The 116,449-nt window shown below is 44.0% G+C and overlaps 2 protein-coding genes across 2 annotated transcripts; one reads left to right on the plus strand and one right to left on the minus strand.

Moving 5' to 3' along the window:
• The first annotated feature begins 2,180 nt into the window (after positions 1-2,180).
• Positions 2,181-43,403, plus strand: TF (transferrin). The gene is made up of 24 exons (XM_077350939.1): positions 2,181-2,434; positions 4,440-4,591; positions 6,617-6,719; positions 7,678-7,872; positions 8,782-8,911; positions 9,757-9,812; positions 14,970-15,142; positions 15,868-16,039; positions 18,640-18,791; positions 20,037-20,133; positions 20,881-20,922; positions 21,213-21,371; positions 23,084-23,231; positions 24,962-25,026; positions 26,176-26,360; positions 27,297-27,492; positions 30,930-30,981; positions 35,642-35,823; positions 36,881-36,975; positions 37,430-37,507; positions 38,356-38,438; positions 38,827-38,963; positions 40,276-40,330; positions 41,650-43,403. The coding sequence occupies exons 1-24, from the start codon at positions 2,398-2,400 to the stop codon at positions 41,864-41,866; spliced, it is 2,961 nt and encodes a 986-aa protein (XP_077207054.1). The 5' UTR covers positions 2,181-2,397; the 3' UTR covers positions 41,867-43,403.
• Positions 43,404-47,999: 4,596 nt separating this feature from the next.
• Positions 48,000-105,457, minus strand: RAB6B (RAB6B, member RAS oncogene family). The gene is made up of 8 exons (XM_077349096.1): positions 105,108-105,457; positions 71,873-71,931; positions 64,887-64,940; positions 61,787-61,892; positions 56,846-56,957; positions 56,407-56,500; positions 55,445-55,511; positions 48,000-49,614 (listed from the first exon to the last, which is right to left on the minus strand). Exons 1-8 carry the CDS (start codon positions 105,175-105,177, stop codon positions 49,550-49,552), a joined length of 627 nt encoding a protein of 208 aa, XP_077205211.1. The 5' UTR covers positions 105,178-105,457; the 3' UTR covers positions 48,000-49,549.
• Between the last annotated feature and the right edge of the window lie 10,992 nt (positions 105,458-116,449).

The raw sequence follows: 116,449 nt of genomic DNA on the forward strand, positions 1-116,449 counted from the left end.
AGTGCCTTCCCCAGTCATTACCGTTTACCCCCCAGCAAGCTGGGTACTCATTTTACCGACCTCGGAAGGATGGAAGGCTGAGTCAACCTTGAGCCGGCTGCTGGGATTGAACTCCCAGCCTCATGGGCAGAGCTTTCAGACTGCATGTCTGCTGCCTTACCACTCTGCGCCACAAGAGGCTCCGGAGTAGCCGCGTGCATAATCGGATACTCTGGGTTTTGCCGCCGTTGTGTTCAATCCCGTGCATAAGCGTTTTGCTTTGCTTCTTCCTCCTCTGCGTTCTGCATGCCGCTGTTTCAGTGGCTGTGCATAATAGGCCAATATGATTTACTTTTTAACAGGTCCACCACATATGATAAAATGTTCCATCTGTATCTTGATACTTTCAACATTTTCCTTTATAATCTGACATACGGTATATGGGGGAAGAATTCCTCCCCATGTTAGTGCAGTAATAGGTGCTTAATGTGCATATGATTGGTTCATTCAACTCTTCCTCTTAAAAAAAAAAAAAAGCAGTGAATTACCAGGGCTCCTATGTGCATAGTTGGCCGTCCATAATATGTACATCTCATTAGGTTATAATCATAAGGAGGAAATCTCCATTAGCTGCTCACCATTTGGCTGTGTGTAGGAATTTCATTCTATGCTGAAACAGAAGGTCAATTCCGCAAATTATTCCCCTGATTCTAGAGACAGATTTCTGGAGTTTAAAACTTATTTTAACAGTTTATCAATATCTGAAGAAATAATACCCACAGCATGGAGGAACAATGTATTACAACTTAAAAGTAACTTAAAGATGTAATTCATTCTGTTTATATTTGTAGTTTGGTTGTTTGAAAAATGGGGGACTTTTCTTTCTGAATGTTTTTGGTTTTTTTAGATCTTGCTGAACTTTCCCTGAGATCTTAGTCCATCCAGGTGTGCTGGGCAGATTGCTACATAAACATCATCTTCAGCTGTTCCTCACTGGCTCCTTTTGTTGCTGCCTGAATAATTTCCCAGTTTCTGAGGCCTTAGTATAATCAGATACTAGTGAGAATGTCCTGGTTTAGGCTGCAAAAATCCATAGCATACAATGGGCCAGACTTTAATATAGTACATTTTGTTTTCGCCACTAAAACTGCGTTCTGCATGACATCGTGAGCAATCTGCAACACTCCTGCAACACTAGCGCCAAAATCGCTTCATTGTAGCGATTTCCGGGGAATCGGGAAAAGTGGATTCACCCTCAGAAAATCGCTACACTCTTGCCAACAACCTGCAACACTTGTGAAAAAGACATGTGTGTTCTCAATGTAGCGGTTGCAGCAAAGTCCCTCCCCCTGGCTCTCTCCTCCGAACTTCCGGCGAAGCGATTGCCATTTTCCCTCCTTCGAGCGGGGAAAGCAACGAACCAGCGAGGCTTCTCTGGCTACAGTCCCTCCACAGAAGTGCTTTAAAGCTCCCCTAAGTCCCCAAGGACAACACAGCCCCCTGTTCGCCAGTTCCCTTTAATTTTGCCCAAAAATCGCGCCCGTGCGGGGGGGGATTTTTTTCCCACTTGGGGGAGCGTGGTAAAGATGAATCACCAGCTCACACGCCAGCTAGATGGGTCTCTCCATTGCAACGAATCAACACATATTTGTTGTAAAGTGTGTGTGTTTTTAAAAAAACCCTGTGCTTAAAGGGAAAGGGGCTTTTCGGGAGCATGATAACAACCGCCCATTGGCTGTTCCGTTTGATTGACAGCCAGGGGCGGGAACAAGCACAGAAAAAAATCGCTTCCTTTCAAGCAATTCCTTCGAGACCGGAAACCTGTGGGGAACGAATGAAATGCTACTGGATTCCACTACAAATGAAGGTATGCGGAACGCAGAGATTCCACTATTTAAAATAGCGTTTCCGCTTTGTGAAAGCAATTGGCAACATTGGTCCTTGTGCGGAATGGCCCAAAATGTTGATTATTTGTGTTGTTATTCAAACAGCTGAACTTCCAAGCCAGTTGTAAGATAATTTTCTGTATCTGTCCTTATGAGGATGGGGGTGAAAGAATAAATTAAGAAAATGCCTGTTTGACTACATTTCAGGTAAAGAAGGAATTTAAATGATGGGGGATTTCCCATTTAAGCCTCTCAAACACTTTTTGGCTCTTTTCACTCATGCCAGCTAGCTTTGTGAATTTGGAGCCAAAATGAAATTCTTCTGGTAAATGGGCTGGCTAGAAGGGAGGGATTGAGCCAGGAGCTATTGGGAAACAAGGAAGGACAAACACAGTTGGGTCACTGCTTCTGCTAACGCTGCAGAGTCCACTGTCTATATAAGGGCACAGTTGTTGAGTCAAATGCTGTCACAGGCACCGAGCAGTCTGTGACGGACACCTCTGCAACACCTGTGTGAGAGCCTGTGGAGACCATGAAACTTCTCTTCCAAGCCACCGTTGGGCTGCTGGGTAAGTGACTTCAGGATTTTGCAAAACAGAATCAGAGAGTCAACTTTACAATAGTCATAGAAAGGCAAATCTGTAAAGTAGTCCAATAAATACTTCCAGCATTCTGCTTTAAAGAACAAAAGGAAAAGAAAGAGCCACTGAAAGCAAGTCTTTAAAAGATGCGAACCTGCAGCTCTTTCCAGTGATTTTACTGGGATGAGATGTCATTTTCAGTAGCATCACAGCAATGGCCACCTCTGTTGACTTGCTCCCAAAAGTCTGGTGCCCTTTGAGTATGTGCTTATTGGACTCCTGATAAGGAAGATTCTATTTAAACAAATGCTGACCCAGATCTCTTTCTCAGAGCTTAAAATGGTACTTAGCTGTCCCCTCAAAAGAGGCAGCAAGATAGGGGCCGAATGAGCATTTGCTACAGGCAACTTTGGAATCCACAAGGGACAACGATGCTGTCATGCTCTTTAACTAGGGGGAATTGGTGTGGTACATGCATGTTCCCGAATCATTGTCTGCCAAGGCCAATCATACGAAGGAGGAAAGGCATTTTCTAGGAGAAATCTGGCAGTGAGAGGTGGGTTGACTAACCCTTGCTGCATCAGTTAATTTTGTCCGGAAAACACACCCTGGCAGCTTCCACCACTGGGGTCGACAAAGTCTGCAAACCATCTCCTGCAGCCAGTGCCCCAGCTTCTGCTTGAGGACTTTGAGGGAAACGTGCTGCCCTAAGTGGAACTGTGCTGCTCTAGCTCTAAGCCTGTTAGAGGGCTAGGAGGCCTGTCTTGGGAACAGCCAGCCCCATGAGCTAGCAACAGGATTCAGACTGATTTATTATTATGCTCAGAGAAGTCATAGACTGAAGCAACTGGCACAGTCATCAGACAGAAACAGAAAATCAACTAGATCGAAGACATTTCTCGGAGGATAGTTATACTGGAGGAAACAGCTTTAGTTTAAAATACAGTAAAATATACTAAAAGAATAGCGAAGGGTAGACTAAGTAAAATTTTAGGACTTAATCCCCGTCCGCCATCCCAAGACTTCCCTCAGATATGGAAATATTGAGGGGTTCCCAAAGAAACCCTTCTATCTGCACAGCTTGCTTTAAGCTACTGCCTTCCTGTGATCGGAGGGCTATTCACATGGCTCCTTCAGCCCGCAGGAGCTGCAGTTCTTAGACGATCTTTCAGGCTGGGCTGGATGTGAGTGTGCTGATGTCTTGTGCGGTTGAGCCACATTAACCTCTGCCTGGGCAGAAAATATGCATGGACCTCTCCCTTTAAACATTGGCTTTTAACAAGCTTGCTGTCTGTGAACGGTGTGCTTCCAGGTGGTGCTAAATCAGCATATGACTGCTTATTCTGCTCTATTTATAACAAGAAGACCACAGCGAAACCGGTTGTTAATAACAGTGTAGCCCAGAGCTGTCCTGTTAAAGAATTGCTTTTCATTGTTCAATATATCTCTGTTTTAAAATTGTTTTGATGTTTTGATTGTTCAACACGAGGATCCCGAATAGGGTGGCAAAGTAGTGCAATATGTGTTACATTAAAAAAAAATTAAATAGTGAAAGACCTCACCCTTCCCCCTTCTTCTTCTTATGGGGGCACATATCGGTGGGCAGGGAGAGATGCCGATGGTCAGAATGGATGGTTCTATAATAGATTTTAGCTTTTCAATGTGTTTATTGCATTTTTAGTATTATGATGCTTTATTGCCATTTATGTAAACTCCCCGAAGCCCACTCTTGGGGAGGGGTGGTCTTAAAAGTTAACTTATAAAATAAATACATTATTCTGTGATTAACATCAAGTCCAAAGAATCACTTAGCACCAATGAACCAGTAAGGATGACCTGTGACATCTGCCACTTGCTACTTTTTGTTCCTCTAATAGCACAAACTGGCTGACCAGGTATGGGAAGCTAATCCTGTTCAGGGAGTGTCCAAGTAGGTGTTGTCATTGTTTAAGGTCCACAGTACAACCTCATCACGCCTTCCTTCTCTCCACAGCACTGTGTCTCGCAACATGCACTGTAAAGTGGTGCACAATATCCGATGCTGAGCAAGCAAAGTGTGCAGATCTGCAAGCATGTTTGCAGCCGGACACTCCACTGACTTGTGTCAGAAAGAGTGGTTACCGTGACTGCATAGAAGCCATCTCAGTAAGTGACCAGAAGAAAATGAATATTGGTGGGGGGACGGGACTTTTCTGAATTCAGTGCGTAGCACTAGTTAAGTTTTTACTGATGGCTGGTCTACCATCAGCTTTGAAAAGATGGCACCAGAGGTCGAGCCAGCATTCTCTACAGGAGGAAATCCAGACAGAGACAGAGCTTGAAAGAATATGGCTGCTAATGAGGGAACCAAAGGCAACTTGGGCAGCATCTGGTGGGTTATGGGCAAACATTGCTAAATCCGAGAGTGGAATTGATAGGCAAAAGTCTTCACTACCCCACCTTTGAAATGTGCCGCTTTTTGGAACTCAGCAGTGCTTTTCTATGACTCAGTATTCTTTCCCCAGGTATGTTCTCATGTCCAGTTGATGGATATACTCTTGCAGTTCTGTACTTTCCAGGCATCTGGGGCCCTGATTTAGCACACTAGGAGATGGTGCTTAAGCTGGCACTGTTTCCCCGAACCAAATCAATGCTGGGGAACCAGTGCTGCTTAACCAGTCCATCAGGAAAATTAATTAAGCAGACAGCATTTATTCACACTCTAATTGACGTATGACTAATGCAGCGTTTCATATGGGCTGTTTCCACACAGATGTTCTGCCCTGCGTGGACTTCCTTACTGCAGCACTGATTTGGGAAGCATCCAATGTCACCCAGTATTTCCCCTGGCTTTTCTACAATCTTTCCCAAACTTGTCTTGGTGCTACCTGTCAAAAAAGACTGCAGGCAAAGCACCTTTGGATGCTGCGTAGATGGGAAAATGTGTGTTATTGCACAGGTCCCACACACACAGTGTGTGCAGGTCCCACACACTGGCACAATTTCCCGCTCCTCCTGTGGCTACCATTTCTATTACTTCAAAAGGATTTTCCAAGCTCTTTTTAAAAATCAGGGAATTTCCACACATGAGTAAAAATAGCGTCACACTGGTAGAATAGCAAACCACTAAATTATATCATGCCTCCCAGGCCCTCCTCACCTTTCTGCTGTCTCGCCTTAGTCTGCCTTCTTTTTGTGAGTCTTACCCTCCTCATCTGCTGCTGGAAGAGGTTGAAGAGAGTAACATGCCTTATACACATTGCGCTTCTGCCTGTCAATCAATTCAGGCAACCAATCCCCTTTCTCCAACAGTTTAAAGGTCCTGTGATGCCCACTATTTTGTTTGATTCATACTTCTCTGTTGCAATGCCTATGCATAGAATCATAGATACATAGTGCTTTTTGGATGCTTTTTTGGTGGGGGGACTTTCAAGAGGCATACTTTATTAAATTACATTTTCTTTTATTTCTGGCATCACCTACACACGTATCCACCTATTAATTGCTCCAGACATGTCACCATTTTAAAAAAGAAATTCCCATCCCCAGGAACAAGGAAGAGACAGGTGGGTATAAGGGTGGGACAAAGCAGGCAACTTTAGCATGTTTGAGCATCCATACCTTCCTTCTGCTGGTTGCCTGCTGGTTCCTCTTTGGTAGATAATGCTTTTTGTGGTGGTGAATCCATTTTTTGTGATTTAAAATGGAGGCTGTAGCAAGCTGTCAGCAATAGATCACTGTTGCAATAGATCATTGTGAAATTGTAATATGATAGTGATTTTGTGATTTCTAGGTTTTTTAAAAAAAAGCTGACCTGTAGTGGTGATGTAGAACAGTGATCACAGAAAGCTGAGCCAAGGAAAGCTTAGGGGAACTACTCTATGGGTGCTCTCCTGCTGTTCCAAAGGCCGCTGCATTCCCATCAACAACAGGAACTATACAGATCATTGACTAACAACCTTAATTTTCATTCATTTGGAATGAACACCCCCACCATCACCAAATATAGCTTTGTTGCTCCATCTTAACACAGCTAGAAAGTGCTCTTGCGTTGATCACTGGTTCCACTGGAGACTGGGGTGGGTATCAGGGGGAGCTGTTTCTCCTAACTCTTCTTCATGCTGCTTTTATGGCTGAAAAGTGGGGAAAAGATTCCTGTGTTCTCAGTTTACTACTTCTGTGTATTTTCAGAAATCTGAAGCAGATGCCGTGACCCTAGATGGTGGCCTTGTTTATGAAGCAGGCTTGGCCCCTTATAATTTGAACCCTGTTGCAGCAGAGGTATATGGACCAGGTAATTTTGAAGAGGGACCTCTCTGAGAATTTGTAAAGAACTATCAATTGTCTAGTATTGCACACTAGTAGCTGCTCTTTTTGCCAGATGTGCTGAGGTTGTTTTAGCTGGGGATTGAACTTGGGATCTTGTGGAGCCTTATACATGTTCTAAGATCCAAATCTGAAGGGAAGAATGCAAGGAGGGCTGGCTCTACCATGAGGTCAATTGTAGCAATGGTCTCAGATGGCAGATTTTTGGGAGAACGGCTGTCCTGTTGTCAACTCTGGGATGAGAAATTCCTGGAGATTTGGGGATGGAGGGGTTGTGGAGGGGAGGTACCTCAGAGAAGGACAATGCCATGAAGGCTATTGCTTCAAAGCCACCATTTTCTCTCTGTAGTCTGAGGATCAGCTGTAATTCTGGGAGGCCAGGTCCTAGCCAAACCAACACAGCAGCTGCTTGTATCCTATCCCAAGCCCCTTTTAAAAACAGCGCAGCAAATCATACATACCCTATAGGCCACAGCCTCCCAAACTGCCCAAGATTCCCTTGTCTTACAGGACTTCAGCCATGATTTTATTTGCCCTGTAGGACATATCTGACTTGCTCTCCTGCTTTTAAAGAATGCTGGGGGAGAGAGGGTGAGAAGGATTAGCTGCTCTGGTTGCAAGGCAGAGGCAGAGGTCAGCAGCAGAGGTATTTGGGGTGGCATCAGGGGCAAGGCATATGGGTGCAAGGTTCACCTGGGGATATCATGCCTCTCCCAGGGTTCCCTGACTTAGTTGGGAAGATGTAGGGAAATGAGCAAGCCCTTTTTGTCCAAATATTCCATATACAGAACAGAAGTGGGGAATCTGTCAAAAGGCTAGAGCTGAGTTGGTTAACACTTGACTGGCTAACTTAAAACATATGATTTAATGCAGTTTAGGAGAGTCCTTTGCTGCCAATCATTTATAAGTTTTTCTCTCTCCTTCAGAGTGTGCTACCAGCTACTATGCTGTGGCTGTCGTGAAGAAAGGATCAGATATCAATTCACTTTGTGATCTCAGAGGGAAGAAATCTTGCCACACTGGCATGGGCAGATCAGCTGGATGGAACATACCAATTGGAAGACTGCTGGATAAAAATTGCACAACCTGGGCTGGAGCAGAAATAGAGCCTATAGAGAAAAGTAAGAAGCACAGTGAATATAGCAGTGGAGAGTCCAAGAGGTGTTGGGGTCACATTCATAAGGCCACCAGAAATATCCCAGAGGGGAACACTGCCACTTGCCATGGTATAGCATAGTAGCTAAGAGAATAATATGTATCGTGGGAGGTCTTTGACTCCAATCTGGCCTCTACCATCAGTAAAGCACCCCTCCTTTGTCTAATTTCCCCACCTGCAATTTGAAGATTTTGCATTAAAAAAAAAAGAGATTAGAACTATTGCAGAATGAACAGCCCAAGGCACCTACATAGTGGAATATTCCATTGCAATCATTATTGTACATATCACCTGGTTTTACTGCATTGTCTTCAATGTGATCTACTTTCTGCATTAATAGTATACGTGGTTTAGACCTGTTGTTCACCTAATTCCACAATCCTAATCCTTTTGCTCTGTTAACTGATTGTGCTATATTGTTTGATTGCACAGTTGATATTGTGTAATCCACTTCGAATCTCAGTGCAAACAGTAAACTATAAATGAAGGACTGCTGTAAGGATTGCGACAAAACAATTTGTGTGAACTGCTTCGAACACTGAAGACATTACATAAAGGCTCAATATGATTGCTGCACATGCTTCCAATAAAAACTGGAGATGACCCAAGTGGTTACAAAATATGATCTCAGAAGTATATATGGATCACTTGCAGCTTCCCAGAGGCTGATTAACTTGCATGCAGCTGCCTTCACTGGAACTGCATACGATACTTGTACCACGGCAGGCTCCTGGGAATACCCCCCCCCCACTTCTTTTTTTTTTAAATAGCATCTGCTTCCTACTGAAGTGCCAGCTCTACAAATGAGAGACTTTGGGGGCTGAGTGTAAAAGGGGCCAGGCCAGTAATTCACCTGTTTGTGTTTCCTTTGCAGTGCTAGCCAGCTTTGTCTCTGCCAGCTGCGTCCCTGAGGTTCAAAGGGAGCAGGCAACTCTCTGCCGCTTATGTCAGAGGCCAGAATGTCTCTCCTCTGATCCCTACGCTGGCTATGCTGGAGCTTTAAAGTGAGTAGCAGATGCTTTTGGACTTTTTAAAATGCGTATTTCATAGATATTTTGTAAGTAAAATGAAGTGGTATAAAAATGCCTGTGAAAACACTGATGCTGTGGCAGGGTTTCTGTGGTCTTGGATCCCAGACTGTTATTCCCATTGCTATCATTAAAATCATGTCATGCTTTAAAAGGCGTGGGGATGCGTCACAAACAAGAGGGTGCATTTGATTATTCACCCAACAGAAGTGCAACCTTAGCAGTTCTGCAAAACATAAACAAATATAAATTTAGTGCACAAAAGATGTGTGTGTGTGTGTTTTAAGGCCCTTGATTTTCCATGTGGGATTAGACTATGCCTGCAGTTTTCAGGGGTTTTTTTAAACAATTTTTCTAACATTCAATTGTAAATTAGAACACTGATTAATATGAGTGGCAAGAAGCTGCACAGCCATTTCTGTTTGGTGATGTAAAGTTCTACCAATGGGCTGTGGCAAAATGATCTTTCACATAAGTGTTAGTTTTGATGTCAGTGTTGAAACATGCAAATGTCTTGTATCTCTCATTCCCCTTTAGATAGCTCATTGATATGTCTTTCCTGAATATATCCTAGCCTGACACATTCCTCAGCAATTCCACTATTAATTTGCCAGCTCTTGAACACTTTTGAGTTCATCCATGTCTTTCATGTGTAATAGAACGCGTAAGTCCTCTGGGCAGAGCTGAACCTACCTAACTTCTTTGATTCATGCAGTACTGAGCAACGTTAAAGAGTAACAGGAGACAGGATGCATTGAGCATGGTTGGTAGAGACTGAGGGGGCATTATTATAATATTTCTTTCTCCTTTCTGTATTCTAGATGTCTGACAGATGAAGTCGGCGATGTGGCCTATGTGAAACACACAACTGCACTAAGTAAGGACTTAATATGGCTAGCTTAGCAGAAGGCAGACCCTAGGTTTGAGTCAATATGAGGTCTCAAAAAGATGCGAAAAATCACTTCACGCTGAGTATTGCTCAATGACCCTAGTGTGTGGCAAAGGAAAAAAGTGAGCTGCACCCAGCAATGCGTCGCAAAACAAAAAGGGGAAAAATGCCAGGTGATAAGAAATAGACTAATTCTACAAAGTCCTCGAACTGTCCATAGCAAATGAAATCTTTTAAAGGTGGAAAATACCAGTATCAGGTGCATGTTCTAATTCCCCCTGACAAAACCTGCACAGCAAAATGTGTAGGGATTTTGTAAAGTAAATCTATTGCTTATCACCTGACATTTTCTTCCATTTTTTGCTTAATGCATGGTAATCATAACAGGAACCTGGTAATTTAAAAGCACAACAGCCATGTGGAAAAGTTCATCAAGTCAGGCCTGCATTTAATGCCTAAGGCACAAACTAGCTACTTTGGAGTACAATATCAGTGCGATTAAACTGGTTTACATCCAAGTATTTAGTGCAGTTCAGCTGGTTGGTCACCTGTTTCTTTCAGCCTGCCAGCCGGTCATACTAGCAATACATTATGCAGAGTGCTGCATAATGAGGTTCTTTGGTTATATATACATAATTAGCAAGATTAACTTCTTGTTGAGCTGCTTTTGTTTCATCAGCCTTCTCATCTATTTACCCATCGCCCTTTATTATACTCCAGAGGTGCTACTAGGTAAGGCTTTTGCCCAGCATAGCTGCTGACTGGCCATTGGAGATCAGGGCTGAATCTGAACCCACATGTTTTTTCTGGCTCGGTCCTGCTGGTTTCTGTTCAAATCAGACTCGGATCTTGCCAGAGATCTACACTACATTTCTCCTGACTGGAAAGAGCATTATCCCCCCCCCCCCTACTCTGCACCCAAACAGATTCTTCTCCCTGGAAACTGGAAAAACCTGATTACCTAGACTTTGTTTGATTGGCTTGTTGATTGGCTGATTTCCATCAGGAGCAGCCCCTTTAACTTCTGGTGGTTTCATTGCAGTGCTTCCCCCTTAAGTAAACTGATAAGCATTAATATCAGAAGTAAAGATGAGCTGTTTATTCCTGCACGGGCTTCACGGGGGTTGGGGGGGGGGTACGCTTCTCATGGCTGTCCTTTTTCTGTTTTTCTGTGGGGTTTTTTTTTAGCAAAGGGGATGTTTTACATTGGGATTTCTTTGTTTAAAAAGCAATAGTGTGGATGTACTTTGTCCATTCTCCCAATCTGCTGCATGTGTTTGAAGGTTTGCAAAGTCAGTGAATGTTCTGAATAGGGCCACAGGCAGCCAGTCTAACATAGCCAGTATACCTCAGTTAGTAAGCTGTTTGCCTTGTAACCATAACTTTATGAGTTCAAGGCTGGTTGTGGGTCTTTTTTCCCCATTTAGGAGTTTTATTTAATTCTTTTACTTATGAAAATCACATGTTTTAAAAATGATATATTTTAAAAACATGAGCTGTTCAAAAGCAAAATAAATTAATAAAAACTCCTGCATGGGGAAAAAAGACCCACAGCTGACCTTGAACTCATAAGAAGAAGAAGAAGAGTTGGTTCTTATATGCCGCTTTTCCCTACCTGAAGGAGGCTCAAAGCGGCTTACAGTCGCCTTCCCATTCCTCTCCCCACAACAGACACCCTGTGGGGTGGGTGAGGCTGAGAAAGCCCTGATATCACTGCCCGGTCAGAAGAGCTTTATCAGTGCCGTGGCGAGCCCAAGGTCACCCAGCTGGCTGCAGGTGGGGGAGCGCAGAATCGAACCTGGCATGCCAGATTAGAAGTCTGCACTCCTAACCACTACACCAAACTGGCTCTCTAAAGTTATAGCTTCCAGATAAGTTCTTTACTCACTGAGCTATCTTGGAGCTAGTTGTCTGTGGCCATATTCAGAATATTCACTGACTTTTGGCAAGCATTTCCCCCTAAAACCCAAATAGGTGCAGCAGATTGGGAGAAGGGATGGCAGCTGAAGATAACCACACCATTTCACATCCCCACAAAATCCACTATAGCAGCCAAAATAGCTCAAGCTAGCCATTCTCTTCAGAGTTAAGAATCTAAGCAGGTCAGCCATGGTAAGTACATGGACAGAAGACTACCTAGAAAGACTGGGGATGCTACACAGAGGAAGGCAATGATAAAATACCTTTTGCCTTGAATATCCCAGAGTTGTTGTTGCTGTTAGGTGCGAAGTCGTGTCCGACCCATCGCGACCCCATGGACAATGATCCTCCAGACCTTCCTGTCCTCTACCATTCCCCGGAGTCCATTTAAGTTTGCACCTACTTCATTCTCTGACGTCCCCTTCTTCTTTTGCCCTCGATCGCTCCCAGCATTAGGCTCTTCTCCAGGGAGTCCTTCCTTCTCATAAGGTGGCCAAAGTATTTGAGTTTCATCTTCAGGATCTGGCCTTCTAAGGAGCAGTCAGGGCTGATCTCCTCTAGGACTGACCGGTTTGTTCACCTTGCAGTCCAAGGGACTCGCAAGAGTCTTCTCCAGCACCAGAGTTCAAAAGCCTCAATTCTTTGATGCTCGGCCTTCCTTATGGTCCAACTTTCGCAGCCATACATTGCAACTGGGAATACCATAGCCCTGACTAAACGCACTTTTGTTGGCAGGGTGATGTCTCTGCTTTTTAGGATGCTGTCTAGATTTGCCATAGCTTTCCTCCCCAGGAGCAAGCGTCTTTTAATTTCTTTGCTGCAGTCCCCATCTGCAGTGATCCTGGAGCCCAGGAAAATTAAATCTGCCACTACCTCCATTTCTTCCTCATCTATTTGCCAGTAATGGAGAGGGCCAGATGCCATCATCTTTATTTTCTTGATGTTGAGTTTCAAACCAACTTTTGTACTCTCCTCCTTCACCCGTATCAAAAGGCAATTTAGTTCCTCTTCGCTTTCTGCAATTAGAGTGGTATCATCTGCATATCTGAGATTGTTGATATTTCTCCCTGCAATCTTGATCCCAATTTGTGACTCCTCTAATCCGGCCTTTCTCATGATGTGCTCCGCATACAAGTTAAATAGGCAAGGCGACAGTATACAGCCTTGCCGAACTCCTTTCTCAATTTTGAACCAATCAGTGATTCCATGTTCAGTTCTCACTGTTGCTTCTTGACCTGCATATAAATTTCTCAAGAGACAAATAAGATGCTCTGGTATTCCCATCTCTTTAAGAACTTGCTACAATTTGTTGTGCTCCACACAATCAAAGGCTTTAGCATAGTAAATGAAGCAGAAGTAGATGTTCTTCTGAAACTCCCTAGCTTTCTCCATGATCCAGCGTATGTTGGCAATTTGATCTCTAGTTCCTCTGCCTCTTCGAAATCCTGCCTGTACTTCTGGAAGTTCTCGGTCCACATATTGCTGGAGCCTAGCTTGTAGGATTTTGAGCATAACTTTGCTAGCATGAGAAATGAGTGCAATGGTGCGGTAGTTTGAACATTCTTTGGCATTGCCCTTCTTTGGGATTGGAATGTAAACTGACCTTTTCCAATCCTGTGGCCATTGTTGAGTTTTCCAAATTTGCTGGCATATTGAGTGTAGCACTTTTACTGCATCGTCTTTTAAGATTTTGAATAGTTCAACTGGAATGCCGTCACCACCACTAGCTTTATTGTTGCTCAGGCTTCCTAAGGCCCATTTGACTTCACATTCCAGGATGTCTGGCTCCAGGTCAGGAACTACCCATTGTGGTCATCAGGGATGTTAAGCTCGCTCTTGTATAGTTCTTCTGTATAATTTTGCCACTTTTTAAAATCTCTTCTGCTTCTGTGAGGTCCCTACCATTTTGGTTCCTTATCATGCCCATCTTTGCATGAAACGTTCTCTTCATATCTCCAATTTTCTTGAAAAGATCTCTGGTCCTCCCTATTCTATTGTTTTCTTATATTTGTTTGCACTGTTCATTTAAGGAGGCATTCTTATCTATTCTAGCTTTTCTCTGGAATTCTGCATTCAATTGGGTGTATCTTTCTCTTTCTCCCTTGCCTTTCACTTCCCTTCTCTCCTTAGCTATTTGTAAAGCTTCTTCAGACAGCCATTTTGATTTCTTGCATTTCTTTTTCTTTGGGATGGCTTTAGTTGCTACCTCTTGTACAATGTCGCGAACCTCCGTCCATAGTTCTTCAGGCACTCTGTCTATCAGATCTAATTCCTTAAATCTATTTGTCACCTCTACTGTACATTCGTCGGGGATATGATTTAGTTCATACCTGAGTGGCCTAGTGCTTTTCCCTACTTTCTTCAATTTAAGCCTAAATTTTGCAACAAGAAGCTGATGATCTGAACCACAATCAGCTCCTGGTCTTGTTTTTATTGACTGTATAGAACTGTATCCCAGAGTAGGGTTGCCATAAATCAGTTTCGACTGATGGCATACTTTACCTTCATTCTCATGTATGCATAATGTGAAATCCAATATTCTAATCTCTATGTGACAAATAGCAGTCATGCAAGCCACACTATTTTAAATATGAAAGGTGAGGCATTTGCTGGGAAAACCTGAAGCCAGTAGACAGAAAAGGAAGAACCAACATGAGATAGCTGGGCTAAGTCAAAGAGACCATGATCTTCAGTTCCATGGACTCAGCAAGACTATTGAGGGTAGGATATTTCAGAGATTATTAATTCATAGGGTCATATTAATTCATAGGGTCATTGTAATTTAGGAGTGACTTCATAACATGCAATATATACAAGGTATTTTACATAATTATATGAGGCAATTATATTATTTTGTGACATTAATTTTTTAAAGACAAGTTCTTCAGGGTAGCAAAAGTATGGATTTATTTCCTGATCCAACTACATTCCTCCTGTATATTTTTAGTCTCTGTGTGCCACAATTTTTCAAAAAGCTGTCGTCCTTTAAAAAGGCCTTGGAACAAGTACGGTGGTACTTTAGTGCAGTACTGCGTGAATCTCATTGCTCAACTGAAGGAGAGCACAATATTTGTCATTGCAGCCTTAAAGACCAGTAATATGTGATGTAGTTTTTAGTTTGCTCTCAGTCATGGCTGTGAATGTTTTGACTCTGTTTTCAGAAGTTCACAGTGGGCCAGTCTTGGTTTCCGGATCTCCATCTCACTTAATCCTTCTTCCCTGTAGGCCTCCCTGAAGAAGAAAGGAAAAAATATGAGCTGCTTTGTGATGATGACAGAAGACAGCCTCTGGACCAGTATGCCTCATGTAACCTGGCTAGTGTCCCTGCTCATGCTGTGGTGGCACGGAGTGTTGATGGCCACACTGATGAGATCTGGAGCCTGATCTCTACCTTACAGGTATTTCAACAACCCTTTCCCCTGGAGAGATAAAGGACTCAACTCCAAAATGGATGGATTGAAAATGGGAAAATTCATTCAGCAAATGTGTGTGTGTGTGTGTGTGTGTGTGTGTGTGTGTGTATGTATGTAAAAAGGGATATACTGCACAAATCAGAAATTATTGGTTTTACTAGTGTTAGGGGAAAAAACAACTGTAAAAAGAAGCAATTGCCTTTTTTCATTTTCCCTAAAAACACATCCTAGTCCAGTGTGGCAAATTAGTTTCTCTGTAACCAGGCAGGGTCCAGTTGAAAGGACCTCTATTTATTTCCAATGTCATATGTAGATTTTCTGCACTTTGTACAGAAAGGGGGTCTGTGGGAGGAATAGGAGTGGGAAATGAAGATGGGGTGATAGTAGAGCCAGTAGGAGAGGAAAACTGAGCAAAAGGAATCCCTACATGGAAGTAGCATGAATGTGAAGGTTGTTGGAACCTCTCTGATCTCCGATTTACATACTCATGGAGTGAGAGTCAATTGACTGATGGAGTCAGTTGTTTTGACAGGAATGGAGTAGGAAGAGGTCTGTGTACAGGAAGTACGAGGAAGAAGCAGAGACAGGGTACAAGCTGCTTTGCCCTTCTGCACTGCTCTTTCTCCATTTTCTAATAACCAAACCCCAAGCTGTTATCTCCACATTCTCTCTTTATATTTCTTCAGTAAATCATATTTTTCCTATCCTAGACTCGGTTTCCAAAAGGCACGACAGGACAATGTCAGTATTTTGGCTCCTCTCACGGGAAAGACCTCATAATTAAGGACTCTGCTGAGAAACTTATCCGTGTTCCTGCAAAAATGGATAGCCACCTCTTTGTGACCCCCAAGTACTATGCTGCTATGCAAAATATCAGAAGAGGTAATCAGGGAATTTGCTATAAGGGATAATCAAGCAAGGCATGGAAACCTCCTTGGCTGTGTAAATGTACTTGTACAACAGATTCCATTTGCTGAAGTTCATTACTTTATTTTATTTATTTATTTATCTATTTATTTATTTATTTATAATTGGCTCTCAGAAACCGGCTCGCAGCGGGTCACACAAATAATCCAAACAGTAAAAATACAATACAACCCATTAAAACCCCCAATGCTACAAAACATAAACCCCAACAGATAGCAAAAAAACCCATAGCTCTCCTTAAATAGGAAGGCCCTTATAAGGGTGGCATGGGGGGGAGAACCAAAATGGTCAGACACCAAGATGGACAGGTATCATGATGGTTGGTGCCAATGCCCAGGGGGACCCACACTATATGCTCTAGCACTGCTCCTAACCATAAACCTGGCGGGAGAGCTCCTTTTTGCAGGCCCTGCAGAAGGCAGAAAACTCTCTGAGGCCCCACAGCTCCTCCGGAAGCTCATTCCACTAGGTAGGGGCCAGGATCGAAAAGGCCCTGGCCTTGATCAAGGCCAGGCAAGCATCCCTGGGGCCAGGAACGATCAACAAATTAGTACCTATAGAATGCAAGGATGAGATATGTGCTCTGATATTTGGCTGGTACTCAACTGATTTTAAATAATCTCAGAACATTGATTAGCCAATAGGAGCTTTTCATACTCAAACAACCACATTTTCAACAGAACATGGAATAACAGGGCTACCTAGGGTGACATGATATCTGTGGGAGATACTGAAGACGTATAACTGACTGAGCCAGCCCATTGGTCAGAGTCGCGCTGCCTGCTCTAACAGGCAGTGGCTCTCTAGTCTCCTGGAGAGGTCTTTCATGTATTCTACTGGATTCCTAACCTATGGTCAGTTTGGGAATCTTCAGAAATCAGAGTGACCAGTGGCAAAAATGGGAGGCAAGACCAGTCATGTAAAGGCTGCCATGGGATGCATTTTCAATATATTCAGAGGCTCCAAGCCTGTTATTATAGCAGCTATTTCTGAACGTGCAATCCTTGCAGACCCACAGGTGATGTCACCTTGGGTCTTCTGGAGTACCTCCTGCTCCTATTAGATGGAGGAAAACCAGGATTGGCTGCGTGCTTTGGGAAAGAAGGAAGGGGCAACAAAGAAATAATATGTGGGCACCACACTGGAGATTGCTTTTTAAAATTGCCATCAAGTCACAGGTGATTTATGGAGAAGCATGGCAAGATTTTCAAGGCAACAGACATTCAGGGGTGGTTTGCCACTGCCTGCCTCTACATGGCAACCCCGGCATCCCTTGATGGTCTCCCATCCAAATACTGACCAAGGCAGAGTCTGCACTAACTTTATTTATTCCATTGTCAATCCTGTTGAATTCAGATCTCTTTGAACTTGGGTCTTCCTCTCCCCCCCCCCCCACTGAAACAGGAAAGTCTTCTGCACGTGGTTAGGGTAGTTCAGAAGGGGAGGGGGAGCCAAGCCTCTTTCTTTCTTTTCTTGAAGGGGGGGAAGAGGAGCCAAGCAGGTAGCCTCTTTCTTTTCTTGGAGGGGAGGGGGAGAAGATTGAAAAAGGCAGAGAAGGGAGAAAAAATCCAGGACTTACATAAATTGAGAGAAATTAGGGGCTTCTCATTTAAGGCAAATTCGTCACATGACCACCTGTGGCCAATACCACGGAAGAGAACCCCGATTCAAAACAATGCAATTTTATAATATATTCAGGATTAAAAGCACTCTAAGATATCGCACAATAATGGTAGGGTCACTCCGTATCAATCCTTCTTGCTGCAGAAGGAAATTTGAAATCATCCCAAATCCAAATGGAAATCGCATTCTGTGTAGAGGGCAGGGACTGAATCGATCTGGGTTTGGAATAAAAGCTCCATGCAGTTTATACCCAAGACTGTCCCTGCTTAACTTCTGAGACCTGACAAGATCACACTAGCTTGGACTGGGACTACAGATTACTGACACCTGATTTTTAATTGAAGATGCCAGGACCTGAATTTTGGACTTTCTACATGCAAAGCAGATGCTCTGCCACTGAACCACAGTTTCTCCCTAGCAGTAAAGTAGTCTGCACTAGGCAAATAAATCTCCACAGAACCAAGGTGCTACCTTGAGGAAAAACATATGAAATAGCAAGCAGGAATTTATTGTGCTGTAAATGGATATTCTCAATACTCCCAATAACTAAAGCAAAATGGCGATGTTTCCATTCTGTGTGCTTGAGTGTACTATTCAGAATTAATACTTGTGTAAAAGTTTTGTAATCAGAGCATTCATTTAAGAATGCACATGGTATTACTGCTACATTCTGGCCAGCAAGATGATGTCTGTGACATTTCAAGTCTGTTCCCCCCCCAGTATTTCCAGGAAATAATGCAAATGGATCAAATTATAACTTGCTACAAGTTATTTTATCTCCTTCCTCCATTGATACCACCCACTCATGGCCTTATATGTGCTTGACAGGCAATTTTGATATATTAAGTCCATTCCTCCCTCTGCTTGCAGTTGGCTTGCAGTCCTGCAGGAAAGTTGAAGTATACTGACGTTTTTCGTTTCTGATCCCACAGTGACACCTGCTGCTGATACAGGAAACAAGGTCCGTTGGTGCACCGTGGGCAGGGATGAAAAGACAAAGTGTGACACCTGGAGTGTAGTGAGTGGAGGGGCCATTGAGTGTGCTGTGGCTGACAGTCCAGAAGATGCCATCGTCAAGATTGCAGTAAGTGCTAATAGTTGTGCTCTGTCTCCTGCTTGTCCATTTCTGTTGAAAGTTTCTATCCTGCTGGGTGTGGTTTGGATCACAGTGCTTTTTGCATGGCTTTATCGGATTGTCTTCCTCTATTTCTCTGGGTTTCAAACACTGAGGAATGCATGTTTGTGTGCCTGTTTATTTAAAATAGTCACACCTTGGCTTTTAGCGAAAAGTTCCAAAACATCTTACAAATAGACTAAACACCCAACTAGAAGGGTCAAACACCACAGACTTTTTAAAAAAGAGCAAAATAAAACAACCAAGAAAATTGAACCCAGGTTAACAGTAATATATTAAAAGCCATTCAAAGACCACCAAGAGCTTTTAATAAACTTAAAAGTTAAAACCTCTTTATCTGGCACAAAGAAGCAATCCTTGTTGGGACAAAGTATGGAAAAGGGAAGATGAGATGCCACCATTGCAAAGTCACTTGGCCTGCGTATCTACTGGCCTCACTTGTGAAGATGAAGTCACCCAGAAATCAGAATTTTAAGCTGCAATGTTTTAATTGTGCAGAATTATGACACTTGAACTGTGGTTATCATACATCACAGAGAAACGTTTCATGTACAGTTTTTCCCATTTATTGTTAACTGCTAATTATCTCTTAGGCTTGTATTGGCCTAATGGTTTGTCTGGCAAAACATGGCTTTTCTTCAACTCTGTGATTCACATGTCTTGCCCTAGAGCAGGGGTAGTCAACCTGTGGTCCTCCAGATGTCAATGGACTACAATTCCCATGAGCCCCTGCCAGCAAATGCTGACAGGGGCTCATGGGAATTGTAGTCCATGGACATCTGGAGGACTACAGGTTGACTACCCCTGCCCTATAGAACTTACTGAATCCATACACAACTCATGGACCTGCCCTTTCCAGGAGGCTGTGATCTTACTGCCCTAGCAAGTAGAGTATCAGGAAATGTTTATTTGGATGACATGATCATTCCTGAGATCAGAAAAATGAAGGAAATAAATATTTCCAGTCACACCTTCCCACCTGCAATGCCATTAAGATTTCCAATGGATAAACGTGATATGATAGGAGAGGAAACATCTGGAGTTCATGCAGAAATTCATTCATAGAAGCCCCACTGAAATAAACAGGTCAAATTCATTTAAATTGAAAACTTTCCTGTGCCAGTGCTGCGGCTTTAAACAATCTTTCTTCAGGAAAAAATCCTCAATATCTATATATATTGTTTTACATCGCAGAAAGGTGAAGCTGATGCTGTGAGTTTAGATGGAGGCCTCGTCTTTGTTGCAGGAAAATGTGGCTTGGTGCCAATAGCACGAGAAATCACCACAGATGGTAAGAGCAAACTCTGTTAGCTTCGCATGTATGTTTGGGGAATCAACATTATGCGAGTGGTGAACACTCAACCATTAGTTTTAACCATCAGAATTAAGCAAACGTAGAGCTCCGTGTCATAGGAAGTTTTACATACTTTGGATTTTCAATGGACTGGTGCCCAGAAAGTGCAACCCTGCAGAGTTACTTCTGTCAAAAACTATCGGTATAGCCTGGGGCAACTGTGTACAGGATTATTCTGAGATTTGAGTCCCGCAGCTAAAATGCTCCAAGCAACTTCTTCTTATCATGCCCTGCAGTAGATTGACCATCCTCAGTGCACAAGAAAATCAGAGTCCAGTAGCACCTTTAAGACTAACAAAGATTTATTCAAGGCATGAGCTTTCGAGTGCAAGCACTCTGAGGAAGAGTGTAAAAAATATTTTTTTCCCTCTGAACTTTCATATTTCCTCATTTTCCTTGTTTATACTAGCATTAATTAAAGAAAATAATACTTTGGATTTTCAGGAAATTAAAGAATTAAGAAATGATAATATAAGGTGGCTTGATTTCTTACAATTAAAAAGCTTGTTGAATAAAAATATATGTAGAGGTTTAGGACTAAGAAAATTAACCACATTTGAAGAAAATCTATTTCAAAAACAAGGGTGATTACTTTCTAAAATTTGTGAAATTCTACATAAATAGGTTAGCAATGCAACACAACCATTTCATTCTAATTGAGGTTTTTTCTTATTCTCATTGCAGCCGACATTGAAGCATGCCGTACTGAAGGAGCACAGGTCCATGGTAAGGAATTACGTAGCACAAAGAAACAGAAAATACCATGAGATGTTTGAACTTTTACCTGAGAATTGAAAATATGGTGCATCCTTTTTCCTATTGCTTCGGGGGAAAATAATGAGACTAATATTATATTTTAAAGATAAGAGTTCTGGGGCTTAATCCATTGACAAAGTGCTTGTTGAATGTGATTTACAAGTTTGTCTGTGGAGCGACAATTTTGATTCTCCCATCTGCAGTATTTAGTTTTGCTTTTCATTTGAGAGATTTTGTTGTTTCTCTGTCTCTTGCTGAAGGTGCCTACTATGCTGTAGCTGTTGTCAAGAAAAGCGATCGTGACATCACCTGGAAGAACCTACGAGGAAAGAAGTCCTGCCATACCGCCAGGGGGAGAACTGCTGGGTGGAATATACCTGTGGGCTTGCTTTCCCATGAATTTGGATTTTCTGATGTTGGTGGGTGACCTTACATTTAGTTACATCACGTTTATATCCTATCTTTCTTCCCAGGAGCTCCAGGCAGCATACATGCCTCTTGTTTTAACCTGGCAACATCACTATGAACTTACTTAGGGTAGGAAACAAAGAATGGTCTAAAGTCACCTAAAAAAAAATGAAGCCTGATTTTCCTGGTTTAAGTACAGCACCATTATACCAGACTGGTTCTCTTATGTGTAGCATTCTCCTCTATAAAGGTAAAGATAAAGGTATCCCCTGTGCAAGCACCGGGTCATGTCTGACCCTTGGGGTAACGCCCTCTAGTGTTTTCATAGCAGACTCAATACAGGGTGGTTTGCCAGTGCCTTCCCCAGTCATTACTGTTTACCCCCCAGCAAGCTGGGTACTCATTTTACCAACCTCGGAAGGATGGAAGGCTGAGTCAACCTTGAACCGGCTGCTGGGATTGAACTCACAGCCTCATGGGCAGAGCTTCAGACTGGATGTCTGCTGCCTTACCACTCTATGCCACTAGAGGCTCTATTCTCCTCTATATAAGCCATTAAAGACTCAAGGGGAACGTTAAGCACATCCCATTTGGTGGCAGCAAAGGGTAATCAGTGCTGATTACCCTTGAAGCACTGGAGTTTGGGGGTGTGATTTTTTATTGCTATATTTGACTTCTTTACAAAGATAGGTGCCGGTAAAGGCAATCTGGCAGATTGGCTACATCACGTGCTCAATCCTGCACCTTCAAGGGCTTCAGCTACCTCACAGCAGTCTCTGGGTGCTTCTCTATTATCACAAGCTGGCTCTTTCTTCACACAAACGCACATCCCTTTCATTGGGAGAGCCACCATCTTGAGGCTTTCATGGCTATGTAAAAGAGTTATCAGGGGACTCGTAGGAATTAGCACCCACTGGGGAAATTACCAGCCAGTTTTTCAAAATCAGGGAACAGGTCAGGGAATATCCAACTAAGTGTATGTGCAACAACGCAGAATACTTATCTAGTATTTCTGGTGGTACATAAAGACAAATCTGTTGACCATTCTGTAGCATATCAACTGGCTGTAATGTGAGATGTTATACTGCTATCTTAAATTCTCTTCACAGAGTAGATTTATTAGAAAGGAGTGAAGTCTAGGACAAACATTGTACATTATAATACTGGATGGGAGCCAGTCTACATGGCCACCTGACATGCTTGACTGCAATTATAGGCATCTTGCCCTGCTTCTTGGAGACTACTAGGGTAGTCAACATAGGTTTGGAAATTTCTGGAGGTTTTGGGGGCTGAGCCTGTGGAAGGAACTCAGGAAGGAGTTGATGACATAGAGTCTATCCTGCAAAGCTGCCATTTTCTCCACGAGAACTGAAATACATAGTCTAGAGATCAGTTGTAATGCTACAGGACCTCCAGATTGCACCTGGAGGTTGACAATGCTGGAGACCACTGATGTATTGCCAATGGCCTCACAGTTTGCATTAGGAAACCATTCCAAAGAAGCAATATTTCTGAGGCAATAATTCTCATTTAGCCCTCTTTGCTGCACTTGTCAACAGGAGTTGGTTCAAAAAGAGACTGGGTTCTAGATATTTCCAAAGTTCCAAATCTTTTTCCTTCTAAGTTTCTAATAATCTCATTTCATTGCAAATATGATTTTAAGTAAGCTTAGCAGAATAGCATAGGAGAAATTCAAGATTTCTGTTCTCTGTTCCCGTGTTAGATCACTTCTTCAGTGAAGGCTGTGCTCCAGGGTCACCTGCTGATTCTCCACTCTGCAACCTATGTGTGGGCAGTGGCACCACCCCGGCTGTACAGAAGTGTGCAGCTAATAGCCAGGAGCTGTACTATGGCTATACTGGTGCTTTTCGGTATGTAGCTTTGTTATTCAAACTAAACTTTGCTTTGGGAGTTAACAGAGGATGTCAGTTCTTCAAACCACACAAACAATTCATACCATTTTCCATTCTCCACATTACATCCCGAACCATAGTTCTGTATATTATGCTACAGATTTACCACATTGCACCAGAATGTACTTTGGTCTCTTGCCCTGCTTGATGCCCTATGATAAATCTATGCAATCCAGACCAAGTGCCACCAGTAGAGAGCAGGTAGAATGCTGAAAGATACCCTTGTAGCAAATAGTTCAAGATGATGAATGCAAGTCAGCTAATCAGCTCCTTCCCCCAAGTTGCCAAAAATTCTGATAGGAGAGAAAATGTAACAAAATGAATATAAACATAACAGTCTGACAATTAACCTGAACTAAACCATCAGCTGAATCTTCCTAAGGGAAACTTTATCTAAACTATTCAAGACCACATTTTTAAGTATCCCAAGAGGGACCCAAGCATCCCTTGGAAGTAAATTAAGGGAGCACTGGTCAATTCCGAACTGATTATACCTGGGCTGAATTCTGTCTGGCAGCCCATTCCCCCATATCCCAGGTGTGTGTGGGAATCCAGCTGCAAGTACTCCGGAGGGACTCGGCATAGTTCAAAGGCACCTGATAATGATAATACCATCAACACATTTTCCAAGGCAAAACATTGGCACTGAAAATAGGTTCCAGCCTCTGTGAGTCCTGTCTCAAATTGAGCAAAGATTTTCTTCTTATATCTACTAGTAGAAATAACATTTACTCTACTGCAGGTATCTGACAAAAGCAGCATGGACTGTCAAAAAAATGTGTATCTCGAAGGTCTTGCATGTCACTAAGGTGCTACTGGACTGAAATCAAGTGTGTTCCATATGTCTACCAAAATATACATCTAGCCATTTGGGGAAAATATAAGGACCAGAAAATTACAGCAATATCAACAATGCAGAGTTGGACAGAAAACGCTTCAGCTGACAGCTTTTCAGGTTCTGACTCCCAGGGCTGAGGGTTGCTGAGGGTTGCCAAGCTCTCCAGCACCCTTTTCTCAGCAGGCTGAAGAAAACACCAGTTGCTGGGAGAGGAGAAAATTCTCTCTTACCCTAGCTTGGCTCTGCTCCCTGCAAGAGAAAGGTGTAACCCATTTTCCTTGGCTACCCTGCTTCCTGCCTTCTGAAGGGTTTCCTGTGGGCTGGACAGCCTTGGGTTCCTTGGAAGCCCCATGAAAATGGGCATGTCCCTGCTGGATGTGAGTAACAGGGACTAGCTTAGGCCTGCTCTTCATGTACTAGGTCTGTCCTTTGACTTGTCCTGGCTAAAAAAGGTAGGGCGCTGCCAGCCTCGTCCGTGGGATTGTCTTCAGGTGTGGCTTGGTGGCAGAACATTGTCTTCTCTCTTGTGGTGTGTCCATTCCACCCTTCCTTGGATGTCCTTGAGTGGGGCTTCCACCAGAGGCTCACTGAAGCTGCTTCAGCTGCCACTGGGGCCTGTGTAGAAACCTCCACTGGCCGAAGTAATTTTAGGGCAGAGCTCGTGTCCCTGGATCCAGCTTTTCATCTCCCCTGCCCACAAAATAACATTTCCAAGATACTGTGGGGATATCAAATGCATAGTATCAAGGGTTCTAGTGTTTCTCTATGTAGATTTTTCACCAGTTTCAATGTAGTTGGAAATCCTTCCAAGGATAGCAAAGAATTTACAATCTTTTGTTGTGTTTTCTAGGTGTTTAGTAGAGAAAGGACAAGTAGCCTTTGTTAAACATACCACACCAATGGAGAACACAGATGGTATGTACTTGTTTCACAATGAGGGCTCTGAATAATAATTGAAGCAAACTGGAATCCACAAGGACTTGCAGGAGGCATCTCATTTCCTGCTCCCCCACTATTTCCTATTTCTTTTTCTGAAAGCCCCATAACCTCTCTTCAATTCCCACTCTTTCAATCCTTCTATGGTTGCTAACCTGAAAAACTCCTAGAATCACACTGGATCTCCCATCTAGAAGAGTTGTTTTTATACCCTGCTTTCCACTACATGTAGGAGTCTCAAAGTGGCTTACAATTGCCTTCCCTTCCTCTCATGTGAAAATAAACAATTGCCACAGTTTTAGGGTTCCCAGTCATAACAAAAGCAGCCTCCCATCTGCTTCTGTTGCCCAGCAGACCTGCAGAAAGCAATACCTTTCCCCCCAAAAAGTTAGCATTTTAAAATGCTGGCCCTGGGTATTCCAGAATATTTCTGGGAATATTTGTCACTGGGGCACATTCTGCATGTGTAGCATAATGCACTTTCAGTGTACTTTTGCAGCTGGACTTTTCTAAAGTGCATTGAAAGTGCATTAACTAATGTGTGTGGAATGGGCCTGGGATACCCGTATTGCTGAAATGTGCAAATGTTGACCTGGATCCCGAATATACCAGGAAAATAAAACATCCTGATAAAGGTTGATTCTGATATGTCAACAGCCAACTTCAACAGGAAGAACAATCTGCTATCATGGTCTGCTTCACTGAACAGTTTTGTATGTTAAGAGTGGGGATTGCCAAATAGTTGCTCATTATTAGATGTGACTCGGAAGAATTTAATCTATATCCCTGGTGGCCTTACTAAAAACATTCTCAGGCTGTTAACAGTAGGAGTTTCACATTTGAATTTTACCTCTTTTTCTGAATGTTGTGTATAATATCCAAATGTACATATATACAAGTAATAGTGTAGTCGAACCCATATTCTCTATAACTGTGAAGCCCTGTCAGCTAGATGGTACCCACTTTATAGCAGAGGCAACATCTTCCAACTTTAGGTCTTGCCCATCTAAATAATGCCTCTCATCTATGTAACACCCAAGGGGGAACATCTGCAAGTTCTCTCCATGTATGGACTGAACCCAGCTTTTGGTCATAAGCTTTCTCCTCTTGCAAATGTCTTCTTTCCAGGAAATAACCAAGCTGAATGGGCACGCAATCTGAAGAGTGAAGACTTTGAGCTGCTGTGCCGCAATGGTGAACGTCGACCACTTTCATCTTTCCGAACTTGCAATTTGGGTTCAGCTCCTCCTCATGGGGTAGTAACACGTCCTGATCTAGCAGACTATGTCCGCCGTGTGCTAGATAACCAAGAGGTGAGAATGCAGTGAGGGACTTTACAGTTCATTCTAAACTACAATTAGTCAGGCAGGTGGTCTCTGAGTTCATGCAAGGCAAACATGACTTCTTTTGCATGAGAAGTGCGAAGCAATTAAATTATTTATTTATTTTATATACCACCCTCCCTTCTGGCTCAGGGCGGTTTACATGGAAGCTTCATGAAACAGTACACTATAAATAAACGTATCGTTTTGAACATATATAACAGTTTGATAACAGGAACTTGTGTCAAATAGAAATGATTTGCAAAATCAACAATTAACAGTTGAACAATTCTCCATTTTTCCACACTGTGGTTTATGTTCTTTTCTATGAGTGCAGTTTGATGATGGGAGGGACCTCTGGGCTCTAGTTGGTGGATTTGCTTACTTGTCTTGACTGAAGGCCTGGTTGAAGAGCTCCAATTTACAAGCCCTGTGGAGTTGATTTAGTTCTGGCAGGGCCCTGATGTCATTTGGGAGCTTGTTACACCAGGTGGGGGCCAGGACTGAGAAAGCCCTGGGCTCTGGTCAAGGTCAGTCGAGCTTCCGTGGGGCCAGGGATCACCAATTTGTTGATGTTTCTGGAGTGTAATGCTCAGGAGGGGGGGGCACAGGTGGAGAGGCAATTTCTTGGGTACTTAGGGCCCAGACCACGTATGGCCTTGAAGGTGATTACCAGAACCTTAAGCCTGGTTTGGTAATTGACTGGTAGCCAGTGCAGAAGTTGGAGTGTGGGCCAGGTGTGGATCCTGGTGCATTCTGCACCAGTTGAAGTTTCTGGATCAGGGTTAAGCGTAAGTGTTTTTTTAAAAAAGGGGCCAATGAAAAGTGTTCTGCAGTAAACATTGGATGTGATTGCTTGCTGTTTATAAAGTACAAATATAACTTCATGGTAGCTAACTGAATCCTGATTTAATTCAATTACTGTAGGCTCTTTATGGAAGCAGTGGATCAGATCAAAATATGTTTAAGATGTTTGAGTCTGGTGATCCTGCAAAGAAAGATCTTATCTTCAAGGAGGGGACCATCTGTCTTGGAAAAGTCAAAAAGGGAACAACCTACAGCACGTTTCTTGGCAGTGACTATGTGGCTGCTATTGAATCAATCAACAAGATCTCACCTTCAGGTAACAATCTATCATTGATGAATCGTCAGGGAGCTTTATGTGCATAAACTGTACTTGAAACTTGAGTAGACACATTTCTGCCTGCTGTAATATCCAGAAGATATAAAAGAAACCATCTGGTTTCTTGTTTCTTAATCTTTATTTAGATATTGTACCTGATGGGTAGAAGATTCATATTATCAAGGGCTGAAAAAAGTGATCCTTGTGTGTGGTGGTTGCACAACTTCCATAAATAGGTTTCTGGAAACCAGTCTCTGCAAGTGTGTGCTCCAATACATCCTATATCAGTTTTGCAGTGTGGAATGACCAAGAGGGTGGTGAATTGCAATTATGGCCTGTTTTCTCAAACCTTTCCACGACCATTCATCCTATAGCTCTATTGAAAAATACTTAAGCGCATTAAATCTGCTGCTTTCCTTCTCTGTCACAATAATAGCCCTCTTTCAAATACTGGTGCACCAAAACGATGGCCCTGGTCTGGGCCTTTTAGGATCGATTGCCTAGTGTGCAATGCCCAAATAGAATGACCACTAGACTGGAAAATCTTTTATGATTTTATTTGACTTCAGAAGAACAAAATGACACAGGTGGGGTGGTCCTGAAAGAACCTGTGTGTAGAACAATAGAATTCCATAAAATTATATAACTTTTCATTGGAGGCGGGAAAAGGTGATGCCTTCACGGGTCAAACCAATAACCTAAGGTCTCCACCCCTTTACACAGCATTGGCAGCATTTCAAGAGATAGCCAAGTACATCCTTCTCAGAAGTAAGGTCTTTTGATTAAGAAATAATTCCAGAAGTCACGTTACAGAGACAAAAAAACAAGTTACAGAGCCAAGTTACAGAACTTTGCATTATCACATACAATGTCTTAAAATCTCATTCATGTTGAAGAGGCATTTTAGGTATTTTAGCATTTCACAGTATAGCAAATGTTAAAAGTTCACCTCTCACTCCATCAAAATGACTGTTTTCTCTTCAGTCTAATCTTGGGTGCCCTTTTGGGTTCTTCAAAGAGAAAGCAAACAAAATCCAATTGGAACAGTGATTCTTATTAACAGAATGTGCATAAGTTAGGGCCTTAAATATAAATATAGTGAATATAAATATAGTGAAAATATAGTGAACTGCTTACCTCCTAAAGACACTACAATTTTAGTGTTTCTCATAACATTGCCAACATCCAATGTCCAAGCAACAAACTGCTACCAACATCTTCCATTTTAAAGCGCTAGCTGGGGAATCGCATAAAGTGGATTCCCCAAGCTAAAAAGAGCCAGCTAGAGGAGAGCAACCTGCAGGCCACACACTGAAGAACTGTATGGAGGTGAAGAAGTGCTATCTCTGCCTCCAATGTCCCACCCTTGCACCTGCCTCCCACTCCCTTCTCCCAGGGACAGTTTTTTTTTTTAAGAAAACTGTCTGGAGCAACAAATAGGTGTACAAGTGAGCAGGCAAAGCAAAAAAATTTCCCCAAGTAGTCGCACAAAGCATGCCTCTCTGAGACCACCTCCCAGGAACAAGACTCGTATCAAGACTAATCTATGATTAGTACCATAGGCATTTCAATGGGGAAGTTTTGAATTTTTAAAAAATTAGCAGGCATCGCGGGCCCTTTAAAAGGATGAGAAATGGGATTGGTTGTTGGCTTGATGGACAGGTAGAAGAGAGTCGCATTTAAAGGGCATTGCTCTCTTCTGCCATTTCAAGCAGGTATACAGAGTGCAAAAAGGCAGCAGGTGGAAGTGAGACATGCAGAAGGTGAGGAATGGCTGGAGGTGCAATTATTTTTAATGCCACGCCATTACATTATTTTCTAAGATGTGCAGAAAAGCTCTAACTATACAAAAACACTACCGCAGAGCCACAGAATAGTGATAATAATTTTTACTGGCTCATTATAGATGAATATCTCTTAAATCAGTCCCACAGACCTTGAAATATAAGTATCTAGTTTCCCTTCTCATAATTTAAAGAAGTCTGGAATACTGCATAATGATATCATCCACTTACAGAATCAGTGTCCGCAACACCTTTACCTGGTTACTTTGCTTAGAGTCCTTTGGGAGATAATCCATCGTCATTCTCAATTCACACTTGGCCTCTGTTTCATGCTTCTGTAGGCCACTGAGGTCATCTTATTGGCTGATATAAAATAGGATATAAATAGGATCCCAGCATAGATATCTCATGGCTGTTGTGTTTCTTTACTCAAAGAAATTATTCTAGACTAGCTTCAAAGCCCGTACATAAGAACGGGCTTTGAAAGGGTCCTCCCTGTGAGGCTGCCAGCTGCTTTCCAGGCCACCGGGAAGCGCTGAGGGTGAGGGGGGGGTGGGGGAGAGGGAGTGCTTCCCGAGGGCCTGGCAAACACACCCTGAGCCTCTGCGAGGCTAAATGACTTCCCGGGGGCCTGGCAAGCAAGGCCTCAGGTGTGCTTTCCAGGCATTTGGGAACCGCTCCCTGCCCCCCCAGCGGGTGGATGGCTTCCTGGGGGCCTGGAAAACACATCGAGGCCCCGGGTGTACTTTCCAGGCCTTTGGGAAGTGCTTCCTCCCCCCCCCCCCGCGGCTGGGCCTCTTACCTGGGGCCCTGCAAGTGAAACGGCGGAGTCACAGACGTGCCTGGGTCTAACAGCCAGGCACGTCTGTGAGGCAAGGGGTGAGGGCTTGGTGAGGGAGGGCGGGAGCTGTAGAGGCAGGGCCAATCAGGGTGCAGCTGGCTGCACCCTGATTGGCCCTGGAGAGGCCAGACTGTTTGTCCCCCAAGGCTGTTTCACAATTATTAACAGGCACCAAATGGATAAGATAAGCTATGAGGTATCATTGGATAAATATCCTTCATGACCACAAGATAAAAAATTTTAGGGCATCGGCTTCTCTTGAAGAACAGGTAGACCATATCTTAACACAGCCCGCGGTGCTGCTGGCGCCGCGGACTAAATAAAGCCGTAAGGGCTTAAGGGAGGAGTTAGGGCGGGCTCTGTCCGGGATGAGGAAGGGTGCCGATTGGCCACTTCCTCCTGACAGACCATCGGCCGGGCCAATCGGTGCAAAGCGCCTCCGACACGTCAGGCCACTGGCCAAGGGAGCCCCCGCCAGCCGCGCTGCGTGCGACTGCCGGGGGCTCCCTTGCCTAGCGCCCGCTGTATTTTTATTACAGCGGGCTTGATTACCATTATATATATATATATATATATATATATATATATATATATATATATATATATATATATATATATATATATATATATATATATATATATATATATATATATACATACACATACACACATTTCTTTCTTTCTTTCTTTCTTTCTTTCTTTCTTTCTTTCTTTCTTTCTTTCTTTCTTTCTTTCTTTCTTTCTTTCTTTCTTTCTTTCTTTCTTTCTAACTCTAAACTTTTTTCATTGATGTTTTTTTTTCTCTATTTCAGCCCTTGTTGAGGCCTGCACCTTCCATCAGCATGGCTGCCAACCCTCACAATGAAAAAACAAAACATATCAACAATGAGAAGCTTCATTCCTTTGACTTTGAAAATGGGGATCTATCCAGCTCTTTCCCCCCCTTAACATTGCAAAAGAAAAGAAAGTGGTCAAGCTTCTGGATATATAACTCCCTGATATTGCAGTGAAAGAAAAATAAATAAATAACTATCACCACTGAATTATTTTTATTTGCCTTCATGCAGTAGCATTTTGCAGAACTTTCAATACTACTGAAGCAGAAAATAATCACCAGGATCCAAAGAACTACTTGAGGACTTGTGTATGCTTAGTGCAGCTTTTTACTTTTCTGTGTGCTCTATTACCAATTGGTTCAGAAACATTGCCTCTGTTTCAGAAAAGGTTTGCCATGTACTTTGGACTGGTGGATAGCATAATAAAAACTCTGAATCTCTGACGGAGAGGCTGATTCTGTGAAAGTTCATGGGGGTGGCAGGTTAGCGTGGATGAGCAATAGGGATGTGAGTGTCCTGCATAGTGCAGGGGGTTGGACTAGATGACCATGAGGTCCTTTCCAACTCTATTATTCTATGATTCTATGAATCTTCTTTGGGATTGTGAAGTAGTTTCACATTATTTGAATCTGTCAGTGTGATTAATCCTAAGCATCACATAATTTTCATGTTTAAAAAAAAATACTTCTGAACCTTGCCTTTTGTGCTAAGGTTTTAACATTGGTAAAGCGGGACACCTTTGACTGGGGGGGGGGGGTTCTGGATTAAAAATTTGGTCTATATGGAGCAATTTTTTAAAATAGAACACATAGAACAAAAAAAATAGTATTGTAATATACATTTTAAATTTCAGCATAAGTACAATTTGCCAGGTGCCCCCAGATGTCCCTCCAAAAGTGGGACAATCTGGTCACCTTACTTTGGTCCCAATGGAGATGTAAAACAGCTTAATTCATTCTCCTTTCCTCCATTTTATTCTTACACCAACCCTGTGAGGTAGGCTAGATTGAGTGTATGTGACTAGCATAAAGTCACCCAGCAAACTTTCATGGCAGAGTGGGGACTCAAATTTGCATCTCCCAGACCTAGTTGGACCCTTTAACTACTATTGTACGCTGGAAGGGAAGAGAGCATGTGAAGGGTGGGCGTTACTCAAACAAGAGCTATTGCATGCTCAATCCATGACTATCCCAGAAAGACAAAAACACTGCAGGAGCTCTAAGAAGCCTATTTGGATGAACAGAAAACTTCATGAGAAACTAAGAAAGAAAAGGGAAATGTTCAGGAAATGGAGGGAAGGACAGAGCTCTAAAGAAGAGTACCTACAGGTTACCAGGCACTGTAGATCAATCATCAGAAAGGCCAAAGCTGAGAGTGAGCTAAGATTGGCCAGGGAAGCCCATTGTATCAAGAAAAGATTTTTCAGTTATGTGAGGAGGAAACATAAAGTAAAGGAGGCAATAGGCTCACTGTTGGGTGCAGATGGACAAACTCTAACGGAAGATGCAGAGAAAGCAGAAAGGCTCAGCGCTTATTTTACATCTGTTTTTTCCCACAGGTCAAAGGGTTTAGGCACATCTAGAGATGGCAGTAGCCAAGGGATAGTGTCTGGGTGGCAGGTTGACATGGACAGAGAGGTTGTCGAGAGGCATTTAGCTGCACTGCATGAGTTCAAATCCCCTGGGCCAGATGAAATGCACCTGAGAGTGCTCAAAGAACTTTCCAGAGAACTTGCACAATCCTTGTCCATCATCTTCGGGACCTCTTTAAGGACTGGAGATGTCCCTGAGGACTGGAAGAGAGCAAACGTTATTCCAATCTTCAAAAAAGGGAGGAAGGATGACCCGGGAAATTACAGACCAGTGAGTCTGACCTCTGTTGTGGGAAAGATAATTGAGCAGATATTAAAGGGAGCGCTCTGCAAACATCTGGAGGATAATTTGGTGTTTCAATGAAGTCAGCATGGATTTGTCTCCAACAGGTCCTGTCAGACCAATCTGGTTTCTTTTTGACCAAGTAACAGGTTTGCTGGATCGTGGAAATTCGGTTGATGTCGTTTACTTGGATTTTAGTAAAGCTTTTGATAAGGTTCCCCATGATGTTCTGATGGATAAATTGAAGGACTGCAATCTGGATTTTCAGTTAGTTAGGTGGATAGGGAATTGGTTAGAGAACCGCACTCAAAGAGTTGTTGTCAATGGTGTTTCATCAGACTGGAGGGAGGCGAGTAGCGGGGTACCTCAGGGCTCGGTGCTCGGTCCGGTACTTTTTAACATATTTATTAATGATCTAGATGAAGGGGTGGAGGGACTACTCATCAAGTTTGCAGATGACACCAAATAGGGAGGACTGGCAAATACTCCGGAAGATAGAGATAGAGTTCAACAAGATCTGAACACAATGGAAAAATGGGCAAATGAGAACAAGATGCAATTTAATAAAGATAAGTATAAAGTTCTGCATCTGGGTCAGAAAAATGAAAAGCGTGCCTACTGGATGGGGGATACGCTTCTAGGCAACACTGTGTATGAACGAGACCTTGGGGTACTTGTGGATTGTAAGCTAAACATGAGCAGGCAGTGTGATGCAGCGGTAAAAAAGGCAAATGCCATCTTGGGCTGTATCAACAGGGGCATCAAATCAAAATCACAAGATGTCATAGTCCCATTATATACGGCACTGGTCAGACCACACCCGGAGTACTGTGTGCAGTTCTGGAGGCCTCACTTCAAGAAGGACATAGATAAAATTGAAAGGGTACAGAGGAGAGTGATGAGGATGATCTGGGGCCAAGGGACCAAGCCCTATGAAGATAGGTTGAGGGACTTGGGAATGTTCAGCCTGGAGAAAAGGAGGTTGAGAGGGGACATGATAGCCCTCTTTAAGTATTTGAAAGGTTGTCACTTGGAGGATGGCAAGATGCTGTTCCCGTTGGCTGCATAGGAAAGGACGCGCAGTAATGGGTTTAAACTACAAGTACAACGATATAGGCTAGATATCAGGGGAAAAAAATCAGTCAGAGTAGTTCAGCAGTGGAATAGGCTGCCTAAGGAGGTGGTGAGCTCCCCCTCACTGGCAGTCTTCAAGCAAAGGTTGGATGCACACTTTTCTTGGATGCTTTAGGATGCTTTGGGCTGATCCTGCCTTGAGCAGGGGGTTGAACTAGCACCACAGGCCCTTTAATGCATGGAGAAAGGGGATTGGCTGCCTGGCTTGATTGACAGGCAGAAGAGAGTTGCATGTAAAGCATGTTGCTCTCTTCTGCCATTTCAAGCAGGCATGTGCAGTGTAAGGAGCGTGAGAAGGTGAGGAATGGACGGAGGCATGATTCTTTTTAGTGCTACACCATTTAGCTGGTGTAACACTATTTGTTTAAAGTGTAGAATTGCCCCAGATGTCCCAGTAGTAAAGCATCTAGTCCAGGCTTTCTCAATCAGGGTTTTATGAAACCCTGGGGTTTCTTCATGGCCCTGGAAGAGTTTCCCAAATGGGTGACAGTTTTTTAAAAGATATTCCAGTGATATGATCATATATGGTCATGTTGACCCACCCACTCCCTCCCAAAATGGCCAATGATGGGTCTGTAGGGGGTGGGAAGGGGAGGGACCCCAGGTGGCTGTGTACACAGTTATGCTTTCCAATGATATTCTGCACAGTCACACCACTTCTGGGGTTTCTCAAAGCCTGAAGAATGTTTCAGGGGTTTCTCAACATGGAGAAACATTTGAATATTGGTACCAACTCCTCCAGTGGTCACCATGATGCTTACCAAGTATATTTAGAAAGTGAGTGGGACCACAGCTTTTGCCTGGGACTGTTTCTGATTGAATGTCTAATCAGGGAATGGATTCTTTGGACAGACTCCAGGGCTGCTTTGAAAATGAATGCCAGCTTTGAAAATGAACCCTATAGCATCACATCCCTGCTGAACTCCCTCTCCGGGCACTATCCTCAAGTCTGCAGAATCTCCCACGTTGGGAGTTAACAGCTCTAGACTACAGTGGAACCAACCTTAGCCTCAAAGATACAGAAAGGCTCTCTTTCAGGTTTGCATCATGGTCTAACCAGAGTGTTCCCATTGCACTCACACAAAATTGCAGTAGTCCTTTTAAAAACTTGTCAGTCAGGGCTAGGGTACCTACTCAGGTTCCTGCAACGGATATAGGTATGCTTAAAAAAACATATTTTGAAAAACAAGGAGATACACAGAGTGGGGCTTGTGTGATTTGCTAGATTTCTGCTAAGCTCAGGTAGCATTTGGATGGAAGCCTACCACGGAAGCCAAAGGCCTGCACACAGAGGGCAGGCAATGGCAAGACAGGCCACCCTCTCGGCTTGAAAGCCCTAAGGGGCGGCCATAAGTCGCCTGGGATTTCATGGTATTTTACACGCGGCTGGAGGAAACTGATTTCAGAGTAAGGGCATTCAAACAGAACTACTAGGAAGAGATCTCACTCCACGAGACTCAGCCAACTCAGGCAACTATGGAGTGGGTGGGCAGACCGCTCAGTTGAAGCTCCTGCAGATCCATGCAGTAAAGATGCCCTTCATGTGTCCCTCCCCGCCCACCCCCGCTTCTCCGCCCATGCCACACCCAGAGCGGGGCTGACGCCGAGAACTACAAGTCCCATGGTGCACGTGGGCGAAGCAGCGAATCCCAGCAGCCACGGCGGCTGATTTCCGCCAAGGACACGTCGCTCGCGCGGGGCTGTGGAGTCCGGCGTCGCCGCGGGAAGCGCGAGGCTTGCGATGGAAGGGACCGCCGCCGCGCGAGATGCCTCGCCTCGGCCCCTGGACGCGCCGCTGCCCGTGTCAGACTTGGTGCCGCTCTCGGTGCTGCTGGCGCTGGTGGTCGTGGCCGTCACCCTGTGTGAGTCTCCCGGCTCGGTCAGGTCGGGGAGGAGGCGAGAAGGGCCGGGGGAAGGACCCGCTTGCCGATGGGAGAGCCCTTGCCTTCGCTTCGCCCCTAAAGGAGCAGCCGCGGTGGGTCAGGACCACGGTCTACCAGGGGTCGCCGGACTGTGGTTCTCGAGATGGTCCTGGACCACAATTCCCAGGAACCCCCGCCTACTTTTTATGCCGGCAGGGGCTCGTGGGAGTCGTAGTCCACGAGGATCTGGACTACACAGGTTGGTCGCCCTTAGTTCAGCGCCTGCTGTCCAACACTGGCATGCCCCTGGGAAGCCCACAAGTAGATTCTGCAGTTAAAGCCCTCGCCTGCTGGCTGCTCTCCTGAATCTGGCAACCAGAGGCACACTCTCACCCAACTTCCTGATAGTCTTCCTTCCCATCCCTTCATCCTGGGTACCCAAACTTTTCTTTGTGGGGTTGCACAACCGTCCTGCTTTTAGCCATCTGGCAGTGAGAAAAGATGAACCGCCGGCCAAAGGAAGTCATAGCCGTGTGCAAACCAAGAATCATTTTTATTCTTAAACAGCAACAAGAGCACCAAAATGAAATGTGGTATTAAACTAGTTTTCAAGGAGAAAATCCTTCATTGGTGGCTTATGTTTGTCAAATTCCAGTGTTTTAACAGGGTATTCTGGATCCATCTCAGTGAGTATTCAGTGCTCCAAAGCTGGAGTAGTCAACCTGTGGTCCTCCAGATGTTCATGGACTACAATTCCCATGAGCCCCTGCAAGCGAAAATGAGTTTAATACTGGATTTCATTTTAGACTTCTGGCAGCCTGGAGCTTCTTCCTTTACATCTGTACTCTTCTTGTTTGCCCCCTCCCCCCAGCCTAGTCATGGGGAAGATGTGCCTAAGAAGTTAAATTTTTTGTACAAAGTTTGAAGTAGATTTAGCTGTGACTATGACTATAGATTGTATATATAAAATAGCTTTTCTCCACGTATGGCAAAAATTGAGTTATCTTGGGTATGAACAAACAATATGTTCTTAGCTTTTTAATCTCTTTCACTGTAGTGATTTTGAAATTTATCCAGACCAGGAAGAGCAGTCGGAGAGCAGTGCTTCTAGTGGGTCTCTGTGACTCAGGAAAAACACTTATGTTTGTAAGGGTATGTAAATTACTTTCTCAATATTGAATCTTTTAGGATGTTTTCCAGATCAGGATTTTGTTGTTTCCTTCCTTTTTTGTTAGAAGACTATTTATTTTCATTCCATTTGGTTGGTTAAGCACTGAGAGATAAAATGTTATCATACTTTATTACTGTCTTTGTGATGTATTTTAAAATATTATTGTGCAAGTAACTGTCTTATTTAAATTTTTAATTAGAAGTTTAGTTTTCTTACTTGTTAAAATAACTACCTTAATGATAGCTGTATGATGGCCAGCTTAGGTTAAATGTAGATACGGCAGGCTTGTATTTGCAAAAATGTTTATGAAAGAAGTATTTTAGATTTAGTGGCAAATATTTGAAATAAAAATGGCTTTAATTTGTTTGTTGTATTTAGATAGTTGTTAGCACTTCTGGCACCTTTCATTTATCTGTGTTCTTTTAATTTTAATAGCTGTTAACGGCCAATTTCCGAAATACACAGACTTCCATAACAGATAGTTCTGCCTTGTACAGAGTTAAAAATGACAAGGTAAGAAGACTTCATGTTTTTTTGTCTGTAATAATCTTCTGACTGCCTAGATTGTATTGAACAATTAACATTGGCAACTGGTTGGACAAGGGATGCTAGTCTCTTATGAATTAAAAAATGATTTTGTACTTTTTTATTAAAATGAAAAGCAGAATCCACCCTCCCAAGTGCAGAGGCACACATTGTAGTGGAGGCATTTTGAGCTGTTCTTATCTTAGGCCCTGGTGATGTGCTTGGCCCTTACATTGAGTGGCAGGTCTGTTCACCATTCCAGTTCCTGGCCTCAGTGTGCCAGCTCCTCATGCTCCATGATGCTCCTCCATGATGCTCCTCCAGCTCCTCATGCTCCTCTCTTGAACTACTAATATTCATTGCCTGTGTGTTCATATTTCTTTTGGGTTAAGTAAGCAGCTTTTTCAAAAAACATCTTTACTTTAAAAATATTAATCATGCATGAAAATGCTGTAGGGTCAATAAAAGTTACTTGGGAGGAGCAGCAAATGAAACTAAAAAAATCTTCAAATGTTAGGAGAAGACAATGATAGAGGTAAACAGAAAAAGCTCCCCGGGGAGAGAGTTCCAAATCTCCAGATGACCTCTCCTAGTCATATTATTTTCAAATTATATGTTTATTAGTCATTTGAGGGCTTGTGTATGAAACAAAATTAGATGAGTCAGCTTCTATACATTGGTGCAGTCTGTGTTTGAAGCAAACTGACCTTTTTGAAAGAGTTAAAATACTTTATCAGCTTAGGCTGGTTACACAAGTATACATTAAGGCCTTCAATGCAAAACAACCACAGCTGTCTCATTAAATGTTTATTGGAATGTTACTACTTCTTCTGCAGAACTCAAGTGTGACTTTAATTGACCTTCCAGGACATGAGAGCTTGCGGCTTCAGTTCTTGGACAGATTCAAGGCTGCAGCTAGGTAATTGTTAGATGAATGATTTTGTTTTGTTTTTGTTTTCCTTTTCAATGATTTTTGGATGGTGAAGCTGAAGAGGCATTTAAAATCTAGGCATTCTACAAATATAAAGCATGTTCCACACCTTTTGCTTTAAACTTATGTCTGCTTTGATGAGTGAAGAAATAGGGTGACAGTAATGAAATAATCAACCCCTATCCTCCTAATATACGGCAGCATGAAAGCTCTTGGTGAACTGTGTGTTCTTAACATGACACGAACACATTAGATCTTAATGAACTGGTGGTAAGAATTTTCTGTTTCACGGTGTAACACTACTGGACTCCTTTGATAAGTATGGTTCATGCAGAGTCAGTTTACCATTTAATGTCATGTTCCTTTGTTTTTGCAGGGCGATTGTGTTTGTTGTGGATAGTGTAGCATTCCAGCGAGAGATGAAAGATGTGGCAGAGTTCCTGTACCAGGTCCTGACTGACAGTACAGTGCTGAAAAATGCACCTCCCCTGCTAGTAGCCTGCAACAAGCAAGGTAATTGGATGATATACAGATTCATGACTCACAGTTTTACTTAGTTGTGGTCAGGACATATAATGTAATCTTGCCAGTTTTTATTCCTGCCATGCCATCATTGAACTGTTACATTTTGTGGGGAATGTGATTGTTTTGCAGGTGTTTTGCAGCAGACTCCCTGCATCCCAGGACTTACAGGTTTTGCCTTTCGTGGTGATCCCAGGAATGGATCTCCTGCAAACAGTGGGAGTCTATTTCAGCCACTTGGAAATAAAATAATGGCCATTTGCAGGATGGGTGTAGATACTTAGAAGTGTGCCATGTTCTCATAACTTTTGCTGAGGGATGTCACCACCGCTGCCTGAGCCCCTGCTCCGCTTGCTTTCCTGCCGGCGCCCCTGACTTCCAGCCGCCCACTGGAGAGCACTGCCAGCAGCAGCTGTGCAGTGCCACGCCGAGGGGGAGCCCCAGCCATGGCAGCCGCTGGAGAGCACCAAAAGTGAGCCGGCGGCAGAGTGACAGGGCAGCCCCCGAGGCAGCAGCCGGGGAGGAGGATGAGGAGGAGCTGCGGCCTGGTACTGACTGATCGACGGACCGGGACCAGTCCCGGGGTTGGGAACATCTGGATTACAGTGTCTGTAAAACACATAAAATTCTGAAATATACAAAATAGAATTTAAAATTAATTAAATACAGTTAAAACATTTTAAAATTGCACCACTGCTATTGCCTTTATTATTGGTCTTAAAGGGGGGGGGGGGGCTCACGTAATGTAACCTCACTGAGGGGTATAGCCTGTGTCTACAGGCAGGGTAATTGGTGGCTATTTTATTGATTTATTATTAGATTTTTATAACTAGGTGTTACTTTAGGCCTCAACCATAAGTTATACAGCTGGGTTGGAATTTTTATTGATTGTTGAACTGTAGACTGCCTGCTCCAGAAATTGAGTACTGAAATATGCCATCAGGCTGTAAAATAATGAATGTGGCCAACGAATTTCTATTTAGTCTAGGAATAAGAATATATTTGGAGGTTATAGGTGCTGTCATCTGTTCTCTTATCTGACACGTTGGGCTTGTTTGCAAGGATAAATAATAGTTTTCTTCTTCTTCCTTGGAACCTTCAGTTGTGTCTCTGCCAGATGCTTTTACAGATACCCATTGTGTGTTTGAACAAATTTCAGTATAAGTAGGAGTAGTCTGTAGCAGAAAAATACAAGGAATTGTAGATTGTCTATGAACATTTCATTGCCAAAATACACCAACAGATGTTGTGTTCTTTTTGTTAATCATACTATATTGTTAAATAATTTTTTTTTCTTCCTTAGATGTCACAATGGCAAAATCCTCCAAACTTATACAGCAGCAGCTGGAAAAAGAGCTGTAAGTTGAAGCGGTTGGTTTGTCATTCATGTACCTGTTCTGGTGTTAGGCCTGGAGAGGCCTTATAGACCAGGGGTAGTCAACCTGTGGTCCTCCAGATGTTCGTGGACTACAATTCCCATGAGCTCCTACCAGCAAATGTTGGCAGGGGCTCATGGGAATTGTAGTCCATGAACATCTGGAGGACCACAAGTTGACTACCCCTGTTATAGACCATGTAGTGCAAACCCCTGGCTAATCAGGAGAGACAAAGATAATGCTGTTCAAACAGGTGCCTAACCAAAGATACCCAATGAGGGAGAGCCCATCATACCCGAAGAAATTAATTCTGTCATCCAACTCCTGTTGCCCTCACAATGCTTCTACCAATGTACAATTGAACGGTGAGCTTTAGTCCTCGTCTGTTGTCCCTTCCTTGTTATTTCTATATTTCCATATACCTTGGATTTGGTTGACAGAAAGGGCAGAGACAATGAATTAGTTTATTCCCCTGAGAAATACTGTGGTCAGTAAGTAGTGCCTGGTGGCAATTTCCTGACCCGTTGCATGTGGTGATGAGAAGGATTGTATGAATGTTGTCACAGAAGTCAGTTTAATAAAATTAGCTCATGTTTTCATACCTTGAGAATATTACAGTGATTAAGGGTAACTTGGTTACTGTGAGATCAAGAATACGACAAGAATACGAATTTATATTAGGGAAACATTCATTTCTGCTGATGTCCTTTAGTGTCCAGCAGGTGGCAGTAATGTAACGGGTTCAGTGTGTCAAAATTTGTAGAAGGCCGTCACTAAAACCTTTCTGTAGTTGATATGGATCCAGTAATTTTCAAATAATGTTCTCAGAACTATATTTTGACCTTCAGAAGAGTAGATTTTGAATTCTGATTGATGAAAGTAGCTTAAATGAATACGCCCTCTGTTCCCCCTCCTGTAGCCATCTGGATGGTAGACTTCAACAGAATTCTACACAATCCCTGAGTACCATAATGGAAAAAATGTGGGGTATAAATGCAACACTTAAATCACTGGAGTAATGTAGTAGTTTGTAAAATTTGTTATCTGTGGGACAATTGATGGCTGGACAAGGGAGGTGACACATTAAGGTTGGGGCTACTTTTGATCATTGATCTCTAAATGTGAGGAATAATTCTGCAAGCTAGATTGGTAGCTCTTCTGAACTGGGAGCATCTGTATAATCAGTTTAGCAGGGATCTCTCCAAAATATGATGTGAATTGTATCCTGAAGTGCTGAAAGTAGGCTAAAATTGCAAGTCTCACCTAAGCGTGCGTATAATTTATTCTGTCCTTCCTAACAGCAACACCTTACGGGTGACTCGCTCAGCTGCTCCCAGCACACTGGATAGTACGAATTCTGGATCTGCCTCTCAGCTTGGAAAGAAGGGCAAGGAATTTGACTTCTCCCAGCTCCCTATGAAAGTGGACTTTATAGAATGCAGTGCCAGAGGAAGCAAGGGAGAGGAGGGTAGTGCTGACATTGAAGGCTTGGAAAGATGGATAGCCAAAATGGCTTGAGCCACAGGGAAGCATCCATTAGAAGAAATGTGCATTTGAATAGTATGTGAAATCTAATAAAGGAGGATGAGTCATGGGAACAGTCTAGGTAGGATGGTGGGAGCCTTTGAGAGGATAATTATGGCAAGGTCATTCTGCGGTACTTTGGAATGCTTTTCTGCTTGCTGGTGTTCTGGCTGTGATAGACAGAAGAATCCCTCCTAATGTACACCACAAGCAGTTCCTTTTCTCTTTCCCATTCTCATTCCCTCATCATTTCTTCTACTGTATCTCATCTGTATAGGCTTTACATAAGGATTATATACTGGATGAAAGCTATGAGAGGTTTTTATAAGCGCTATTTCAGAATTTGAATTTCTTCACCGTTGCTTACTTTCGAGTGGTAACCTAATCTGAGATGTTCCTGGTAAATGCCCACTTGTTTATGAGCGTCTGTGAAAGCCACAGGTTGCCAGATATTTAGACCCCTCAGTGGGGATTGACAGTCTGTGCTATGCCTAGCAGTGCATTTTTCTGCTGCTAGATCCCCCCGCAAATAGCACTTGAATAACTGCTCTTGAGAGCTAGGAAACCCAAACTGTTTAAGTATGTTTTCAGTTCTGCTTCCAAGCCCTTTTCCCAGTTGGAGAGGGTGAAAGGTATGACAGACTGTGTATTGCCGAGTTGATATTACAGTAATTGAAATGTAATTCTGGCAAATACTTCCATATAAATTGGCTGATATATCCATGGTTGGGGACCCTGCTTGTTTTTGGTAAGAACTAAGGTAACACTCTCTCCAAACAGTGGTGATGTTGTGGGGCTCTCCTCCATTCTGTCTGCTTCATTTCTTGGTGGACATGGGTCTTAATATTCTGAGGAGAGAATGATCTGTGCCCAAGTTCCTAAAGGTGTTTCTGCTGTAAGAATTTGTGTTGTACTGTTAGAAAAAACAAATGTTGGGACAATTACAACTATGTCACAAGAAGTACATGGGCCAGCTTCACATAATATGAAAGAAATGTTTGCTGCATGTCCCAGCAATGAACATGTAATGTTTGGAAGTTGAGCATATGCAAACATTTGGTAAACAGATCTCTGCAAGCCTCACACAGCTGTTGCTCCTGGATGCCTGTTTTCTCTGCATGTTCGGATGCTAATCTCCCTTTCAAGCATTAGTGACCACTGCCTATTCCGGCAGTGTGGCATATATAGTACTGTTTTTCATATTGTGTAAAACATACCCAAAGTTTTATCTGCGCTTAGAATAGTCAGCGAATGTTGTTGTTAGTAGCATGGCTTTTTTAAACAGTTGTGGATTCGTGGACAGCTGACTTTGTATCTATGAACAGCTCCTGCTTTGGATTGCAGTTTACCTTATTCGCTTCTTGTCATATCTGTACCATGGGAGACTCAGAGCAAGAAGAGTATGCATCTCATGTTGTCCATGATTCAAGATGCAGGAAACTTTTTATGTACTGAATTTGCAAACTCAGATATAAACATCAAACCTTTTAAATTATTTTTTGAAAACAACTGAATAAAATTGCTTGGCTAACTGGTTGTTTGGCTTTTCTCTAATGCTTCTCTGATGTCGCTATTCATATCATTTGCCTCTAAGGTGATGTGATGTTTTATGCAGTTTTGTGTCATTGAAATAAATATGCATTTTGTTTTTTTGTTTTTGGTGGGGTGTGTTGGGGGATCAAATGTGAATACTATAGTAACACACAGTCAACAAAGTTCATAGACCCTAAGCACTTTATTTGGTGCAAAGAAAGGAGGAAATGTTCAAATTCAAATCTTGCATCAACATGAAAAGTTAAGTGTGAGATTACTAGGGGTATGGCCAAATGTATCTAGTCATTGTCACATAACAAAATCCACTTGGACTGTGTACTTGGACCATGCCCTAAAAAAGGCACATTATGATTCTAGGACTGTTTCTGCACCAGGAATTTCCATGCCTTACCGCTCGTCTGGTGCTATGCCAAATTCCTGGTTCCGTTTGACGTTGATGCTGGGCCAGGGCTGTCCCAGGTGTGGCCCAACAGGCCCTATGTTGCCTCATGGCAAGGGAACAGGATATATCCATATTCCCTTTTTTGCCCCAGATGGCATTGGGGCCTATGTTGGGCCAGGTCCGTGCGGTAGGGGAAGAATCGGCACAGCATGGTGGTACTGCCTGGGGCATTTTTTTATTTTTAAGAATGCAGTATTATGTGGGAACGCATTACCTTTTTCTTAAAAATAATAACAAGCCTAGGTGGAAGCAAAAGTCTGGAGTGGGCAAAGTGCGCTGGGCCAAATGCTCCCTGGTACGAGAGCAGGAAGAGGCAAGGCTAAACTGATCTGGAATATAGGTCCCCAAAGTTTAGGTAGCTTCATACTATGACCTTTTTACTCTACTGTAGGATTCCTTTTCAGTGTACTGCTACAAGTGAAACTGAAATTGACTCAATAATCCACCCCACAGGTAAAATTCTGCTGTTTAATAATTTGGAAGTGAGTTATCTTCCTGTTCTTGACTAGCTGTATGGTGTTCTCATAAACTGTTTGCTCTTCTGGCTTTTTACTGTATAGCAAACCAAAGTTCTAATTTTTATTTCATTTTATTGTAATAGCATGTCACAAAATAGAGAGAATAAATTATTAAAATAATGATCAGTGATTTTGGCAGACTAAAAAGCTCTCTCCCCTGGTGGGCCAGAGGGACTGAAGATTTACAATTGATCCATGAATACTGGGCTGCCACTGTCAGACCTAGGAAGCAGTTAGGATGGAGGACAATGGGAAAGACGAAACTTTAAAGGAACAAGTGTCTAGAGAAGTTTTCTAGCTCTATTAAGGACAGTGGTACTGCAACTGCATTTCTCAAATTGCCACAAATCAGTTGAAAAAACAATTCAGAAAACATTGGATTGCACTGGCTGGACTAAGATGTCATTTTGCTTGCCCCCCCCCCCCAAAAAAAAATTAAAAATTGAGAAACAAGGCAATTCCAGACTAAATGGCTGTTGTAGAACCCACTGGTATTCTGACAATTTATCATAAACATATATGAGAATGTTATTATTTCATCCCCCTCCCCTTCCATGTGTCTGTCCCATGGTGTAGTAATCTGTTCTGGCACGCTGGGTTTGATTCTCCACTCTTCCACATGCAACAGCTGGTGTCTGTTGTGTGGAGAGGAAGGGACGGTGATTGTAAGCCACTTTGAGACTCCTTCAGGTAGTGAAAAGTGGGGTATAAAAACTGACTCTTCTAAACTTTATCATCTATAATAGCTACCTTATAACAGAAAAGTCAAGATGTCATTTGATACTTAAATCCAGGGGCAGGAGCTATGAACAGGCAAGACAGATCTTTTTACCTACCAGAAAATGGCCCTAGTTTTGCAGAAAAATGTAAAATCTAAAGAAAATGCATTGGACAGCTTGAAAAATCCAAAAAGGTTTAATAGGAACACCTGTTGGTTTAAGCAAGAGATTCCCTCAATGGCTGATGCTAGGCAACCTCCAAGCTTGACTCTGTTAAGAAGAGGAGATGGAAACCTTTCCAGCCTTTCTTTGGAGTTTAAGGGTGAGCTATTAGGTCCAGACCTGGCTAGAGCTGGGAGATTTTGTGATGAAATCTGAGAACTGCTGGGTTTGGGGAGGGGAGCTACAATCTCCGAACTCCAGTTGTTGACTGAGATCACCCAGATGATAGAGATCAGTTCCCCAGGAGAAAATGGTTGCTTTGGAGGGTGGACTCTATGACATTTACCCCATTCAGGTCCCTGTCCTCCCCAGGCCCCACTGCCAAATCTCCAGGGATTTCCCAACCTTTATCTGGCCAACCAAAGGGGAACTGATATTGATAGTTCAGAGAAAAGTGGAGATACTATGGGAACTTTCAGGAAAGGAAAAGAGGAAATAGAGCAGGGGAAATGAGATGGCCCCTACAAGTCCTTGTGGGCTCCCATTTGCTGATATACTATTAGCCACCCATGTCCCCATCTGCGGATAGCTAAATTCACATATCGGGGCCACATATAGACTAAGCAGATTTTCCAGGAAACAAGGAGACTTCCCAGGTTTGCAGAAAAAATGTAAAAAATAAAAAAACCCATAGGGTTTCTAAAACCCTAAGTAAAACACTTACCTCTGGCAGTCTTTGGAGCCTGGGAGCTGAAACGGATGTGACTCTGGATGTGACGTCCAGTAGTCCGCCCCTTTGAGCACACCAGAAGACGAAGGGACAAAGATGCTGGGGCAGCAGCTGTGTGGTCTCTATAGGCCAGGACACTGCCTACACAGCCTCTGTGGACTGGGGTGACACCCAAGAAGGTGTTGGGTCCCATAGCAGTGGCTGGCAGCCTCTGCAGGCTGGGACGCTGCCAACACAGCCTGTGGGCTGGGGCGCTGCCCACAAGGCTACCAGGGTGGGAGCGGTGCCCGCACAACCATAGGAGGCTGGGGTACTCCTTCCTCAAGAGGTAGGGAGGGGAGGGGGGAAGTCTCTCTCTGTGTGTCTGTCTGAAAAAGGGGGACGTGGAGGGACCAGAGGGAAGTAGGGGTGAAGGAGTCTGCATGTATTTGTGTGTGATTGTCTGAGAGGGAGAGGGATCAAGGAGCCCCGGAGCAAGTATGTGGAAGTCAGGCTGTCACTACATTTCCCCCCTTCCTTCTCTGGAGTATGCACCTGCTGCTTGTTCTCCTCTCAATCATCCACTAGCTCAGTGGAGAGCCCTCCCTCTCATTTGTGAGCTATGCAGATTGCTCAGAGTTCAGTGGTAACTGCTCACTGATAGCCCTTCATCCAAGCCATCCATTCTTTCTTCCTTCTGATTTAACCTCTTCAGTTTTTGCAACTGAGCCAGAGAAAGGAGTCACAGCAGTTTCAGTAGTTTCAAGTGATTATTTCAAACTGTAATGCATATTTTGTATATTTGATCACTGAAGGCCATTTGGTTGAAACATGTATGGTCAGGGTTACACGTGGTCCTTATCTGAGATTAATGAATAATTTTAGGCTATCATTTGGGCCTATACAGAGTATTTAATTATTTTGTAATAAATGCATGCATTTTTGTATAATTGATAATTTTAAACTTTGTATATGGAGAATCTGAATAATTACTTCTTTATAACCAACTGCTTTAATCTTTGGGAGATTAAAACTCCACAAAATAGTAGAAAAATTGCTTGTAGCTTTAATTTAGAGTTTTACGGTATCTGGTTTGGCATCCTTACTTCTACCCTCTCCTCAACCTCCTCCTAACTACATGTCATATTTCTGCTGCCTCTTGGTTACCAAATGCAAGTCCTTCAGATAATTTATCTCAGATGCCATATTTTCTTAGTGTTGCTTTTTCTGCAGTGCATTTTCTATTCATCTAGTTTTGCTCTTTACAGAATGCCTTGGAGAAGAAAAATCTGATGGACCCTTCTTAGTAATCCTTCACATGAACACATTAAGCAGCCTTATACTAAATCAGACTCTTGGTCCATCGAAATCTCTATTGTCCACTCAGACCACCAATGGCTCTCCAGGATCTCAGGCTTAGGTGTTTCCCAACACCGTCTACCTGATTCTTCTAAATGCAGATGCCAGGGACTAAACCTGGACCTTCTTCATGCCAAGCAGATTCTGTGCCAGTGAGCCACAGACCATGCTAAATAAAATCTATCCCTGGGAATGTATGTATCCCAATGGGCCTTTTCAGAGCCTTTGACCTTTATCATGGTTGCCTATGATTTAACTGTGAAAAATGCAAAGTCACTTTCATTTTAATCCAAAATCTTGAATTATAATGTCTGTAGAGGGAGGAAGGAAATGTGGGATAATTCTGTATGACTACTAATAAGCAAAAGAAACTTTCAAGATGAGTGTTCTAAGGAGGTGTGTATGTTGCTGTACAGCATGTAAACAGTTCTACCTTGTAATGAGGAAAAGTAACTTCAGCATTAATTGTGGCACTGTGGTAATCCATGTGACACTGCCTAAAACTTGGACCAAATTATGCTGAGCAACATGTGAAAATCTTTACGATGCTATTATTAATTATATCAGCTCATAATAGCTATTCCTTCAGCAGTGCTCCCAACATGTATCTATATGCCACTATCACACACTGAACAACAACATCTGGAGATACATCTACATGCAGTTTTTCTAGTTACACATGAATCTGAGTTTAATTTATTGAAGACATGACAAGTCACACTTTTCCCCAACAATAACAAAAACCTTCTAGACCCACACACTGCAGCAACTGTAATTTTCCACAACTGTTGTTGGTTGCAATTCAAGTCATAACAGTGGGAGAAACCAAGCATCTATATTGTGTGTGAGTGTGTAATACATACACCTCCACACAGCGATGTGTGTAAATGTATGTTTTATGTCAATATAAAACATGCACACACATGTATACAAAAATTAAATACATTATCTATCGCATCTTTGTTGCCAAAGCATTCTCCTCTTCTTAGGCAACAGGGCCTTCTTCCTCTCCTTGTCCACTCATGCAAAATTTATTTTCACTCATAATAATGATCAACCACCATGAATAGTACATTCGGCTAAAAGTGAGCTGGTCCCAATGGACTATGGTTGAAATGACTGACAGTTCTGATTAAACCTTGGCCACCATTTTGAGTTGCTTCCTTGAAGGAATCTGCTTCTAACTGTAAACTTAGAGATGAATCCACCCGGACACATTGGAATAATGTTTTCTTCCCCCTTAAAACAATTTTGAGTGCTTTCTTCAACACAACTTTAAAGTTAAACTGGCAGCCATATTTGGCTGTGATAAGCTGGCAGAGAACAAAGACGATCAGAACCCCATGGGACAACCATACATTTAAAGTGACAGCAATGCCACTGGTTTCACAGATACACCCTGGTGTACGTGTGTGGTGGCTTCTGCTAGCTAGCGTGGATTTTTTTCTTTCAAATGGACTTAAGACTTTGTGACAAGTGAACGTCTTAAAACATGTGCCTGCCCTAGCAGTGCTAAAAAGAAACTGCTCCCATAGTATAATAAAATACAGTATGAAACATGATAGCAAGATGTGCATGCACTATAGACCCTGTGAAGCCATTTGGGAGCTATGGAGGCGCACTGCCTCTCTCATGAACAAAGTGTCTCTAGTTGTACTCTCTCGTCCACCTCTTCATGGCTATATAGTCAGAGGCCTTGTTCTGCATACTGGCAACTGCAGCACACATTACTAGCCTGTCATTGGGCTGTGAACTGTATAGTTAGTGTCTTAGTGAACCAATCAGGGACTAGTTTCCTACAAGGTATGTCTACTGTTTATGCCATACACTGAAATTAGCCAGCCTGTATAATCTTGGGGTTGTCTCTGTAAGTTTACAAATATACAATTAAAAAAAGTGCCCAAAAAAGATACAAGTCCCCATGGCTGAGAGCTGTATACACAATTAAAGTGTCTTGTTTAAAATTCTGAATTGTTTTGGCATTTTTAATAAAGTACAATATATTACAGCCAAACCTAACAAAATAAAATAGAACCAGCCGTTGAATAATGTATTCTGATCCCTGCCACCCCCTCCCTTCCCTGGAGAGACACAGAGAGAAAAGAGATTCTCCCCACTGAATAACTCAAGTTGTAATAGTAGGAAGCTAACCAATAGGAAGCAACACAACAAGCGTGTGGTGTCAAATGGAGCTGACGAATCCTGCGCTTTGCATTAACAAGAGCACCCTCCTTCACTGGCTGGTGGTTCCTGTGGTTTGTCCAACTTTATGTCAATCACTGAAGAAAAAAAGTTAAGGTAGAAAACTATAGAGGTAAAGTAGCTTCCTACACCATGGTGGTAGCTAGTCATTTATAGATTGCATCCCATCCCATCCTATAAACAGTGTCTGCTTACATGCCAGTTGCTACACACTGGCAGCTATTTATGTGGAAACCAGGAGTCATGGTCAGCATTGCAAATGTTATTCACAAAATAATTACCAGATACTTTCGAAATACAAAAGTCAGGGATGAAAGTGATATTGTCAAGGTTCCAAGGACTCTACCAGCAAATGATAGAACAGCTGAAGGATTGGCTTTGGATTCACCCCTGAAGCTCACTGGGCCAAATTATTTCTTGCAATGACTCTGAAAGATAGGTGAGTTGACGCATTAGGAAGAAAATTGTGAAACCTTTTGCTAGTTGAAAAGTGCTGAAGAAATTAATATAATATAGTCTTTGAGATGCCTCAAGGAAGTTGTAACAGATTTATTGTAGTAGAAAGTTCTGTGAGGAACATTTTGTGGGCTTTGGCTTACAAGTCAGAAGGTACCCCAACACTCAGAAGAAGAAGAGTTGGTTCTTATATGCCGCTTTTCTGTACCTGAAGGAGGCTCAAAGCGGCTTATAGTCGCCTTCCCTTTCCTGTCCCCACAACAGATACCCTGTGAGATGGGTGAGGCTCAGAGAGCCCTGATATCACTGCTCGGTCAGAACAGCTTTATCAGTGCCGTGGCAAGACCGTCACCCAGCTGGCAACATGTGTGGGGGGGTGCAGAATAAAACCCAGCATGCCAAGTTAGAAGTCCGCATTCCTAACCACTACACCAAACTAGTTGCCACAGACTGACATGAGTGCCCTCCGGGATTTATCACACAGACAGAAAGAGGCTGGATGGCCCAGCATGACTAAGCCAAGGTGATGAAGTAGATCAGCAAAGGCCCCTGCTCTGCATATTTCTTCTCACATTGTACTACTGAAGAAGCATCAGCTTGGAGGTTCTGGATTTCCCCACTGTTCTCCTCCTCCTCCTGCAGCCCTCCCTTAACCAGCAACAGGTGGTTTGAGGCAACCTGGCCTTCCTCAGCCCAGAATCCTTATCAGTTGTCCGCAGCCTTTTTCAAGCCGGGGACCAGGGGGGGGGGGAGAGGGAGGTGCAGGTCCCGGCAGGAGGCGTGGGCACAAACGCAAAGGGGGAGAGGTGTGGGTGCAAATGTGCAGGCACGTCAACTCTGCACCTGCACGTTTGTGCCTGTTGGCGAGTGCTGCGCATTTGCGCCCATACGTCTCCCTTCAGTGCGGCATTCGCTGGTGGGCACAGGGTTTGCGGCTGTGCCCCCATCAGCATGGCGCTCGCCAGCGGGCACAAACGTGCAGGCGCGGAGCTGCTGCGCATGCAGGTTTGCACTCACCCCTCCCCACTGGCGCGCCAGCACTCACCCCTCCCCCCCCCTCCATGGCCCAGTACCGAGGGCCTCACGGCCCGGTACTGGGCCGCTGCCCAAGGGTTGGGGAACACGGCTCTCACCCACCAAGGCTTGCTGCAGCAATTCAGGCTTGCCTGGGCCCATTTGACATCTCCTCCATCCAAAAGCTGTTGAAGTATTTCTGTGTGTGAGAAGAGAAATCCTGGAAATTGGGAAGAAAGGTAAGGAATGGAGACCTGTCTGCTCAGCTGCCATCTTCCCTCATCCTGCAACAAGTTGGAAAGTAACTTCACTCCTAAATTCTCCTTGCTTAAGTACATGCAATTGCATTGGCTCGCTTTCACCTTTACAACTCCCTCCTGCTTCTTGCTCTGTTCTATTTATTTGTTTGCTTAGGGATTTATATGCTGCCCCTCTTGAACATGCCGTCTTGGGGTAGTTTACAGAAATTAAAATACAGTAAAAACCAAAATATTCAGTATATAAAACAATATAAAACAGATTAAAATTTAGAACCACAATCAGACATAGTAGCATCAGCCAAGTTACTGGAATTCGATGAGTTGTCTTTGCAACATGAAGTTACGTAAATCCAGGGATGGTGCAGGGAGCTGTCTTTCTTGTTTGCTTATAGAATTATGTATGCAATGTACAAGAGGACTAAGATTTAGGTGGCAGGAACAACACTTACTAGAATATTTAGGTGGCAGGAACAATATCACAGCCACCACTTACTAGAACTTGTTAGACAGCCAATTTGGTGTAGTGGTTAAGAGCTGTGGACTCTAATCTGGAGAACCAGGTTTGAGTCTCCCCTCCTCTACATCAGTGGTCCCCAACCTTTTTATCACCAGGGACCAGTCAATGCTTGACAATTTTACTGAGGCCCGGAGGGGGGGTAGTCTTTTGCTGAGGGATGCTGCTGCCGCTGCCTGAGCCCCTGCTCCACTTGCTTTCCTGCCGGTGCCCCTGACTTCCCGCTGCCCGCTGGGGGGCACTGCCAGCAGCCGAGGGGGAACCCCAGCCATGGTGGCTGCTGGAGAACACCCAAGGTGAGCCAGCAGCAGAGTGGCAGGGCAGCCCCCGAAGTAACAGCCTGGGAGGAGGACGAGGAGGAGCTGCGGCCTGGTAACGACTGATCCACAGACCGGTCCCAGTCCCCAGACCACTGCTCTACATGAAGCCAGCTGGGTGACCTAGGATCAGTCACAGTTCTCTCAGAGCTCTTTCAGCCCCACCTACAGGGTGTCCATTGTGGGAACAGGAAGACAAGGCAATTGTTTCAGGTAGTGAAAAGCAGGGTATAAAAAACAATTCTTCTAATTCACACCTAGTACCAGGAGCAAACCAGCTATTCCCACTCCAACCCAGAGCTGCTTTCACACCAATAGGCTTGTGCTTCAATCTTGGGGCGTGTGCTGGGACTTCATAGCCAAGCAATAGGACTTACTGGCTTAACTAGATCAGGAGGATAAACTGTGTATTCCCACCTACCTCTTCCCCTTTTGCAACTAATGAGACATTAGCCAAATGCCAATGAAGACTGACATGACTGAACTGCCAATTAAGAACCTCTCCCCGCCTTCATTCTGCAGGCTGCTAAAAGCAGAGACCAATTTCCTCAGTCTAATGCTTTACAGCTTTTTTTTTTCGGTCAAAAGAAAGGAGTAGGCAGAGAGATCCTTTGAAGTAGCCAGCTGACTCAGCTGACATCTGGCTATGGAGGAGCCTTAGGCAGAGTCAGACTAGTTGGGCGTCTGGGTCAGCACTATCTGCTTCTACTGGGCAGTGACTTTCCAGGGTCTCTTAACTGGAAGCTCCCCACGGACTGAATCTGGCGTCTTCTATCCATGTGTAAAGCATAAAATCCAACACTGAGCCACAGACCGTCACTTAAAACACACATCCAAGAATGCATGCAAAGGCATCTGGATGTCGTATTAGGTACAGACCTTCATGCCATCTTAGGTGTTTAGAAAAATGCCCAAAGGCAAAAGTAGGGGATTTATCCTGCAAGACACAACAACGCAGATAAATCTCCTCCTTCTTGCACAGCCCAGGCAGAGCTCTCGACAAGTGGTGCTGACATATGGAATATATGCTAAACAAAGTTGTGACCTCCCGTCCCCCCAGCTGACCTTCTCTAGCAATTAGGTTGGAAGAGTTTCTGTCACTCTCAGTGAGACTCCCTCTCTGTCTTCCGCCGCAGTGGGCTGGAGCTGAACGGCTGTTTATTTAGAGGATGCTCCGTAGTCCTACTGCTGCGTGTTACCTCTGGGGCAATCTGAGAGAAATTAAAGCCAGGCTCAGCAGCTGTGCATCCTTCTCTTGCTGCACATAACGCTGGAAGGCAGTTTTGACAGCAGAATCGACTGGTACAAGCTCCGGCCAGTCCTACAAACTGCAGGTTTGCATGTAGGCCCATGCAAAAAATACACCAACTAACCCCCTCAATATAGAAAAGCAGTGAGGTATGGGAAATAATGTTTCTGACATGCTGGTTTTCTAGATGCAGTAAAATGTAGAAAGAATTGGGGGAGGGGTATGTTGGAGAAGCTGTACCACTTTCTTCCCCCACCCCTCACTAATTAAATTGGCCAAGGAGAGGACATAGGAGCAGTTTCCTCTAGTCCAACATCCCATTTCACATAGCAGCCTACAGAGTCCAGGATCCAAGGGCTGATGTTGTCTCCTAGAGGAAAATGGGAACACTAATTTTTAGCTCTTTATGTTTTCTTTCAGGAAGGCCTCGTGACAACCAAAGAGGACTAAGAGGGTATGCTTTGAAAAAATTAGCAGAAAGAAAACACAGTCAGGAAAGGAATGTCCAAATGAAAATCAGAGTGCTTCACTTTATCACAAAAGTCCTCCTTGCATAGGCTTTGAAGGTTTCTTTCCAAAAAGTAATTAAAAAAAATCATGGTTCATTCTCCATCTCTCTCTCTCTCTTTTTAAACCCTAGAGCAAAAATTGGAGAAGCTCCAGATAAATTTGCAATCGACCCACATCAGAAGCTCAAATGGATAGAAAAGATCCAAGACAGTCTTTTCAACTTTTTTACTATTGAGAAACCCCTGAAACATTCTTCAGGCTTCAGGAAACCCCCAAAGTGGCCAGATTGTGTAGGATATGGTTGGGAAGCATAGCTGTGTACACTCCCACCCTTTCCCACCCCCTCAAGGCCCATCAATAGCCATTTTGGGGAGGATGTGTATGGGTCAATATGACCATATATGGTCATATCATCTAGGGTTTCACAAAATCCTGGTTGAGAAAGCCTGATCCAAGAATATGAATTTTATAATGTATCCCAAAGCATCTACAAACCATTGGGGATGCTGACAGGTACATTTGTCAATATCTATATCAAAGTGAGAATCTGAGCCAAGGTTAAGGGGGGAAGAATAATTTAGAGGCACTAAGAATGGAAATGGATTCTAGAAGCCAGGCAGAAACATGGGACAATGTACTAAATCCCAAGTAAAGATGTTAGAAGTCTTTAAAAATAAATTTGGTGTCATCATTTAGCATCAGTTTCCTGAACTCAGAGCCATACAAGTCAATAGGGATTTCTAAACCAAGATGGCTTCTAAATCATAGTGAAGAATAGCTATTAAAACCAGAAGAGGCAGTTACATGGATCATCTCCAGCCCTCCCTGCATAACCTCAACCAGGGAATGTCAAGCACTCCCTTCATAACAATTCCCCTTTACATTCTGCCAGCATCAGAGACAGAAAGTGGGTGTGTGTGTGGGGGGGGGGGGAGTCATTACTGCTATGTTTAATTTGGAAACCATGAACTTCTCTATAATAAATAACACTTAATTGGACCATATTCATTAGTAATGATGCTTTTCTTTTTGTGTTGATTCCATAACTGGAAAAGGGATTCTAGGTTCAGTCTAATGAGACCATTTATGTCTGCAAGGGAATAGCTGGTGGGTGCTTAGAAATCCCCAGGGACATTATTCCAGCAACCGGCTAAGCAGTAACTTGAGACATAATAAAATTAAGGACAGCACACGGTTTAAGGAATCTCAGCTTTTCTCAACAGGAGAAAACCTACTGTTCTGCATCATTGTTTCCAGGCCAACTTACCATATTCACTCATTTCTGGAGATACATTTATTGAGGGATCAAAATGCTCTCTGCTCTGACAATTTCTGATGATAGGGTGGCATGGAAGGATAAACCATGCCAGTTCCTATAGTTTTTGCCTGCTTTTGAACCCTTCTCTGAAGGCCGTGCAGAAGAGAAAGCATTTTTTTTTTGGGGGGGGGAGCTCACATTCACCCAACAAATCTATTGGAAACACCAAGCCTTGTTTGGTGTTTCCATCATTTCTAATCATCACATCTAAGCTTCTGAATGGAAAGGAACTTATGGAAGAAGAAGTCACTGTTATTACCAAAGGATACTCCCTTCTTTGCTCTTCTCTTGAACACTCTCCATTCCTGGCAAAGCTGAAGCAACACGTCGGAAGAGCTAAAACAATGTGCCGTATTGGATAAGAAAGGTAGACCAGAGGGAAGGGACAAGAAGCAAAACAATTATGAATAGGACTTCTGAGTTGCACTTTGGATGCAAAATGTAAGCAGCAAAATCAAAATGTGTGGGACACTGGTTAAACAAGCAGTAGGGAAAACTGGTTAAACAAGACTATTTGCCCACAGAAAACAAGAACAAGAACTGTTTATATATATCTCATGAGGAATAGTTCACTGGGACCATAAAAATGACAATAACAGTTTCTGGTACTAAAAATGTATGGGTGAAAAGACCCATCAGCCACAGAAACCAAAAAAGGATGTATCAAGTTGACGATGGCTGTCTTTTATTCAATTTTCAATTAGATGTCAATCTTTCAAATAAGTGTCAAAACAAGCTCCTAGGCATACACCCATTTTCACAAGCCTCTTCTGTAACACTGTCAATGTTTTACTTGTTCTTTCAGTTTCAAAATATTTTAGATGAAAGTATCCGATTAAAGTTAGGTTTGTTTTCAAATTACCTTTTACATTTTTTCTATTAGGGTGTACTGGCACGAAGTTCACCATAGTGTAATCAATTTCAATTTCAATGTCACATGACCCTGCTTCTTAAAAAATCTGTTCAGTACCATTTTGGTGAATTTTCAAAAGGAAGAATTGGCATGTCCTGTTACTCATACTTGACCTCTAGTCTCTCATCTTCCCTATTGTTTCCTGCCTGAAACTACTGAAGGATCAACTCATCATTATTTTTCTGTTCCCCCCGCCCCAAATGATTGGGTAGACATAATTTTCTTAATCTGCATGCAAAAAAGAACAAACTGGACCAAGCTCTCAGTGAAGTTCTTGCCTAGACATCTTTACCCCCCCAAAAAAGTTTTCTATCTTACCTGTTTTACATTGTATCCTGTTTTTGCACTTGTCTCAATAAACATGACATTCAGCTCTTTAGCTCTCTGTTCCCCTTCTTCAATTGTTATCTGCCTGGGATGGACAAACAGAACAAGGAAAATAGTAACTGTCTCACGGCAACTAGGAAATGGGGTTTATATGGGAACAGGAGAGAAGTCAGGAGTAGGTGTGTGGTGAGAAGCTGTCATAATTTCACCAGGCAAAGTCCTCTAATTTAACAATGCAACAGGGGATTCATGGATGGTCAACAATACAGGAGTTGTCACCCTAGAGAGCTGTTTCTATGACAACAAGAGGCAACCGAGCTCCTTTCTAATAAGTGGCTTATTGCTAGTCTTTGAGTTTCTTGTGATTCAAAGATTTTAATCTCCATTTTTCCCAAAAGAAGTTGCCTCCATTTAATTAGTTTCTATTTACCTCTTATCTGCAAGATCTGTTTTGTTGCCTACTAACATAATGATGACATCACTTCCTCTTTCTGTTCTAACATCATCAATCCATTTGGATGTCTGCTGGAAGGAGTTGAGATCTGTGTGAGAGAAGAGAAATAAGGAAGGCGGATATCAAACAAAGGCCAGTGTTCCAGTAGTGACAGCTTTGGTTTTTAAAGGCCTTACACTTCCACAGTGCACTTGGAAGTGGCAGCAAAAACACTCAAGATAAGAACCCAATGTGTCTGTTAAACCCCAATAGTTTGATTATCCTGAGTGTTATAATTCAACAATCTCCTGTTCCAGTCTGTTTCTCAAATTCTTTTGCAATAAAACAGCTACTTTGAGGTCCCCCAGTGTATGGCCTGAGCGGCTGAAATGTTTTCCTACAGGCTTCTCAACATGTGCTAAACCACTCAGTTCTCGCTTATACCCACAATTAAACTTTATTGGTCTTAAAGGTGCCACTGGACTCAAACTTAGGGCCTTTTCGCACAGGGATCTTTGTTGCAAATTGTTTGCGGAATGAAAAATCGCCATTTAAAATAGTGGAATTCGTCGTTATGCATACCTGCCTTTGTAGTGGAATCAGTTGCGTTTTTTAACGTTTCCCACAGGCTTCCGGTCTCGGCAGAAATCGCTAGAAAGGAAGCGCTATTGCCAAGCTCGTCCCGCCCCTGGCCGTCAAGCAGCCAATGGGCAGCCGTTAGCATGCTCCCAAACAGCCCCTTTCCCTTTAAGAAAGGTTTTTTTAAAAAAAAAAAACGACCCATAGCAATGAATCTAGGTAGATTCGTTGCTACAGAGAGACCCATCCAGCTGCCTAATGTGAGCTGTCGTTTGATTGTATGATCATTTGCACGCTGCCTCGAGTGATAAAAAAAAAATCCCCCCCCCCCTCTCATGGGCACGATTTTCGGCTGAATTTATTTGTAAAAAATAAAGGGACTTTATTTCAGCAAACGGGCTTTTCAGTTGTTTGTGCTTAGTGACTAAAGGTGAAGGACTGAAGCCAGGGAAGCCTCTAAACAGAAAGAGGCTCGCCGGTGCGTTTATCCCCGCTCGCTCGGAGAAAAAAAAATGGCGATCGCTTCGCCGGAAGTTTGGAGGAGAGAGCCAGGGGGAGGGACTTTGAAGAACCAGCAACAATGGTAACGCACAGATCTTTAGCGCTACTGTTGCAGATTGGTTGCAGGAGTGTATCGCTATCCGGAGGGTGAATCCACTTTTCTGGATTCCCCTGAAAGCGCCACAACGAAGCGCTTTTTGCTGATTGGTTTCAGGGTTGTTGCAGATTGTCTACGACGTCGTGGGTTATGTCAAATTAGTAGCGTTTCCAAATAGCAACCATTCTGCTACTTTGAAGCCGTGCGAAATGGCCCTTAGTTCTTATATCTGTTAACTCTTTTATTATCTTTAGGCTAATTTGCTACTATCCACAGGTCTTACTATGACCTAATCCAATCTTAGCTAGAATCGTTCTGTTCTGTTTCAGTGTATCTGACGAATTGTGGAAGCACACAATTAAACTTTGTTAGTCTTAAAGGTGTCACGGGACTCTCTCTTTGTTCTAATGCTTCAGACCAACACAGCTACACTCCTGAATCGCACTTGGAATTTAGTGTAAATGAAAGGACAGGAGGTGTCCACTCAGCCCGTCTCCTGCGGAATGCTCCTTCTACATGCACCTCCTTGTATTTTCCTAGAAAACTTGTCTATCAATTAGTGGAGAGAGGATTTAGTGCAACTATAGCAACCAAAGCATGGGCCTCAGAGTTGCCACAACAATCCATTCAAAGGAATGTTTTTAATGAGCCATTCCATCACCGGTCACCTGCCCGGCCCTGACCCCTTTTATGACTGCTTTGGCTGCCTCAGCTAACCAGGGACAGCAGAGGGTAGCGGATCTGATTTTTTATCACTTTTCTTTCCTCTTAAAATAATGGGAACATGGGACACAGTTCAGGCAGAACAAACAGGAAGAAATGGGTCCAGGAAAAAGTCTAGCTTCAGGGCTGGTAGCTGTAGAAAACTCCTATGTTTTGACACCTTTTACTGGGTAGTTCATTCAGACTACTTCTCATAAAAGGGAATGTCGTGTAAGAATCAGGAGGTCTGAGTTCCAATCCCTGTTCAGCCAGTAACCTCACTAGATAATTTAGGCAAGTCATTCTCAGCCCAATTTACCTGATGGAAGCACAGAATCATCAATACTGCCCTGAGCTCAATGGAGGAAGGATGGGATAAAAATGAGAGGCAGAGAACATTAGTGTGTGTGAGGAGGTTAGTGTGGTATAGAGGCTGGAATGCTGGGTTTGTGCCTGGAAGATTTGGGTTTGAATCCTGCCTCTGCCAAGTCACTGGTTGTGTTTTTGCCTGTTTCTCAGCAATTACTTGCCTTATAGGCTACTAAGGTGACAAATTCAAGCACTTTATAAGAACCAATTGTGTTATATACACATAAAAATGATATGATCCTAGGGAGCAGAGAATTTTGGAAGAGAGGTCAAGATTTATCCCTCAAATATGCGCTGAGCTTAAATAATGGTTTCAGATACTGTTGAAGATGTTCTATTACATCTTGCAAAGGATATTTCCCCCAGTGCTACTTTGGTGCCAATGCAAGGTCTTCTTCATGAACCCACATGTCTTGAGCTGATTTCAAACCAGCATCACACCTCTGAATGCACAAACCTATGTCACTTGTTGCCTCCTGAGTACAACTTAATTTGTTCCTGTATCTGTCCAGCAAGTCACCATTTGGACAGGATGTCCCAATGCAAATCTAAGTGCATCCAGGTATGACAGGTTACAGGTAGAATGCATAGTAAGATGTGGCCAGGTTCACTTATTGAGAGACACAATGGCATTTCTCATCCTGTGCTGAATTACAGCCAAGCCAATCTCTGTAACCTATTGCCAATCACAGCCGACAAATTTTGGCGTGAACATTATATTACTGATATATGAAAGCCATGTAAATACAGTGGTAAATACATTAAGACTCAAGACTGGAAACGTATAGAAAAAATGAATATCATTGCATGCAATTGTGACTTGACTGGTCAGACAATGGAGGCCAAAGCCTATTCCAGACCCAAAAAAATGTGGAAGACAGAGATACAAGTATTAGAAAGAAATACAAGAGTTCAAGCAAAACCACAATAAGGTACAAAAATGTTTGATTTTGGGAAGCGATGTAAACTAATGTGTCATTTAGACAGACATATCAAACTATTTTTCCTTTATAGGCAAGCAGCTTCTACAGAGGGGTTCTGCTCAAAGAATGGTGTTTCCCCTAATTTATCTGTAATCTTTCCCCAACCTGGTTTGGAATCATCCCTTTTCAAAGACTGCCATCCCTGTGTGTTTGTGCGACACCAGGACAGAAAGGTACATATTTTTAGGCAGGTCCTTTCCAAATCAGCACCCTTTTCCTGACTTCAGCCACTTCCACCTCTCCTGCTGCCAGCACCACCCCCCGCAAGGCTTTCTGAAGCTTTTTTTTTTCAACATCACTATAGAATTATAACATTATAACAATATATTCTGAATTCCCAGTTTTCATTTTTTTTAAGTCTCTAGCTCTTTTTGTTGTAGAGACATGTGCTTCCCCTATATGCCTTGACAATGTAGTGAGCTGTCAGTTGTATGTGGACGATGTCATGTGCAGGGACCGGAATATTCAGCTTGCAATCGACCGGCATGATGCTACATTTAATGAGTGCGGAAACGCCCTCTGTATCTAAAGTAGCTGCTTATTTTTTTAAAACAACGAAAGCTAGGAATTCAGAGGAACTGTTGGGTAGATTGATATAATGTTACAACAATGCTGTAGTAATATGTCAATGGCTGATTAAAAGAAAAACTTCAAAAATGGCTCCAGTGGAATGAGGAGGTTTAAATGGTTTCTGGTTTGCTGCAAAGGACCAAGGCAAGGAAGGCATAGGAAAACCTGCTGTGTGGATGCTCTTTTGCCAGTGCAAATGATAATACTATACATAGAATTTTCACTATGTGGCAAACAGCCTCACAATTAAAAAGAAGATACCTAAAGGCAAAGGCATCTGTCCCACTGCAGAGGCATTGGTTGTGGCCACAAAAGCTATACTGGTAATTATCACCATGGAGAAACAGCCAGAATGTATTTGTCTTAAATATGATGGGTTCTTGAGGTACTCCAGTGTAGTTCTTGTCTATTGGTTTCAGTCTAATCCTGAACTGAACGGTCATACAATTTGGAGACCAATGTTTATGACAGGAGGAAGCATTTTTTGTTCTCAACAAGATGAAAGAAATGACCAAAATTCTAAAGCTAAATTCTAAATTCTAAAGGATGTACTACATTATTCTCCTATTATAAATTCCCAGAGTCATGCAGTTGGCCACCACAGGAAAGACTTCCAGGCATAACCTATAAGAATGACTTGGCTGGAGCAGAACAAAATCCATATAGCATAGTATTCTTTAGACCTTGTTCTGCTTCAGCAAAGTTGCTCTTAACAGATACTCCTGAAGGTTTTTGGATTAGGAAGGAAACTTGGCTCTGTCATATTGCATTGCATTACAAATAAATATTTCAGTCAATACACCTAAGACTACCATCTAAAGTAGTCATTAATTCAAACTGTGACTATACAGTTCATTAGATCGTTAGGAACAACTGATATTTGGCATAAGAGACTCTAAAGACCAGGCCAGGGTCTTCAAGATAAAAGATGTTACCATGGTATGGAATGCAAAGAGGATGAAGTGGTGCTCTCTCCAATTCTAGCCTTTGCATATGGTTCCAAAAGACATCTACTATGTTGCTTCCTACAAGGGGGTCCTGCAGTGTACTATACTTTGAATGGTCCATTATGGCTGATCTAGATCAAGAAAGGGCAGTTACAACATGTGCAGACAACCACATGGAAATTTAACTCACTTGTGATGTCATAGACCACCACAGCTACTGTGGAGTCTCGAATGTAACTGGGGATCAAGCTTCGGAACCTCTCCTGGCCTGCTGTGTCCCAGAGCTGCAACCGCACCTATGGGGGGAGAGGAGGAGAGGACCAGACAAGATACGCAAGAGAAAAGACACACATAATTAGGAAGAGAAACAGCCCTGGAAGATGGGAAGAAAGGAGAACAAAAGAGACAAAGAACATATGGAGGAGGTGTTCATCATTTATCCATCAAAACAACCACATTCCTCTGCTGCAGAGAGAGGTGTTCATAGACTGTTTGACAGCCATGTGAATAAACGGTGCAATATAAGAACAGGAGGCAAAAAGTCACTGGGATACAACTGAAGAGCAGGTGAGAGGCATAATGCAATGGGTTTTACTAGATCAGGGCAATAGGCCATATCAGAATCATTCACTGCTGCAAAGGCTCTTTCACTCATAGGGGAAAATGGACTTGGGCAGTGTTTCCAAGCAAAGCAGTAATCCAGCAATACAGGTTTGAAAACAGCAGCCTAGATCTCCTCCTGCCCTGCCCTGGATAGCCCAAGTTAGTATTTGAATGCCATGGTAGTGTGAATACCATGGTAGAATACCATGGTAGTGTGACATAAAGGCAGGCAATGGCACCTTTGATTGTCTCTTGCCTTGAAAACCCTACAGGGGTTGCCATAAGTCAGCTATGACTTGATGGCACTTTCCATCACAACCTGATCTCCTCCAGTCCCAGGTCTGAAGGACCTCCGTTTGGGAGGGAGGGGCAGAACTGAACACTCTGCTGATGTAGTATGGACTGTTTGGAGGTGTTTCAGGCCCGTCTCTATTGCTGATTGAAGTCACATTAGCTGTGGGGTCTACAATATGCTTACTCTGAACAACTCAGCCAGCAGGATGATTTCTTGTGGGTGCCAAAGGAGAGGTCAAGAGCATCATCGGTACAGCACACCATTTTTTGGCATAAAAGTTATCGGCAAAAAACAAAACAAGACGTGTGCGTTTTAAAAACTAAGGTGCTTTGCCTAAGAAATGCTTGCTCACAGCTAATCTGAATGCTGGGATTTGACATCGCAATACACTTGGCTCCATCATTCCCGTAGATCTGGGGTATCCTTTGGAGGGAAGGGTGATGGAAATGAGAAGACCCTCTCAATTGTCTGCCACTGGATCAGAAGCAACCCCATGGGAAGGGCAAGGAAATCTACCAATGCTTTTTTCCTTCCTGTGTTCCTCCATCACTCCGTTTGTGGCTTTCATTAGAGCAACTGGAAAGCCCTGGAAACAACCCATTAGGTCCGAGATGGATGTCTGAGAGTACATTAACACTGCACGAGATAGTTAGCTGCTACTTATTAATGCAACAGCTGCTGTTTCTCCCTCATTAGAGCTAACTCCATTCCTCGTTGACATTGGGTTATCCTTGTGCAAAGTTCCCCCCAAATCTATAAATCATGACATTTTAACAGTGGGCTTCTCTCCTCACCCCCACCCCCGCCATCTATTGCTATTTACAAGGAAATATGTTGGAGTGCAGGCACTTAGGAAGGGCTTCCTAGCAGAGTGAATTGCTGCCCATCTTTGAAGAGTATGCTGGTCCACAGACTTCCTGGTCATAAGACAGATAAAATTGTTCCACTGGGATGGCACATTCCTGGCTTCTAAGGTGCCAAATTCCGTCCTGACATTCTTGACATCCCTTCCGGTGTAACCCCATCCTTTCCATACCCCTTACGAACCCAAGAGTTCAGCAATCCCATTCAGTACTTGTGAAAAGCCCATTCAACAACTCAGTGGGTAGAATTGGCCTGCATGGCCCAGCTATCACCTTGTTTGGTGAAGTGGTTAGGAGTGCGGACTTCTAATCTGGCATGCTGGGTTTGATTCCCTGCTCCTCCCCCACATGCAGCCAGCTGGGTGACCTTGGGCTCACCATTGCACTGATAAAACTGTTCTGACTGGGCAGTGATATCAGGGCTCTCTCAGCCTCACCCACCTCACAGGGTGTCTGTTGTGGGGAGAGGAAGGGAAGGCGATTGTAAGCTACTTTCAGACTCCTTTGGGTAGAGAATAATGGCATATAAGAACCAACTCTTCTTCTTCCCTGTTTTCAGACTCTCTAGGGTATTGTTCTAGAGGGTGACCCTTTCCATGGGCATGTCTAGCCCAGCTGCTTTCCCTCAGCAGCCAGCCATTGCAAGGCTCTTTCCATGTCTATCTATGATTTCTTGGCTGGAGTTTTTCTTTTGATAAATAGATCTGGGGTCTAAATAACTAAACATTGAAGAATCACAGTGCTTTCAGAGCACACCCGAAATCAATGCAGGCCCAAAGGTTGTCCTCAAAACCCCTGGCATAGGAGACAGTTTGGGGTGGTAGGGTAGGTCAGCACTAATAGAGATTGCTGGACTCCACAGGCAAGAAGCCACCCAAATTAATATTTTATAGGAACCTATTCCTCCCTCTGAAGCATTTTGTGCTTTAAAGCAGGGGTAGTCAACCTGTGGTCCTTCAAATGCTGGCAGGGGCTCATGGGAATTGTAGTCCATGAACATCTGGAGGACTACAGGTTGACTACCCCTGCTTTAAAGAGTAAACTTGTGATGATCTGAAATCTGTTCTACTAAATTTCATATCTCTCCGTTCCAATTTAGTTGAAATCCCGAGAAAAATTAATTCTTTTTTCTGTCCATGGGGCTCATGGCCAAATTGTCTGAAATACATATATATGATTCACAGGAAGTGATGGATCTTCTTTCATTTCAGTTCTGTCTCACAAAGACTGACAGCAAGTCATCTGTGAAAGAGCACAGAGGACAAGAAGGGGCCATGTGGAAACCTCTGGGCAGAAAGAGCAGCTTAAAGCCTCCTTGCCCCTAAAGATAAGGGCATTCAAAGAGCAAAGCCTCTGTCAAAGGTAAGCCAACAAGGTGATATGAAAGCACATAAGAAGATTATGTGCTTGCCAGTTTGGGCTGCTCAAAACATGGGGTTAGTCTGGAAAAATCTGCTTCCTTTGCCCGTTACTTCTGCCTTAGTACATAGCTTGAGAATGTCGATTTTTCAGCAGTGCCTGCCACTTACTGTCCGGTCTTCCAAGTACATGGTTTTAGATAAGAAGTCGATTCCAATTGTAGCCTGCAAGAGAGGAAATGGAATAATGGTCAGCACTCATTCTGGGCCAAATGATTTTAAATTACCCACCAGAGCTGGGGTTGGAAGAGCTACTGTACGTGCACCCAGGGGCTTTTCAGGCATACCTAGTGGGAGGGAGGCTGTCAGGTTTTTTCTTCTTGGAATGGCAGCCCCCACCGATACCAAATAATAAACTGTTATAGGAAGTCCTTCAGTTTCAAAAGCTGTTCCTTTTGGTCTGGATGAGGCTGCTGATCAATAATCACAGGCTCAACCCCCCCCCCCACCACCTTGCACAACTAAAGGCCCATCACTTAAGATCATATCCCTGATCTGGATTTTAGTATTCGGTGATTATTTGCAGCATTGATAAGCATCACATAGTAAGTATAACACCTGCACAGCTTTGCCACCATTTCCTCATTGCGAGCATCCAGAGGGGTTGAGCTATGAGCTAGAAGTAAAAGTGACTATGGCTAAATGGACGATGTCAGCAGCATACCTTGGATGACTTAGTCATGAAATGTATTATGGGATGGCAGTTTGGGTGAAAATCTTACTGAGAGTGCATGTGGTGGTTGAGTGCTTGGCTTCCAGCCCTGGATGTGGATTCCAGCGGGGTTCATGGCCGATGAGTCCAAGCATGTCTCTTTGTTGCAGAATTGACCAAAGCAATCAAAGGAAGCAACCTCCAGAGCTCAGGCACTGAAGCACTCTAGCTCAGGGAGTCTGGATTTCAAATCACATCTGCTGCTGGGTTTGAGCTAATTAATGAAAGAGTATGTGCTGCAGTCTGCTTGAAGGATGCTCTCCAGAGGCAGCTGGCCAGTGTTTAAAAAGCAAGAGAGCACCAGCTCCTTGTAGCCTGCTCTGTACAATGAGCTGAATTCATCCAAGTGTTTGGGAACAGAAAGCTGAGAGAATCTATCCATCTTTTGCTGTCAGAACCATAAGGCTGCTGTACACTGCTGTAACCTTGGCTATCTGGGAACATGTCCTCAATTGCAAATGTGAACAGGGTAAAGGAAGAGATGGAACTTAAATCGAGATGGAAGAAACCCTACATTCATAGCACCCACAGCCATCTAGGTTGTCCCTGACAGACACTTAGGCCTGTCACTGCCCATCACATGTTGTCATGAGAAATGGCACTTTGACACACAAGATTACAGAAGAGAAACAAGGCAGATTCCCTGTCTCTGTAGAGGAAGGAAACATAAAAGTCAAGTCAGACAGGTTTGATCAGCCTTTCTCAACCTTTTGACCTTGGGGCGTTGTGTATGTGGACATTGGCCCATGCTTCCTGTTATTCAGATACAGTGTAACCAATCAGGAACCATTCTACTTATATGTTATATCCAATGAAATGCATTAGTGAAGGTCCAATCACAAGGCTCCGTTAAGAGCCAACCAGGTTGCTTAGCAGGAAGCCTAAAGTGTATAAAAGTTCATTGGGTTGAGTGTCTTACTGTTTGGTGTTTAATTGGGGTTGGTGTTGAATAAAGAACTGAGCTGTTGAGGATACTGTGGGGCTTTACGCACCGGGATCTTTGTTGCAAATTGGTCACTGAATGAAAAATCGCCATTTAAAATAGTGGAATTCGTCGTTATGCATACCTGCCTTTGTAGTGGAATCCAGTTGCGTTTTGTAGCGTTTCCCACAGCTTCCGGTCTCGGCAGAAAAGGAAGCACTATTGCCAAGCTCGTCCCGCCCCTGGCCGTCAAGCAGCCAATGGGCAGCCGTTAGCATGCTCCCAAACAGCCCCTTTCCCTTTAAGAAAGGTTTTTTTTAAAAAAAAAAACAGACCCATAGCAACGAATCTGGGTAGATTCGTTGCTACGGAGAGACCCATCCAGCTGCCTAATGTGAGCCGTCGTTTGATCGTATGATCGTTGCCACGCTGCCTCGAGTGATAAAAAAAAAATCCCCCCCCCTCTCACGGGCCCGATTTTCGGCTGAATTAATGTGTAAAAAATAAAGGGACTTTATTTCAGCAAACGGGCTTTTATGTGGTTTGTGCTTAGTGACTAAAGGTGAAGGACTGAAGCCAGGGAAGCCTCTAAACAGAAAGAGGCTCGCTGGTGCATTTATCCCCGCTCGCTCGGAGAAAAAAAAATGGCGATCGCTTCGCCGGAAGTTTGGAGGACAGGCTCAGGAGGAGGGATCACGGGTAACTTTGGAAGATGTCCGGACACCACCAGGAGGTTGGCAATCCTAGAAAGACCTGAGAATATATTTCCCATGGTTGGAAATAGCTGTTAGGACAAGGGGAAACCTGAGAAGAAAGGAATCCTTGTGCAGGCTGTGCACAGTACCTGCACTGGATCTAGGTATAGTAGCTCTTGGCTAAGTATGCCATCCTCCAGGTGGGACCTGGGGATCTCCTGGAATTACTGCTTATCTCCAGACTACAGAGATCAGTTTCCCTGGAGAAAATGACTGCTTTGAAAGGTAGACTCTGTGGCATTGGACATTGTCCTCTCTTGCTTGAGTATCTGAATCCCTTTGCTTGCAGCAGCCTTCCTCCAGCCATTTTCTGCTGGTCGGGCTCTGAGAAGAAAATCTGAGAGGGAGGAAATGGGAGGAGCCAATCAGGGGAGTGCAGCAGATTCAGCTCTTCCCTCCCATCCCTTTTCCATTGTGTGTGAATTCAACAAGGCCATTGCAGGCCAGACACTGTACTCCTGATTCCTCTTCAGGTTAATTATATATAAAGGGCTTTGTGTTTATCCAGTTCTGCTTTCCCAGACCTCCTTGGTAACAGTTAGTTGGGTCAGCAGGCATACCAGATAGCTGCACATTCTCCCACCTAAATATTAACTCTCATCTTATTTACAAGGCCGTCTGACTCTCCAGAACAACTGAAGACGAAATTTGGTGCCTGATGGTTTGGGATCCAAGCTATAGCAAAGACAAAGAGACAGGTGAGACAAGCAATGTGTTGAGTGTATGAATGGCAGTGCCATCTTAATATTTAGTGATATCCTCCTAACTCCTTTGAAGTTAATGGGCTTAGAAAGGTGCAACTCCCTTTATGGTTTATGAGTCCAGCAGCACCTTTAAGACCAAGGAAATTTTATTCGAGACATAAGTTTTTGTGTGCAAGCAGACTTCTTCAGATAAGCTTAAACTGAGTTGCAATGGACACCAGCCCCAGACTGGACCAATCCTGGGCTGGCTTGATTTCGCTCCCTCCTGCTTCAAAGTGAGAGAGAATTAAATCGATTGGTTAATTGCTTGCAGCAATTTTAGCCTAGCAGTTTGGTGGGTCTGCTCATCAGCAGTTAGGTTTAAATCACCCATTTCACATTCCCTCGTTTGGAGGGGGAAGTGCAATGGATAACTGATTGGTATAGCTGAATACGCCTGAATAAAAGATGGAAACAATTGGTTTTTATTTGGGTCAGCTATACCGGCAGCTGAAACAGATCAGAGAATCTGTATTTGACTTTAAAATATTTAAAAAAATACCAGTAAGGCAGTTTTCCAGTATCTTTCAGTTTAGGTAAACCAAAAGCACGCACCTAGTTTGTACCACATTACAAATGCTTCTATTGAGTATTAACAATGATCAGGCATTCACATAAATTGTATGACAAGGTTGAATTAATCCTCTTGAATGGAAATGACCTAAGCGGCACTTTCAAGAGGGAGGAGAGTGAACAGGTCACTTTTAAAATACAGACGGTATGCACCATTTATAAAGGTACTTCATAGTCAAAGAGAGTGAAACCCCCCAGCAACGATTATAAAGACAGATATGCCACTATGAGCTACAACAGGATCAGATGCAGCAGATATGGTCAAGGTTTATACTAGCCCAAGGCAACAAAAATGAAATGACAGAAAGAAGTACTTTTCATGGGAAGATTAGCAGCACAATCCTAAACAGAGTTACACCCTTTAAGCCCCTTGACTTCAACAGACTTAGAAGCCTGTAACTTTGCTTAAGATTTTTAGGGTGCATCTACTTCCTGATTTTTAGAAGAAGAAAAAACACAAGCAGATGACCTGCAAGGACTTGTGGGACGCATCTCATTTTCCTCCACCTTACTATTTCCTCCTTCCTTCCTCTGAAACCCCCAATAACTTCTCCCCTTTCTCTGCTTCCTTCTCTCCTTCCCACCCAAGACAACTTACATTTATCTGCCCCCATCTACAGCTTTCCCTCCTTTCCTCCCACTGGGCAATCTCTAACCAGGCTGCATGGTGCCACTCACTGCACCAGGGGAACCTGCAATGGCTTCTGTTTGTTCATGGCCCCGATATCCGGATTTAAGTATCCAGAGACAGTACTACATTGAGAATTAGAAATACTGATATTGGGTTGGGATCCAGAGGAAAATATTTACTGCCAGAAGGAGAGGATGTTTTTTTACTGATTCCATACTCCTACACCAATTCCCCTCGCATGCTGCTCCTACAGTTCTCTTGTTCCCAAAATGCGATATATTCTCGGCTGAAGCAGGAAAAATCTCCCTCCACTGAATAATTTTTTTTGTCAGCAGTGTTTTTGCACAGAATCTAGCTCATTCAAGTCCTACATGTCTCACTTTTTGGCTCGCCACCTGCTGCTGTGAAGATAGAGCACTGAATATATCTTTCCCAGCCTCAGTCATTCAAAGGGTTCCAAATGATGAGATAACACTTTTAGACGATATATAGTTTCTAATCAGGAGGAATAAGTTTTTAAAAATGCAGGTCTGTCAGCAAGAAAAAAAACTTTATGATATACACAAGCTGGTTGTTTCTTTCTTTTTAGAAATCCATTTACAAATTAAATCAGAGTCCAGACCAACAAAGATTTGTTCAAGGTGGATATCCTCTGGATGGAGGAGCTTAACAAAGAATAAATCTTTGTTGGTCTTAAAGGTGCTACTGGACTCTGATTGTGTTGTGCTACTTCAGACCAACACGGCTACTCATTTGAATCTATCATTTACAAATGGTTAATTGTCACAATCCAGAGGCAGGCAATGGCAAACCTGAATGTCTTTTGCCTGGAAAACCCTGAAGGGTTGCCATTAGTCAGCTGTGACTTGACAGCAAAAATATATATTTTTAAAAAATGCAGGTATATGAGGGCACACAGGATGTCAGTATTTTTATGTGCTTTGGTGCTTTTTAAGGTGAGGTTGCCACTTGGCAAGCTCCAAAATAAGGAACAGATTGTGGAACCACAGGAAAATGACATATTAAGTAGGTCAAAACCAGTGCTTCTAACAGACTGACCATCTCCTTGGCTTTCTAGTTGCACGATAGCTTCCCCCATTCCACTTCTTGGTGGGAGGTGGGAGCATTTGGTCTCACAAATCTCGTGCTTCAGTGAAAAACTGGAGAGCCCTGACACAGGCTTACACTTTCTGCAAGGACTTGGTCTTAATGTGCTGCCTCTCAGTTAACACTTTACCACCTCAGGAGAATGGAAGAACTGAGAGCCATGATATCGCTTTGATTCTGTAAGGCCCAAGGAGGTCATCATGGGAATGAGGCAGTTTGACAAGGGAATCAATCTAGTTTGCTCACACAAGACCCACTCCTGTGATGCATTTTAAATTGTTTGTCAAAAGGTGAAAGGGGAGTTTGTTTACTCCACTAATCTGAAACATTGATTGAGTCAGGTGGTTCGTTAAGCCTAACATGGCAGAGGAAGCAACTGCAGAAAGCTGACTGAAAAACCTGTAAGCACATTACCTTAGCGTGTGCCTCACTGTTCCTGTAAAAGAGGACGGGGAGCATCTCTAGTTTAATGATGACAGAGAAAGAAAAAATCTTTCCAAGACATTCTCTGAATAAAACTGAATTTAGGTCCACACCTAGCAAGGTTCACCAGAAAAAGAAACACAAACTGTAAGGTAAAGGTAAAGGTATCCCCTGTGCAAGCCCCGGGTCAAATTATCTTCTCCAGTGTAATGGTTGGCTCAGTAAGAGACTTCCTGCATCCAGTGCACACTTCCCCCTGCTTGCCTCCAGAACATCTGTTGAACAGAAGAATGAGTGCAGACAACAGCTAGATAGTTAGGTCTCTTTCTCTATATAATTGTTTCTCTTCATAAATAAAACTATTTTAATTTTTAAGCAGTTTGGTCTCCATTCTTTCGCATATTTGAACTCTGCCAGCACAAAGTAGGGTGTTTTAATTTTTCCTTGCCTTGACCTGGATAGCCAGGCTACCCCAATCTCATAGAATATCAGAAGTGAAGTAGGATAAAACCTGGCTAGTATTTGGATGTGACAACTCCAAAGAACACTAGGGTCATGAAATGGCAAAACACCCTATGGCTCACCATAAATCAGCTGTGACTGGATGGCAAGAAAAAGAGGAAATTGTTCATTGTAAAAACATCTTAAGGTAAACTTAGAGGATAAAGGAAAAGAGAAAAAAGGAAAACAAAGGAAAATAATAAAGGGAGAGTAGATGGGAGAATGTATTGCTTTTCTTTGGCTGGGGGTACTGTGCATGTTCTGCATGCAACTATAATGCCTGTGTTGTTGCAGACTTTCAAGTCAATTGCCTCATATCAGACTGTAGCTAGAAAACTGCCCCTATGTAGCTGATGCCATCTCAGTTCATATTGCATCAAAGGGCTATTAAGTGCCACAATTTAGCCAGCAACAATTACTGTTTGAGGTCTCTTTAGCATCTTCTTGAAGGCCAGGGCCAGGGGGTGATGTATGGTGAGCTGGGAGAAAAAGCACAAGAAAAGCGAGGCTACAGATGTGCGGAATATGACTGAGCTTCACTTCACTTGGCTTATGTGTTTCATCTCTCTGCTCTCAATATTAGCACTCCACAGGCACAGGATCCCCCCCCCCCCCCGCCGACAGCTTTGATTGTGACACTGCGATCAAATAAAATTTGAAAATGCACATATTTTTTACATCAGCAAGTGACACTCACTCAGAGGAATGCTTCAGGACCAGTGAAACTCACCTGGTACGTGTTGTCAAAACTGTCATACATGAACCTTGTGATCAGGGACGTCTTCCCAACTGGAAAAGAGAATGCAGGGATTACAATGCAAACCATGGATGCTGAGGCCATTCACAATCGTGGTCTCATTAAGTCTCAGGGCAGTCGTTCTTTGGAGCACTCTCAATCCACAAGAGGCAATGGAGAAACCCGTCAAGTGCTGCTGGCACCATAGAGAACGTGCCCTGGAATAAAGAATGCATGGCGGTTTTGGGGCAGATTGCACAGGCAGATGGATCAACGTCAAAAGCATTTCCAGAGGGAAGGAAGTTTGTGCTCCACTGGCTTAAGCATCTATCTATATCTGTATCTATAAACCATCTCTCTAGATACCTACCCATATGTGCAGTAGGATAGTTCAGGGATCTCAGCGTTAGACCTTTCATAAGCAGTAGCACTTTAAAGGATGCTTTGAGAACAGCACGGTTTGTCACAGGACATAGCACAGGAAAAAGACCCACATTCCCTTCTAACTGCCAGAACAGAATTCCAAGAACCATTTCAAGCAATGTGGAAATAGTGAGCAGGTTGCAGGGACGTGGAGCATTCGCTCACTAGATATGAATGCCACAGAGATCTGCAATTGCACTGGACCTCACAATGGCACAAAAAATTAGGGATGGCCAAATATCCAATGGCTCAGCTTATGCCTTCTTTGCCTGTTACAAAGAAAGAGCAGATTTCTTTTTTACAAGAGTTTATCTAAGGTGTTGATAGCAATATGAATGCCCCTGATCTATTTGGATTTGAAGTGATTTCATGGGTGCACCATTTTGGGAAAATGTGATGCAAATCTGCATGGTGGGTGCTGGAGTCCTTCTGTGCTGAACCAAACAGACCCGGTGATTAGCTTATGTCTGAACACCACATTCAACACAATATGTCTGCTGGCTGGATATGTTTGTTGCACAATTTGTAACATCCTTGCAAAGCAGTATGACGCTCACACCCATAATATGGAAAGCTGCCTTCAGAGTCTCCTGGATCCCAAGCCACCACAGGCTTGCAAAAGAGTACTTACTTGGTGATTGCCTTGCAAAATTAACTCCAAAGTCAAAACAGTTATGCTATTGTATGGTGGGAGAACAGAGCAAGGAGGCAAAGCAAGATTACATTGCAGGACAATAAGAAACATAAGACTTTTAGGAAGCAGAAACCCACACGTTATAGTAACATGAGAGTGAATCAATGATGAAAAATAATTTTTGCTCATGGTGCCACCAACCCATCCTCCACCAACCAGGAATTCAGTCTAAGCAATGTCCCGTCCAAGCATCAGCTGAATCCCAGATCTCTTCAGAGAAAGATTATTTATTTGTTCCATTTATTATCCATGTTTCTCCTTGACATTCAAGGTGAATCACAGAGTTATAAAAACAAGGCAATAAAGATGACTATAGAACATACAATGAACAACACGATAAAACGGAATGGCACAGTTAAAGAGAAATGGAATGCAGACGGTATAATATAGCCAATAAACAATGCAGCATAAAGGAGGAGAGGAGAAAAGCTGTCTGATTTTCACAGGCAACTAAAATCAGAACCAGCGTCCTTCGTAGAGAATTCTGCTTTTCTAAAGCATCATTCCCTTTATAACATTGTCCTCCTGAACTACACCATTTTACACATTCTGTAAAATGACAGAGGTATGTGTTGGGGGGGGGGGCTTTTCTGGGGGCTCTTCCTGAACAGCATCAGATGTCTTTAAAACATTGTCTGGGAACTCAAATGCTTTAGACCAGGGATAGTCAAACTGCGGCCCTCCAGATGTCCATGGACTACAACTCGCTGGCAGCGGCTCATGGGAATTGTAGTCCATGGACATCTGGAGGGCCGCAGTTTGACTACCCCTCCTTTAGATAACAAACTACTGCAGGCATTAGCAAAAAAATTATCTCAGTAATAATTTGCACTGAACTTTGGATCATCTGTATTTTATAGTTTGCTTAAGTAATGATCTGCAACACAGCCTCTTGTGGCACAGAGTGGTAAGCAGCAGACATGCAGTCTGGGTGTTCAATCCCAGCAGCTGGCTCAAGGTTGACTCAGCCTTCCATCCTTCCGAGGTCGGTAAAATGAGTACCCAGCTTGCTGGGGGGTAAACGGTAATGACTGGGGAAGGCACTGGCAAACCACCCCGTATTGAGTCTGCCATGAAAACGCTAGAGGGCGCCACCCCAAGGGTCAGACATGATGTGGTGCTTGCACAGGGGATACTTTTACCTTTACCTTTAATGATCTGCAAGAGGTGTTTATTGTCGCTACAGTTTACAGCAGTCACACACAAGGTCTTGAAATAAGCTGAAAAGATCAGCTACTCAGTTATGGCCATAAGTGGCTTAAAAACAGAGAACAGATTCCGGTGTTTAATCCACAGAGAAGACAGAGGTTTCCCTGTACTGTTCCTGGTGGGGTTGGGGGGAGGGCACTGGACATATTAGGCTAATAAAGCTCCAATTCAGCTCCAACTGAGAGCTCCTTCCGTCCAGATTCCATTGATGGACCCCTCAGAAGATGGGCAGAAAGCAACTGGGCACTCCTGACTAGTCCACCAATCCAGCTCTGATGGGAATCCCCATCCCAACAAACATTTGTACTGAATTTTAATCATTATGTGTATTTGCTTGGGATTCTGGTCAGACTGTGTGGGAGCTAATTTTTAAATAAAAAGTAGAATGGAAATGTAATAAACAGAGCCCCATTTATGACCATGAAGAAGGAGATAGACCAACATTGCATGAGCTTTCGTTCAGATCAATATAGTTCCAAGCTAGCGGATTCAAACAAATAAACAAATCAAAATGCAATTGTTCCCAGGCTCTGCATTTAGATCCTGGGCTAGAAGCCAGGCACCGGTGCATTGTACAGTTTTCTTTAACAGGATTTCTAAGAGAGGGAACCAAAGTGAGCAAGGCTGAAAATGTAAGTGTGATTATAGCTTTTTCAGTTGTAGTAGAAGAGGTTGCTTTTTCTACTCCAGTTTTCACTACCTGAAAAAGCCTCAAGAGCCGTTCTCCTGAATGAAACAGTATCTTTGGCACTTAGATTCTATAGAATCACATCCTCAGTGAGGTCCCTCCCAAAACTCCACCCTCAAATCCCCAGGAATTTTGCCAACCAGCATTGACGACCTAATAGAATAAGAAAAAAGGCATCCCTTACTTACTTCAACATTTAATGGGGACTGAGCTACCACACAAAACAATCCTGCCTTGGCTGTCACAGATCTCAGCCTTCTTTATAGAAGGGAAAGAGAGTAAACCTTGCCTTTCCTCATGACTAGCAAAAGAAAAGCTATGCAAATTAACCTCATTTGCTTATGCTTAATTTGCATGATTTAGCACAAGGTTTCAATTAAAGGTTTCACATAGGTTTGGTTTATGTTTTAGTATATGGAATCCTCCTGATATTCATCTGCTTAGCAAGAAGGGGAAAATATCTGGAAATGTTTGACACTAAGAGGGGCAAAGGAATTGGTCACAGTCCATGGGTAATCTAGTTCCTTTCACCTGGAGCTTGGCAAGTATTACCAGTAGACACAGACCTCGTCATTGGACTGACACAACACTCCGTGCCCCTGCATCGAACTGCCATCGATAGGCCAGCCTTTCTCAACTTTTTTACCCCAGAGAAACCCCCGAAACATTCTTGAGCCTTTAAGAAACCCCAGAAGTTGTATGGTTGGGAAGCATGGTGCTCCTGAGCTATGTGCCTTTCTGCACAGAGATGGTGTGTGTCACGTACGCATCTTCAATCAAGACATAGAGCATCCATCATTCTGACTCTCCCCTTCTCAACTATTGTTTTGGCAAGTGTGGCCTCCTGATGAGAAATGCTTGGTTACCCCCCCCCCCGCCACTCCTTCCTGTTCCAAACATTAAGCCAGAGTTTAACTACTTTCATCAGTCAGACATTAGATATTAATCCATTTCCAGAATCTTCCATAAACTTCCTATTTTCCCCTCAAGTATCCCCTTTTGTTAATTCCATCACTACTATGAGAGGACAATCATGCCTTTTGTCCTATCTAGCCTATGTGTTATTTCACCATGTACGTCGCTGGGAAAAGGTTATAAAATCCCCCCAATTGCCTCTCTGGTGACCATGGATCTTGCCCGACACCCAACTCGATTGCACTTGCATTGCTCTCCTTCTTTTCCAGTGTTCCCAGATCTGGTAACTATAAATCTTGCTGACCCTCATTTCCCTAAATCTAGTCATTTCCTTCTCTTTGTTTCCCCTGGTGTGTGTTAGAGCAGTGGTCCCCAACCTTTTTATCACCAGGGACCACTCAACGCTTGACAATTTTGCTGAGGCCCCGTGGGAGGGGGGGTAGTTTACTCCTCTACTCTCAACCACTGTCCTAACGCTCTCTGATCGCTATGGTAATGTTTAAACATCCCCTCAAAATAAGATACAAACACGCCACAACAATGAACATAAGGAACATTTTATTTTCATGGAAATTTTAACTCATGACAATGACAAATCAATGGGAACCCTGAGCTTGTTTCTCTGCAACGAGATAGTCCCATCTGGGAGTGATGGGAGACAATGACACCCAAAGTGTGTTGTAAAGGACTGGTGGGGATGAAGTAAAGGGCTGGGGGGGGGGAATGCATCCTTCGTGGCCCACCTCCAATTAGTCAACGGACCACATGTGGTCCGCAGCCCACAGGTTGGGGATCGCTATGTTAGAGTAACTGCATCTCTGTTGGTCCAGTCTATTATTTGTCTAGTGTGTTAGTCCCAATAAAATGGAATTATTTTATTTTCATATAATATAATATATGTTATTTATTTATTTGGATTTTTATACCGCCCATTCTTTACAGTTCTGGGCGATTATATACATTGCCTGCCTCGGATTCCTAAAAGGGGACAATTACCTCCTAAACACTGGCAAAAAGGTCTTGCTCATTACCCCCTCTCATATAGCTATTCCCCAAATTAAGAGCATCTTGGGTAACACAACCCAAAGAAACCTTGATAATGAAAACAACAGATTCCCTGATTACACTAAGAGCACAATAAAAAAGGAACCATTTAAAGCAAACTTCTCCGTTTAAGACCATCTCCCCTGAGGACATGTTTGTTAATTAAGAAACTTCATAATACCATTCATCAGAAGCCTTAATTAAGTATGCTAATTCGCTCCATGTTGTGCCTTCTGAAGAGATGGGATCTGTCCTTGGGTTTAATGAACACCCTGGTGTTCATCAGGCACGAGACTGTGAGAATCTTTAGTTAGATTTGCTTCTCCCATACACATGCAACCCCACCCCCACATTTTGATTCATGGCTATTCTGTATAAAGAAGCGGAATCGTAGAGAAATTGCTAAAAAGGGAAACAATTTGGAAACCTCCCTCTCCAGGATTCTCTCAGGCACTCAAGGAAGCCGATTCCCCCCTTTCCCTTTTAATTAATCATTATCCTCAACATTCCATCCTTTCTGAAGCAAATTCAGACATCATCAGTCTGTTTTCTTGTGGTCATCTTTTTCTTTTGGTTAATTCCTCCCCCAACTGCAGCTGACATGGTGACCCTGTGGGTTTTTCAGAGCAAGAGATGTTCAGAGGTGGTTTGCAGTTGCCTGCATCTACTTGGCAACCAAGGATTTTCTTGGTGCTTTCTCCTCCAAGTACTAATTAGGGCTGATCCCACTTACCTTCCAAACTCTGATGAGATCAGGCTATCCTAGGCCATCCAGGTGAGGGTTTGGTTAAATTAGAAATTTGTATTTTTCTGCATACCTTGAGAACCTCCCAAATATGGAGGACACTCCTCCTTGCTGGTAGAAGGCTGGGCTTTGCTGCTTGCAGAACTGGCATGGGGGAGGGGGCCCGCCACCTCTTTACTATCTAGGATTGCCAATCTCCCAGTGGTGGCTGGACATCTCCTGGGATTCTAAATGACCTCCAAGTGCCAAAGATCAGGTCACCTGGAGAAATGCTCATTTGGAAGGTGGACTCTACGGCAGTGGTCCCCAACCCGCGGGCCGCGGCCCGCTGCCGGGCCGCGAAGGCCACGGTGCCAGGCCGCGGCTCCCTCTCCCTGGCCCCCCCCCCGCTGTAAAAAACTTCCCAGGCCGCAAGCTTGCGGCCCGGGAAGCTTCTTACTGCGGGAGGGGGGGGGAGAGGGAATCAGGGCCGCGCGGCACATTGCCAACTCTATGATTCCATCATTCTCTCCCCAAACCCCACCTTTCTCAGACTCCACCCTCAAAATCTCCAGATTTTTCCTACCCAGAGCTGTCATTCTAATTATATAGTGATGGTCTGACTTTAACATCACAGAAATCATCTGCAGTGATGAAAAGTCTGTCCAAATCAATCTTTTTCAAACTTTTGACTGTGGAGGAACCCCTGAAATATTTTTTAAGCTTTGAGGAACCCCAGAAGTGGTGGCATGCCCCTTCTGAGATGTGGGCACAGAAGTAAGATGTGGGAGCCAGCCAATCAATCGATCGATCCTTTAGTGTTTTCATTGTGGAGAAAGAGACTAGGCTTGTAGAGCGACAGGGGAAGTGGGCTCCAGTGACATCAAGAGATGTCAGCAGCCATCCAAATTTCTGGTAAAGGCTACATAAACCCTGGGGAGTTCTCACATAAACCTAGAATCCTCCAGAACCCTGATTGGGAACCCATGGTCCAAATGATGGTGATAGCTGATTCTTCTATGAAGCCTAGGGTCTTTTTGAGTGCAGGAGGTAGTCAGTGATCTTTCTGTGGAGAAGCCTGTCTCTTCCTTCCTGAAGTCTCTGCAGAGAGAAGGAACTTCAGTGCTTACGTTCCCTTGTGAGAAGCAAGATTAACGGCCCTACAAGGGTGAGGCAGACTGCTTCAAGTGCCAGATTTGAGAGTCCATTAAAAGGCAGCAAATTGCTAGTCATTTAATTTATGGTAATATTGTGCATTTTAGAGCCCCAGGCTCCCAAAAATTTTAAGCCATTCCTGATGAAGAGAGTAATGGAATGAATGGCAGTAGATTCCTGGAAGGGTCTCTTATTTCTGCTAGCATTAACCAATACCAAATTAAGGGCCCAAACAGCTGCTTTTTGGAGGCAGTAATTGTACTATTAGAAACAAGACACCTCAGATTGTACTTATTTTATTAACACTATTTACTCAAATGCAAGACTAGGTTTTTTCATATGCATGCCATCAAAAAAACAAAGGTGGTTTTACATTCTCCCTTTAGAATAAACATGGTATTAAAATATTTATGCTCCACTTTTGCTTGAGGCAGTTTATGGCTGTAAAAGGGATTTGTGGCATCAAGGCTGTGTGACTGGTGGTGGTGGTGGTGGGAAAACTTTGTGCTTCTGCCAGATAGATGCTGAGAAGACCTGGACTAAGGATACAGCCAGACCATAGGTTATATGGGAATGAATTATGGCTGCCAGCTCCAGTTTGGAAAATTCCTGGAGATTTGTGAGTGGGTCCTGATTTGGGGAGGACAGACTTCATTGGGGTATAATACCACAGAATCCACCTTCCATGGTGACCATTTTCCTCCAGGTGAACTGATTTCTGTCACCTGGCGATCAGCTGTAATAGCAAGACATCTCCAGCCTCCAGCCAGGGGTTGGCAATCCTAACACTGTCCAAAGCAGCCATTTTCTCTAGGGGAACTAATCTCTGTAGTCTGGAGATCAGCTGTAATTCTGAGGGCTTTCCAAACCCCACCTAGGAAATGGCAACCCTATATCCTAACACTGTTCACTTATCTTGAGAAATTCCAGGGGCAGCTGAACCTATTTTTTAATACCCTTTGGAAGAAATGCACATGAGACTATGGAGATTTAATTCCAGCATAAGCTTTCCCTTAAGTCTTTGAGGTGCCAGTTAGTTCATGTTTTAGTTTTGCTACCCATCTGAAATTATAGCATCTTTGCCCTGTTTGATTTACAAACACACAAACAGAGCATCAGGACAAACAAGACATCAGGGTTACTACCTCACATTCTTTTATTTTATTTATTATATTTATATACTGTCCTCCCCTGAGGCTCAGGACGGTGTATTTGGAACGAAAAACGGTACATGGAAGCTCAATCCCTGGATTTAAAGGTGTTTCCCTTCTAATCAACTCAACCTTTTGCTTCTTTCTTTGAAAAACTGGAGCATCTGGAAAGATGGGTGACAAAAACTTCCAAGATGAATGAACAGCACATTTCTTTTATATTTACTGATTTTATACCCCACTTTTGTCCTCAACCGGGACTCAAAGTGCTTCACAAGACCATTCACCCCTCTTCTGCTATATATATCTGCTACAATCCTGTGAGTTGGTGAGGATGAGAGAGTTAATGTCCCAAGGTCATCCAGAGAGCTTTCATGGAAGAATGGGGATTTGAACCTAGCACCTGTGAGGAGAGGCACTGCAGGCTCCTTGCATATTCATGCCATACCCCAGTAACTGCAAAAAGGCCTTTTAGTCTGACAATCAACAGTCCTTCCCAAATCTATTTAGCTGGATGTGCTTTTGCCTTGTGCTCAAGGTTTTGTGCCTGTAGCTAAGGCAAATCTAAGGCAGCTACCAAAAACCCGACAATTTGGATCTGTTAGCAGAAAGTCACAGACATCCCTGTGGAAACAATGGCTTTCCTTTATTCCTCCATTTCCGAAAACAACAAACAACAACACATTTGCTTACTATCCTTTCTTTGTGACATATGCATGTGCAAACTTGTTCTAATCTGCAGGCACACACGTGTGCAAAGAGAGCATGACTTTGTGCGGGAAGCCACAATACCACAGCTCCTCATGTGTTCTCATTAGTGTTTGCCTATTGTGAGAAAAGGTGAACAAAAGCAGCAAACCTAACCATGGATATTTATAGAGCAGCTCTAGCCAGTTCAGCAGAGGACATGGGGCTGGTGCAGAATCCTAATTGGCTGCTGAGATCTACAAGGCCCTGCCTGATGCTGGCTCCCCAGAGATGCTCCAGAAATCCTGAGCTTTGTGAAACTGCCAAGGACCATCCACGCTGTCAAAAAACATGCCGTCGTTTTTTCAGATGCTGACAGGTGGGCTGGGACAAACACAAGCGGAACTGAAGAGAAGAAAAGAAGGAAGATATTTCAATTTGAATTTTGCTTTTCTTCCATTATTCAATAGCGAGGTATTTTTCCTAGTTAGACAGGACTTCCATGCTGACTCCATTTCATCTGTATTCATAGAGGATGGGCCACTCAAGATGTCATTGTACTAAGCCTCTGAACTGCTCATTTTCCAGTTGTAACAGGGACTGATCTAACTGTATTGTCGGATGACTTCATCCTTCTGTCTGAAATTCTCCAACATGCTGGCAGCCTTTTGGGGCTTTGTGCCAAAAGACAAGGAGTCCTTCTAGAAGACTCTGTAGAGCAGATATATCACTGTTCCCAAACCTTAGGAGGACACCGCTGCTCGAGGACTAAATCTGGGTGCAGACAGCAGCTGCAGAGGCAGTTAAGAGCTGAGTTCAAGGCACAGGCATGTCAAGAAACCCTTTGTCTGCCAGTCAAGGCACTACACCATAGATTCCCACCACCTGTGCCAAAGCTGCATGGTGCAGATTAGTCAACGGCTATCCATGGTCTAGGGCAGCCTTTCTCCACTTTTTTTAATGTGGAGAAACCGCTGAAACAGTCTTCAGGCTTTGAGAAACCCCAGAAGTGGTGTGATCGTGCAGAATATGGCTGGGAATATAGTGTACACGCCCACCTGGGGCCCCTCCCCTTCCCATCCCTCTCAGGCCATCATTGGCCATTTGGGAGGGGGGCAGGTCAACATGACTATATATGGTCATATCACCCGATAAATGTTTAACAAATTTTTAAAATATAATAAAAATTAATGAACTCATACCCATTCAGAAAACCCTTCCAGAGTTGTCAGGAAACTCCAGGGTTAGATGAAACCCTAGTTGAGAGAGCCTGGTCTAAGGTCTCCGCTTCAACAGCAGATAAGAATAAAGTGTGAGCACCATGACACCTTTAAGACCAACTAAGTTTTATTCAAGGTGTAAGCTTTGTGTACACGGCACACTTCATCAGACAATGAAATGGGAGCTACAAGACCACGTACATAAGTAGAGAGTGGGTCATGGATTAGTATACAGCACAATGAAGATGTTTACCAGATACAAGGGTCTTACAGAAATAACAGGCTAGGTCTATCAAGTCCTCATTCGTTTGGATTCAGCTCTAGGGGGAAAAACATAAAAATGTTAAGATTAAAGATTAATGAACAGATGCATTCCCAATTGTGGAGTCTGAGAGTAATTAAAAGAGAACCTGTTATTCCCAGGTTGCCCAATTTATTTCTTTTACTATGTCTTTGTTGCTGTGCATACATGTGCCCCCAAGCTTGACACTACAGTGCTGTGCCATGGTACTTTTGATTGCTCCCCCCTCATTTCACAGTGACTCCGATTCCACACACAGTATCCCCTGGAGATAGGTCTGCCATTTTTAAGAATGGAGGAGCTGTGTGGATACCTGTGGTTGCTGTGATAGGTGATGGGATCAACAGCACATTTCATGAGCAACCACTTTCTGGTACCACTTTAAGTGGTATCAGACTGTTTGTAAAAATCAAATTGTGACACGGCTCAAGCTTCTGTTCTAGTGAATTCTTTTATTGATAAATGGCAAGAACTCAAAGATCAGGTTGAAAATTTCAGCAAAATTATTGCAGGAGTGAAGTTTGAAGAAAATCCAATCAAATTCAAACCAAAGAAAATAGTCTATGCTGCCCCCCCCCCCCAATTCCAAAACAATGTTACTGATTTAAACATAGGAGAAAGCATCTGTGGTACCAAAAAAAGCCCAACTTTACCACGAAAGCTGGGTTTCACATGGATTGGTGATCCCAGGTATCCTATTATGTTGTACCTCAGCTGTGGCAGAAAACTTGTCAATGAAGCAATGGTTTTGTCAGGGTGATGTCACTTCCGGGGGGCATGGCAGGAAGGCATGGCCAGCTGACATAACTTCCAGTATGCCTAGAAGTCTGAAAATATTTCCAAGTGTGCCTCCACGGTCAAAACATTGAGAAAGGCTGACTCTAAGTAGCTGGTTGTCAGTTTGCAGACTGACCTGCATGGAACATTTCACTTATTCAGACATTTAGTGTTTATTATCATTATGTATTATGCATATGTACTATAAAAGTCTAAGGCCTTTTCCTCACATTTGTAAAAATAGCTTTACGCCAGTGGAATGGCAAAGCACACAATTTTATCGTGCTTCCCAGGCCCTCCTCAACCTTTTGCTGTCTCACCTTTGTCTGTTGCCTTTTCGTGCGTCTCACCTGCCACATCTGCTGCTGGAAATGGCAGAAGAGAGCAACGCACCTTATATGTGTTGCGCTCCTGCCTGTCAATCAATTCAGGTAACAAATCCCCTTCCTCCATATTTTGACACAGTTTAAAGGTCCCATGATGCCCACTAATTTTTTTTAAATTTATACTTCTCTGTTGCAATGCATGGAATCACAGATGCCTAGTGCTTTTTGATCACCACCCCTTGTGAGATCACAAGTCCTTTGATAAATTAAAAAATTAAAATTGTTCCTGATTTTTTTTGGGGGGAGGGGGAGAGAAAACTTTTGAGAGGCACACTTTGTGTTACAACACTGAAAAAAAAATTATTTTATTTCTGGCATCACCTACATGCGAGTCCACCTATTTGTTGTTCCAGGCACGTCGCTATCTTTAAAAAGATATTCCCATCCCCGGAATCAAGGGAGAGGGAGGCGGGTGCGAGGGCGGAACGAAGCAGGCAACTTTAACGCATTTGAACCTCCATACCTTCCTTCTGCTGGTTGCTCTCTGGTAGCTAATGCTTTCTAGGGTGGTGAATCCACTTTTTGTGATTCCCGAACTCATGCTTTAAAATGGAGGATGTAGCGAGCTGTCAGCTGGCCAGATGCTGGTGTGGGCAATGTCATGCGGAACAACTGGAACATAATGCCTACATTAGGTAAACATCTCACTATATTTATTGCGTGTGGAAATCTCCTAAAATTAGCTGTTCTTCAGCCATCATTTGGGGTTCTTTCAGTCCAACTTGCTAAACATGCTTACAAATGAAAGTGGGTCTCTGGGCCATTCCGCACGAGGACCAATGTTGCCATTGTCCACAGAATGCAGAAACGCTATATTAAATAGTGGAATTTTGTCATTCCGCATACATTTTTTTAGTGGAATATAGAAGTCCCAGTAGCGTTTCATTCATTCCCTACAGGTTTCCGGTCTCACTGGAATCACAACAAAGGAGGCGATTTTTTTCTGCACTTCTTCCTGCCCCTGGCCGTCAATCAAATGGAACAGCCAATGGGCTGTTGGGTTCATGCTCCTGAAAAGCCCCTTTCCCTTTAAGAACTATTATTTTAAAAACACACCCGTTGCAACTAATCTGTTTTCAATAGTTGCATCGGAAAGACCTTTTTGATTTGCTGGCGTAGGAGCTGTTGATTAATCGTTTACACGCTCCTCAAATAGAAAAAAAAATCCCCCCTGGGCTCAATTTGTGGCCGAAATTACGGGCAGTGCTGAACAGTGGGCTGTGTTGTGCTTGAGAACTTAGGGAGCTTTGCTTTACTTTAAATCACTTCTGTGGAGGGACTTTTGCCAGAGAAGCCTCGCTTGTTCGTTGCTTTCGCAGGTCTAAAGGAAAAAAATGGCGATCACTTTTCCGGAAGTTCGGGGCAAGAGCAGGGGAGGGACTTTCTTTCTACCGCTACATTGAGAATGCACATGTCTTTCGCTGGTTTGTTGCAGCTTGTGCGCAGAAGTGTAGCGTTTTTTTCAGGGGGAATCCACTTTTCCCGATTCCCCGAAAAGCGCTACAATGAAGCGCATTTTGCGGGAGTGTTGCAGATTGTGTGCGACGTCATGCAGAACCTTGAATTTGTAGCGTTTACCAAAGGTAAGACTTCTGCTATATTTAAGTCATGCGGAATGGCCCTCTTTGTTTTATCAACTCTCCAGCAAGGAACAGCTTCACCAGGACTCTCTGAACTCAAAATGGAAGTTCACAGGTGCCACAGCAGTGTTAACATACTGTACATAAATCAAATTATTGATGAAGAACTGCAAGGAGAATACTATCCAGACTTGTTCCCAGAATTGAAGTCTGCATCTTTCCCCTCGCACAGCTGTATACTGTTTATCAGATATGTTTAAGAAGGATTAAATGTGGATCGCCATTGTGCCTATTGTTCAGCCCGCTTTAGAACACATTCCTTGATCCAATTCTGACTAAGTTTGCTGTGCAAACCTGATTGCCAGGATCTCAGCTTAGAATTAATTGAAATGTGGTCATATAATTTTTTCCTAGTGTACTCCGTTTTCCAAATATTGGCCAAGCAGCCCCTCCTAAGCCGTAATAATGCCAGGTGAATTCTGCAGAAGGGAGCCACAAAGGGCCAGGGGAAGGGAGGGCCCAAGACACCCTAGTTACATTCCCATGACGTATAGACAGGCCAGGGATCAGCATGCAGAGCAGGATTCTCTTCCATCCATTGAACCCTGGAAGAGATGAATATACATTGGTGACGTTTTGGTAACATTTGCCTCCACAAGGCCCTACTACAATAGAGAGGGAGGGAGATCCTGCACAGACATTGCCTGAGAAACTGAGCTGTTACTCTGCAAACATGAAGCGGGGAGGCTATTTGTATTCTAAGCCCATGCACTGCCAGCAGCTGGCTCTACATTTCTGAAGGGAAATGCAAACCCTTAGAAGAACACTTTGAAACGTGTCTTGGAAAAATAAATTGAGCTAGTGCAGCTTTCATTATGTCCTGTTTTTAAAAAGGAGAGGAGGAATGTTATCCTGGAACTCACACAGAGATCTAATGAAGCAAAATGTGTAAAGAGACATGAGGATATCTGTATATTAAATATTATTTTGCTCTTAACGGTGCTTCATCCACATATCAGCATGGCAGAGGTGAGACTGTAGTCAGACGTTCTTTCTGGTGTTCGAGTTCCTGGTCAGCCATGCTTCCCCTGAAACCAAGAACAAATGTCCACCTCCTTTCTCTTCAGGGTCAGTGCTCAAAATCTCCAGCTGTACTGAGAATCCAATATGAACTTTAAAAGCCTGGCTCTAAATTCCTGGGGGACTGAGAAAAGCCATAATCCTAAAACCCTTCTGAATGGATAAAGGATTGGAATATTGCCTTTTTTTGGGGGGGGGGAGATGTCATAATCAGACTGTTCATCTCAGCTTCCTATCCGGAAGCCATTCAATATTTCATATTTCAATATTTCATGTCCAGTTCTTCTAGTAGTGAACTCAATGGGCAGGTCCCCAGTGCTGGGCCCTGAAATGAAATCACCCACAGCAAAGTAGGAATAGCTGCATAGTTGGATCTTGCCCTTCCATTTGCAGGTTTCCCCCAATTTCTTTGTGGCTGAAACTGCTACAACTGGGCATTGACAAAAACAACACACAGCAATTTCAAGGGGTTGCCAATTTGGTCAGTGATTCAGTGAACCCTCCATAAAAGTTAATTTCACACAATCTCATCTTTTATTTAATAGAAGTCCAAGCAAGGTCAGCATGGTGCTTGGTGTCTGAATGGGAAGTTCAACCCAAGAACCATTTCAGTAGCTACCCAAAGAGGGATATATTAGAAATGTAGACTCAGCATTTGTTGGGAAAACTAGATTCCTGTTTGGGAGACAGTACCCTGGGGCAGACCCAAAGAAAATGGCTACTTGGTGCTTCCTCTGGGAGCCGGTGAAGATGCTGAAGAGCGGAAAAGGCTCCACCATTTTTATCCATTAGCTCGGCAGCCCAGCCAGATCGATACTAGATCAAAGGTGTCTAGCAGAAGACAGTCCCTGTAATTCATCATGGAGCTCGGAGGCCTCTTCTGCATTATCTGTGCAGCACACAACTGAGGGAGAGGGGAAAGGGGGGGAGGGAAGGATTGTCACTTGGACAAATAGATGCTTTGTAGTCTGTCTACAGACAATTGTATGCTCATAATAGGCTCCACATTTTGAATAGAACGTATTGATGTTTGTGCTCACAAATGCAATGCTCGCTGGGTGTTGAGGTGCCACTGATGAAAACAAACATTGCTCATACGATGCACACAGCCCAATATGACACTTTACTTAGAGGTGGATTCACTTGAAAGGTCCTTTTGCAAAGGCCCTCTAATAATATAAGGGTCTGTAAAAGTCCGATCCATGAGAACAACATTTAGTAATTTGAGTGTGAGCCTTGTGCTGCCAAAGACTTGTGTTCTGGATCCCACTTGTGCTGATGGGCAACTTGATTGGCACCTCCCTGACTATGGAGGCCCAGTCAGCAGAGTAGCCCAGCTGGCATTCTTCCACCTTTGCTCAGCATGGCTACTAGTGTCCTATCTGTCCCAGGAATACATGGCCACAGTGATCCAGGTGATGGGCATCTCCAGGTGGGAATTCTGTATCTTGCCTATCCTTATCCCTGACCCAGAAATTGCAGCTGGTGCAAAATCCAGCTGCTAGGGTTATCACTAGGTCACCTTGAAGAGCCCACATCCAGCTAGCACTGAAGCAGTTACATTGGTTGCCAGTTGTAGACCAGATCAGGTTCAAGGCGCTAGTATTAACTTTAAAGGCCTTACGCAGTCTGGGCCCAGCGTGCCTGAGGAACCATTTAGCTCCCTATACACCGCACAGAGCATCGCGTTCTGCACCCGCTAATAGAGGTCCCCAGCTCTCATGAGATTCACCTGGCCTCGACCAGGGCCAGGGCCTGGTCGAATGAACTCCAAGGAGAGCTAAGAACCCTGATGGAACTGAGTAGGTTCCACAGAGTCTGCAAGATGGAGCTATTCTGCCAGGCTTTTGGTTGAGGCTGGGTGGATAGTGATCTGCCCCAGCAAGGAGGTGCATCTGGAGTCATATTAGCAATCTGGGGGGAGGAGGGGGGATGACTGGCATGGGAAGGATGGGAAGCTTTAAGGTTACTGTTTTTATTCCTATTTTATGTGTTGTTAGCCACTGTGAACCAGCTGGCCAGGAGCCATGGCCTAAAAATGTGACAAACAAACAAAATGCCAGAGATCTGTTCTCCTAGCAGTGGTTCTTCCCTCCACCAGAAGCAACCTTCATATGATGCAAGAACCTGCAGTTGGGGAGGTTTCTTCTACCGGAGGGCAGCAGCTTCACCAACAGAACTGACCCACAGGATCCAGCCCTCTATTACTATGGTGAAATGGCACTATCTCAGTTTTCCATCAGTGTTAATATTGCCCCTAATGCTATTAATTTAATCTGGAATTTAAAATGGTTCTTTGAAATATAACAACATAAGATTTCAAAGAAGGGATATTTAAGCTTTTGGACTACAGAGGATAATCTATGGTACAGAGGTACAAAGGAAGAAGGAACCCAGAGACTCCAGATTGCATGTCAAGGATAACTGTGCCAGTGGCACGAGAAGGAAGGCTCCCAATGCAATATTTATGACTGAATAATCCTCTGAATGCACAGCCTGTTGTGTTTTGTCTAAATGCCAACTAGCATTAGGATCATCCTTCTTCCCTCCTCCTGCCGACCCCCCCTCAATCAGAGGCCAGAAGTGCTACGAAAGATTGCTGAAGTCAGCTGCTTCCAAATTATAAAGTGGTACTGCCAGCAGCTGCTACTCAGGACTGCCTAAAAGCAGAGATACTTGTTCCAAAGTTAAATGTTGGATGACAGACCAACGCCTGCATGACATACCTCATTCTTTTAAAAAAAAGGGCGGGGTGACATTAGACTATTCCCCACCCATATGGGTGCTGGGGACACAATGATTTTGGATGGGAGATGGAGGAAGGAGAAATGAAATCACTTGAAAGAGCAAAATAATCACAGGCAAAAAAAGAGAACAAAATAAACACCTTGTGGTGCTCAGTCCTGATCACACAGATGAAAGTTTCCTGAAGGTTTCAGCCACCTTGTTATACTCAGATCCAGGATGGCTACAGAGTAGTTTCAGTATGGTATTCTGGGAAGAGTGGCACTTCCAGCCTGCATGCTTGATTGAAGGTATGAGATCAGAAAATAACAAGTCCTTCAGAGTAAGTTCCGTAATATAGAGACTTGAAAAGATGCTGCTGCAAGCTCTAGAACTGTTCTCTCTATGATCATGCAGTTCAAGCTCAAATATTTGTTCAAATGTTTTTATCAGCCATAGGCTTTTGAGGTGGGTCCCAATAAACTCATAAAAACATCATGCAATAAGTGAATGAAGTGAACAGCATGCAATAACACAAGCACCAAAACATTTTTAAGGTCAGCGACATCAAAAATGGTATAAACAAACCTAGCAAACACATACCCTAAACTAGAGGAAGGCTTGGAAGAACAGAAAGCTCTTTACCTGGTACCTGAAACCAAATAAGACGAGGTACCAGTCATGCAGCAATGGGGAGACCATTCCAAAGATGGGGTGCCACCACAGGAAAGGCTCTATCTCAAGGGCTGTCCACCTCACTTCTGATGGTATGACAACCTGGACCAGATGCTTTGACTGTTGTTAGTTTAGGGGTATGGGCCTTTTTGGTTTCCAAGCCAGTCTGGATCAGCACATACCCAGAGGGCAGTTTGGACTGCTCCAGCACAATCCTATGCAGCATTAACTCCATTGTACTTCAAGAGAATTAGACTAAAATAATCCCGCATAGGGCTGCAATGTTGGTTCCCCCCAACCAAACCTGTGTTTAATGTATTGTCTAATCATGTTTATAGAAGGGAATAGTGAGAGGCAGTGGAGGCAGAAGAGAACTTAAATGCAGGAACACTTGGCTAGTTGTTCTCAAGCGCTTGATGCCAGCAAAGTCACCTTCTTTATCTCACCCCACTCCATCATTAGCATTCGGCATAGCAATGTCAAGATGAGATAGAGAAGAGGCAACAATTACTAGCAATGTTGGAGCAGGAGAGGATGAGAAAGGGTAAGTATTAAACCATAACCACACTTTTGAGAAAATGGCTATCTTCTACCGGAGATAACAAAGGCGAGAAAAACTAAAAGAGACAATGGACCTCAGAAGGAAAGGGGGAAAGCAGGGCTACTGAACATCCTGATGTATAATTAAAAACCATCCCGTACTCCAGCAGAGTAGAAAACGCTCTGCCTCTGCTGGCCCTGCTTGGGCAGCTGAAACATGCGTCACTCTCAACAGCCATCTCTAAAGATATGACACGCCAGGCAGAGGGGCAGCCACACAATCCAGGGCTGGCAAAGGAGGGGCTCCAGGTGATCCCCCTTGCCAAAGCAGCACAGAATCTGGAAAAAGAAGCTGGCGCCCATTATGTAATGGGACCCCCCCCCCCGCTGCCATCAGCTGCTCTCTTTGCAGTGGGGTGGAGTGAACAACTCACAAGTACAGACTTCACGCCTTGCAAACTGGGCTGCTCTCCACATTGAGCCAGCTGGCAACGCAGCCGCTTGAGTGGCGCTTCCGCTTCATCACAGTGGGAGAGAGCATCCAATTTGCCTTGTGTGTGCCATTGGCCTTTAAAAAATATGATCCTGACAGCAGGTACCCAAATACAGAGCACTGCTATTCACAGTTGCCAAGCAACAGACCATAAAGTGAGCAAGCCAGCTGAAAGGGTCAGGGGGAGCTTACAGAACTACAGGTCTCAGGCTGCGGGACACACCGTGAATCCGGGAATACCGGCACCCAATTAAGGTGCAACCTGACCTTATGCGTGCTTTCTCAGAAGTAAGTCTCACTGACTTACCCCAAATAAAGAGACACATGGTTGTCACTTGACAGACAGCAAGAAAAGGTTCAAGCTGAGCCCTTTCCTTATTCCCTGTTAAAACATTTCGTGAGAATGTTGTACCAAAGTATTCAAGACCCAAGACAGGACTGAAAATATTTATGGAGAAGCATCACTCTTGTGAAATCCTGTAGGAAGGTAAGGGTATGTCAGACCAGTACAGGAAAATTAAAGAGAGGTAGATATGCAGGCTACAGCCCAACAAATAAAAGCATCCCTGGCTTTTTATGCTCCTGTGCCCTTAATTCTGTGATGCAAGTGGCTATGATGTTTTAAGTTGTATGAGTTTGAATTAAACTATTCACCTCCAATGCAGATCCTCTGCTTGTTCTAAATATATTGGCTAGCTAGGGAGTATTTTCTACACTTGCTATAACACTCCATGATAACATCGGGTTCAATCCTCTCAAAAAGATTCCTGTATGCAAGGGGCGACAAATTTTCACCAATTCTTTCCCATTCCCAGAGCAGCCCTATCATTTCCTCTGTGTGTGAGTAGGGGGGGGGGGAGGTTTCCCCCATCACCCAGAAGCAGTATTCCAGAGGACATTTGGGGTTGCAAGAGAAGGGGTAAGGGGTACTTCCATGCACAAAAATCTGGCTTGCCAGATTGTATGTCCATGCTCCTAACCGCTACACCAAGCTGGCTCTTAGCCATTGCAGATTAGTCAGTCTGATGATTCTGTAAACAAATACAACTTTTCGGAGTTTTGAAGAAGCCCAAAGCGCTATGTAAAAGTCTCAAGCGTCTTTGCTATCCTCTTCATTAGTCACTGGTGCTGGGGATGATACTGGTGCCAGTGTTCAGATCAGAGATAAGACTATTGTGGCCAGTTTGTAACAGACAGCAAGAAACAGCTGAACTCAGCAGCATTCCTCTTATCTACCTTTTATATTGTTATATTATTTGAAAGATTACAGGGCAAGGAAGGGTTGCAGGGCAGCAGGTGTCCATCCAAAGAAGCGGATTAAAGGAGGCTGCGATGAGATGAGAGACTCAACTAAAATGTTCCATGTTGCGTCTCTTGAGTTATCTGTGTAATTATGCATTTGCAATGCTGCTCCTGTTTCATCTCTATTCCTCCGTTTTTTTATTGATTTGTTCATTTTATTACATTTTTGAATGTTAGTTCTTGATGGCATTATTATTATTATATGGGATCATTATGGAGGCAAGCACTACTGAGAGCCTAATGAAGCTAAATGATAAGATGAAAGTTTAAGTAAATAAAAACAAAATTGGAGTTCATTATGCATTACCATCTATAAACAGCATTGCTCATGCTAACTGTCTTTTGCATGCTTCCATTGCTCTACATTTCAAATGGGATACACAGAAAACTGTACTAGTTAAATGAAGTTAGGTTTGTCTTTATGCGAATAAGTTCCAAATCATACTTTATTTATATTAAGTATATTAATTTCCTAACTTTGAAGGTACTTCTCCCTCTCTTGGAGCACACTAAGTAGATGTTGTGTAGTGACTCTCAGGAATACCCTTAATATCTGTGCCCTGAGCAGTTGAAGCCATATTAAACTTCACCCATATATGTAGTAGGAAGGAGGAAGAGAAGGAAATGTTTGCTAAGCATTATTTTCCCCCTTCCTATTTCGGGTACCTTATGAAATTTGGGTGTGGCCAGAAGTGTCAGTGCTTGAGTACAAACTGAAGAGCAAGAGCTAAAGGACTGTTGCCTCTTGGCCCATGACTCATAGCTTGTGTCTTTGAACATGCCAGCCAATAAGTTCTGTAACAGCCCAAGATAGATATTTATTTTGTTGGTTGTTTACTGATAAAACTGCTTTAGATCTGGGGGGGGGATGGGGCAAAGTACTGAAATAAATGTGTGAAATTACTAATTTGTCCAAGTACATAAAACTTTACTCTTATTTCAACTATAAACCTCATTTGCCATTCTGTTTGCAGGGTTGCCCGTTCTGTGCTGGCTAGTGCTGGGAGACTATTAGGGCCTGGGGAGGGGCAAATGTGATGTCACTTCCAGGTGATGTTTTAGGAATTTCCTGAGTCTTCAAGGTCTTCATCACAGAGATTGGGTAAATTCCTAAAGAAGCATGGAAGAGCAATGGATATTTACACACAGTTTGGGTTTATTTGTACACTCTTTTATTATTATTTTTATTCTCTGTTTTCCAGTTATTTAGAAATCCAGAAATGAAAACAGCATAACTGTGCCAGAAGTGTCCCCAGTTACGGATGCAGTTGCTTTCCTTGGAATTCGTAGCAATATGAAATTTTCGCAAAACAAATTCTGTGGTGTCCCACTATAGGGAAACAACCTGTAACCTTTGTTTTTTGCCCACCAGCACCTGTGATGCAGACTGGAAGAACCTGGGGTTGGTCGGGGGGGGGGGGAGGTGGTAGTAGAAAGGAGCTCAGACTGAATGCTTTCCAAACCCAAAGTGTTTGTAAATACAAAGGCATCTAAAGACATCCCTTCTGATTTTTACTGTCAATGACATAATTGTGTGTGCCAGGCCCTGCCCCTAGATTTCTCCTGTGAGTTGCTGGGCCAGGCCTGGCAGCCCTATCAGAATGTGAACCCAAGTACAATTTTAGGAGAGAGGTTTCGTTAAAATCAACAGGTATAGTCTACATGTAAAGTACCTGAGGCATATTGAAGTGTTAATGTCATACTGAAGTTCCAATTATAGATATCAGAGTCAGATCTGAGGAACTTTCAGTACCAGCTAGCCATTGCCAGGAGCTATCTTATGCTGCCAGTTCTTCCTTTAGTACTCCCACCACAGAACAACCCCCATAATGGGTAAATATCATTCAGGCTGAATACAACTATCTCACACAAGCAACAGAAGCTGCTTTAAGGCTTTTTCCTCCCCCTTCTTGAGGGCAAGCCAGGCTTTCCACCCACTGTTTTTGCAACACAGTTGTCGGGCATGCTTACCAGCGATTTAAATATCGTTTCCGTATTGCTTCAGGTAGACTGCATTTAAACATTTTTTAAACAATTCCTTAGTCAATCAAAACTTCATTCATGACCTTGCTTAAGGACACATTCAATTTTTAAAAAATTACAGAACAGTTCTTGTAGCAGGGTGGAGTTGCATTGGTGACATTACAGGCACTAGTCAATTAGTACTGTACACAGCCAGCTTCTGCAGCAAACTTGCAGAATCAATTTCCCCCAAGCTTGAGCCCTGGAGGAAAAAACCATGATTGGCTTTTTAAGGTTCCCAAGCAGACCTAATTCTTAAATAACTATTTGTATGAAGTCTAAGTTACATTCTTGGCACTTCGTGAGACTAACTTCATTGAGGGTGGAGAGAAGATCAACGGAATCTAGAATTTTGAGCTAAAAATAAACCTTCACTTTCCTGCTAGAATTATATACAGCAGGCAAGCACCACAAATTAGCTTGATTGGCAATACTTATTCTGCTCGTAAAGCTAGAATTGATCTATAAACACTGCTATCAGGAGGTGGGAGTAAAATATAATTGAGGAGGCAGGAGTGAGCAGTATAATGGTCAACAGGGATCAATCTTCCCCTAGCAACCTTTTAGAGTAGCCAATCTCTCTCTAGGATACTACAAAGCAGCTGTGACCTGCTGTGTAAGTTATATATCTAGGTCCGATTATACATTATTTTCTGGTTACGCAAAGACTAGGATCCCATTATTTCCTGACCTTTCTATCAGCTCTTGCGAGGAAACTGATAACTCAATTCTCTCTTTTGTTGTCCTTGGCTCCTGACCATTGCTAATATAGGCTGCATTCTTTATAGGGAATTGCCGAGAGCCTGGGTTGTTATAGCCATGCTGAACATCTCTTCATTATCTGAGTCCCAGTATTGCTGGTGGAACTGATACATAGGCCTACATTAATTTAGCATCTAACTCAGAATATTTTTATATTAATCCCCCCACTGAATGGCACAGAGACCAAAACAGGTCCCTACACAGGCATATTTCTCTAAACAAGAATGGGTGGGAGAAGACAGGAGGGGGATACCAGATTGGATGTAGCTTTACCATTCACTTACTGAGGAAGTAGAGTAACAACAGAAGAGAGGGCTTTGTTCTCCATGCCCTACTTGTAGGCTTCCGAGAGACATCTGTCTGGACATTATGTGGAATGGACTCAAAGTGGGGTTCCCTATTGAAATATGCAAGATCTACAGTGTGCATGATTCATAGAATCATAGAGTAGGAAGGGACCTAATGGGTCATGAGAACCAGTTTGGTGTAGTGGTTAGGAGTGTGGACTTCTAATCTGGCATACCAGGTTCGATTCTGCGCTCCCCCACATGCAACCAGCTGGGTGACCTTGGGCTTGCCATGGCACCGATAAAACTGTTCTGACCGGCCAGTGATTATTATTATTATTATATTTATATTTATACCCCGCCTCCCCCCGAAGGCTCGAGGCGGATATCAGCACTCTCTCAGTCTCACCCACCCCACAGGGTGTCTGTTGTGGGGAGAGGAGTGGGAAGGTGACTGTAAACCGCTCTGAGCCTCCTTCGGGTAGAGAAAAGCGGCATATAAGACCCAACTCTTTTTCCTCTTCTTCAAACCCCTGCACTATGCAGGACACTCACAACCCTATTCTCATCCACACTAACCTGCCACCCCCTTGAATCTTCACAGAATCAACCTCTCCATCAGATGGCTACCCAGCCTTTGCTTAAAAATTTCCAAAGATGGAGAACCCACCACCTCCCGAGGACGTCTGTTCCACTGAGAAACTGCTCTGTCAGGAAATTCTTCCGGAAGTTTAGATGGAATTTCTTTGGAATTAATTTCATTCCATTGGTTCTGGTCCGTCTCTCCGGGGCAAGAGAGTACTCCATCCTCTATATCAGCGGTCGGCAACCTGCTGGCTGCTGCAGCCCACTGCTGCGCTGTAAGGGGAGAGGGCAGCCAAGGGCACCACGCGTGCGCGGCAGCCCCAGCACAAACGTGCACGTGTGGACTTGCCGCGCGTGCGCGTTTGCATCCAGTGGGGGCGCAAACGTGCACGCGCGGCAGCACTGGGCATGCATGCATGCGCAGAACTGCACGCACGCGTGTTTGTGCCCCGCTGGACGCAAATGTGCATGCACAGCAGTCAGCGCGTGCGCGTTTGCGCTGCCGGCCGCGGCTCCCTCTCCCCGCCCCTCCAGGCCGCCAGCAAATTGGCCGCCGAAGCGGCCAATTAGCTTGCGGCCCGGCAAGCTTTTCTTCCCCCCTCCCGAAACAAGAAGCTTGCCGGGCTGCAAGCTAATCAGCCGCTTTGGCGGCCGATTTGCTCGTGGCTTGGCGAGCTTCTCGCTGCTGGGAGGGGGGTGGGAAGAGGGAGCCACAGCCCGGGGGTTGGGGACCACTGCTCTATATGGCACCCTTTTAAATACTTGAAGATGGCAATCAGATCCCCTCTCAGTCCTCTCCAGGCTAAACAGACCAAGCTCCCCCAACCTTACGTCTTGGTCTCCAAACCCCTCACCATCTTTGTTGCCCTCCTCTGGACATGTTCCAGTTTGTCTACATCCCTCTTCAATTTGGGTGCCCAAAACTGAACACAGTACTCCAAGTGAGGCCGAACCAAAGCAGAGTAAAGTGGTGCCATCACCTCCCCTGATCTGGACACAATACTCCGTTTGATATAGCCCAAAATCCCATTTGCCTTTTTAGCCACCAAGTCACACTGTTGACTCATGTTCAATATGTGGTCTACTAAGACTCCTAGATCCTTTTCGCACATACTACTGCCAAGACAAGTCTTCCCCATCCTATATTGGTGTATATTGTCCCTATTGAATTTCATTTTATTCAGTTTAGACCAATTCTTGAGCCTATCAAGATCATCCTGTATTCTGATTCTGTCTTCTGTTGTGTTTGCTACCCCTCTCAGTTTAGTATTGTCTGCAAATTTAATAAGTATCCCCTCTAATCCCTCATACAAATCATTTATAAATATGTTGAACCACAAAGATCCCAGGATAAATCCCTGGGGCACTCCACTTGTTACTATTTTCCAACCATTTACAACCATTTACAAGTTCCCTTTGGGTACTATCTGTTAACCAGTTACCGATCCATCTGACAGAATTAGGACCCATACCACATTTTACCAGCTTGTCAATAAGAATATCATGTGAAATCTAATCAAAACCTTTACTGAAATCCAGATAAACTATGTCTACAGCATTCCCCTGATTCAGCAAGGTAGTCACTTTCTCGAAAAAAGAGGTAAGGTTGGTCTGACATGATTTGTTCTTGCAAAACCCGTGCTGAGTCTTAGAAATCACAGCTCTCTGTTCCAGCTGCTCAAGGACCGAGTGTTTGATGATTTGTTCTAAAATTTTGCCAGATTCATAAGCATATGAAGAACGTACTGCTGGGGGCATCACAGGAGATGTGTATTTAGCAAAGATGTTAAATAGGCTTGGGGAGAGAACTGCTCCTTGCGGCGCCCCATAGTGGAGTTACCAGCAATGTGATTGGTTATCTCCTATTGCCACCCTCTGTTTTTGAACCCGGAGGAAAGAGATGAGACACTGAAGGGCTGTCCCTTGAATCCCGGCATCGGCAAGGCAGCGAGCCAGCAACTCGTGATCTACTTTGTCAAATGCTGCCTTGAAATCAAGCAGTATTAGCAGCGCTGACCTGCCTTGATCCAGCTGATGACAGAGGTCATCCATCAGAGCAACCAGTGCTGTCTCAACCCCATGGCCAGGCCGGAGGCCTGACTAAGCTGGTCCTAAAATCGAAGCTTCTTCCAGGAATGCTGTCAGTTTCTCCGCAGCAGCTCTTTCTGCAACCTTCCCTAGAAACGCTAAGTGCGAAACAGGGCAGTAGTTGGCGGGTTCCTGCAGATTCTGGGATGGTTTCTTCAGCAGAGGCCGTACAATCGAAGACTTTACAAAAGACAAACGTGATGGAGTTTGCATACTAGATCTTGAGAATATGCAAGATCTATAGTGTGTATGATTCAGAAGCATATGAAGAGTGTCCTGCAGGGGGCATTAAAGGAGATGTGTATTTAGCATACTTAGATTAGGAATTTCCTGATATTTTTCTAATAGTCGCCTCCTGTGTCCTGATTGGCTCAATTGGAGACTTCCTGCTCCCTTGCCTCCCTTCTTGCCTACAGATTGAACAGACATGTTGAACATGACTGCAGCCAACAGACAGTTGAGTCTGTCACTCTACTTTCTACACAAAGTTGCTTCTCTTCATAATAAAATTACTTTATTCTTTTAATCAGCCTGATGCTCCGCCCTCTTACATATTTGAACTCTGCCAACATCCAGAGAGTAGCTCGAGTTCTCCAAGAACTACAACTGATTTCTAGACTGCAGCAACCAATTCCCCAGAGAGTGGACTCCACGACATCACAACCCTGCTGAGCTCCCTTGCGAAATTCCACCTTCATGAATGAATGAATGAATGGATGGATGGATGGATGGATGGATGGATGGATGGATGGATGGATGGATGGATGGATGGATGGATGGATTGATGGATGAATGGATGGTGGACTCCACAACATTACAACCCTGCTGAGCTCCCTTCCAAAACTCCACCTTCATGAATGAATGGATGGATGGATGGATGGTGGACTCCACAACATTACAACCCTGCTGAGCTCCCTTCCGAAACTCCACCTTCCCCTCCCCCGGCTCTACCCAGAAAGCTTCTGAAATGTCCAAACTCAGTTGTCAACGGTAACTCATCAGGGCATTGGATCAACCCTCTAAGGCCTCCAGGGAACTTATATGGTTTGTCAAACAACTGTGCAAAGCATTTGGCAGTACGCAGACAGGCAAGCAGGCTGTTAACTGGCTGTTAATGAAGCTGCTTTATACAGACACCGGCCACCAGTCTACTCAACTGACAGAAGCTCTCCAGGGTCTCAAGCCGAGGCATTTTTGCATCACCTGCAATGTGATCCTAATTAGAGATGCTGGGGACTGAACTTGGAACCTTCTGTATGCCAAGCAGATGTTCTACAACTGAACCACAACCAGTGTTCCCTCTAAGCTGTGTGAATGAACGGCTGCTCATTCACACAGGAAGCCCTGCTCAACAGCAAGCTGGAGCCACACAGGGCTTTGCACTGACCATTGCCCATTTTAAGATTATAGCAGTTATATTCTGCTCAGGATGTGAACTGCTCCACTCCACAGGGGGGAAATTAGACTGTGTCACTGGCACCCCTGTTATCAAATACATTAGATCTGCCTTGTGTAAATGAAAAGACCACAACAAAGACCAGAGCTCCTTGCAAGAGCTCAGTTTCTCTGCAAAGTAATTTAAAATTTAGTAAGGAGTTGATTAGGGGGAAATCCACTTGATGGTGACAAGACTATGCCAACAGCTAGCTGATCTGAAGCTTCCTCTGAAATGCAAAGCAGGAGCAGAAAGAGGCCAACCCCACACTCAAAAAGTTCTCTTATCATCCCAGGTAAAGCCTGCCTTTCCAGAACCCAAGATCACTAGCCCACACCAAATGTACTAGTCCACTTCTCCATACACATAGATCTAGCTACCAACAATTTAAACAAATTATTGGAGCTTCCGACTCCATGGATACATCCCAGTGATTTCAGGTGGCCCCTAGCAGTTTGGGTAGAGTTTCAGGAAGAAAACAGTAGAGTGAGGCAGATCTGGTAGTAGAGCCTAGCAAAAAGTTGTCCAATTGTATAAGGCTTAGAAGAACAGGCAAGAGGCAAAAAAAGGGGAAAATAGCCATGTGAGGGTTTTTTCCCTTCCAGTTAGTGGCCAACCTTACGGAAGTAAATGTGTGGTATTCAAGGGGGAGGAAACTACTCACATCTTCCAGTTTACTAAAAAAAAACCTGTTTCACTGTAGATTATTTTTTTATCACAAATGACCAAGTCAGCAGCTTTTAATATTTAATCACTCCATCCCAAGCACAAACTGGAGATCCCAAGACCCCAAATATTTACCATCCCGTTTATTAATAGATGGCTATTCTCACCTGCATTGCTGCTCAGGAATACATGCCTATGAGATAGTTATATACCTAATCTGACCCAGAGGCAAGGCTGGGTTCATAACTAAGCATATTCCGTTCAGTAACAAACATACGAAGCAAAAGTAGTAGATAACAACAGAATAGCAAATTCAGCATAGATTCAATTAGATCCATTCAAATATATAAGAATTGTCAAAAACACAAAAATCCTACATTCATTGCAAATAACAGTTCAAATGCAAGAAGCATCTAGGTGACTCTTGGGTGCTCATGGAGTTCCATGAGCACCCAATGACAGACATTTATGACCTCTCAGGTGGATGCAATGGCTTTGGCCTTCTTTCACCCCAGGACATTTTGGTGATGTGCAGCACAGGACAGAGAAGGGGAAAGAAATAATAATGGATGGAATAAATTGACTAGCTGAATGGTAGTTTTTGATCAATAATATAAAAGCAGGGTAATTGCCTGGAACGCAGCTGCCTGCAGGATGCCAGGCAGGGACAGTCAAGGTCACCTGGCCTCTTTTTCCTCTGACACAGTTTTCATTTTCAATGTAATTAGAATTCCATTGCTTTGTATGACACACCAAGGGACAACCCAGGAAGGGAAGTGCTTGCAGCCCCCGCAGATGGGAAGGGAATGGTCAAGAGGAGCAGAGAGGACAGGTAGACCTAACAGAAGCACTTTGAGGAATAAAACACTAGGGCAGTGGTCCCCAACCTTTTTATCACCGGGGACCACTCAACGCTGGGGACCACTCACCGGGGACCACTCAAAGCCTTTTACTGAGGCCCGGTGTGTGTGTGTGTGTGTGGGGGGGTAGTTTACTCCTCTACTCTCAACCATTGGCCTAACGCTCTCTGATCGCTATGGTAATGTTTAAACATCCCTTCAAAATAAGATAAAGACACGCCACAACAATGAACATAAGGAACATTTTATTTTCATGGAAATTTTAACTCATGACAATGACATGGGAACCCTGAGCTTGTTTCTCTGCAACGAGATAGTCCCATCTGGGAGTGATGGGAGACAATGACACCCGAAGTGTGTTGTAAAGGGCCGGGGGGAGAAGGCATCCTCCGGGCCCACCTCCAATTAGTCGAAGGACCACATGTGGTCCGGGGCCCACAGGTTGGGGATCGCTACACTAGGGGGGTTAGTGTCAAGTTAAAGACTAGCAGGATCAAGTTGCCATGGACTAGAAGAATTCCCTTCACTAGATGCTTGAATCAGGCTTTAGCTATGATTCTATGAAATCTAGCATTAAAAAATCTGTTAGTTGTCAAGGGGCCATCAAACTCATTTCTGGTTTCACGGCAAATGTCTAACATGGCTTCTTATCTGCTACTGAAGGAAACTTTCGCTGACCATGCATACAGAAGAATTAAGTGAAGCCAGGAATAGTGTGTGCATGTGCATAAGTCCATGTGTGTGCATCATCTAACCGGCATCTTAAACTGGATGGTGCAGGACCACTTAGTATTACCTAGTGTTGCCCAAATAGATAAGAAATATGGCTCTTTCAAAAAATAAAATGGAATATTTAATTTATTATATACGGATGGATGCTTAATTGCCCAAATCTGCGAAAGGAATGGCAAGCAAAGCTTCATATGGAGCTAAAGGCCTTCTTAGAGATGTTTTGCAGAAAGCAAAATGATAAAGGTAAACAGTTGCTAGTAATCTGAATGTGAACTGTTTGTTTATGCCAGTGCACTAAAACAACTGCATAGGGTGCTCCTGTGCACAAATGTATTTATTGTGAGATCTCATGCATGCCATTTCTTAATAAAGGACTCACACAAGCACCTTATGGATTTTTAATCAAAAGGCCATTTTTAAGTAATGTTAAGCTACATAATTCCATTATACAAATTTGCTTTCTTATAGGGGTTCTTTGTTGATCTCTAAATTTTGATGTAGATTGGATTTATCATTGTATAAAAGGTTGCAGATCCCTAACCTAATGTCTCTCTCTTAGTGAACAGTGCATGAGTGAGCATTTTGTCTTCCTTGCAGCAGAAATCCATCTTTGTAGGGAATGGTAAGGTGGACTGTGATAAGAACTAAGGAGCGAGATGCCATTATTTCCCTGGGCCACTTTAGGAACAGGGTGCATAAGGATATTCCGTGTTTCTTTTTCTCCAGCTAACCAGCTTCATGCAATCAAGATCGGATCCTGTTGCTTTCTTGGCGCCTTCTTATTGGGGGTTCTGTTTTAAGGCATTGTTTGGGACATATTCTGCTAGCTTCCAGTGATGGTAAGGAAACCATTTTTGAAATGATCCCCCCCAATCTTTTAATTTTCTCTATATTTCCTTTGGGAACTCAGTATAGCTAGATAACCAAGGCTGATGACTTTTATTAGCTCTGTTGCTTGTGCCTCTACCAGCAATTTAACAGGCAGAGCTTACCTTAGCAATGAGAGAAAGTGATGGGGGAAGCATCACCTGCAGCTAGGTCTCTTTGTATCAGTCGCTGCCAAGGCACCAGAGCAGGGCCAGAAAGAAAGAAAAAAACACATGGCAACCATACTAGGATTTTGATCAACCAACTTGAAAAATGTTGCTCGAAAGTAATGCTCTGTTTCTGTCATGGCTGCCAGCAGAAAGAGACAGAATTGGTATGGAGTCCATTTTTAAACTACCCTAATCATTTTCTTTGATTTTAAGCTCAAGCCTAACATTATTTGCTGAAGAATCTGTATGCAGAGGTCTGCATAGAAACTAACCAATTGCCCAGTTGGGAGACTGCCATGCAGAGCAACCCTAACTAGGTCTACTCAGAACCAGTCCTACTAAGTTCAATCGCTCTTATTTTTAGTGCGATGTTTTGAAGACACTGCATTAAGGACTCTCTTGCAAATGGGTCACAAATTCAGGAGCAGGGAGGTGAAGAAGAATCAGGTAGGGCTGGGCTCTGCAAAAGCTTGCTGGCTGATTTGCAAACTGACCATGAAATCTAGCCTGTTGTTCGCTCATGTTATATCTGTTATATATGTATAAATGGTAAACATGAAAAATCATGTTGTTGACTGATCTAGATGCCTTGATTTTACATCAAAGAAGGGAAAGTAGCATGGGGTCACTTGGCAAGTGGGTTGCTCAATGTACTGTAAGCTGAGCAGTGGGTCCCATGCCATAAAGTCTGAGAACCAGTAAGTTAGTCATTGAGGAGGGAACATGGCTTCAGTGGGAGATCATCTGCTTTGCAAGCCAAGGCCCAGGTTCAACCTTCAGGCTCTCCAGTGACAAGTGATATGAAAGACCTCAGATCCTGGATAGCTGCTGCCTGTCAGAGTAGACAAGACTAACCTTGATAGGCCAATGATTCAACTCCAGGAACAGCTGCAAAATCTGAAGATTCAGAAGCCACTATGTGTGTGTGGAGGGGGGGATGGAAAGTCACCAGGGCTTTACATCTCTTGTAGCACATGCTTATGAATGTGGCCTCAGGCCTTAGCTTCACTGGAAACAGCCATGCCTTAAGAGTCGGGGTCATATTTGTACTGCAAGCAAATTCATTTTGATGGCTTCTCAAGTTCTTTTGGGGACAGCCATCTCCACAAGACAATTTCATCCACAATGAGACGTATGTTGGGGGGGAGAGATAAATATTTTGAAATTTCATCTCTGAAATATGAACAGATGCAGCTCCTGCCAATGCCAAGTTGAAAAGGTGCTGCTGTTTTTGCTGTTAGGGAGAGGGACAGCTGGGGAAGGGCGCTGAAAGGACATGAAAACTGAGCCCTGATGGTGCTAAACGCTAAAGCAGGAGTAGTCAACCTGTGGTCCTCCAGATGTTCATGGACTACAATTCCCATGAGCCCCTGCCAGCATTTGCTGGCAGGGGCTCATGGGAATTGTAGTCCATGAACATCTGGAGGACCACAGGTTGACTACCCCTGCGCTTAAGAATGGGCAAACAGGTCTTTGTCACTCCATTCCACCCTTATGGTCAGCAGCTCCAGGAAGTGGCAACTTGATCCTTATGATTTCTTACAAATCACAGCTTTAGGTTTTAAGCGTACTTTTAAAAAATTGTCATTATATTTTGCTACTAATGTAAGTTTCTTTCAACGATAGGCTCCAGTGTTTCAAGCCTACTTGAAACCAATGCCTCTGGAGTGTTCTCTCTGTCCTAAAATGTAGGGATTGCCTTACAGCTACATAGCAGTGGTTGAAAGGCAGGTCCCCTTCACATGTTCAGAGGCATGACTTCACACATGACAGATTCTGATGTTTGGGGTGCAGGAAGGTTGATTAGGAACAGGCTTTTAACCCCCCCCCCAAAAAAAAATTATGTGTATCAAACAGCAAAAGGAGAAAAAAACAAAGCACATTCTAGGAATCACAAACGGAAGCAGCTGCCTTGTTCTTGGGCCTGCAAACTGACAGAACAGACCCCTTACCCTGGCAAGAAGGTTTCTGGCCACCCTGTCTGGCAGCAAGCAACGAAGCCGGCTGGACCAGAGGAGAGCATCTCTGGTCTGTGCTTCCCATTGGCTTGCCTCTGCTGACTCCCGAGGCAGGAAGGTATCTATCTGGTCGCTAGGCTTCAAGAGGCGGCTGGTGGGGGAGGGGGGAGAAAGGAGGAAAGCGCTTGGAGACTTGGCCGGCAGTAGGGTGTGTCTTCTGCCTTTATTTGCGCAAGCCCTTCCCCAAGGGTCCAGAAAATCCGTCTATCTCCAGCATCTGCACGCTGCCTGGGAGGGAGGGAGGGCGACCCGAGAGAGAGAGATCTGCCCCCACAATGGCATCTCCAAAGGTGGTGGCCCCCAAATCATCTCCCCCATCGGACCCCTAACACAATGGGAGCCTTTTCCAAAGAACGCTCCGACGCCGCCCGATCGCCAGCCTCCTCAATGGAGCACTCCGGTGCACAACCAGACTTTGATCTTTCAGGTTTCTCCTTGCATCCCAATCTGCAATCCCTCGTCTGGAAGCCCCCCCCCCACCCGCCTTCAAGCCCACCTCCTCGGGTGACCCCATCGAGCGAGCAGATATGAGGGCAGAGCAGGAATTTGGGGCGTGGGGGAAGAAACGGAGGAGGAGGAGGAGGAGGAGGAGAGCTGCACGAAACGCCCAGCGACAGGGAGAGAGGGGGCTCAGGCGGGCAGAAGTTGCCGCAATAGAATAGGCAAGGACCGTGGTCAATATCACCTCCCATCTTCCCGGAAAGGGGGGGGGGCTGGTCAGTTTCGCAGCTCGCCCCTCCCCACCTGCTGGGAAGCGCGCCGAGGGATGCGAACCCGCCCGAGGAGGGAGCCAGCCAGCCAGCCGGCCGGCCGCGACGGGCGAGGAAGGGCCACGGCTTTGCAGGCACCTGCCGCAGCGAGCCCAGCCCAGCCCAGCCCGGCGGCCCCGTTGCAGCTGCTCCTGGCAAGGAAGGGGGGAGGAAGGAAGGAAGGGGGCAGAGGAGGACGGGGCCGCGCCCGGAGACTCACCGCTTTGCTCCCCCAGGAAGACCAGCTTGAATTTCCGTAGCGGGTTCCCGAAGTCTCCTCCCGTCGACATGGTGCCTGGCTCCGGGGAGGAGGGCAGCAGGGTTCGCAACGCAGCGGGAGGAGGGCAGCGGCGGCGGCGGCCGACGGCTCTCGCCCTCCCTGCCTGCCTGCTTGCCTGCCCGGTGGCGGCGGCGGAAGCGGAGCTCTGCAGGGGGAGCCGCCCGAGCGGGGCGCAGCCTGCAGTTGCCGGGCAGGGACGCGCGTCCACACCGGAGTGCTGGCGCTGAGGCTGGCGCGAGCTCCGCTCTCTGGCAGCTCCTCCCGGAGGCCGCCCCTCCAACGGCGCATGCGCTCTGGCCCCCGCCGGGCTACCCTGATGTCATGCTGGAACGGAGGGCGGCCAGCAAGCCAATGCGGTGCCGCAGGAGCGGGCGAGGAGTGTGGGTCTGCGTGACCCGGCGGAGCCGCGGCTGGGCGGCTGGGCGGCTGGGGGGCCCGGGGGGCGGGAGGAGGAGGACGGGGCGCGGCAGCCGGGAGCTCTCCCCTGCAGGCGCCCACGCGGCTCTGCTGCTGCTCCTCCGCTCCCACCTGGGGCAAGAAGCACCTGCACGGGAGGGGAGGGGTGAGGAGAGGGAGAGGGGGAGGGGCGGGGGGAGACAGGCAAATTACCTGGCTGGTGAGCGGTCCCTTGGCCTTCACCTTAATCCATCCAGAATACACACGCACAAATACGCCCTTGTTTTTATTGGTCCAGGGGATGGCCGGCATCCACCGCTGAGGCAGGAGGGTCTGGCTCAGGCGGCAAGACCAGGCCTAGAGGGTGGCTTATTGGCTACACCAGACTTGTCAACCGAAAGCAGAGGAAGCCGTGCCTCTGAGTATAGGAAGGCTGCATAGGGCTCAGCCAGAAAGAATCATAGACCTGGAAGAGGCCATCTAGGCTAACCCCCTGCTCAATGCAGGATTTGCCTAAACCATCCATGTTAGGTATCTGTCCCACCACTGCTTAAAGACTACCAGTAAGGGGGAGCTCACCACCTCCTTAGGCAGCCAAGTCCACTGCAGAACTACTCTGACAGTGAAAATTTATTTCCTGGGCCCATTCTGCACACGTTGGATAATGCACTTTCAGTGTGCTTTGGCAGCTGGATTTTCCTTTGCGGAACAGGATAATCTACTTCTAAAGTGCATTATCCAACGTGTGCAGAGTATACAGTTCTACATATAATTTATACCCATTACTGCAGGCCCTATCCTCTGCTGCCAACAGGAACCGCTCCCTACCCTCCTCCAAGTGACAACTTTTCAAATACTTAAAGGCAGCAATCATGTCCCCTCCCAACTTCCTCTTCTCCAGGCTGAACATTCCCAAGTCCTTTAGCCCTTCCTCATAGGGCTTGGTCCCCTGGCTCTGGATCATCCTTGTCGCTCTCCTCTGAACCCCCTCAATTTTGTCCACATCCTTTTTGAAGTGAGGCTTTGGTACTCCAGGTGCCGCCTGACTAATGCAGTATACAGAGGGACTATGACATCTTGAGATTTCAATGTGATGCCTCTGTTGATACAGCCCAAGATGGCATTAGCCATTTTTACCACCACATCACACTGCCTGTTCATACTTAGCTTACTGTCCACAAGTACCCCAAGATCTCGTTCACATACACTGTTACCCACAAATGCATCTCCCATCCAGTATGCATGCTTCTCATTTTTGTGACCGAGATATAGATATAGATATAGATCTCTTATTGAATTTCATCTTGTTCTCGTTTGCTCACTTTTTCAGCTTGTTCAGATCCTGATGAATTCTGTCTTCTGGGGTATTTGCTACTCCTCCCAAATTGGTGTCATCTGCACGTTTAATGAGTAGTCTCTCCACCCCGTCATCCAGATCATTGATAAAAATGTTGAAAAGTATCGGACCCAGTACTGAGCCCTCACTGCTCACCTCCCTCTGATCCAATGAAATGTCATTGACAACTACTCTTTGGGTGTGGTTTTCTAACCAGTTCTCTGTCCACCTAACAATCCAGTCTGCAGTCCTCCAGTTTACCCATCAGAACATCATGGGGAATCCTGTCAAAATCCTTACTGAAATCCAGGTAAACATTGTGCAGGTAAACTCCCCCTCACTGGCAGTCTTCAAGCAGAGGTTGGATACACACTTTTCTTGGATGCTTTAGGATGCTTTGGGCTGATCCTGTGTTGAGCAGGAGGTTGGACTAGATGGCCTGTATGGCCCCTTCCAACTCTACGATTCTATGATTCTATGATACTGTGAACATCTACTGAGGCCAAATGTTTCCCTTGCAATTCAGTCTCAGGTGAATTCAAACTTTGAGTCATTTTCCTCTGTGTAGTTCCCCCTAGGGGGGAAAGAACCCTGGAGAAGAGATCTGTATGACAAGCTCCTTTATCAAATACTGAGCATTTGTTGGCTTTGCTAAGGCATGATTTTAGCAATTCTATGACTTTCGTTGCATTGACCCATGTTATGAATTATTACCGGGAAAGTTCCTAGAATGGATAGATTGTAAACTTGTATGTTATCCTATATTATTAGAAAACAATATTTGTTACAGGAGGAAAGTGAGGGAAACCACAGCTTAAGAGAATAATAACACTGCTGCCCTTTATTCATACTCAAATCCATCCGAGGAATGTTTCCCAATAGTATGGAACTGACCACAGATGGAAAGCACAGAGCGGGCTTTACAGAACCGTCCTAAGCAGAATCACCCTCCTAAGCTCATTGACCTATTGGGGCCCAGGTTTCTCCGAGAATTGTGTCTGATCTCCAGGCCACAGAAATCCATGGAGATAATGGCAATTGCAGAAAGGTGGTCTCTATGCGATCACCCCCTTGATGCGCTCCCCCCAGTCCCCAAACTCCACCATCCCCAGGCTCCATTTCTCTAAAACGCCAAGAATTTTCCTACCTACCAACAGCAGATCTATGACCAATGGAACCAATGTATGGGGTCCCCATAGGCAAGAGACATTCAGAGGTGGCTTGCCACTGCCTCACTGCATAGCAACCCTCAATTTCCTTGCTCATCTCCCATTCAAGTACTAACCTAGCATTTGACAAGATTGGGCTAGCCTGAACTATGGTGTAACTCTATTTATGATAGCGCTGCTAATCCAGATTTGTTCCACTTGAAAGCATGGCCTTCTTTACAATCTAAGAACAACCTTTTTGTTGCATAGAGGGCTCTGCATGGCCAAACTATCTAGGAAGGCTTTTGAAGGTAATAACCCTCTGTCTGATTACCTCATTTTGTTTAATTTGCAAAGTTTTCAGGTGAGTATTTTAATATATACTTGGGGCCATGCCCGTTGCATTCAGGAATACAACAGGTGCTAGATTAGGGGGGTGGGGTGGAAGAACTCACTAGGTGGCCTCCTCCCCCCTGCAGGACCTGGAAAAGCTGCAGGCTGGAGGCCTCAGGAAGGGAACTCACTGGAAGGGGCAGCTCGCACGCAACAAGGATCTGCATCCTCTGAGCTTCAGAGGGAAGTGGAAGGAGGAGGGGGTGGTCAGGGGTGCGGACGGAAGGCAATTAGCTGGCTACTGGACAGACAAGCAAGCCGGTTGGAGGAGGGGCCACTCAGGGGCAGGACAGCTGCCGTGAGTGGAAGTGCTGAGTGGCACTTAAGCCATGAGACAGGCTTCTCCTCCAAGGCCTTACCAGAAATATCAAGTGGAACAGATGTGTGTGTATACCATCTTGTCCCCTTTTGGGAAAATATATATATATTGTTAAATAAATAAATAAATAAATAAATATTTGCTTTATAATAAATATGGCTTTTCAGTCTCCCTTCGTATGAACAACAGCAGTTACCACATTAACTCCCAGTGCCAGAAAAATAAGAGAGATTAACATTACAAAGAGCAGGATTTTTGTCATTCAAAAGTTGCCCAAACCCATTAAACATCTCAGTAATTCTACGGAGACTACAACACTGAGAAAAATGGTCTATTTTAAAAGGGGTAATGCTTCTGAAAATACAGAATTAATCTAATCAGTTTTATAGTTACTGTAAGAGAAATTAAATGGGCCCAATTTATGCTGTTTGAAGGTACTTAATGACTTTGGATTCCTATAAAATATACAAAGAGAGTGCATGTTTTACTGCATCTAGGAAAAAATGATTTTTTAAAAAGAACTACCAAAAGGTAGGTATGTAGAGGAAACAGCTTCAGTAGTAATCTTATCTGTTCCCTCATTTCCCCAGCTAACATAAGACTTTCAGTCACTGTATTTGCTCAGTGTAATTTTAAATGACTTATGATGAACCATCCATGCCTCCTGGGAAAGCATAAAGCAGCTTAAAATTGTACAGTTTGGGATTTCTCTCACTGTCATTCTGACCACAATTCTCTGTCGTTGCTTTTTGCTGAAACTTAAGTACATCTGGTGGTCTCCTCAATCTCATTTATGTGTGAAATTCATTTTAAATGCTGCTACCTGGCTGTTCTATTTGTGTTCCCCCAGCACACAATGAAGAAAGAGATGGAAACCCCAATTGGCCAGTGGGGCGGGGGGGGGGGTGTTCTCCCAACTAAGATTAAGTGAGGGTCAGGAGTTACTGGTGGGAGCAACCTACCTTCTCTGCATCCAGAGAGGAAGAGTATGTTTTCTTCTCTCTTGGTATATTTTTCCTTCCCAAATCTAACCCTCCATATCTTCCTACCCTTCTGCTCCTTCGCTCCTTTCTTAATCCCTCCATCTCCCATTCTCTGATGGTCTGGCTTACTACTAGTTGGTCTTCTCTATGGCCTCTTGTGGCGCAGAGTGGTAAGGCAGCAGAAATGCAGTCTGAAAGCTCTGCCCATGAGGCTGGGAGTTCGATCCCAGCAGCCGGCTCAAGGTTGACTCAGCCTTCCATCCGAGGTCGGTAAAATGAGTACCCAGCTTGCTGGGAGGTAAACGGTAATGACTGGGGAAGGCACTGGCAAACCACCCTGTATTGAGTCTGCCATGAAAACGCTGGAGGGCGTCACCCCAAGGGTCAGACATGATTCGATGCTTGTACAAGGGATACCTTTACCTTATGGCCTCCACACGTGGTCAGGGACTTTCTCTCTGTCCCTTTTATCCCTACAAACCTTTTGATCCCCATTGGAGTGGCTCCTTATTTTTAAAATCCCACCCCCACTTTCCTCTGCTGGCTGCACCCTGATTGGCCCTGGAGAGGCCAGACAGTTCATCCCCCAAGGCTGTTTTACAATTATTAAGAGGCACCAAATAGATAAGATGAATCTACTTACGGCCTGGTCCTAATAACCCTGGACATACCTACATTTGTATCACTATTGTTCTTGTGGAGAAATGCCCATCTCCCTGGAATTCAGCTCAATATCCTGGTATAGGTGCTATACTTTACATGTGCTTCCAAGACTACAGCTCTAGTAAAAGAGCAAAATGGAAAATACAGGAGATTAGTAATCTCTCTCCCACAAAGGAAGTGCTTTGTAGTTCTTAGTTATGCTAATAGATCTGGCTAAAGAAAGAAAAAAATGTAACATTTCACATGTTATAATGTCATGCCAAAAGGCAAGACAGTAAACAGAAGAGCAGAATGACCCCTGAGCAAGATGGCCTCTCAAAGGGGAAATGATAATTTCTCAGGATGGAAAGAAGTCCGTTTTATGTATTTGGCCAAGGAGGCACAAGGCATGAAGACCTAAGTCTTTGCCTAAGGACTCCATTTTGACAGTGTGTCAAGGGACAATGGGGTAAAGTTCCAACTCAGATACTGATAGATTTTTAAATGCTGCAATTTCAAGCAGACTTTAAGAACAGCTGTTTTTTTAAACTCCACTTTTCAGAACCTGAAGGAGTCCCAGAGCAGCTTACAAACACCCTTCCCTTTCTCTTCCCACAACAGACACGTTGTGGCCGCTGGGGCTGAGTGAGTTCTAAGAGAAACTGTAACTGGCCCAGGGTCACCCAGCTGGCTGCATGTGGAGGAGTGGGGAATCAAACACAGTTCTCCAGATTAGAGTCCACTGCTCTAAACCACTACATCAAGCTGGCTGCCAGTTTGTGAGATTTGCTATTCTTTAAGGCAGGGGTAGTCAATGCTGGCAGGGGCTCATGGGAATTGTAGTCCATGAACATCTGGAGGATCACAGGTTAACTACCCCTGCTTTAAGGTTTAGGGGATTGAATGTTTTTCACTTTTCCATTCTATCCTTGTTCTGCCTGATGCCTGAATAGACTCATCTGTACTCATTTTATTTTTCCATTTATTGAGCATTCTTATGCTTTGAGTGCTTGCAGCTTGATCTCTGTAAATCTCTCGACCAGGGCCAGGGCCTTCTCGGTCCTGGCCCCTGCCTGGTGGAATGAGCTCCCGGGAGAACTGCGAGCCCTGCGGGACCTTCCATCGTTCCGCAGGGCCTGCAAGACGGAGCTCTTCCGCCAGGTTTACGGTTGAGACCAGGCTTAACACCTACGCCCCCCCGGGACCTGAGGATTGGGATTAGACATGAGTACCATCAGTATCCCCTCTCCACTTGCTAAGGGGAATGGGTAGTTGATTAGCCGCTCTTGCCAGGTAGTCATTAATATTGACATGTTAATTGGTTTTTAATGTATTTTATGGGGTTTATATTGTTGTAACCCGCCACGAGCCGCAAGGGAGTGGTGGGAAATAAATTCAATAATAATAATAATAATAATAATAAAAACAGAGCACGCCTATTCCGAACGGCAGTAAAGGTGAGGGGCAACAGGAGAACTTGCCATCTGTTGAGCACAATAGCTCAAAGGTTCAAAAGTGCAATTGGTGGTTTCCTGTGCTCCCTTGTAGAAGGGAAGGCAGTGCACTAAGCAGTAAAGCAGGCATAGAGTGCTGGATATGAAAGTCATCCAGCAGGAGACACTCCCAGAGCTGCTGGTGGCAACAGTTACTACCTTTTTGCTCTCTCTGCACTCTCCCAAGAGTAAGGGAAAGGAGCAGCGTCACCAAGAACACAGCTGGGACAGACCTCCCCCATCTCCCAGGATCTGAATGGGACTTCCACATCCGTTCCTTCAGTTTTATCCCAGTTTATCTGCTGTTATCTTCTCCCAAAGAATGTTAAGCACTGCAGTTCAAATGGATTCACAAGTTTTGATAAGATAGGCAGGCAGCCCCCCCCCAAAAAAAAACATAACTCCTCACTGTATTTTCTGAGGAATGGAATTTTTAGTTTATGATGCCTCTCCAGCCATAACAGGCTTCAATATACAACAAGAAGTACAGCAATCCATGAGATTCAGTGGGAAGAAAGGAGAGCAGGAATCTTGGTCATAGTCCAGAAAGTTCCTGGCTGCTTCCTCCTCTCCTACCAATGACAATTGGAAAGTCCTTTACTGCGTGCACAGTTTCTGCCCCTTTTAAGTTATAGCCTGGCAGCCCTGGCTAATTTGCATTCATCTGGAGAGCTCAAGATGAGGCTGTGAAATTAGCTATCCTAAAACAAACCCCCACCTCAAATGCGCATGGAAATGAATTAGCATTTTGAAATGAACTGCTGCCTGGTGCTCTATTTCCTCTGCAATTCTATTGTTCTGCAGTCAAAAGCAATAATAATTGAAGGTGCTCAAGAGCAAAGAAACAGCTGGCAGAACTCATAAAGAAACGTGTAAATGCAAACAAGGTTAACCAACCTGGTGTGATTGACGGATTGTTAACTATATAGCTAGGGAAGTTCTTGTGACCCCAAACAAGCCAACCCCAAACCTTTGGCTTGCGAAGGGCAAAGCCATTTATTGGAGCTCAAAAAGGGTACATTAAAAGTGTCGCAGAGGTGCAGTTGTAAATTATGCCATTCTCAGTCACAGAGTAGAAAAGCTTGGCTGGCAGCAATCCAGTTTTTGCTTGAGTGCTTAGAATCTATTTATTTATATGACAGATGCTAAACAGCTAACATTACTAATTACTTGACCATTCTAACAAGACCCAAAATAAAACACTAAACCAATGCTGGTTGTATGACAGGGGGGGGGCAGTTGCCCGTCATGAGCAAGATGACAGTCACAAAGCATTCCACACGCATGCGGACAAAGCTAGGGGGATCAAACTGAGGCTATTGTACTTTGATCACATGATAAGACAACAATGCTGGGAAAAGTTGAAGGCAGCAAGAAAAGAGGAAGACTCAGCATGAGATGGGTCAACTCCTAGAAGCCATGGCCCTCAGTTTGCAAGACATACTGATAGGGTGACACTACGAATTAATGTCCTCCAAAATCTCCAAAGTCAGAAGTGACATGAGGGCTCCACATGTGCACTGCATATGCACACAAATAAAGAACTCAGGGGAGTTCATCCTCACATTAAATAATTAATCCCCTAAGATAATGACTGGTTGAAGATCACTCTGGATGCACCATGGCTGAATGGATTCGAACCCAGGTCTCCTCAGGCTTAGTCCAATATAGCACACTGGGTCTTGAGGCTGCAAATGAACCTTTCATGGCCATAAATCTATTCCAAAGCCTGGTTTAAATGCAATTAGAATTGCCTTTGTTTCTCACAGTAATGCAATAAAACAGTTTTAAAAGCCAGACGGCCATCAACAGCAGCGCATGGATCCATTAGCTCTGCAGAGAACCAGCCACTTGAGGCAGAGAGCAATACTCTGCTGCCCTGAATACAGGCTGGATTTACCTTGGGGTGCCAGGGTTCTTTTGCACGTATCAGCCACTGTCGCCGTATGGGAAGGCGATATAAAAAGCAAATAATAAATAAATGAGAAGACAAACCTGATGCATCTTCTGGGAGAAGAACAGGAGACAATTTGTGAAAATACACCTTGTGCACCACCCTTTCTTGAAAGGTCTCCCCCCCCCCCCCCCCAAGTTTTCAGTAGAAACTCAACATCCTGTTTCCGGCCTGAATAGACTCATCTGTACTCATTTTATTTTCCCATTTATTGAGCATTCTTATGCTGTGTGTGCTTGCACAGGGGATAACGGTAACAATGGAATCCTCACGATGGCAATTCTTTCCAGCATCCAAAGTAGTGCAGAAAGGGGAGTCAAGCCTGCCTTCCAGGTGGGATTTTCTGACTCCAGCATGTAAGGAATACAACTGCGTCTTGGACAACTCCTTTCCCCTCCAGACAACTTTCTATTTCGCAAAAGGAATCCTGTGAGGAATGGCAGCACGTAGGGGTAGTCAAACTGTGGCCCTCCAGATGTCCATGGACTACAATTCCCAGGAGCCCCCTGCCAGCGCTGGCAGGGGGCTCCTGGGAATTGTAGTCCATGGACATCTGGAGGGCCACAGTTTGACTACCCCTGTGTCACCTGTCTTCAGCACTGATGGATGAAGAAACTGCAGGAGCATTTCTCTCTTCTCTCTCATCCATCTGGAAGTCTTGTTCTGTTCAGCCAATTTTCTCTGAACCTCACAAATCATTACAGAAGGGGCCAACCCCCCTCCCCCCCAGCCTTGACACTGGTGGTTTCATCATTCTGAGTTACCCGCCATGCCTCCAGCATATGAAACATCTCATTCATTTATAAAAGCTGTACGCTGAACTGAAGCCTAATGGGAACACTCTGTAGGGACATAGCAACAAAGTTTGATGTTCCTTGCTTGTAATGTCAGGAGAGAACCACCCCAAGGTGTCATAGTGACGGGCACTATATAAATTGAATGAATAAATAAATAATATTTAAGCATCATAGCACAGAAATTTGCTGCAAAAGACACAGTGAGCTCAATACCCAGGGCTGGCTCTGCTATGAGATGCAGAGATGCTGTGGCAGATCCTGGACACCAGCAAAAGGATAGAAAATTGTCAGATTGAAAATGTCATGGATGGCCATTTCTTGAATTATTCCTTTTTTGCAGATGCCAAAAACATTTCAGGCAAGGCACTCCAACCCAAAGACATTTAAAAGGCACCACCGCCTGGATTGATGTGAATCCTGCCAGCCTGTTTTGCAGTTGCATGTGCACACAAAACAGTCTCCGTCACATGCCACTGGGGTGCAGCGGTTTGTGTGAGAGACGAGCATCTGGAAGATCCAGCTCTGAATGCCCGCTCTGCCACTCAAGGCTGCTGGGTGACGTCATCCCAGCCATTCAGCTCCAACAGACTAGCACACATATTCTTCCGAGGATAACAGGCTGGAGAGGACAAATGATATGAATTGCTTTAAAGCTCTGTCGGGAAGAAAGGCAGAGTATAAATGGTCAAGGAATATTCTAATAATCCAGGTTTAGTAACAAGCTCAGGGGCCAACCATACATTAAACACATCTTGCATTCAGGAAGGTCCTTTAAAAAACCCACAGAAAAACAAAGTTTTGAAGGCCAATTTGGGAGTGGAATGTGTGTGTGTGCGCGTAGATTGCATGTACATGTTCACTTTTCTTTGCCTGCCACCTAACCTGTCCTCTCCCTATCGCATTCCCCTGCAGGGTTTCCAGGTGTCTTTACAGGAGTTGTTCGGAAATACAACCCCCCCCCCCACACACACACACACAGCACCACGTGTCACCCTTCCTCACTTCAGCAACACATATACTAAAACTGGAACTCAGAAAAGATTAGCCCACACCAACACAAGGGGTTAAGAACCCATCTTCCCATTCAAGATCTGTCTCCCCAAACTGCTTTTCAGTTTTAAAAAATGGCTGCCAGGGATTTCTTGCAAGTAGCCCATCGCTTGTTTCTCAGACTGTCACGAGAATGTAGAAAAATGGGAAACGGACTTAAAATTTATCCATGTCCCACTTTGGGACATACGGAGAGAAAGCTTCCAGACAGAGGGTAATGGTATCTCACCCCCACACTCTGAGACTGAAGAGGAGGGATGGGAATCCAAGTCAGAGAATACAAATCCCAAGCAAAGCAATGGTACACTCTCAGAACGGCACTTCTGGTTTTTTTTTTTAAGAGATTCTGTGTCAAATCAGCATTGAGTGTTCTTCAATTCCCACTGTGCTTTCCTCAGTGTTAATGCTATCCTAAGAATATTCACCTGGGGGTAAGCCTTACTGTACCGATTTGGGAGAGATGCTGCATAGACCTGTTTAGGAGTGCTCTCTGTGAGCGTCAAAGATGGTTCTCTTTAAATTTTCAGATAGGCTGGGGAAGAAGATAGTCACCAGCAGCCACTTACATGGCTATGGCCTCATTCAAGTCTATGGGAGTGAATCTCTGTTAAGTGGTACCTTTAAAGCTTCCAGCCCAGTCAAAGTATTTAAAAACATTTTTTTTGCTGCTGCTTATTTTGTAAGAACTTCTCTAAAGCAAGGTAGAGATCAATGGTTTAATTAGGCAATAGTGCCATCTAGAGGCACATATTTCAATATACCGTATGTCAG

The sequence above is a fragment of the Paroedura picta genome, chromosome 8, assembly GCF_049243985.1.
Source record: "Paroedura picta isolate Pp20150507F chromosome 8, Ppicta_v3.0, whole genome shotgun sequence".
Classification (NCBI taxonomy): domain Eukaryota; kingdom Metazoa; phylum Chordata; class Lepidosauria; order Squamata; family Gekkonidae; genus Paroedura; species Paroedura picta.

What these genes read in the sequence shown, in the direction of transcription:
- TF (XM_077350939.1), top strand. Translation starts at nt 2,398, where the DNA reads ATGAAACTTCTCTTCCAAGCCACCGTTGGGCTGCTGG. An exon ending in GAAACACACAACTGCACTAA is followed by an intron (nt 9,813 to 14,969) that starts GTAAGGACTTAA and finishes TCTTCCCTGTAG; the next exon opens with GCCTCCCTGAAGAAGAAAGG. An exon ending in ATGCCATCGTCAAGATTGCA is followed by an intron (nt 18,792 to 20,036) that starts GTAAGTGCTAAT and finishes TTTACATCGCAG; the next exon opens with AAAGGTGAAGCTGATGCTGT.
- RAB6B (XM_077349096.1), bottom strand. Translation starts at nt 105,177, where the DNA reads ATGTCGACGGGAGGAGACTTCGGGAACCCGCTACGGAAATTCAAGCTG. An exon ending in TGTACTTGGAAGACCGGACA is followed by an intron (nt 61,893 to 64,886) that starts GTAAGTGGCAGG and finishes CTCCCCCCATAG; the next exon opens with GTGCGGTTGCAGCTCTGGGA. An exon ending in CAGGATACAATGTAAAACAG is followed by an intron (nt 55,512 to 56,406) that starts GTAAGATAGAAA and finishes ACATTGTTTTAG; the next exon opens with CTCTTCCGACGTGTTGCTTC.